The sequence below is a fragment of the Ciconia boyciana genome, chromosome 4 (genome assembly GCF_034638445.1).
Source record: "Ciconia boyciana chromosome 4, ASM3463844v1, whole genome shotgun sequence".
NCBI classification, from domain to species: domain Eukaryota; kingdom Metazoa; phylum Chordata; class Aves; order Ciconiiformes; family Ciconiidae; genus Ciconia; species Ciconia boyciana.
The window spans coordinates 12,467,924-12,610,578 of record NC_132937.1 but is presented as its reverse complement, the minus strand read 5'-3'; the positions used below and the strand labels follow the sequence as shown (position 1 = coordinate 12,610,578).

Here is a 142,655-nt window from a genome sequence, read left to right as displayed (position 1 = left end):
ATTTGATTGATGTGAGCATTCCAGCCTTTGATATGGCTGAAGAACCAGATGTCACGGTGGAATGTCTTTGAGATAAGGAAGAAAGCAGGAGGAGCACTTGGTAAACAAGATAAGCGGAACCAAGCCTGGGAAATGTCGACGGACCCCCTTCGCGTGAGCAGCGCGTGAACAGCAGCTTTGTACCAACCAAGTAACTGTTTTAGGTGCATGGACAAATGTAGTTATCCAATAGTATAGTTGTTATTAGCGCGTGCTTTGCTTGGTTGTATATATAAACCTGTCGAATAGTCTAATTAAAGGAGAACGACCATACTCATATTGAGACTCATCGTTACTCCGGGTCCGTCTCCCACTCCGGCATCTGGTAGCAGAGGATGGTTACTCGCCGGTGAGATCTCCGTGACTGCGGTAAGCAGCTAGAGGAGGGGAGTGGGAAACCACGGCTGAGAGAAGCGCTGCTTGGGGCAGAAGCGGGGCAGACGCTGGTGTGAGGTCGCTCCTCACCTCTCAGGTGCAGTGATGGAAATAGAAGCTGCAGCCACGCTGCTCGCTGGAATCCTCTCCAAGAGAGGGATAGAAGCACCAGTGAAGCAATTAATTCGATTAATTAAGCTGGGACAAAGTTGGGGTCACTTTTCTGACACCTGCATGTTGTTTTCCGTCTCGGAATGGCGGGATTTTGGAGGAACAATGTGGCAAAAAACAATAGAGGGAGATGAAAAGGATGAGAAGGAAATAAAAGCGGTTCGTGGGCTCTGGAACGCTGTGTTAGAGACTTTGAAAGCGATGAAGGCGGAGAGAGAAGTAGCTTGCGCCGCTGCCCAAATGTTAGGTCCGGGAGTGTCTAGTGATAAGCCCAGAAGTAAACCGGGACCTATTGCGCGATTTTTTGGGTTGCCTGCCGTGAAGGGCATGTCTGGAGCTGTCTGTAAAAATGTTTCTGAACTGCGGGAAAAAGAAGGTCTCATCTCATTAAATGAAATGGGTAGTGCTACGTCGGGGTCGATGCAAACGCCGGGAAAAACGGAAGTTCCTGCTAGCAGAGCTGATGCGAACTGTGGAGTAAATGCGGAAGTAACTCCGCCAAAGGCTCCTAGAGGGGCGGGGTTGACGAAACTTAATGACTTGGGCAGAGCATCCTGCCGACCTCCCCCTACAGCCCCTCCCAGTGAACCACCCTCCGCGCCTCCGGTACCACCCTCATCCTCGCTCTACCCGCCCCTGCCTCCCTCTACCGAATCCTCTGGAACCACCACGCCGACTAGCGGGGAGGAGCTGCCACAATCCTCAGATGTCACTGCAAAAATATTGCAAACAGTTGTAAAACGTCTTGACGATCTGGAATTACAAGCAAAAAGGAAAGGAGAAGCTGTGCCTCCATGTTTAATGAACCCTCCAGCACTCCCTAGAACTACACGCTGGAGTGCTGTCATCAAAGATGCAATTTTAGAAGGACAATGGAAGCCTGTTGGAGGGGCTGAGGGCCCTGCAACATTAGCGTTCCCGGTCATACAAGAGAACGGGCAAGGAAAATGGGCGCCGCATGATTGGAAAATATTACAACAAGCCCGAACCACTATTTCAACATATGGAGTAAAGTCCGAAGCAACACGACAAATTGTTAGTTGGATTTTTGCTGCCGACCTCATGTGTCCGCAGGATTGTCGAAACTTAATGAGACTGTTACTTACCCCAACACAGTATCTACTGTGGATGTCGTCTTGGCAGCAACAAGCCACTAGTGCTGCGGCTCAAAGACAAAGGGACGGGGATCCACTTCGTGGAATCACCGTCGACATGCTCGTAGGGCAAGGACCATACAGTGACCTTCAGGTACAAATTACATTTCCGGCAAACATGTTGCAGTTGTCTGCTCAGTTAGCACTAGAAGCATTCCTTGGCTTACCAGGATCAAGCGCCCCCTCATTTAGTAATCTACAACAAGGTGCAACAGAGAAATACAGTAATTTTGTGGATCGACTCTGGGAAGTGCTCACGAATCACCCTGATCTATCAGAAGACAGCAAACAACAAATGTTCAAAATATTGGCTTTTGACAATGCCAATAAAACGACAAAACAAACGCTGGCCAGTTTGCCCAAAGGAGCTGGAGTAGAGGAAATGCTTCTGCGGGTGGAAAGAGCCGAGGCACAACGACATGGAAACACCGTCGCTGCTGCGGTCCAGGGAGCAGTTCGAGAAATAATGCAACCCCTAGCCGCAGTGGTGCAGAAAATACAAGGCCCAGCTCCCAAGGGAAAGTCTCATCGACCACCTGGACAACCTTTTCGGGGAAGTTGTTTCCGCTGCGGGGAGTCAGGCCATGTTAAAACGAATTGTCGTGTCGCAGTTTGGTGTGAGCGCTGTCAGAAAAGCACTCATGCCACCAAGGCATGCTCGGGAAACTGGAAGCCGAGCACGGGGAGAGGTCGCGCGCAGACACAAATGAACCCCCAAAACGAAACACAGGGTTTTTACAATAGTACCAACCAGCCACCCGAGGAAGTCTGGGAGTCGACGTGGAAACCACAATAGATGTCACCCTTGTTGACTCTAACGTTCAAAGAATTCCCAGCAATGTTATAGGGCCTCTCGTTCATCAAGATAGCAACGTTGGAGGATTGTTACTAGGCCGGTCCTCCGCCGGTATAAGAGGTCTCATTGTGTTGCCCGGAGTGATCGACGCAGATTACACGGGTCGTATTTATATTATGGTCTATACCGTTTGTCCACCTTTGTTTATCCCTGGAGGTAGTAAAATCGCACAGATAGTCGCAGTTTGCAATCCACTAGGCCATTTGCCACAATCAAATGTTCACCGAGGCAATCGCGGTTTTGGGTCCACTGGACCTGCCATTTGTTTTACAGCAAAACTGAACCAACGGCCAACGATAAAAATAACCATTACTCAACAGGGCATATCACAAAAAATTGATGCAATGTTAGACACTGGGGCTGATGTTACAATCATCAGCCGTGACATATGGCCTTCAATGTGGCCAGTAGAGTTACCGACATCATGTATCGCAGGAGTAGGTGGACAATCAACACCCTATATTAGTAAACAGCCAATACATTTGCAATTTCCGGAAGGGCAGCATGCCACTCTTAAGGTGTATGTGTTACCTTTACCTGGGACATTAGAAGCACTAATCGGAAGGGATGTTTTGAGTCAAATTGGAGCAGTTTTAACAACGAAGTATTTTCAGTCATGGGCACTGGGGAGCAGTCGCCCAACCCGCCCAACCCGCCATTGACATGGCTTACAAACGAGCCTGTGTGGGTTGACCAGTGGCCCATGACTGAAGAGCGACTGCAAATCGCCAGACAACTGGTTGCTGAACAGCTTGCAGCTGGTCATATTAGACCTTCTGTTAGTCCATGGAACACTCCCATTTTTGTAATCCCAAAAAAGAGTGGAAAGTGGCGACTCTTGCATGATTTGCGTAAAGTCAATGAACAAATGCAATCTATGGGTGCATTGCAGCCTGGGATGCCATCTCCTAGTATGTTACCACATGGATGGCACGTCTTGATAGTTGATTTAAAAGACTGCTTTTTTACCATTCCACTGTACCCGCAAGACACTCAACGTTTCGCCTTTTCGGTGCCGACAGTGAACGAGGCCGCACCGGCAGACCGATACGAATGGGTTGTTTTGCCACAAGGGATGAAAAATTCACCCACGTTGTGTCAATTGTATGTAGCATGGGCGCTGCAACCACTTCGAGCCCAGTGGTCAAATACAATAATTTGTCATTATATGGACGATATTCTTTGTTGTCAAGAACAACCATTCTCAGACGGGTCGTTACAGCAGCTTACCTGCATCTTAGCAAAAAAAGGGCTTGTCATTGCACCAGAAAAGGTGCAGCGTACTGCCCCTTGGAAATATCTTGGGTGGTCCATCTCAGACTCAAAAATCCGACCACAAAAGACAGAACTTGCCACTCAACTGCATACATTACATGATGTCCAAACTTTGCTTGGAGACATTCAATGGGTTCGCAACTGTGTTGGTATTTCCAATACTGATATTGCACCCTGACTGCGCTGTTGCGCGGAACAAATCCTGCAGACAAAGTGACGTTAACAATGGAGCACCACACAGCGCTACAACAAATTATTCAAAAAATGCACGCGGCTTGGTCATCACGCCGCATCCTGCCACTACCAATATCATTGATCATATGCAATGGAAAAGACTCACCTTATGCAGTCATTTGTCAGTGGCAAAACAAGAAAGGGGAATTCATTTCTCCCCTTCAGTTAGATGCCACTGCCAAATGCAAAGGACAAGGAGATATGTTTAATATTTTGGAATGGGTATTCTTAGGTGTACAACCAAAAATGAGTATCCAAACACGGACTGAAGCAATAGGTGAACTAATACGGAAAGGACGGTCACGAACCATAGAAATCAGTGGCCAAGAGCCAGGAGATATTAGCATACACGTTAGCGCCGTAGATGTGGATTGGTGGCTTCGTAATGATGAGGCCATACAGAATGCCTTTTTAGGCTATGGTGGCAAGATACATTCTCAGCAGCCACAAGGGAAATTATGGCAATTGTTAAGGCGGAATCAATGGATACAGAGATACAAAGTAAGTAAGAACCCATTGCCAGGCGGTGTCACTGTCTACACTGATGCCGGCAAGCGTCTGCGGCGTGCAGCCTGTGTCTGGAAGGAAGGTGACAATTGGAAGCGACATATCATGGAGGGACAACTTCAAGATTCCCTCCAGACTTTGGAGCTGACTGCCGTAGTTTGGGCTTTGACTAACTGGATAAATATTCCCTTAAATGTGGTGACTGATTCAATGTATGTGGCTGGAGTAGTGCCGCGTCTAGAAGATGCCCTATTAAGGGAAACAACGAATCCTAGATTGGGGAATTTGTTTGTCAAACTACGATCTGTATTAGGTCAACGAACAGCAGCCTGTTGTATTATCCATATTCGTAGTCATCAATTGGACATTGGTCTTGGCCAAGGTAATCAGCTGGCTGATAGTCTAGTCAGTCCAGTGTGTCATGTACCTCCTATGGATAAATTCCAACAAGCTAGACAAAGTCATGAAAATTTCCATCAAAATGCTAAGGGGTTAAGAAGACAATTTAATGTAACAGAAAATGAGGCAAAAGGTATAATTCAGGCCTGTCCAAAATGTGGAAATCATGGTCCAGGTATAGGGTCTGGAGTGAATCCCAAAGGACTAAAGGCATTAGAATTATGGCAGATGGATGTCACACATGTTCCCGAGTTTGGTCGATTGAAGTATCTGCATGTAACTATAGACACCTTTTCAAAAATGATATGGGCAACTGTGTTGCCTGGAGAAAGGGCGCATCATGTATGTAAACATTTGCTTGCTTGTTTTGCAGTGTTAGGCGTGCCTGAACGTATTAAAACTGATAATGGACCTGCTTATGTTAGCCAAAAGGTCAGGGCATTTTTAGCAAGATGGGGAGTCGATCATGTTACAGGGATCCCACACTCGCCTACTGGACAAGGGCTAGTGGAACGCACGCACCAAGTCCTGAAGGACTATCTAGACAAACAAAGGGGTATAGAGGTAGATCCTCAACAGAGATTGCATCGTGTACTCTTTACACTAAATTTTCTCTGTCTTATGGGAGATCGAGAGGAACCACCAGTAGTGATTCATCATCAACATCTTAAGTTTAATAGTGTAACGACACTTCCCCAAGTTAAAGTAAAGTATAGGGATCCTGCCTCTGGAATGTGGTTAGGACCTGTCCCAGTTATATTTAACGGTCGAGGATATATGTGTGTCTCCACAGATCGCGGTCCAGTGTGGGTGCCGAGCAGAAACGTGAAGCCTGTTCTAGCTCATCGTAACTCATCCGACGAGCAAGATGAACCTGCTCCTGATAATCGGGGCATTACTCCCGGTGGTAATGAGTCTTCACAAGATTGAGCCCAGGGAAAATATGTGGGTTACCTGGGCGAACAAAACAGGTCAACAAGCATTTTGCCTTTCACTTGCGTCTGTTACAGAACCTTTTAGAACATGTTTAATAGGAGTACCACGTTTTAAGGCAGATGAATTTAGTAGCTTTGCTAGCCAAAATTGTAGCCAATCTAAAAGTAGTAGCGAATGTAGCGCCACACTCATTAATAAATAATAGAGGCTTTATTAGAGGATCAAAATAGCTTGCGCCATGCAATTTTGCAAAATAGAGCAGCAATTGATTTTTTGCTATTAGCTCAAGGTCATGGTTGTGAAGATTTTGAAGACATGTGTTGTATGAACCTGTCTGATCATGGTGAATCAATTCACAAACAGCTGCAGCGGCTAAAAGAGCATGCCAACAAAATTCAACAGGATCAGGGGTTTCTTGATGAATGGTTAACCAGTTCATTTGGGCCTTTGCCGCAATGGCTAAAAGGCTTGTTGGCTGAAGGGTTGTGACTTAATAATCTTAGTTATTGTAGGTTTGTGTTTTTGTATAGCATTTAGCTGTATTAAAAGGACCCTCTTAACCATAGTAAATCATGCCTGGATTGCTCAAAAACAAGAAGGGGGAATTGTGGGAGAGTGGTTGAGTGACAAAGGGCACGATTTGATTGATGTGAGCATTCCAGCCTTTGATATGGCTGAAGAACCAGATGTCACGGTGGAATGTCTTTGAGATAAGGAAGAAAGCAGGAGGAGCACTTGGTAAACAAGATAAGCGGAACCAAGCCTGGGAAATGTCGACGGACCCCCTTTGCATGAGCAGCGCATGAACAGCAGCTTTGTACCAACCAAGTAACTGTTTTAGGTGCATGGACAAATGTAGTTATCCAATAGTATAGTTGTTATTAGCGCGTGCTTTGCTTGGTTGTATATATAAACCTGTCGAATAGTCTAATTAAAGGAGAACGACCATACTCATATTGAGACTCATCGTTACTCCGGGTCCGTCTCCCACTCCGGCAGAAAGTAATATCATGACCAGACTCACTTATATAATTATCTAATTATAAATGTATATTTTGTTATGCTAATCTCATTCTCTCCTTCAGATATTTTTTATACATCAGTCAGTTTCATTGCATTGTGTGCAAAACATGGAAAGACTCACAAATATTTAAACAGTGGTTTTATACAAAATATACTGCACATTGGGAGAGGCATTTGTATTATTTTCTCAGAAAGCCACAGTTCTTTGAATTACGGTTATTATAAATTTGTGTCTCATTATAAAAGTGATTCTGATGGAATTTGGGGATTAAGAACTTGTAGTCGTCATTTCTTCAGAGGAGAACAACTGTGACGTAAAAAAAGGAAAGTTGCAATTAATAATCTAATTTTTAATATATATTCAAAGGTTTATTGTCCTGATTTCGGCTGGGATAGAGTTAATTTTCTTCCTAGTAGCTGGTATAGTGCTGTGTTTTGGATTTAGTATGAGAATAATATTGATAACACACTGATGTTTTGGCTGTTGCTAAGTAATGTTTACACTGGTCAGGGACTTTTCAGCTTCCCATGCTCTGCCAGGTGCACAAGAAGCTGGGAGGGGGCACAGCCAGAATAGTTGATCCAAACTGGCCAAAGGGCTATTCCATACCATATGATGTCATGCTCAGTATATAAACTGGGGGGAGTTGGCCGGGGGGCAGCGATCGCTGCTTGGGAACTGGCTGGGCATCAGTTGGCAGGTGGTGAGCGGTTGCATCACTTGGGGTTTTTTGGGGTTTGTTCCCCCCCCACCCCCGGGTTTCCTCTCTCGCTCTCTTGTTGTTTTCCTTTTCATTACATATTTTTTTCTTTTTCCCAATTATTAAACTGTAATTACTTTTTCTGTGAATTCATCACATTCATATTAATGAACCATTGCTATTGAGCTTTAACTGATCATGGAGTAGCTTCTACTTCTCATTACATAAGCAAGCACTTCCAGATAAATATGTTCAAGTTCAAGATGTAGTTTCTATAACTATTCATGTGTGTGACATACTTTCTTTTCTCATTTTTTTGCCAGTAGGTCTCATAGCATATACTAAATAATATACAAAAGAGAAATAGAATTTATTTTAAAATGCACATAAATGCACATTTGTTTTGGGTTTGGAGGGTGGATTTTATGGGGGAGGTTGTTTTGTTTTGAGGTTTGTTTATGGATTTTCTGCATTATCACCAAAGTCTATTTACAAAGCTGTATTGGGTTTACGTGGCAAGGTTTTGGTACTGGGGGGGGGCGCTGCAGGGGTGGCTTCTGTGAAAAGATGCCATAAGCTTCCCCTATGTCCAATAGAGACAGTTCCAGACAGCTCCAACATGGACTCGCCGCTGGCCAAAGCTGAGCTTTGGCTCAGTGATGCTGTATGTGATGATGCACTACCAGTGATGCTGGTAGTGCCTCTGTGATAACATATTTAAGAAGGGGAAAAAAAAAAACCTGCTGCAGAACAGCAGCTGGGAGAGAGGAGTGAGAATATGTGAGAGAAACAACTATGCAGACACCAAGGTCAGTGAAGAAGGAGGGGGAGGAGGTGCTCCAGGTGCCAGAGCAGAGATTCCCCTGCAGCCCATGGTGAAGACCATGGTGAGGCAGGCTGTCCCCCTGCAGCCCATGGAGGACCACAGTGGAGCAGATGGATGTGCCTGAAGGAGGCTGTGACCCTGTGGAAAGCCCGCACTAGAGCAAGCTCCTGGCAGGACCTGTGGAAAGGACCCATGCTGGAGCAGTTTGTGAAGAACTGCAGCCCATGGGAAGGACCCATGTTGAAGTTTGTGAAAGACTGTCTCCTGTGGGAGGGACCCCATGCTGGAGCAGGGGAAGAGCATGAGAAGGAAGGAGCAGAAGAGACAACGTGTGATGAACTGACCACAACCCCCATTCCCCGTCCCCCTGCGCTGCTTGGGGGGAGGAGGTAGAGAAGTCGGGAGTGAAGTTGAGCCTGGGAAGAAGGGAGGGGTGGAAGGAAGGTGTTTTAAGATTTGTTCTTATTTCTCATTATCCTACTCTGTTGTTAATTGGCAATAAATGGCATCCTGGCTTGTATCAAAAATAGCGTGGCCAGCAGGACTAGGGAAGTGATCATGCCCCTGTACTCGGCACTGGTAAGGCCGCACCTCGAATACTGTGTTCACTTTTGGGCCCCTCACTACAAGAAGGACATTGAGGTGCTGGAGCATGTCCAGAGAAGGGCAACAAAGCTGGTGAAGGGTCTAGAGCAGAAGTCTTATGAGGAGCAGCTGAGGGACCTGGGGTTGTTTAGCCTGGAGAAAAGGAGGCTGAGGGGAGACCTTATTGCTCTCTACAACTACCTGAAAGGAGGTTGTAGAGAGGTGGGGGTCAGTCTCTTCTCCCAGGTAACTAGTGATAGGACAAGAGGAAATGGCCTCAAGTTGCACCAGGGGAGGTTTAGATTGGATATTAGGAAAAATTTCTTTACTGAAAGGGTTGTCAAGCATTGGAACAGGCTGCCCAGGGACGTGGTTGTGTCACCATCCCTGGAGGTATTTAAAAGATGTTTGGATGAGGTGCTTGGGGACATGGTTTAGTGGTGGTCTTGGTAGTGTTAGGTTTACGGTTGGACTCGATAATCCTAAAGGTCTTTTCCAACCTATATGATTCTGTGATTCTGTGATTCTGTAAATCAAATTAATTTTCCCAAGTCAAGTCTGTTTTGCCCGTGACAGTAATTGCTGAGTGATCTCTCTGTCCTTGTCTCAACTCACGAGCCTTTCATCATATTTTCTCTCCCCCTGCCCAGTTGGTGGGCATCTGGTGGCTAGCCAAGGTCAACCAACCCGTCATGGTTTAAGCCCAGGTAGCAACTAAGCACTACACAGCCGCTCGCTCACTCCCCCCACAGAGGGATGGGGAAGAGAATTGGAAGGGTAAAAGTGAGAAAACTCGTGGGTTGAGATAAAGACAGTTTAATAGGTAAAGCAAAAGCCACGCACACAAGAAAAGCAAAGTAAGGAATTAATTCACTACTTCCTATTGGCAGGCAAGTGTTCCACCATCTCCAGGAAAGCAGGGCTCCATCATGCGTAACAGTTACTTGGGAAGACAAACGCAATAACTCCCAATGTCCCCGCCTTACTTCTTCCCATGTGAAATGTCTGTAAAATGTACATAAATGTCCACAAAATGTCCACTGAGGCACAAATCCAAAACATAGCACCATACTAGCTACCATAAGGAAAATTATCTCTATCCTAGCCAAAACCAGCACATTCTCCACCCTTTATTCTATACCATTTACATCATGCTCAGGTCTCACACTATCCAATACATTCTCATTAATCTGGGTGATTTTTACTGTAATACTGTTGATATGGCATTTAGTGACCATAGTAGTGATGACATACGGTATTATATAGCAATTAACATCATACAATTCAAATCATTGGCTATTCTCACCCAAAATCAAATCCCCTTGAGGTACACAGCGGACTTCCCCATCCTTTCGCATTACCCACCAAGTGCACCCAGGTCCTGGAGAAAAAGCAATGCCATGAATGGGTTTGCCTTTGCCTGAGGCAGGAGTAACCCAGACTGTCTTCCCCAGCATGTTTTTTATGTGCACTACAGGGACTTTATCCCCCTCCACAATACATAAAAGTTTTGATTGGGCAGGGCCAGCTCGATTGACAGATCCCTTAGTGTTGACTAACCAGGTGGCCTTTGCTAAATGTGTATCCCAATGTTTAAATGTCCCACCACCCATTGCTCGCAGTGTAGTCTTTAACAGTCCATTGTATCATTCCATTTTCCCAGGGGCTGGTGCATGATAGGGGATGTGATATACCCACTCAATGCCATGCTCTTTGGCCCAGGTGTCTATGAGGTTGTTTCAAAAATGAGTTCCATTGTCTGACTCAGTTCTTTCTGGGGTGCCATGTCGCCACAGGACTTGCTTTTCTAGGCCCAGGATAGTATTCAGGGCAGTGGCATGGGGCACAGGATATGTTTCCAGCCATCCGGTGGTTGCTTCCACCATTGTAAGCACATAGCGCTTGCCTTGGCGGGTTTGTGGGAGTGTGATATAATCGATCTGCCAGGCCTCCCCATATTTATATTTCAGCCATCGCCCTCCATACCACAGAGGCTTTAACCGCTTGGCTTGCTTGATTGCAGTGCATGTCTCATATTCATGGATAACCTGTGCAATAGTGTCCATGGTCAAGTCCACCCCTTGATCACAAGCCCATCTCTATGTTGCATCTCTTCCTTGATGGCCTGAGGGGTCATGGGCCCACCAAGCTATAAATAATTCACCCTTATGTTGCCAGTCCAGATCCACCTGAGCCCCCTCCATCTTAGCAGCCTGATCCACCTGCTGGTTGTTTTGATGTTCCTCAGTGGCCTGACTCTTGGGTACATGAGCATCTACATGATGTACTTGTACAACCAGGTTCTCTACCCGAGCAGCAATGAATTTGATCTAGCACATTCCAATCAAACACTTCGAGCCCAATCGTCAGGCGCCAAAAACAGTGTTGATAATACAGGGATGTTTTAGCTATTGTTGAACAGTGCTTACACAGAGTCAAGGCCTTTTCTGCTTCTCACACCACCCTGCCAACGAGTAGGCTGGGGGTGCACAAGAAGTTGGGAAGGGACACAGCTGGGACAGCTGACCCCAACTGACCAAAGGGATATTCCATACCATATGATGTCATGCTCAGCATATATAAACTAGGGGAAGAAGAAGGAAGGGGGGACGTTCAGAGTGATGGCATTTGTCTTTCCAAGTAACTGTTACGCATGATGGAGCCCTGCTTTCCTGGGGATGGCTGAACACTTGCCTGCCAATGGGAAGTAGTGAATGAATTCCTTGTTTTGCTTTGCTTGTGTGCATGGCTTTTGCTTTACCTATTAAACTGTCTTTATCTCAACACACGAGTTTTCTCACTTTTACCTTTCTGATTCTCTTCCCCATCCCTCTGTGGGGGGAGTGAGTGAGTGGCTGTGTGGTGCTTAGTTGCCAGCTGGGGTTAAACCACGACACCACCACAAAAGCACACAAGCAGACAAAAGGCTGGATCCTGAACTACCTGGTGCACAGTGTAGCTCAATGAAACTCCATGACATTATGGTAATTTACATCCACTGAAGAGTCACAGCCCAATGTTTTTCAGCTCATAATTCATGAATAAGATGTATGAAAGTGTTGTCAACCAGTGATGTGTGGAGAGGGGATGAAGGGAGGGAGTACTCTCTTGTGTGTGCCTTGTAAAAATTCTGCAATCAAATTAAAGTTATAGATGATTTCTTCTCTTTGTTGTTGTTTACCCCTTATAGTTAGTACTCATTCACTTCTGTCAGGGATTATTTATCATTGGAGCTAATAAAATACTCCAGAAGACTCACATTTTAAACTTTATTTAATAACTACAATTAACAGATTGTGAAGTATTTCCTCCTTTTGCTCCTTTCCTGTCCTTCTTTTTTGGGCTGAACAACCAAACAATCCCAAAAATATTCTAACTAACTGTAGTTACTACTTAAAAATACACGTCAAGCACTACATTGTGTGTTTACATATAGTTGCTATAGACTTCTGGTTCAAAATTTATATATTTCTTGTGAATTTAATGAGCATGCCTTACCTAAACTGATTGAAAATTTAAAATCAAAACTTTTTTCAAAAAAACCCCAAAACACTACAGTATTGTTGAATAGATGTTTTTCTCCTTAAAACCAAATAAATATGTGTTTATAACTTCATATAATCTGTTTTCAAGTATACTTGAAAAAAAATTAACCAATAACATTTATTTCTTTTCTAACTGACACTAAAGATAAAGACAAAAAAATACTTTCCTCATGAGGTCTGTGGAAGTAGAAATGCTAAGGCCTGAGCGTGCCTCTTGACTGAACTCTCACCCTGTTTCCCGAAACAATAATCACTGTGTAACCTTAATGATAAATTAGTCCCTGTGCTAAAGAAAGCAGACTCCAGACTGTCCTTGAGCAGGTCTGTGGCCTTGTGTATGTAACAGTTATGTATAACTCACATCCTGTTATCTGTCTTATGCATAGTATCTCTAAGTGTATATAAAATTTGTATTCACTTTACAGGGACAGAGTTCACATCAGCAGAGTCTTTTACCCCGCTGCTCTGTGTTCTCTCCTATAGCTATAGTAAATAAACTGCTTCTGTTCTGATCTGATCTAAATTGTATTCCGTTTTTTCCACGACAGGTGCAAGACACAAGTTACACAAGTATCTTCTCCCTCAATTTGAGAGCGATGGTTTTTTATTCACAAAATAAGGAATAGATTATCTATCTGAAAGGGTTTGTATAGATGGTATACAGAGCTTGTCATAAAATAGTTGCTCTTTATTAAAATATTGACAGATCTAAATCTATCTGTGCATTCAGTGGCAATTCCAGGTTAAAGAAAGGAATACTCACTATGATAAGTGGCAATAACCACTATCAGTAATAAGGGAATGGATTACTTTATAAACTCTACTCTTAATATTCTTGTGGCACTTAATTCAGCCATCAGTATTCAAATCCATCTGATATCTGTGGGAGCTCAGAGTGCTCAGCAACTTGCACAAGTACTCAGTAAATTGCTGGAATGATCCCTAATACTGGAGTCAATGTTATTGATAAGGGAAAAACTAATTATAGTGAGTTTTTTTTTCAGGTCTACTGCAAGAGTTCAAAGCAACATCTCATAATTGATCTAAAATGATAATTTAATCAAATTCAAGAAGGAACTAAAAGCTTCATTGTAGGTCTGATCTTATGAAAGCCTTTTATGAATTTTAAATCAAGAAGAGATAATGAACTCTTATAGGTCTCTGAGGGATTAAGAAAACATGATATTATTGCAAAATAAACCTTTACAATTCTGATCAATGAACTCTCTGTTGCACCATCTCTTGGCCAGTAGTTGAATGCAGTTAGCATTACACCAAATATGAGTGACTCTGTGTCTATGCCCAATAATACTCTGTGTAATGCAGATTCAACCCAGGAGCTTCATAGTGCTAAGCAGAAAGTTTTCCATGGAGTCTTATACAAAGGCTTCCACCAGACTGTCAGTAGTTGTACAAAGCTTGTCTCAGCTGGAAGTAATTTTATCACTGGATAAAATGGACATATAATCATGCTTTCAGTTATGTGTGTCAAAATGAAGCCTGTTCTTCAGGCTTTTAGCCAGTTCACTGAAAAGAAGCTTCAGTGGAATGTGAAATAACTTGTAATGGTGCAGTCTGTGTTTCAGAGAACATGAAAATCATCTAGTTTGTCTGACCTAATGGAAACTCACACTTATTTTAATGAATGAACTAGACATAAATAGAATGGACAAATAAAATGGTTAAATTATAAAAATAGACATAAATATAATGGCTAAAATACTATTTATTGCCTAGAAATAGCAGAAGTTATTTATGGATTTTTTTTTTTTAAATTTGAAAACATCAACAAATAAACTGGTCTCCTGATTCAGTTAGATCCTAAAGCATATGAATCAAAACTGAAATAAATGTATAGAGACAAGTATAAAGATAGTAGCTTTTCTTTGTACTTATTCACCTATACAGCAATAATTTTCAACATTTGAAAGAATAACACTCTTCTGGGAAAAAAATAGTTACAATTTTATTCTTCTATACTATTCCCAATTTTAATAACATAAATCAAAGTTGAACTACTTATCTCAAAGAGGAAATCTCCTTAAAGTCTAAAATACCTTTCCTTTTCAGTGCTTGAAGAATTAAGATGATTAATGTGGTGAGTTGACCTTGGCTGGCCGACAGGTGTCCACCAAGCTGCTAAGCTGGCTCAGTTTTGGCCAGTGGTGGGTCCCTTTTGGAGCCATCTGGAACTGGCTCTGTCCGACATGGGGGCAGCTTCTGGTATCTTCTCACAGAAGCCACCCTTGCAGACCCCCACTACCAAACCCTTGCCATGTGTCCTGGTTTCGGCTGGGATAGAGTTAATTTTCTCCCTAGGAGCTGGTATAGTGCTGTGTTTTGGATTTAGTATGAGAATAATATTGATGATAACACACTGATGTTTTGGTTGTTGCTAAGTAATGTTTACACTGGTCAGGGACTTTTCAGCTTCCCCTGCTCTGCCAGGTGCACAAGAAGCTGGGAGGGGGCACAGCCAGGATAGTTGATCCAAACTGGCCAAAGGGCTATTCCGTACCATATGACATCATGCTCAGTATATAAACTGGGGGGAGTTGTCCGGGGGGTAGCAATTGCTGCTCGGGGACTGGCTGGGCGTCGGTCAGCGGGTAGTGAGCGGTTGTATCACTGTATTTTTTTTCCCCTGGGTTTTGTTCCTCTCTCTCTCTCTTGTTGTTTTCCTTCTCATTACAATTTATTACTATTATTATTATTTTTGTTCCAATTATTAAACTGTTCTTATCTCAACCCACAAGTTTTCTTACTTTTGCTCTTCCGATTCTCTCCCCCATCCCACTGGGGGTTGGGAGGGTGAGTGAGCGGCTGTGTGGTACTTAATTGCCGACTGGGGATAAACCACAACACCATGTAAACCAAATAAAATTAGGAAGACAAATTTAGATATCTATAAAATGGATCTAAACATGAGAAATAAAAATTAAAAACAAACACAAAATAACCAGCCAACTTCTGCCACTATTTAGTGTGAACTCAGAAAATAAAACCTTCTCTCTTAGGTCACAGTATGAAAAACAGCATCTCTCTCCTAAACAAGCACTACAAGATTTAACAAATTAACCTAGTTACTGTCTTTTAAATTCCTCATTTTCTGTGGACCCAAACACATGTTCACACTGCACTATATGTATCCTAACTGAGCTAAAATATGTAGCATGGTGATATCAGCAATGAACCTCTGAAAGGCAAGATCAAGGTATCAATGTCCAGTTCTGTCTACTGATAGCCTATCCACATGTACGTATGAAAAAATACCTGAAAAAAATGAAAACCCAGGATATTCCCAGGTCACTGGACAGTTTATTTTTTTCAAAACATGTTTTGTCTACAGCATTAGCAAGGGTTTCAGCAATCAAAGTATGAATTAAATATGAAAATATGTATTCCCAACAGATTGCCACCATCTTTACCAACACATATTTTGCAATCTGTTTCCCAACAAATTCTTCCTCCTTCTAAGGAACACGAGAGTTATTACAATGAAACAGGCAGCAACATTTCAAAACAAATGTTTTTACAGACTTTAATCTGAGGAAAGGAGATTTGAGGTCTGTTGCCAGTGGTAGGAGATAATCCTGTAGGGTAGCAAGAAGAAAGTGCCTGAGCTGTAGACAAAAGAACTCCTGCTGTGGAACATTATACAAATGTTGAAGGTGCTGGAAAGATGCCAGAACTCCCTGATGATACAGACTGGAGACACAAGTTACACAGTTGCATTCCCACAGAGTGGTAAAGTAAAACAGTTGCAGAATTTGATCAAGCATAGCTACAGTAAGTGCCAGTAGGGACCTTTCATCTTCAGAGCTGTCAGACCAGCTGTCAGAATGGTCAAAACCATTCACAGATAGCATTTACCACAGTGAACCATCTTTTGTTTATTAAGAGTAATGACAACTTAGAAGGGGATGAAATACAGGCAAGAGAAATACCAGAACAATGACTTCCTAAAATCATCCACTTGAATACTGTGATGCTTAGCCCATGCAAAATAATCCTGCAGCAAAACCTGACAAACTGTATCACTGTTAACTTTGTTAAGAACTATTCTACCATAATTTATAGAAAAAATAAGAGGTGTAAAACATATCACAGTTACAGAGCTATGCTGAGTAAAGGAGCCATTTATTATTGTCTAATGTAGGTAAGAGAACAGAAAAAAAAACAGAGCATGTAAAATTTTCAGATAAGCAAATTCAACGGTAGTATAAATTGATCAGAAAATGGAAGCAAATGACAAATTGTACTAGTAACAGTTTATTTGTTAGGTGTTTAGAAGATGTTCTTCATAGCAGACTGCATGGTGTTGTGCTTTGCATTTGTGGCTAGAACAGTGTTGATACAACAATGTTTTGGCTATTGCTGAACAGTGCTCATATAGCATCAAGGTTGTCTCTTTTTCCCACATTTCCCCCACAGCAAGTAGGCTGGGGATGCTCAAGGAAAGGAGGAGGAAGGGGGGATGTTCATGGCTATGGTGTTTGTCTTCCCAAGTAACTGTTAAACATGCTGAGGCCCTGCTTTCCAGGAAGAGGCTAAACATCTGCCTGCCGATGTGAAGTAGTGAATAAATTCCTTCTTTGCTTTGCTTGTGCGTGCAGCTTTTGCTTCACCTGTTAAACCATCTTTATCTCAACCTATAGGTTTTCTTGCTTTTACCCTTCTGATTCTCTCCCCCATCCCACTGTGGGGGACTGAGCGAGTGGCTGTGTGGTGTTTAGCTGCTGGTTGGGGTCAACCCTCCACACCTGGAGAAGGCTTGGGGGATATCTAACTGCAGTCTTCCACTACCTAAAAAGGAGTTACAGAGAAGATGGAACCAGATCCTTCTCAAAGGTACACAGCAAAAGGACAAGAGACAATGGTGTGGCGGTGTGCTCCCCCCCCACTCCCTGCACAAGCAGTAACCATCAGTGGGAGTCATCCTGATAGCTGCATCCAGCTTATGTTGGACCTTGAGGACGAATGGCAACAAAGTAGCCAAGGGCTGCCTGAAGCAGTGATCTAAACATCTTGCTGATATGCAAATATGACCATAAGTCAATCATCTTACTCCTTAAATAGTGGACAGCCCAGGGCCCTTTGAGCTCTCCTGCACGGCAGCAGGCTGCACGCCAGGATCTCCCCTTGAGCAGGGACACCTCTCAAGGTTACTCCTCGAGGTTGAGAGATTCCTTGCCACAACAGATCCTTGGTAAGTGACTAATAGCAGGCTAAACTTTGAAATCTTAGCTAAGTGATATAAAGGATTGATTGCGCATATATAATCCTTTAGATGTAAACCGTTGACCAAGTCTGGGACTAGGACTGGATCTAGCCGCACCTAAACTCCTCTCTGAGAAGGAGTTTAGAAAGCAAGGGGATCCTTTTCCGAACCTCATGACTCAACGGGAGGGTCTCCCTGACAGTTTTGTCTGACCCTGTCCTCTATGCAGTAAATAATCAAGTGTACCTCGCCATCGAATCTTGTTAAAACACTGTCGCATTGAACTTCTTTGTTAACTCCCTATTCTGTATAAACTATATTTTTACTTCTCTCTTGCAAGTGAAGCGCACGCTCATTCCATCCGCGACAAATTGGCGTAGTCGGCAGGATGGCAAGTAGTATCACCGATTATTTACAGAGGCATGGAGTGAATTCGAGTCCCAAATTCTCAGCAGAATGGACTCGTGACAATTGGCATAATTGGGAAGCCATTGAAGAACACCTAAAAGTAACTAGAGGCCACACAAAAGACGGAAAGGGGAAAGGAATTATCTGCAAGATGCTAGGTGCCTGTTTAGAAGCTGCACATCAGGAAAGAGATGATAGAAATAAAAAGGAGCAGGACCTAGAGAAAGAAATAGAAGGTAGAAAGGCAACTGAGTTGTTACTGTCTTTAAAAATTGAACAACTGCAGAAGCAGTTGCAGGAGGAAAAGGAAAAAAGACAAAAGTTGGGAGAAAAGGTCGAGATGATGCTTATACAGGCTCCCCGCCCCCCCCCCCCGACATTGTACAGATTAGGAAACTAATAGGATCCCCTGAAGATTGGGATGGAGACATCTGGGGTGAGCCCGATGATAGTGAGCCAGAAGACGACGACCCTTTGTTCCCCACAAATCCTCCTGAGTATGAAGCCAGACCCACTGTTAAAACAGAAAGAACTGTGGGCCCTCGGGGTGGTCATCTGCAACATACTATGCGAACCATCCCCTGGGATCCGTTGCAATTGACAAATTTGCAAGAGAGATATAGCAGAAAACCAGGTGAAACTGAAACGGAATACTTGTGGCGAGTATGCCTCAGTGGCGGCGACCGAATAATGTTGAGTGAGGATGAAGCAAGCGGCTATTGGGGTCCGGGAGTTTTCTTAAATTTAGGACCTGACCCAACAAATACACCTCATTCTATCACCAGCCGAGTAGCTTATTGGGCTGGAGGAATAGACAGCATGGAGCGAGGTGAACCCTCCATAATCCCCATTAAATCTCTAAGCGAGCTCTCTACAGCCATCACAAAAGCCGCCTGTATACAAGCCATGCACAAACGAGGGTCCCATGATGTCCCACTGTCTGCTACAGTAGATTTCGCAATGTTAAAACCACTGATTAGAGGAGCCCCGGCAATTCTTAAATCCCATTTAGTTGCAAAACGAGATGAGATCAAGAAAGACACAGAACACAATGAGGGACTAGGTGATAACGCTCAAACTGCCCACAAGCAGCTCCCTACCTGGGCAGAATTGATGCACGGCATTGTTAACTACAGCCGTGAGATGGGCTGGGACGATGCACCAGCTGAAAAACAAAACCCGAAGCCCCGGGGAGGAGATCACAAAGTAAGACCCATAAAACGGGGAACAGAAACTAGATCGAAGGGAAACAAATTTAAAAACCCCCAAAGAGAATCTCGAGAACAGAGGAATGAATTGTGGAGGAATGCATTATCCCTAGGCATTCCCAGAGCCGCGATTCAAGGTCAGCCTACTGGCATTATTTTGAGTCTAATTGAAGCATTCCAGAAACGAGATAACGGTGAAAGGAAGGACCATATTTCAACTCCTCCTGCACCAGACCCCAGAAGGGGAGATTACCCCTTCCTCCCCCTTAGGGAGGAACTGCAGGGCATGAAGTAAAAAGACGAGTAGTGTCCAGAAGGCAACTGGGCCTGCCTGTCCGGAAAGTGGAGGCTTATCAGTGGATAAGTGATAATGGCCCATACATTTTAATTCCAGTTGGTCCTCAAAGACAATTGGTAAAGTTTTTAATAGATACGGGAGCACAAATTTCACTATTAACACAACAAGATGCCGAGAAGCTGGGCGTACGACCCAGACGGCAAAGAGTTAAGATTACCGGCGTGAACGGAGCGAGTGTGCAGTGCCAAACTGCCAAGGTCAATTTATGGCTCCCGGGCGAGAAGCGCATGTCGAGTACTCGCTTTGCAATTAAAGATCACCATGAAAATATTTTAAACGGATGAACCTGGCGCCTGCCGAACGGCAGCGTGTGGTCCTTCGGCTCAAACATTGATCCCAACCCCAGCAGAAATCGGGAGGCTCCAGTGCGGGCACTGCACGCAGCCCCTGCTCTCCCGAGTCAAAAATCACTAACGTACCGCAATATCCCATGTCTGCTGCGGCACGAAATGGAATTTCTGAAGTCATAGCTGATTTGGAGAAACGACAAATTATCTCCAGAACCCTCTCCCCATATAACTCACCTGTCTGGCCCGTCCGGAAACCAGACGGGAGGTGGCGTTTAACAGTCGATTATCGGCGCCTGAACACCAATACAACCCCGCTCACAGCTGCTGTGCCAAACATTGCCAACTTAACAGCTACTTTGCAAGCAGCTGCACACCCATGGATGGCAGTGCTAGATGTAAAAGATATGTTCTTTATGGTTCCCTTAAAGGAGGAGGATAAGGAGAAGTTTGCTTTCACTTGGGAGGGAATACAATACACCTTTAACAGACTCCCACAGGGGTATAGATATTCACCCACGATTGCTCATGCTGCGCTTGCTGAACTTTTACAGACAGTCTCACTCCCCCAAGAAGTGAAACTGTACCAATATATAGATGATATTCTGATTGGAGGAACTTCCCCTGAAAAGGTTGGGGAAGCAGCAGCAGCAGTATGGCAAGCACTAAATAAAGCAGAAATTGAGATTCCACCCGGAAAATGTCAGGGACCAAGCAAAGAAGTAACATTTTTAGGTACTTGGTGGATAGCAGGCAGTGCAGTGATTCCTCCAGATACCTTAAGAAAAATTGAAGAGCTGCAAATGCCCCAATCAAGGAAGGAGTTACAACAATTAATGGGATCTTTAGGATATTGGAGGAAACATGTGCCTGGATTTTCTATCATTTCCCGCCCCTTATACTCACTCTTATGGAAAGGCAAACCCTGGGAGTGGAAATTAGAACATAAAGAGGCAGTCAAAACTCTAACTGAAGAGTTAAAAACATATCAGTCACTGGGACCAGTACACCCCCGTGACCCTATTATAGCCGAATGGGGTTTCGCCGAACACGCTACTTACTGTAACCTGTTCCAAACTGGGCCCGATGGGCCAAAAAGACCTTTATTGTTTAGCTCAACCGCATTTAAAGAAACAGAACAACGACACGCTGAATGGGAAAAGGGACTTTTATCTTTAGCCCGAGCAGTTAAACAAGTTGAGAAAATACATCAGGGACAACCTGTGCAAACTAGAGGACCATTTAATTTACTAGAAGCAATCCTAAAGGGGACTGCTCCCCCAGAAGGAGTTGCACAAAAACCCACTGTCCAAAAATGGTATGCCTACCTAACAGGAGTTGCAGAAAATATGCAACTAACTGAAGGACACACTAAGCTTTCCAAATTGCAGATGCCCATAAACACAGACCCTTTAGCGTTACAACAACCATTTAAACCTTCACCCATTCTGGATGCACCGCCCCTCACTGAGGGTACACCAACAGAAAACATTTGGTTTACAGATGCTTCAGCAAAAAGGGTAAACGGTAAATGGCAATATAAGGCTGTTGCATTAGACATTACCACTGGCAAACAAGTAGTAGAAGAAGGTGAAGGCAGTGCACAAGTAGGAGAAATAAGAGCAGTTGTTTTGGCAGCACAGAACGGAGCAAAAATCATATATGTAGACTCCTATGCTGTGTGGGCCGGTGCCACACAGTGGCTCTGTCAATGGGAAACCTTGAATTGGGAAGTAAATAGATCCCCAGTTTGGAGAAACAAAGATTGGCAATTATTACTAGATATAGCCAGGAAAACACCTTTCAAGATGGGATGGGTAAAAGCTCATGCTAAAGATAATCAACCAGCCACAAAGTGGAATCAAAAGGTAGATGAGCTAACTACAATTAGGAAAATCACCTTAAATCCTGAGTGGTATCAGTTGGGAGAATGGTTACATCAAAGCCTAGGCCACACAGGTAAAGCAGCACTTTACTTTGCTGCACAGAGTAAAGGCTGGCCTATAAATAGAAAAACTTGTGAAACTATTCTTACAGAATGTCCCCAGTGTAGATTGAAATTACAAGCAGATCATCCTGCTAAAGCACCACCTTTACATATCAATGAAGGAAAAGCTTTATGGTCTACATGACAAATTGATTATATCGGACCATTCAAATCCTCTGCAGGATATCGATACATCCTTACAGGAGTGGAAGTAGTCTCCGGCTTGCTTATGGCGACTAAATGTCGGAAAGCCGATGGGCGAAATACAGTGAGAGGGCTATCATTTTGGTTCTCAAATCTACCTACTCCTGATGTTATCCAGAGTGATAATGGCTCACTCTTTTCGTGTTAGGAAGTGCAAGATTGGGCAAAACAAGAGGGAATTAGATGGGTATTCCACACCCCATACTACCCTCAATCAAATGGGATGGTAGAAAGAGCTAATGGCTTGTTGAAAAGGAATCTCAAACCACAGGAAGCTCAATGGGATACGAGACTTCCCAAAGTACTCCATCAATTAAATAATCGATACGGGCCTACTGGAAGCCCTGTAAGCCGAGCATTCTTTGTAAAAACTGAGCTTAGCGCTCCACCTACTAGGAAAAGAGAATATCCAATGACATTACAGCCAGGACAGCCTGTGATGGTCAATTTACCATTCATCGGCACTGTGCCTATGACTTTAACTAAACCTCGTGGCCCACTTGCCTGGGAAGCTACTGATAGCAGTGGTGCAAAACACAGAATTAGTTCACAATGGATTTTTCCTTCTTCTTAATGGGGTAACCTGTTCGGACTCTCCCCACCAAAACAAGTCTCTATTTTCTCTTACAGCACCCCACCAGATGGCAGACGGAAATGCTGTGTTCGTGTTACTATTCCAAATCCTAACAAACTGTTGATGTTAATGCATGCATTGTACGGGAACAACCAGGATTTATTTGTGAGAGTAACACCATCAAAGCTCAAGACATTTGTCTTGACACTGAACAAAATGTTTGTCGTTTTGAAATATATCCCGATGAAACCCCTGAAACTGTACTTGTATATATATTGAAAAAAGGATGTGTTTGTATGAGAACCCTTTGTGATGTTATATTTGTAGATAACATTACTGTAGATACAAGCAATCGCTCAAATATTTGTGTTTGTAACTTTACTAAAATTGTGGGATGTGACTTCAATTATTCAGCTCCTGTTACGTCTTATCAATTGTTACAATCTAACTATACATTGAGTCAAGATTTATTGCCTACCCCCATTGGAATGAATCTTACATTGGTGAAGAAACTACTACAACACGATGACCTGTGTCAACTGCTAGAACGCATACGAAACAATGGACACAAAACTCTGATCACCGTTCATCATGATGCAGAAGAGATACACCATGTCTTGGAAAGAGTGAAGAAGGATGGAGGACACCATTGGTGGGAAACTCTTCTTGGATGGTCACCGACAACAATAGGGGTTTTTAATTTCATGTTTCACCCAGATGTGATTTTTACTAACTCTAACATTAGTGTGTCTATTGCTTATAATTATATTGTATATAAAGGTTTGTTACCTGATAAAACAAATAACCCAACTTCAACCACTCAAAACATACAAATTAACACATAACAAATAGCAGTGCTTCACTGTCTACTTACTGTGGATCTATAAGTGCATAAAGTATCAATATACTATTTATGGCACAGAGGCAAGAGGTGACTGTACCATCACTCTGTGAGAATAAAATGAATTGACTATAGTCACGGGGTGGAGTGTGAGGGTGTGCTTCCCCCGCCCCCGACCTTTATCTCCTGCAACCCTGCTCAGGTGATAACCACCAGTGGTGATTGTAATGGATGCATCTGGTCACGATGGCTGCATCAGCTCAAAGTGCATTCAGGAGACAGATAACAACACAATAGCCTAGGGCTATTGTGCAATGCACCCACCGAAGAAACTAAAACCTGTGGTCGGCATGCAAATATGACTATGGGTCAATCATCCCCCATAAATAGTGAGCAGCCCAGGAGCCCTTTGAGCTTTCCTGCATGGCAGCTGGCTGCATGCCAGGATGTCCCCTTGAGCAGGGACGCCTCTCAAGGTTACTCCTCGAGGTTGAGAGATTCCTTGCCGCAACAGATCCTTGGTAAGTGACTAAGAGCATGCTAAACTTTGAAATCTTAGCTAAGTGATATAAAGGATTGATTGCGCACATATAATCCTTTAGACATAAACTGTTGACCAAGTCTGGGACTAGGACTGGCTCTAGCTGCACCTAGACTCCTCTCTGAGAAGGAGTTTAGAAAGCAAGGGGATCTTTTTCCGAACCTCATGACTCAACGGGAGGGTCTCCCTGACAGTTTTGTCTGACCCTGTCCTCTATGCAGTAAATGATCAAGTGTACCCTGCCATCGAATCTTGTTAAAACACTGTCGCATTGAACTTTGTTAACTCCCTATTCTGTATCAATAAACTATATTTTTACTTCTTTCTTATGAGTGAAGTGCACGCTCACTCCATCCGTGACATGCCCCCTCCCAGTTTCTTGTGCACCTGGCAGAGCATGGGAAGCTGAAAAAGTCCTTGACTAGTGTAAACACCACTTAGCAACAACCAAAACATCAGCGTGTTATCAATATTATTCTCATACTAAAATCCAAAACACAGCACTATATCAGCTGCTAGGAAGAAAATTAACTGTATCCCAGCCGAAACCAGGATTTTGCAAGCAGATGGTCACATCCACTGTAAGATGGCTTTTAGTATCAAAAGTGCTGAGTGAGAGAAGACAGAGTGTCTGTTCAGTTTCCAAAGACAGGTGGTAACTCACTTGCCAGGGTTATCTCTATCTGCTGCTCTATTGGTACTATGTAGGTCAAATTAGCCGTAATGCTGAGCGCCACTTAATAAGGTCTCAGTCTGAAACGATTTTTAAGGAAAGTGTTTCTAGTCTGGACTTAGACAACCTGTTTAATTTCAGTGGAGTTGTATTACAGCAGAATTTGGCCAACTGAAAAGAAAACATTCAGCAACTTTACTACCAACAACAGCATCATTAAACCCTATAATGAGGGTTTTGCAGACTGTTTGTTCTGTCTTACATTCCCTCAGTTTTGGAGGAGCCAGAAGTGACCACTTTGATTTCAAAGAACGTGGCAGCATCATGCCAGCACACGGCAGCTGCTCTGCCATTATACCCATTAGGCCACGCTTTCCATACAGACACCCAGAGCAATGCATGCTCCTCTCATAAAGGGCTATGATCCTATCGTCTGCTGGGCAGTCAGAGTCAGTACTCCATATGCTTCAGGAAATGGTCCTGGAAAGTAAGAAAATAGTATTCCTCCTTTTGCACTAGAGTCCTGGCAAAAGGTGAGAGGGCTGGACTGCTGCTGAAGAAGGTCTCTTGAGCATTTATATCAATCTTTTGCAGTGATTTGACTCTTTGTAAAGAGATAAGGCATTCACTTTGACATCCTTGTGTCCCTGAGTTGTTGCTGCAGTTGAGTCTGGACATTGCATTTTTCTTTGCTCATCTCAGACAGTGATATTGGTATCGCTGTCCTCTCTACAGCAAGTTGATTTCACTGTTGGAGACGGTGTCTACTTTATATTTTGGTCTGTTCTCCAAGTGCTTTGGAATCACAGAGGGTGAAAGGGTCAAGTGAATGATGGTGAGAGGTGCTGCTGTTATGGTTTTAATCATGCTTTTGTTTTTCAGGTACAGCTCGAAACACTCTCAGCCAACCAAACATGTGGCTAGCAATCTTCCTCAGCATCGCCCTCTGTGTGCTGCCTGTAGTTGGCTTTCGATTCCTGAAGGGTCATTTAAAGCCAACTCCCAGCGATAAAGTAAGGAGATACCTTAGTAAACCAGAAACCCTGCTTACTACCACCTAAGCTTACTGTGGAGCCATATTGCAGAGTGTATGTCCCTGTAGATGCAAGTGCTGCCATCCATTGAGAAGGAGGACTGAATTTGGGTTTTGGCACAGTTCAAATCATCTGCAACTGGGACCAAGGCTGAGATTATTTAGATGTGGATTAGATTGCACTGGAGCGAGGAAGCCACACTATTTTTAGGTGCAGGGTTTAAGTGCTGTGGCTCAGTGGCAAAGGAGTGGCGTGTTTCAGTCCTCCCGCCCTGCTGCCATACAGTTTTTAGCCTGGCAGACCGCAGCCCTTCACCCTCCACCCAGGCATATGTGTTTGCTGGGGATTTTTTTGACTTCAGAATTTACTTCATTTGTAGCCAATGGTTATATGCCCCCTCTGAAACCAGCTGCCCTCCCATCCCCAGGAATATGAAGATGAGGCCATTAGGGCAAGGAGAGGCTGGGAGAGATGGAGTGGGCAGAGAGCGCACAGCTCACTACAGCCAGTGCACCCCTCAACAAGATCGGCATAAACAAAGCTCCTGGCTGCCTTTCAAACAAGAGTATCTGCTAAATGCTGCTGCCACCTGGTGCTTCCTTCCTCTTCCTGCATTGAGCTGCGAGACACGAGTGTCTCTGAGCAAAGTCCCAAGGGCATGCACCTCAGTGCTCCCCAGTGACTGCCTTGATCATCCTTGGGATGTCTGTGAAGCTCCCCAGGTGCTCCAGGACTGTCGGAGAATGAGTGAAGGGGAATTCTCAGCCCTTGCAGAGGGGGTAGGTGGGTGCTAGAGAAGACTGCTAGGAAGGAAGGTCCTCAGCACACAGTTAGGGGGCAGTTCAGATGTGTAAAAATGGGCTGAGTTTACCCTTCAGCTGAGCAAAAGTCCAACACATCTGTGGCCCAGAATCCCAGCCTCAGTGCTTGGGTTGAGCATCTCTCTCTAGTGCAAAATCACTTTACTTTTCTACCTCCTCTGGGAAGTGAATTGTCACAGGAGAGGAGTGTTTGTGTTTCCTGCTGTACAGAGATTCCCAGCTAGCAGTATGAGAGGAACTTAAATACAGACCTGAAGTTTAGAGAGGACAAGTACCTACAGCTGCCATTGTCCCAAGCAGGAAGGACAGGGGTTCGGCAGCTGAGGATTCTGCCGAGCATGGCACTCAGTACTGGCCTCCTGCCTTTGACAGTCTGTCCTGGTTTCAGCTGAGATAGAGTTAATTTTCTTTATAGTGGCTGGTATGGGGCTATGTTTGGGATTTGTGCTGAAAACAGTGTTGATAACACAGGGATGTTTTAGTTGTTGCTGCACTGGTCAAGGACTTTTCAGCTTCCCATGCTCTGCCAGGTGCAGAAGAAGCTGGGAGGGGACACAGCCAGGATAGTTGATCCAAACTGACCAAAGGGCTATTCCATACCACATGATGTCATGCTCAGTATATAAAGCTGGGGAAGAAGAAGGAAGGGGGGGATGTTCGGAGTGATGGTGTTTTGTCTTCCCAAGTAACCATTATGCGTGACGGAGCCCTGCTTTCCTGGAGACAGCTGAACACCTGCCTGCCCATGGGAAGTAGTGAATGAATTCCTTGCTTTGCTTTGCTTGCGTGCGTGGCTTTTGCTTTACCTATTAAACTGTCTTTATCTCAACCCTTGAGTTTTCTTACTTTTGCTCTTCCGATTCTCTCCCCCATCCCACTGCGGGGGGAGTGAGCGAGCGGCTGTGTAGTGCTTAGTTGCTGGCTGGGGCTAAACCATGACAGTCCTTTTTGGCGCCCAACATGGGGCACAAAGGGTTTGAGATAATAACAGATTAACCAGAGCGTATTAAGGAATTCAGATCTGTTAGTAGTTGTGGGACGTGATATTGATCCATCTGTTCCTAGCATTGGTTTACCTGATCTGCACCATGCTCATTTTTTTGCTGTACATGTTAAAGATCGGTGTTGGTTTTTGCAGTTTGCTGTGCTCTGCTTTAATTGGTGATGTTTTGCCTGTGAGATTTGTTATTAAAACAGTGACCTTGGGTTTATTTTGGTATCTAAGTGCTGTACTGAAACTGTTCTTGTATGTCGGGTACCACCTTATGGAGACAATTAGCAATTATACTTCTTCCTCTGAGAGGTTTTTTATGGAGGAAATGCAGAATTGTACCTTCACTACTTTCTTCTACAATGCTTCCTCCTTCATTACAATAACTTTTCAGTATTTTGAACAACCTTGGGTAGTTAAGATACTTCTATTGGTATTGCTTGGGAATATTGTTTCGATCTTGTCCAAGGTTAGTAAGCAATTTAAGAATATCATCCAGAGATCTGCCCCAAGGCTGGATAGTTATGAGTGGCAGGGTGTGTGGGATAGCATGGGCAAATGACTAGGACAGTGGGCACCTCCAGTGTTTTGGAACTTCACCCCTGAACAAGTGCAGAATCCTGAAAAATTAGTAGACTACTTGGAAAAAGTATGCTGTCACCCTGGAAATTCTAGGGAGACACAAATCACTGCAATGTGCTGGGGTCTGGCCCATGCCTACCGAGCCCTGTTCAACACTATTCAAAACCCTCAAGGATCTGGTGACAAAATGACAGTCACTGCGGCTGCTCCAGCCCCCCCTGCGACAGGCACTGCGGCTGTTCCGATTACCCCTGCAACAGGCACTGTGGCTGCTCCAGCCCCGCCTGCAACAGGCACTGCAGCTGCTCCGGACAACTCCGTTACAAGCACTGCGGTTCAAACAGGGAACGAACCCGTGTCAGTATCAGTCGCCCCTATACATAAAAAGAAATCCTGGAAGCGAAAGTCAGCTTGTTTAGAAAGGGAAGATGAAAGAGCAGGGCCATCACAGGGAGAGGAAGAGGAAGAACTCGTAAATGAGACAGAAACCACCCGATCCCTATCCCTGAGTGAGCTGCGAGATATGCGAAAAGATTTCAGCCGTCGTCCAGGGGAGCACATTGTCACCTGGCTGCTCCGATGCTGGGATAGTGGGGCCAGTAGCCTGGAATTGGAGGGTAAGGAAGCCAAGCAGCTGGGATCTATTTCTAGGGAAGGGGGCATTGACAAAGAGATTGGAAAAGGGGAACCAGCCTGCAGCCTCTGGAGGCGACTCCTGTCAGCTATGAAGGAAAGATATCCCTTCAAGGAAGATGTTGTATATTGCCCCGGGAAATGGACCACCATAGAGAAAGGGATCCAGTACCTGAGGGAATTAGCTGTGCTGGAAGTGATTTATGGTGATCTGGACGATGTGCGGTCACCCACAGATCCAGACGAGGTCCAGTGCACAAGACCTATGTGGCGGAAGTTGGTATGAAACGCACCACCGTCGTGTGCCAATTCATTGGCAATACTGACCTGGAAAGATGGAGACGGTCCAACAGTGAATGAAGCTGCTAGTAACCTCCAGGAATATGAAGAAAGTATCTCTTCCTCCCTTGTCTCAGCTGTGGAGAAACTGTCCCGGGAGTTCCAACAGTTCAAAGAAGATATGTCCTAATCCCCACCTATACGGACCAGTGTCTCAGCTATTAGGAATCAGCGTTCTTCTGCTCAAGAGAGAGGATATAGAGGGTACACACCACGGGGCACCCTATGGTTTTACTTGCGTGACCACGGAGAGGACATGAGGAAGTGGGATGGAAAACCTACCTCAACCCTAGAGGCACAGGTACGTGAGTTGCAAGGAAAAACAATCACCAAAGGGAGTTCTTCCAGGAAAATTGCTGCTCCGGTTTCCAGTGTACAGTTCCCCAGACAGAGTAAAAGGGCTGATCTTACTTCTGATTTTAATGAAGAAACTCCTGACTCATATACACAAGAAATGGGTAAGGAATATTAAGACCAGGATTAGGGGGGCCCTTCTTCCAGCCAGGTGGAGGAAAGGGACAACTGGGTTTACTGGACTGTGTGGATTCGATGGCCTGGCACATCAGACCCACAGGAGTATAAGGCTCTAGTAGACACCGGTGCACAGTGTACCCTAATGCCATCAAGCTATATAGGGGCAGAACCCATCTGTATTTCTGGAGAGACAGGGGGATCCCAACAGCTGACTGTATTGGAGGCCGAAGTGAGCCTAACTGGGAATGAGTGGCAAAAGCAGCCCCCATTGTGACTGGCCCAGAGGCTCCATGCATCCTTGGCATAGACTACCTCAGGAGAGGGTATTTCAAGGACCCTAGAGGGTACCGGTGGGCTTTTGGTATAGCTGCCTTGGAGAAGGAGGAAATTAAGCAGCTGTCCACCTTGCCTGGTCTCTCAGAGGACCCTTCTGTTGTGGGGTTGCTGAGGGTTGAAGAACAACAGGTGCCAATTGCTGCCACAACAGTGCACCACAGGCAATATCATACCAACCGAGACTCCCTGATTCCCATCCATGAGCTGATTCGTCGACTGGAGAGCCAAGGAGTGATCAGTAAGACTCGTTCACCTTTCAACAGTCCTATATGGCCAGTGAGAAAGTCTAATGGAGAGTGGAGACTGACAGTAGACTATCGTGGCCTGAATGAAGTCACGCTGCCCCTGAGTGCTGCCGTGCCGGACATGCTGGAACTTCAACACGAACTGGAGTCAAAAGCAGCCAAATGGTATGCTACAATCGATATTGCTAATGCGTTTTTCTCAATCCCTTTGGCAGCAGAGTGCAGGCCACAGTTTGCTTCCACTTGGAGGGGCGTTCAGTACACCTGGAATCGACTGCCCCAGGGGTGGAAACACAGCCCTACCATTTGCCATGGACTGATTCAGATTGCACTGGAACAGGGTGAAGCTCCAAAACATCTGCAATACATTGATGACATCATCGTATGGGGCAATACAGCAGAGGAAGTTTTTGAGAAACGGAAGAAAATAGTCCAGATCCTCCTGAAAGCCGGTTTTGCCATAAAACAAAGTAAGGTCAAGGGACCTGCACAGGAGATCCAGTTTTTAGGAATAAAATGTCAAGATGGACATCGTCAGATCCCAATGGATGTGATTAACAAAATAACAGCCATGTCTCCACCAACTAGCAAAAAGGAAACACAAACTTTCTTAGGCGTTGTGGGGTTTTGGAGAATCCATATTCCAAATTACAGTCTGATCGTAAGCCCTCTCTACCAAGTGACCCGGAGGAAGAACGATTTCCAATGGGGCCCTGAGCAACAATAAGCCTTTGAACAACTTAAACGGGAGATAGTTCATGCAGTAGCCCTTGGGCCAGTCCGGGCAGGGCAAGATGTAAAGAATGTGCTCTACACCGCAGCCAGGGAGAATGGCCCTACCTGGAGCCTCTGGCAGAAAGCACCAGGGGAGACTCGAGGTCGACCCCTAGGGTTTTGGAGTTGGGGATACAGCTATACTCCAACTGAAAAAGAGATATTGGCAGCATATGAAGGGGTTCAAGCTGCTTCAGAAGTGGTTGGCACTGAAGCACAACTCCTCTTGGCACCTCGACTGCCGGTGCTGGGCTGGATGTTCAAAGGGAGGGTCCCCTCTACACATCATGCAACTGATGCTACGTGGAGTAAGTGGGTTGCACTGATTACACAACGGGCTCGGATAGGAAACCCCAATCGCCCAGGAATCTTGGAAGTAATTATGGACTGGCCAGAAGGCAAAGATTTTGGAATATCACCAGAGGAGGAGGTGACGCGTGCTGAGGAGGCCCCACTGTACAATCAACTACCAGAAAATGAGAAGCAATATGCCCTGTTCACTGATGGGTCCTGTCGTATTGTAGGAAAGCATCGGAGATGGAAAGCTGCTGTATGGAGTCCTATATGACAAGTGGTAGAAACTGCTGAAGGAGAAGGTGAATTGAGCCAATTTGCAGAAGTAAAAGCCATTCAGCTGGCTTTAGACATTGCTGAACAAGAAAAGTGGCCAGTGCTCTATCTCTATACTGACTCATGGATGGTGGCAAATGCCCTGTGGGGGTGGTTACAGCAATGGAAGCAGAACAATTGGCAGCGCAGAGGTAAACCCATCTGGGCTGCAGCATTGTGGCAAGATATTGCTGCCCGGGTAGAGAACCTGGTTGTACAAGTACATCACGTAGATGCTCATGTACCCAAGAGTCAGGCCACTGAGGAACATCAAAACAACCAGCAGGTGGATCAGGCTGCTAAGATTGAAGTGGCTCAGGTGGATTTGGACTGGCAACATAAGGGTGAATTATTCATAGCTTGTTGGGCCCATGACCCCTCAGGCCATCAAGGAAGAGATGCAACATATAGATGGGCTTGCGATCAAGGGGTGGACTTGACCATGGACACTATTGCACAGGTTATCCATGAATGTGAGACATGCACTGCAATCAAACCAAGCGGTTAAAGCCTCTGTGGTATGGAGGGCGATGGCTGAAATATAAATATGGGGAGGCCTGGCAGATCGATTATATCACACTCCCACAAACCCGCCAAGGCAAGCGCTATGTGCTTACAATGGTGGAAGCAACCACCGGATGGCTGGAAACATATCCTGTGCCCCATGCCACTGCCTTGAACACTGTCCTGGGCCTTGAAAAGCAAGTCCTGTGGCAACATGGCATCCCAGAAAGAATTGAGTCAGACAATGGAACACATTTTTGAAACAACCTCATAGACACCTGGGCCAAAGAGCATGGCATTGAGTGGGTATATCACATCCCCTATCATGCACCAGCCTCTGGGAAAATTGAATGATACAATGGACTGTTAAAGAGTACACTGAGAGCAATGGGTGGTGGGACATTCAAACATTGGGATACACATTTAGCAAAGGCCACCTGTTTAGTCAACACTAGAGGATCTATCAATCGAGCTGACCCTGCCCAATCAAAACTTTTACGCGCTGTCGAAGGGGATAAGGTCCCTGTAGTACACATAAAAAACATGCTGGGGAAGACAGTCTGGGTTATTCCTGCCTCAGGTGAAGGCAAGCCCATTTGTGGGACTGCTTTTGCTCAAGGACCTGGGTGCACTTGGTGGGTAATGCAAAAGGATGGGGAAGCCCTCTGTGTACCTCAAGGGGATTTGATTTTGGGTGAGAATAGCCAATGAACTAAATGGTATGATGTTAACTGCTATATAATACTGTATGTCATAACTTTTATGGTTACTATACACCATATCAATGGTATTTCAATAAGGATCACCCAGATTAGTGAAGAATGAACTTCGATGAAAGCAAGCAAAGTGCAGTGGTGATGGAACCAGAACTGGCTTCAGCATGCAACAATCCAACAGCACACACCATCTCTTCTGCCCTGAAGGACTATTATGACAAATGGAGCCCAAAGTCATGAACTAAATGAACTTAATAAACATTTTAGAAGGATGGCCCATAGACCAAGGGAATGATAACTGTGTACATATATATATATATATATATATCAAGAGTCAGGAAAAGTGGTGGTGATTAATTGTATTAGAAAGGGTAGAACCTGGGCATGACGTAAATGGTATAGAATAAGGGGTGGATACTGTCCTGGTTTCGGCTGGGAGAGAGTTAATTTTCTTCCTAGTAGCTGGTATAGTGCTGTGCTTTGGATTTTAGTATGAGAATAATATTGATAACACGCTGATGTTTTGGCTGTCGCTAAGCGGTATTTACATTGGTCAAGGACTTTTTTTTTCCTTCAGCTCCCCATGCTCTGCCAGGTGCCCAAGAAATGGGAGGGGGCACAGCCAGGATAGTTGATCCAAACTGACCAAAGGGCTATTCCCTACCATATGATGTCATGCCCAGTATATAAACTGGGGGAGTTGGCCGGGGGGTAGTGATCGCTGCTCAGGGACTGGCTGGGCGTCGGTCGGCGGGTGGTGAGCGGTTGTATATATTTTTTTTTTCCCTTTTTTCCCTCCCTTGGGTTTTGTTCCTCTTTCTCTCTCTCGTTGTTTTCCTTCTCATTATAATTCATTATTATTATTATTATTATTTTGTTCCAATTATTAAACTGTTCTTATCTCAACCCACGAGTTTTCTTACTTTTGCTCTTCCGATTCTCTCCCCCATCCCACCGGTGGGGAAGTGAGCGAGCGGCTGCGTGGTGCTTAGCTGCCGGCAGGGCTAAACCACGACACAGTCCCTTTCTGAAAAGATGCCTGTCCACAGGTGATCTTGGTGGCCACATGGGAGCAGAGAGCCCACTACCTGCAAATAAAATGCATTATTTCATTCCCTTCTGCCAAGGAATATGAGAATCTATTGATCACCATTCTCATCATAAAAAGCTTTTACATATCAGAGATCCCCTTTAGTAGTCTGTTTTCTAGATTAAGTAAGCCAATTTTTCAACATTTCCTTATAGATCTTGTTTTCTGGACTTTTGGCTATTGTTGAGATGGCTTTCACATTTTGGGTTATTTGACTGAAGTGCCTAAAAGAGCTGCAATAATACCCCAACTGAGTCATCACAGAGCTGTAAGGAACAATACACTGAAATAATCCCCTCCCATGTCTTACAGATGACACTCCCATTAATGCCTTTTAGAATAAGATTTGCTTTTCCTTTTACCCAGCTGCCACCCTGTGCTGCAAGTTCAGTTCCTGCTCTGCAGCCCCTCCCGCCAGCCTCCTGTTTTGTCACTCATTTTTGGATTTGGACCCCTGCTTCTGTTTCCCTTTCTTTGCTCCTCTTCTACTGTGCTTGTGAATAATGATGCATTTCCCACTTTTTCCATCTTATTTTCTGATTTCAGGTCCTGCTCAAGATCAAAGAAGCCAAAAAGCTGCCACCTCCACCCTCACCCAAGAGACGCCTGCGTCGCACCAGCACCCACCGCTCCAGCTATGCCTTCTCCCATCAGCATGGCTTTGGAGCACTCATTATGTCTGGGAGAAACATGCGGCCAAAATCACCTTTTGCCACAACAGGAACATTTTCACCAAATAGTGACAAACATAAACACAAAGAACTGTAAAAAAGCAAACCCAAAAAACAAACCAACAAAGCAAACCAAAGTAAAGGGCTTTCAGGAAAGGAGACTGTGCTCCCTGCAAAGCACTGAGCCAGTGGCTGTCCAAAGCTCTGCCCTCTGGGCTACCAAAGCAAGGACTTGGGCCTTTCCTTTCACCCATGTGCACCCTCTGACTTCAGCTTCTCTTCCAAAGACATGTGCTGCTCCTGGGGAAGTCGGGCAGGGTGAATTAGAGCTGTTATATGGTATCCCAGAGAGCCTCCCTGGAACAAGAGAGAACATGCTGTGGGAGGCATCTCCACTCCCTGAGATTGTTTATAACACTTTTTTTTTCTTCTCCATTTAACTACATACCTCAGAACAAAGAGAAGTCCAGGCTGAGGAAAAGGCTGAATTGGTGATGTCTTTCTCATTCGCGTGCCTTTGTTTCTGTCATGAATCCACTCTGGGCCGTATTACTGGGGTGACAGTATTGACCCCAGGTGTGCCTTAGGTCCAGCCATACAACCCCCAAATCCCCGATCTTTGTAATATGTGTAATTTTGTAGCCTTTTGACTGTATACAGGCACTTTGGAAGGCATGAGCTGGAAATAATCTCCTTCCAAACTAACAGTTAATCCAGTTTCTCAAAAGATGGCCAGTGCTCAAACACCACCCTCTTCCTGTATCTGCAGTCAGGAAGTGCTGCAAGCTCAGAGAAACCCCTAGTTGGTCAAGGGACAAGGGCTTGACATTCATCAGCCTGCCCTATTTTATCTGCATTGTAAATCTGCTCTTGTTGTAAAGATCATTGTCCTCAGAGCCATCTCGAATTTTGTAGCTGAGCACCAGCCATTTCATTTAGACTTAAAATAAAAGGGCAAAAGAAGCTCAGGCTCCCATACAGATCAAGCCATAAAATCTAGCCCTGAGAAGCCCGTGTCATGGTTAAGGCTCATCTGAGCCACCAGCACCAGGCAACTTTCCCACCATAACAGACTGAGGCAATATCTGTCTTCTGAGGCACACGCATATCTGAATTGATGGAAATGACACAAGAAGTATCAGAGGCAAAGATGCTATTTCACCGCTAGCGCAGGGTGTCCTGCCCTTTACTCCACCCGTGCTGTTGCTCAGTGTAATGGATGAAGCGTGACCTGATGACTCCCTCACCCTCCCTGATGAGCGGTGTGGTCAAGTTTCAGAGGAACTTAGTGAGGGCTCAGGGGCCTCTGCAGAGTTTCTCTGTGCTGGCTAATATTTTATTTGGGAACGGTTCATCTGTCAATCATGAGTTCCAGAGAGCTGAAAATACTATCAATCTGACTGCCAGCAGAGGCACCTAAGATGTATAGACACAGTCAAAGACATGGTGATCTTGAGGGACTGGGATTTGCTCACTGCTTTGTTACACCAGCTCCATAATCAGCAGGGTTACTGGGTGGAAGGCCAGCGTGGCAATGTGGCAGTCTGTCTTGCCAGCACTGCTGAGCTGTCTAAATGGAGCTTTTTTTGTGCAGAGGACTAAGCAGCATTGGCTGTTATATTTTTTTGGCTCCTTTATACAAATTTAGACTCTTTCCTTGTTTTGAATTGGATTTTTTGCACAGTAACCATCTGATATTTATTGGGAGCTCTCTGCCTTGAGTCTCTGAGCTATCAGTGGAGGCAGTGTATGATGGCAACAGGACAGCCATGACCCCATTTCATCCGGTCTGCGTATAACACCTTGCTGCCTGTGGTCCCAGTTTTAGCAGTTACTGTATAAGATTGTTTAAGCTCTAATAGAAGGTTTCATCTCCCTGGGTTTAACTCAGCACAGAGAAAAACAGTCTGTTGCACCTACTGCTTTGGGAGGCTTGTTACAAACTGTGGTATTAAATTTCAGCATAGCCAGTGCAAACTGGAGCTGGGACTGGATCCAGACTTCAGCAGCCAGGAGCTGCTTGCTAGGGAAGAAGCAAATTCTAATCCAGTGATCTCCCCTGCAAGGAGATACCTAAGTAAAGTGAGAGCCTGCACCCTGACTGAGGAAACTGCTGTGATAGTGCTTGTCACCTCCCTCTGATTTACCATTCACTTTGCAGAGACAATCATGGCTTTCTGATTAGGATTATGTCTTTCACAGTCAGCCTTCCTGGGGCTAGAGGAAAAAGGAGAATTTATGCAGGTAAGCAGACATCCCCATGATACCCAGACTGGTCTGTGGACTGAGACTCCTATCAAAGCTGTTCCTAGCATGTAATGCAGCAGAATATAATGCTGAGCAGCAGAGGCAGACCTTTTGCTGACAGAGCAAGGAAACACTGGGACCGTATCACTCTTCTCATATGGTTTACATGCAAAGCACTCACCTTCTGGCTGAAGGGGACTTGCAAATGCTGCATAGGACATGCAGGGGGTAATAGATCTGTTGGTGAACTTGCTCCAGATACAAATATTTCAGTGGTTTGACAAGATCAGCATTTGAAACATATCAGCTGGCAGTGATGTCTGTCCTATATCACTCCTGATTTTGTAAAATATTTATTTAAAATAAAAAGATAATATTGGGATGACTGATTTGTTGCCACTCTGCTAATTGATCAAAGGAGTTTATAACCAGATGTGTATGTTGTTCCTGGATCTCCTAAAGTGGGAGGATGGTCTGTGGGAGAATGGATCTGAGATGATAGTGCTTTTAATGCGGTATCCTGATTTGGGAAACAATCAGGAAAGTAAGGAAGCTGCAGTGGACAACTCTGAACAGCAAGCCCCTAGGAAAAGCCCAGCAGATGGTTGTTATGTGATGGAGCTCGAATTCCCAAACTTCCTTTGGATCCTGTAAGGGATGTTTTAGAGGAAACCTAGAGGAAACGTTAAACATCCTGTAAGGGAGTTCTTGGTGTTCTCATCAGCCGTTTAATCCTGTACATTTGTCCGAGTTTCTGGTGTCAACGGCCAAGTGTAGCAGTACATGCCAGACTTAATTGTGCTTTGTAGTAATATTTTCTCCAAGCTGCTATACAGCCTTGTAAGTAACGGCTCGTGGGACCGGGCTTCTGACCCATCCTCTGCCATCCGCAGCTCTCTCCCTCGGGTGCCCCGAGGCCCCAGCACCGCCCCGCTCGGCGGGGACGGAGGACGCCGACTCCCGGGCGGCCCCGGCGGGAGGGGGGGGCACGGGCAGCGCCGAGGTCCCACCCCGCCGCCCGGCTGTAAACAGCGGCGCCGGCAGCCGGTAAGGGGTGGCGGTGGCCACTGCTGCCGCCTGCGGGGGGGCTTGTCCATGGCCGGAGCGGGTAGCCCTGCGGGGCGGTTGGTGGTTCTGGCAGCTGCCTGAGGGTGTCGGCATTTCTGGTGTGTGTGTGCACGGTGCTCTGCTCGGTCCCGCGGGGTCAGATCTCGTGACATCTGTTGCGCAATGTTTGAGGATGATAATTTAGTCTTTTATGAAGCTCTTGTATTTGATAGATATTTTAGATTGCTTTGATAGATAGATAGATTAATCCCTGGGATTTTTTTTTCTTTTTCTCATTATTCCATAAGGCAGAGGTTCATGGTTTGAACAGTGTGTTCTGCTGTAGCACCTAAATACTCACTGGCCCATTGGGCAGCAGTTTCAGGATCAGGAATGATAATACTTTGATGATAACCAGTGATGATATGGTTACTTCTCTTATACTGCAGCAGAGGAGGGCTTAGAGCATATCCTCTCTCCCCTGAATCCAACAGGGTGACATGTAGCAACCTCTGCCACTAATAGTGAGGGGCACCTTGAAGGTGTTTTACATGGCTAACTGCAACACCTGCATTCCTGCTAGGCTGCCCGGTGGCTCTCACTTTATCGGTGTGCATCCACACAACTCTCTTCCACTGACCTGTAGCCTGGAAGTCATTAGTCATGAGCAGCTCTTATGGAATGGGAGGGCAAAGGAGCACCACATGCTTGCCCTAGGTTCTCCAACTGGAGTGATCCTCAGCAAGGTCTGTTGTAAGAAAGGAGCTGTCTGAATAATGACCCATGCTAATTACAAGCTGGGAACAAAAACAGGAGTATAAGGGACCTCTTGGATCTGGGACCTTTGGGCAGAGGCGCTGTGTCCTATAACCCTGTCAGACCACTGATAAAACTTCATCCTAAAATCAGACATGCCAGCTGAAAAGCTTCCTGTTCTGATGGTTGATATTTTTTTCCCCTCTAATTTTCAACCTAAATGTGTTCACAGTACATTTATTCTCTTGTTGTCTTGCCAGCATTATCCTTTTGCTTCAGCAGTTTTGTCTCCTGTGATATATTTAGAGAGCAATCCTATCTGCTCTCTGCCTACATTTGGCTAGGCTAAAAAAGCCAAGCTCTTAAATTTCTTCTTGTTTGATAGGTTTTCTGTTTCCCCCAGGCCCTTTCTGCACCTGTTCATTTGAGTTTATTTTTAAATGCGGGTGACCAGAACTTTTTGTCATCAGTGCCTGTACAATAGTACTGGTATTTCACTGCCTTTGTCTAGACTGCATTTGCTTTTCTTATGGCCTCATCACCTCTACAATCCCTAATGCAGCTTTAGTGGTTATTTTTCTTAACTTTACTGTAAATATGTACAATCATTAGCTAAATTGTGTTAGCTAAATAAATACTTCTCATCTCTCACTGTCTTATGCCTGATAACATGCAGAGGAGCTGAAGTCATCATAGCATAAGTCTGTGCATGCTGATGCTTTAAACTGGTGCCTTGTCCACAGGGGCAAGCTTTTCCCATGAGGGCTGGCAAGGACTTTTTACTACATCTACTTATGTTTTGGCTGATGTAAATGTGCTGGAGTGAGGGAGCTGTCATTCCTCCTAGCAAAGGCAAGTTCCCAGCCTCAGCTGCCTGTCTGGGAGCCTCCTCTAGCTCTGTTCCAGTGATAGGGGATTGGGTTGCTGAAGGGGTGGACGTGGTGCAGGGCTCAGGAGAAGGACACAGAGCCCTACAGCCTGGGCTTGACCTGCAAGTGCTTCTGGCCATAGCTGCAGCTGTGAAGGAACAACCTCTCCCCCGTCACTCCCAGCTTGAAGGGAAGTGGTTTTCATACCCCCCGTCTCTTTCCCCAGCCTGCCTCTTGTGCTGTGTGGAGTTGGCTGTACTGAGCTGTCAGCTCCCTGCCTTTCTGCTGAGCCCTCTGCCAGACTCTTCATCTATACATGGATCTGGCCTTTTCCAACCTCCCCTCCCAACACCAAGAGATGTTGCAGGAAATCGGAGCTGGGCCAGGCTTGCTCTGAATTAGGAAAACATACAATCCTACCGCTGGCTTTTCGTAGGTTCTCTGGAAGCATCGTGCCTGGCTTTGGGGGTAGCTGTCTGTGCTCTGGTGAGGGCTGTGCTGTTGAATTGTTTGCACTGTGAGAGCAGTTATTCCCAGACCTATAGGTGCTATCTCCAGTGGCTAGCCCCATGCATGGCTCCACAAACAAAGCTGTCTGATCTGAGAGTTGTGTTTCAAGGGAAGGCCAATGTTTTTGTTACTGACTGCATCCTGCTTTCGCATCTGTATTAGGCACTTAATAAAAGAAGCCTGGCTTTTATACATAATGAACAACCCTGTTTGCCTCTCTTAACTTTGGGATTTATGTCAGAGATCCTGGGATCTTTTCAGCCTTATTGCATTCCCCCTCCCCTTGAGAGGCAGGGAGGATCAGTATCTTCTTGTTCAGCAGAGAGCTGGGACCTGAAGTATGCAGACCAAGGTGACTCAGGGAGTCAGTAGCTGCCCTGAATTTTAAACTGAAGTCTTTTGTGTCATCTGGAGTAGAGTGCTACCCTCCATCAGCCCTGCAGGCATCCAGGCCATTCATTCCATGTAGAGTACAGGTCTGTATTTAGAAAACTAATTTGTACTCTCATGTTGAAAAATTGTAGTCTGAAAGTATCCTAGTTCATGTGCTTCATAGAAGCTTCTGGTCCAGGTCCCAGTCTGGTGGCCTTTTGCTGGCAGCAGTGGGCTTGCATCCTTTGGGCTTAGACAGCAACACCTAGAACAGCTGCTTCAGAGGCTTCCTTACCTGCTGGCAATCGTCCCTCAAAAACCTTCAGGCTGAGGATAAGGGAACATATAATATTCAAAAGGTGCAAGCCTGGTTTATGGTTGCCTGATATTCTGCCTGCAGTTCTACTTCTGGTTCAGTTTTTGCTGTGGCAGCACATGCTGTCTGACACTTTTTCCTGTGCAGGATGCCTGGCATCCTGAGTTTTCTCTACTCAGTGGCTTGGTTGTGTTGCATATTGGATGGCTTGGTGGAGCTGGTGACTGGGCAGTGTGCGATGGTCAATGTGCAGGAATACATCTGCTCTCTTTTTATGTGAGCTGGAGAATGTAATATCCCAGACTGGGATATTACATAGGGGTTATGGTTCCCTGAAACCTCCTTTCTGTCTTTCTGCTGGGATTGCAGGCAATACTTTTCATGAAACAGATGAGGGATAGATGAAGTGCCACCTTCACCCTTCCCCACACCACCAAGCTGCTGTGTGGCAAGGGTACCTTTGAGCTCTTGGGAATAAATGAAATTAAGATATCGTGTGTAGCTATAGCTGCCTGATGCTCTTTCCTGTGGTTAGCTCTGTTGAAGCTGGGCCAGGCATCAGATCCTGCTGGTTTGCCAGCTCAACTTGGAGTGCTTCAGGTTAAACTTGGCTGGGAGGAGTTTTTCTGCTTGCTGTATCACAGAATCACAGAATCGTATAGGTTGGAAAAGACCTTTAAGATCATCAAGTCCAACCTTAAACCTAACACTACCAAGTCCACCACTACAGCATGTCCCTAAGCACCTCATCCAAACGTCTTTTAAATACCTCCAGGGATGGTGACTCAACCACTTCCCTGGGCAGCCTGTTCCAATGCTGGACAACCCTTTCAGTGAAGTAAAATTTCCTATCCCTCCCAGATGTTCAGGGAGGCTGGTTACCCCAATTCTGCTTGGCCTCACGCAACCTGCCTTCTGCTGAACACTTAATTCCCAGTTCTTCACCAAAGCCCTAGACACATAGGAGGGTGTTTTCTGAGGTTTGTTGGGTATAGGTCTCTGTTCCTCTGATTCTGGAACATGAAGCCTGGTTGGGGTTTTGCTTGTGATAGCTACTGCTCATCTGAAGCCCATGGTTTCTCCCCCTCTTCCCGTTCTCGTATGTGCTTGCCTGGACTGGGAATGTTGGTTTCCACAACTCACATCTGTTGTGCCTGGGGTGGATATTTGCTGAGCATCTTTGTAGCCCTTAAGCCTTGCCCTGGACTCTGCACTTCTGATTGAGTCCTCAGTGGAGCTGGAGATGGGAGTGTGTCCCCTCCTCAGGACCGTTCCTATCTGAACAGTCTCCCCTGTGGGCAGCTCTTGGTCTATTGTTACAAATGTTCTGCTGACACCAGTATCTGTCTGGCACAAGCTATAAAGGCTTTTGTTGGAGGACACTGCCTTAGGATGCTTTCAACCTCTCTGCTAGTTCAGTTGCTTTGAGACTTCAGAGTTTTCTGCTTAAGAAACTGTATATGCAGTACAGTGGTGGTGTCTCTCGGGCGACTCGTTAGTGTCCTTCACAAGAAGAACTTCTTGTTGGCTGGTTTCACGATGGCTGGTTCAAACTGCACCAGGATCCTCCACGAGTGCCAGGGCAAGACACTGGTTCAGATGGCAGTGTGTAAGCACAAATTTGATGTGCTGCTAATCTCATCCCAGCACTGGGATGTGGAGTGTGGCCATCCTACTGCTGTAATCATTGTGCTACGTATACACAGCATTGAGACTGTGCCTGGCAAAGCCTATGGGCAGGTGTCTGTGATGGGGTGAAGGGTTGGGAGGTTTCTTTTGAGACTGTAATTGGATGTTGAAGGGAAAGCAGGAAGAAGAGGAAGTGCCTGTGCACCTTAATCCATTGTCAACAGAATAACCCCAGCTGTATTAAAAGTTTTGAGGACAGTCTGGCCTCCTGGTACAGGTGTCTACTTGTGCATGGCCCTGTGTCAGCACAAGTTCAGATGCAGTGCACAGGCATTAGAGCTCCACAGCTCCTTGCATCAGGCTGCAGTGGGATATCCCACTGAGACAGAGCATCCCTGGTTACTGTGCTTAGAATACTCCTTGTGAAATACCAGGCTTTGCAATGCATCAAAGCTCTGGTACCTGCAGTGCCTGGGTCCCTCAGGGTTCTGTGTGGAACACATGCTCTGCAACACATCTAGCTACGGTTTGGAAGAGGAAGTGAAGAATATAATTTTCTGATTATTCTAAGTTAATCAGGGTAGTTGGTTTGAAAACTTCCTGAAGAATTACAGGAATTCCCACAGCATTCTCCTGGAGAAACTGGCTGCTCATGGCTTGGATGGGTGTACTCTTCGCTGGGTAAAGAACTGGCTGGATGGCTGGGCCCAAAGAGTGGTGGTGAATGGAGTTAAATCCAGTTGGCAGCTGGTCACAAGTGGTATTCCCCAGGGCTCAGTATTGGGGCCAGTTCTGTTTAATATCTTTATCAATGATCTGGATGAGGGGATTGAGTGCACCCTCAGTAAGTTTGCAGATGACACCAAGTTGGGCGGGAGTGTTGATCTGCTTGAGGGTAGGAAGGCTCTGCAGAGGGACCTGGACAGGCTGGATTGATGGGCCGAGGCCAATTGTATGAGGTTCAACAAGGCCAAGTCCTGCACTTGGGTCACAACAACCCCATGCAACGCTACAGGCTTGGGGAAGAGTGGCTGGAAAGCTGCCTGGCAGAAAAGGACCTGGGGGTGCTGGTCGACAGCTGGCTGAATATGAGCCAGCGGTGTGCCCAGGTGGCCAAGAAAGCCAACAGCATCCTGGCTTGTATCAGAAATAGTGTGGCCAGCAGGACTAGGGAAGTGATCGTCCCCCTGTACTCAGCACTGGTGAGACCGCACCTCGAATACTGTGTTCAGTTTTGGGCCCCTCAGTACAAGAGAGACATTGAGGTGCTGGAGCGTGTCCAAAGAAGGGCAATGAAGCTGGTGAAGGGTCTAGAGCAGAAGTCTTATGAGGAGCAGCTGAGGGAACTGGGGTTGTTTAGCCTGGGGAAAAGGAGGCTGAGGGGAGACCTTATTGCTCTCTACAACTACCTGAAAGGAGGTTGTAGCGAGGTGGGGGTCGGTCTCTTCTCCCAAGTAACAAGTGATAGGATGAGAGGAAATGGCCTCAAGTTGTGCCAGGGGAGGTTTAGATTGGATATTAGGAAAAATTTCTTCACTGAAAGGGTTGTCAGGCATTGGAACAGGCTGCCCAGGGAAGTGATTGAGTCACCATTCCTGGAGGTATTTAAAAGACATGTAGATGTGGTGCTTAGGGACATGCTGTAGTGGTGGACTTGGCAGTGTTAGGTTAATGGTTGGACTTGATGATCTTAAGGGTCTTTTCCAACCTAAATGATTCTATGATTCTATGAATATCTTGCAAAACTATTAGCATGATAAAACAGCAAATGGGATTCCATGCTGATAAATGCTACAACTTTATGCATGTAATGGTGATTTGTGAACAGTTTCTCACTGCCCACAAGAAGCCTTTGGAGTCACTGTGGATAGTTATCTGAGAACGTCAGATCAATGTTCATCTGTAGCCAAAAAGGCAGACCTCATACTGGAAATAAAGAATAAAAAAAATGCTGGTATATATTCTTGTATACTAAGTTATACAGTCATGTTGTGCCTGCATCTTGAGTACCACATACAGTCTAGTCACACTCTCTCAAAAAGAGTGGCATAGACCTGGACATGATACAGAAAAGGGCAATGAGGATGATTAAGGGACTGAAATAGCTTCTGTAGGAAGAGATTAAACAAGGACTTCCCCTGGGAAAAGTAGATGATAGTAGGAAAGAGTAAAGGCCTATAAAATAGTGTACAGTGGGGAGAAGTTGAGTAAGGAATGAGCATTTGCTATTTCTCACAGCACAGAAGCAGCACATCCAGCAAAATTATTTATTATGGAGGAGGTTAAGGAAGTCCTTTTCAACACAGTTGATTTGCAGAACATGCTGCTATGAGATGATATGAAGGCTGAAAATATACACAGATTCCAAAAGGAACCGGACACCTCAATGGCAGAGATGTGTTTCAGTGGCTATTATACATGATGGTCAGTATGCAACCTCCAGCTCTAGAAGTTCCCTGACTGCTGATTGTTGCAAGCTGGAAGAGTATGGCCTTAGGAGAGATCATTCTGTACTCTGATATGTATATGCCAATGCCAAAATGTCAAGGATAGGGCACTAGACCAGAAGAATTCTTGGCGTGACCCAGTATGGTGGTTCTTATTACCAGAACATGCTGAAACAGTGGGGTGAAAATGAACTGAATTGGTTTTGAGCACTTCTGGTCTAATGGCTCTCCTGTGGGAGTTATGCACAGGTCACCACAGGTTTTCTTATAGCTTTTATTAGCAAATCTGAAAGCACTTGCAGGAGAAAAAGACTGGTACAGGCATAGCCCACCAGCTCAGTGTGCCACTGTTGTGGTTGTTGCAGGGAGTATGCCAGCTCAATCACTACTGCCCAGCCAGACAGGTGAGATGCCTGGCATTAGCTTTCTGGTCCTATCTTTGCTCCCCCTTGGCTTCTGATTAGGATCTGGTTTATGTCCTGATGGAACAAAATCTGGATTCTTAGAGCCTCTTCTTCACATAACTGTGGGTGTTCTTGTTATCCATCCAAACGTCTTGTCCTACAGAGAGGGGAAAGAGTAGGCTATTGTGAATTCTGTTGTGAATTCCTCGATCTTTTCCTATGTTGCAATTTCCTTCACAGTCTAAGTAGTAAAATGTCTCCAGTCTCCCTCCACTGAGAACTGGAAAAGGCTGGAACTGCACTGCCTTGAAAAGTCTATTTGCTGATGGTGGAGTGCCTTAGATGCTCATTTTAGGAGCAATAGCAGGAGCCACTGTTATTTTCTGCTTGCCCCACTGAAAACTTACCAAACTAATGGTTTTTTTCGTGGAAGCTGGCTGAGGCTGTAGCAAAAGCAACCAGACAGTAATGGGCATGTGATTTTTGTCTGCCATTCAGCTTGCTGCAGGGGGATTCTGAACTGCTTAAGCCTGAGCCTGGTATCACAGCAGGACTGAGATTTTGGGAACACTGATCTTGGAATCCAGTCATAATTTTTCCTCTGCCTCGTTCCTGTAATGAGCTGAACCCAAATCTATACACTCACGAGCTCTAATGTTTGTGCCTCCTTCAATGGGCCGGATAAAGAGTTTTAAAGCCCCTGTAGTGCTGCCCAGTTCCCTGCTCCCTGCAGAGAAAAAAAACAGTCTCCTGGCAGCTTCAAGCTGTTTTTAAATGAGACAAATGCCTGGGGTGCCTGTCTGCTAGAAGCTCCAGCCTGTACACCGAGTCCCTTTTTAGCATGCTTCTCTGTGCGGCTATATCTGGCTCCAGTTCCTTGCTCTGGGAATGTGACCTCATCATTGTTTTGGTATTTCCAGTGATTCAGCCTGGTCTGGGGCAGGGAGGAGTCATTCCTGGTACAGGCTGATGGAGTGTTTGTGCGTTGCTGGAATTCCAGAGCGGTGCAGCCCCAGCCCTTCTGGTGCCTTGACAGCTCGCGCTGAGGCTCACCTGGTGCATTGCATTCCTGCCTGGCAGATGGCCTGGATGCAGCTGGTAGAGGGACCAAAGCTCCTGCTTTTGGGGATAATGGGGATCCCTGTCTTTGCAGCATACCTGCCTTGGTGAGGATGAAGAAAGCTGAGTGCAGTAGTTTGTATGCCTGGGAAAGCTACAAGGAGTCTCTGCTTTATGGGTGGAAAATCAGTCTTGCAGAATTCTCATTACTGTTTACAGACTGCCAGCATCCCATAATGAAGTTAACTTTACAACATTTGCAGCAACTTGGTAAGTGTTAATAAGATCCTTATTTCACAGGCGGGGAAACTGAGGCACTGAACAGGGAGGTGATCTGCTTGAGGTTTTATGCAGCTAGAGCTGGAAAAGTAAACTCCCATGAAGTGGTGCTGACTGTGCCTGTCATCTCCTGTAATGGCTGGATTCCTCCAGTGAATGATGAACGTGGGCAGTGGGTCAGACTGAGGTGGAGCAGTGCTAGTAGGGAAGAGTAGCTTCCAATGTGAGACAAGGCCAGGCTGTACAGATTGCTAAACCACATTTTCTGTGGGTATCACTTTCCTCCATCTTTCCAGGTGTGGTCAGAAAGCACAGGAGAGAGCTTGTAGACAGGGTTCCCCAGCCAAGGTCATGGCAGGCTGTGGATGCTGCAGGGCTGTCACTTGTGAACTGCTGAATTGCTGTTGCTGAATTGCTGTTGAATTGCTGAATTGCTGAATTGTGGCAGAATTGCTGTTGCTGCACATGCGGTGAGCCTTATTGCAGCCTTGATCTAAACACACTCACTCTCAACTGCCTTGTTTGAGCCTGGGTTGTTGTGAATGGTTTTTAAACCCTTTGGGATCATCTGGTGGTTAGCCATTCCCTGGCTGAGACCAGTTTGGCTGCAGAAGCAGCTTGGTTGAAGACATGGCTTCAGTGTTGTTGTGTGAGCTGGCACAGGCAGGACGCAGGAACAACCACAAAACCACAGATGAAATGCAAAGAGTAAATTTATTTTCGTTACCTCGCCAACCGGGGGATCCCTGAAGCAACACCTGGGCAGAGGCACACAAGCAAGAATGCAGGCACCACGGAGCTCGGTCCATGCTAGAGGATCAACAAACCTGCTGTTTTCACCCGTTTATCAAGGATTCATGCAGGTGTAGTTTACCACTGTGCTTTGATCTTTCCCACAGCAGGGCAGGAATCTCAAGCATGTTCGATAGGGTGCCTCTAAGTCTATCATCACAGGCCTATGTTATCTAAACATAGATGTTCTACTTGTCCAACACACAAGGCCAAACAACAATTAGTATGATATATGTGTTTTTCGACACCCCAGCTGCAAGTCACTTGAGCATGTTTACAATCTTCCTTGCCAATCTTCCGTTATTTTCCCACAGTTGTCTTGCTTACTAGTGAACCAGCCTGTCAGTGTAGAGTTGCTTCACCCCAGGAGAGACCTGTCCCGGTTTGTCACTATGCAGGAATAAGTCATGAAGGCTCATCATGTTTGGAGAAGCAGCCCCCTGTGCGAAGCCCTCTTGCCCATATTGATGAATACTTGGAGATGAAGTCGTGGCCATATTTTGTCTCAGACACATCTGGGGAGCTGTGCCTGGCATGAGATTTACTGTTGTTACATTGGGAAGCTTTCCCTTTTTCTTGTGCAATGGTAGCCCAATGTCAGGAGAGTTATCTCATCCCAAGGTCAGCTGGGCTGGGCTGCGGTGGAGAATCTCTGCACCATGGAGGGGGAAAGCATAAAGTACCTTCCTCATTGCAGGCACCAGAAGCCCAGGGAAAGGATATCAGCATGTGCAGGAACAGGGAGTTTTAACTCTAATAACCTGTCCTTTCCCATCTGTGTGGAGGGGTAGTGGCTGTACCAGCAGTTTGCTGGAGAGAGGAGACAATAGATAATACAACCTGGCTGCTCTCATTAACAGGGACAATTTCAGGATGGCTTAATGCTTGGCTGGCTTCACCCCTCTGGTAGGTACCACCAGGACATAGACCTGTTACTTTGGGTCCCTGTGCTCTCCTTGAAGCTAGGTTTTTAACAGAATTCACTGATGGGATCGGCCTATGTCAACTGTTTTCAACCTTTTCCTTTTGAGGCTAGGCAATATTTTTTCAAAGGAGGTCCCCCCAACCTCTACAGAACAGACATCAGTTGCTACAGAACTACATGAACTCCCTGTTCTTTGTCACCAGTTGTACCCAGAGGTCACTGGTGTAAACTCTATGCCTGTCTGGCACCGGGCTTACTGAAAATAGGCTATGCCCGCTGTGGTATACATCCTGAAACAGCTCCTCAGCCTCTTGCTGAGGTCTTTCAGTGCTAGTTTAATGGGCAGTAGCTGAAACTTGCAAAACCCCTCTACTGCTGGATCCAGCTGTGGGGACAATGAAGGCAAAGCTCCCAAATCCTTTGACACATTGCTGCTTTGCTGAGCTAGTCCCTATCCCCCATCTTCCTTATTTGGTGTAAATCCAGTTGCAATACAGTTTGTAAGTTATCCTGAAATGGGAGGGAAAGAAGAATCCTAGCAGGAGGTGCCCAAGGCAAGTGAACTAGAGAGAGAGAGGGTAAGTCCCAGTGACTGTGGAGCCCCTGTGCATGGAGAGAGGGCCTGGACTACGGGGGTGGGCTGCTGCACTATGAGCTGGTCACACACATGGATGGAGCAATGCTCTGATCAGCCTTTCTTCCAGGTGTGATGGGCTACTGTAGCACTGTGCACCAGAGAAGGTGTGGAGCTGGGGCTGTCTCAAGTGGGGCATGGGATGGAAAATTGCATAGGTCTGCATTACTGCCAGCAGATGCTGTGTATGGAGCTGTAGGAGCTGCTAGAGAGTGTGGAGTTGGAGGGGGTCTCCCCTCGCTAGCGGTCACTTCACCCCACGGCTTCCCCTCGCAGGCAGCTGCCCTCCCAACCCCCCTGCCTGAGCAGGCAGGCCGTGGAGTCAGCCCGCACAGCCCCATCATGCTTGCTTCTTTCTGAGCTTGCTGTAAATGGCTCTCTGTAACATGAACTGCATTTCTGCCACAGTCCTCTCCAGAATGCATCTGTATTTACACTGGGGCTTTCATTAGCAATCTGGCCCTTGCATTGCTAGCAGCCTGCAGCCCTTGCTTTTCTCTCCTGCCCACATGCTCTGTGAGTGAGACAAGCACCCTGGCACCACTGTGCCTGAGGAGAGGCAGGTGACTGGCAGCAGGAGGAATCCCTGAGCCAGCTCCCATCTGGAAGGAGTGCCTTGTCATGTTGCCTCTCACCCACCATTCTGCAGCAACAGGGGAGCTGCCTGCAGAGACTCCCTGTAGCATGGCTCACTGATCCCTAAGCCAACACAGGGACAAGCTGGTTTTGCTTTGGATTATCACTGGCTCTACATGCTATATTCTTCCTGCTGCTCTCATGCTGTTGCTGCTGCACCCGGCTTCCAGCTGCAGCAAGCTGAGCCCACAATCTGGGAAGATTGTATCTGGCAAGGTAAGAGGTGATCCCTTCCATTTGTTCTGCTAAAAGTAATGTGGCCAGTCCTGTCCCCACCTGGAGATATGCTTCAATTAGTAGTGTATATGTGGTTTTATTCTGCATTGTTCTGTAGCTCCGATGAACAGTCAGTGTGTTGCTCAGGCTGTAGCCTCTATTACATGGAAGGAAAATGCATATATCCATTTTCTTTTTACTTACACACTGGAAAATCAAACTCTGGCTCCCTTTCTACTCCAGTATGGTGTGCTGGTGCTCCAGAGCCTGTCTGTCTTCTCTGTTCTCGTGCAGCATCCTGTGCATGTTCTACAGGTTATGTCACCTGCTTCTCCAGGTGACATGAAAGTAGAGAGCAGTCTGAATGTGTCTTGGGAGAAAGAAAGGCGGAAGGAGAAGAAACCCACAGAAGACAAAAATCGAGGAAGTTCAATAGGCACGGAAATGACTTGAGAGAAATTATTTTTACCCCAGAAAATTAGACAGGGAAAGAGCCTCCTTTCCCTGGATAGTCTCAAAAGGGTATCTTTTTTTCCCCTTCAGTCCCTTAGGGCAAGCTGTTTTGATATGGAAAGGCCTGAGGCTGCTTTTGTCCCTAGGGGTGGAGGGGAGTCAGTCTTGTTAGTCTGGTGCCTTCTTTCCAGCGAACCTCACTGGCATTTAATGCTTCACCTTCCCCCACCACTGCACACCTTTACTGGGGCTGTATAGAATCATAGAATGGTTTGGGTTGGAAGGGACCTTTAAAGGTCATCTAGTCCAACCCCCCTGCAATGAGCAGGGACATCTTCAACTAGGTCAGGTTGCTCAGAGCCCCATCCAACCTGACCTTGAATGTTTCCAGGGATGGGGCATCTACCACCTCTCTGGGCAACCTGTTCCAGTGTTTCACCACCCTCATTGTAAAAAATCTCTTCCTTATGTCCAATCTAAATCTACCCTCTTTCAATTTAAAAGCATTACCCCTTGTCCTATCGCAACAGGCCCTACTAAAAAGTCTGTCCCCATCTTTCTTATAAGCCCCCTTTAAATATTGAAAGGCTGCAATAAGGTCTCCCTGGAGCCTTCTCTTCTCCAGGCTGAACAACCCCAACTCTCTCAGCCTTTCCTCATAGGAGAGGTGTTCCAGCCCTCTGATCATTTTTGTAGCCCTCCTCTGGACCTGCTCCAACAGGTCCATGTCTTTCCTGTGCTGAGGACTCCAGAGCTGGATGCAGTACTCCACGTGGGGTCTCACCAGAGCAGAGGGGCAGAATCACCTCTCTCGACCTGCTGGCCATGCTTCTTCTGATGCAGCCCAGGATACAATTGGCTTTCTGGGCTGCTAGCGCACATTGCCAGCTCATGTCCAGTTTTTCATCCACCAATATCCCCAAGTCCTTCTCTGCAGGGCTGTTCTCAATCTCTTCATCCCCCAGCCTGTATTGATAATGGGGATTGCCCTGACCCAGGTGCAGGACCCTGCACTTGGCCTTGTTGAACCTCATGAAGTTCACATGGGCCCACTTCTCAAGCTTGTCCAGGTCCCTCTGGATGGCATCCTGTCCCTCAGGCATGTCAACCACACCACTCAGCTTGGTGTCAGCTTGGTATAGGGAAAAGAGGTGATGACCAAGAAGCCCTACCCCTGCTGGATTTCCCTGTAGTAGTCAAGGATAGATAAAATAGGAGGGCAGAAGCATTTTCTTCTGACCTAGCTAGTGTTTAGACACAACTGTTCCCTTTTTAGTCCACAGCAGCTGGGGTGTTCCTGCCCCTCCATATACACAGCCATCCATCTTCCCCAAGCTTGTTGTACCTGGGCTTCCCTCCTATGTGGAGGAGTCTCCTAAACAAGACAGACAAGGATATCTAGCCTTCTGCAGGCGATGGTTTCCTTCTGAGGACTAGTCCAAATAACAAACCATGTTTTAGGGCCCCCCCTATATTCCTAGTTCCTAAGCTTTGAGAAGGGAAGAGGGTCCTCTAGCTTTCCCTCCTTAGCATACCCTGCTCTGCTGCTAGTGGGTGTATAAATAGTGCCCACAGTATACTATTTTGGTGACAAGCTCTTCCCAGGATTCATCCGAAGAGTTATGTGAGCAAGTGTTAAAAATAACACCAAGCCCTGCCCCAATGCTGGTGGTGTTTCAGCCAAAGTGTTGGGAATCTTCCATAGAGAGCAGCCTTGGCCCCTTGGGTGGGGGCAGCAGGATGGGGTCCAGCAGGGCTCTCTGTGTTTTTCTGTTCTTGCTGCCCTGCTGACTGCAGAGGACACTGACCCTCAGGTTCAGCAGATCTGCTGGTCACCAAGAGGATGTGAGACTTTTACTTCTAATTAGGTTATTTGCTACTGAGCTTTCCCTGTGTGTTCTGAATATTATCTCTAGGTCTAATGAGAGGTACAGGAAATGCCAGGAGGGGTTAACCTGAGCTTTAATCTAGCCTGCTGCCAGGTCCCTGCCGGTGGCCAGATCTAGCTGCTTCTTTTAAAAGTCTTGGGCTGTAGTAATGACATATGTAGGGATTCTGGCCCTATGTTAGGTTTATCCAAAAGACTGGTAGCTGGAGATTGGTTTAACTGTGGAAGGCATATTAAATCTATATGTTGAATTAACAACTATAGCTCTGGACATTCTTGCTATTCATATAAACACAAAAGTAATTCCAAAATTCTGCCCCTTTCATTGTGTGGTCGGTGCCTATAACTGAAAACCGGACCACACTGCAGAGACTGCTGGGATACTGGGGAGCCGTGCTCCTTGGGCTATGTAGTCAGTGCAGGATGCGCCTTCCCACTGAGGAGCTGGAAGCTGCAGTTTGTTTCCCTCAGGCTGGGTTTTGCCTGTTGGTGGTCAAGTCCCATGCTAGGTATGTAATTCAGCTGCTCTCATGCTGCTGGACCATTGGCCTCTCTCCTGTTTTCCAGCTGTGTGAGCCAGAGCAGCAGACCCCACTGAGTCCTTGTGTTCAGTGTTTGGAGCCCAGAGCTCAAAGAAATACTTCTTGGAGGGCTCATGCTCAAAGCAGCCCCATCTGAAGACAGAGATGCTCCCTCTTGCAGATAGATGATGTGGCTCCACTCTTGCCTGGTCTAATATGGGATGTAGGAGAAGTTACCCCCTGTGGGAGTGCAGCCCCATTGCTGTTACATGGAGCCTTGCATATAGAAGAAGATGAAAAGAGCTGTGATGTCTCCTGGCTGCAAGCCTGGGGACAGTGCTTGGGCTTACCTATTTGCTCTGAGTTGAAGACAGCAGTGTCATGGACAGGGGAGACCACACTTCTCTTTCAGATGCTGGGGTTCAGAACTACAGCATTAAACCCCCTCTATAGCTCCTTTGCCTCCACATTTGCATCCCCAGATACATCTGTGCCAGTTTCTGGCTTTGTAGAAGGAGGGCCAGATGCTTCTGCAATCTCTGAGTACTTTACTTTCTGAAGGGATGGATTTATTTTAAGCTGATACGGAAAGTTACTGTGAAAGCAGCAGGCATGCAAAAATTGCTAAAAAGGTCACAAGTGCTGTTTGGCGCTCCATGCTTCACCTCCTCTGATATGGGATTACTAATTCTGGCAGATGTTTCCAGGGATGGAGAGCAGGTCCTGTTAGAACATTGTGACCAAGAGTTTTCTCCAGCCGTTGCACTGAGAATGAGTGAGAGCAGAGCAGACGCTCGTGTTCTGGCTTTGACTGTCGTATCTAGCGTGCTCAACCTTTGCTAGCCCTCCTCCCCGTCTCATCATTTAGCTGGGCTTCTCTTTTCTGTGCTGTGTGTTGAAAGGCACATGCTGGGTTTGTGCACAGGCTGGAGTGCTTTCTTAAGTGTGTATTGAAAGCACAGACTTCAGAATTGTCCAGAGATGGAAATATGTCACGGAGATGAAAACCATGCTTTTGTTTTTCCAGAAACATGCTCTGGGCAATCAGTCCTTCATCAGGGGCTTCCTGCTCCTCTATTCCTCTGCTCCTTCTGCTCCTCTTCCATGTCCAGACAACAAAGGAGGTCTCTGAGTCATTGTTGCTGTTTATTATTAGGCCTGATCCAGGGCTCTGTGTATCATCATACATTACAGAGCTCCTGAGGGCTCTTTCAGGGCTCTTTCCACCCTGGTATGCTCTTGTTCCCCTGACTGGAATGTGTCTTGGGTGCATGGGGACACCTGGCCTTGTTTGTCATCTTTAAGCACCTCTTTGCTGGACGTTTCTCAATAGTCTTCTGTGAAGTGCCAGAGCCCTACACCACGGTTTCCAGCAGTTCTTGAAGTGCTGAGATGTCTCCACAAGGAACCCTGTAGAACAATGTGCTCCAGCTCTTTCATCTGCTTCACATGAGATTGAGCCCCGTTTCAGTCTGTACAAAACAATCTAAGCTTGACAAGTTTTTCAGGAATCTCCTGTGACCTGCTTTGCCTTCATGGCCTGCCTTGTTGCTGGTGCCAGGTCATGGGTTTTGCCTCTACCAGCTTTTGTTTTCTATTTTAAAGAACATGGCAGGATTTAATCCCATGCACGGATTCCCTTTATCCCTATAGCATTTCCTTCGCTGTGGGTCTTTCTCCAACCTGAGCAAAATTGTTGCACACAGTGGACAGGTACGAACTTCCCATTTCTGGCTCTGTGTGCCTGTCTACATATGGTATTGCTGCCTGTTGGTTGAACATGTCTGTAGAGGAGGTAGACCTTGCACAACTGGCCGCATAGCAGCTAGATGCTGCAGACTCTTTGTGCCGATTAAGTGTACATCTATTAAGTGCACATACAGCCAAACAGTTGTTTAATCATGGGCTGACCTGACATAGAGACCTCGAGTACAGCTGACTCATGATCCAGTGCAGCCTGCTGTATTAGATGGGAAGAAGTTATAATAAACAAAGATAAAGTTAGGAGGGTTCTCAGCTGTGGTCAAGGATCATCTTCAGCAAGACTGAATTAATGAGAAAAAGTCTCTTCACTGTGGTGGATGAAAGGAAGATGAATCCCCTGGCTGAAAGCTGGTACTAAGCATATTCCACTTCTTAGAAAAAAAACCAACTTGAGTCTGTTTTTAACAGCCAGGTGGATTACCTACTGGATCAACTGGCATGGGATGCTTTTCCACCCTCAGTCTTCACCTGTAGGTTTGCTGTGTCTTTCCAGGAGCGTGTTTCTGTTTCTCCAGGTATACTGCCTCACAGAATAAACGGCTTTAGGTTTTTAATCCTGCATTAGAGGCTTCCTGCTCCTCTGAGTCAAACAGAAATCATACGAGAATAAGACCTTCAGAAGCCATATAATTACATCTCCTTGACCTAGGCATAGTGGACTCGGGTTATGCCATTCCTTGTGTTTCTTCATTTCATCTCTCTCTAGAAGCTTCCAGTGACTGGGACATTATCTGCTGCATCCCACATCTTAGCAGTACAGTCCCTTCCCTCTGTAAGTATCTCCTGATGCCATGGCACACTGGGTTGGCCAAGACCCTAAGATGGGCATTTTTCGGTGGCAAAACCAAAAAAAGAAATTATTTCCAATTTCTGACACTAAGGGCCTGTGAAAACTAACAGGAATGCATGTCTGTCCTGGTTTCGGCTGGGATAGAGTTAATTTTCTTCCTAGTAGCTGGTATAGTGCTGTGTTTTGGATTTAGTATGAGAATAATGTTGACTGATAACACACATGTTTTGGCTGTTGCTAAGTGGTGTTTACACTGGTCAGGGACTTTTCAGCTTCCCCTGCTCTGCCAGGTGCACAAGAAACTGGGAAGGGGCACAGCCAGGATAGTTGATCCAAACTGACCAAAGGGCTATTCCATACCATATGACATCATGCTCAGTATATAAACTGGGGGGGTGTTGGCTGGGGGGGGCAGTGATCACTGCTTGGGGACTGGCTGGGCGTCAGTCAGTGGGTGGTGAGCGGTTGTATCACTTGGGGTTTTTTCTGGGTTTTATTCCTCTCTCTCACTCTCTTGTTGTCTTCCTTCTCATTACAATTTATTATTATTATTATTATTATTTTGTTCCAATTATTAAACTGTTCTTATTTCAACCCATGTTTTTTCTTACTTTTGCTCTTCAGATTCTCTCCCCCATCCCACTGGGGGTTGGGAGGGTGAGCGAGCAGCTGTGTGGTACTTAATTGCCAACTGGGGCTAAACCACAACAGTCCTTTTTGGCACCCAACGTGGGGCTCAAAGGGTTTGAGATAATAACAGATTAACCAGAGCATATTAAGGAATTTAGATCTGTTAGTAGTTGCGGGTCACGATATTGATTCATATGTTCTCGATATTGGTTTATCTGATCTGCACCACACTAATTTTTTTGCTGTACATGTTAAAGATCGGTGTTGGTTTTTGCATTTTGCTGTGTTCTGCAGTGATTAGTGATGTTTTTCCTGGGAGATTTGTTATTAAAACAGTGACCTTGGGTTTATTTTGGTATCTAAGTGCAGTACTGAAGCCATTACTGTACTTCAGGTACCACCTCATGGAGACAATTAGCAATTATACTTCTTCCTCTGAGAGGTTTTTTATGGAGGAAATACAGAATGGCACCTTCTTCTACAATGTTTCCTCCTTCATTACAATAACTTATCAGTATCTTGAACATCCTTGGGTAGTTAAGATACATCTAGTGATATTGCTTGGGAATATTGTTTCAATTTTGTCCAAGATTAGTAAGCAATTTAAGAATATCATCCAGAGATCTGCCCCAAGGCCGGATAGTTATGAGTGGCAGGGTGTGTGGAATAGTATGGGCAAGTACCTAGGACAGTGGGCACCTCCAGTGTTTTGGAACTTCACCCCTGAACAAGTGCAGAATCCTGAAAAATTAGTAAAATATTTGGAAAAAGTATGCTGTCACCCTGGCAATTCCATAGAGACACAAATCACTGCAATGTGCTGGAGCCTGGCCCATGCCTACTGAGGCCTGTTCAACACTATTCAGAACCCTCAAGGGGAAGAGAAGGTCTCTGGATCTGGTGACAAAGCGACAGGCACCGCGGCAACTCCAGCCCCCCCCTGCAACAGGCACCACGGCTACTCCAACCCCCCACTGTGACAGGCACTATGGCTACTCCAACCCCCTCGGCGACAGGCACTATGGCTACTCCAACCTCGGCGACAGATACTATGGTTACTCCAGCCCTCGCCACAGGCACTGCAGCTGAACCAGGGAACCAACCCGTGTCAGTATCAGTCGCCCCTATACACAAGAAGAAATCCTGGAAGCAAAAGTCAGCTCATTTAGAAAGGGAAGGTAAAGAGTAGGGCCATCACAAGGAGAGGAGGAGGAAGAGGAAGAACTCATAAACGAGATGGAAACTACCTGATCCCTATCCCTGAGTGAGCTGCGAGATATGCGAAAAGATTTCAGCTGTCGTCCAGGTGAGTACGTTGTCTCCTGGCTGCTCCGATGCTGGGATAGTGGGGCCAGTAGTCTGGAATTAGAGGGTAAGGAAGCCAAGCAGCTGGGATCCCTTTCTAGGGAAGGGGGCATTGACAAAGCAACTGGAAAAGGGGCACCAGCCCTCAGCCTCTGGAGGCGACTCCTGTCAGCTATGAAGGAATGATATCCCTTCAAGGAAGATGTTGTATATCGCCCTGGGATATGGACCGCCATGGAGAAAGGTATCCAGTACCTGAGGGAATTAGCCATGTCGGAGGTGGTTTATGGCGACCTGAATGACGAGCAGTTATCCAAAGATCCAGATGAAGTCAGGTGCACACGACCCATTTGGCACAAGTTAGTACGGAGCGCACCAGCATCGTATGCCAACTCATTGGCAATACTGACCTGAAAAGAAGGAGAGGGTCCAACAGTGGATGAAGTGGCTAGCAAACTGCGGGAATATGAAGCAAGTATCTCTTCCTCCCTTGTCTTGGCTGTGGAGGAACTGGTCCAGAAACTCAAAGAGGATAGATCCTACTCCCCACGTGTATGGACCAACATCTCAGATATTAGGAGTCAGTGTTCTGCTCAAGAAAGAAGATATAGAGGGTATACACCACGGGGCACCCTGTGGTTTTATCTGCGTGACCACAGAGAGGACATGAGGAAGTGGCATGGAAAACCTACCTCGACCCTAGAGGCACGGGTACGTGAGTTGCAAGGAAAAACAATCACCAAAGGGGGTTCTTCCAGGAAAATTGCTGCTCCGGTTTCCAGTGGACAGTTCCCCAGACAGAGTAAAAGGGCTGCTCTTACTCCTGATTTAAATGAAGAAACTCCTGACTCATATTTACAAGAAGCGGGTAACGAATGCTATGAACAGGACTAGAGGGGCCCTGCCTCCAGCCAGGTGGAGGAAAGGGACAACCGGGTTTACTGGACTGTGTGGATTCAATGGCCTGGCACATCAGACCCCCAGGAGTATAAGGCTCTAGTAGACACTGGTGCACAGTGTACCCTAATGCCATCAAGCTATATAGGGGCAGAACCCATCTGTATTTCTGGAGTGACAGGGGGATCCCAACAGCTGACTGCATTGGAGGCCGAAGTGAGCCTAACTGGGAATGAGTGGCAAAAGCAGCCCCCATTGTGACTGGCCCAGAGGCTCCATGCATCCTTGGCATAGACTACCTCAGGAGAGGGTATTTCAAGGACCCTAGAGGGTACCGGTGGGCTTTTGGTATAGCTGCCTTGGAGAAGGAGGAAATTAAACAGCTATCCGCCCTGCCCGGTCTTTTGGAGGACCCTTCTGTTGTGGGGTTGCTGAGGGTTGAAGAACAACAGGTGCCAATTGCTACCACAACGGTGCACCGGAGGCAATATCGTACCAACCGAGACTCCCTGATTCCCATCCATAAACTGATTCGTCGACTGGAGAGCCAAGGAGTGATCAGTAAGACTCGTTCACCTTTTAACAGTCCTATATGGCCAGTGCAAAAGTCTAATGGAGAGTGGAGACTAACAGTAGACTATCGTGGCCTGAATGAAGTCACGCCACCGCTGAGTGCTGCCGTGCCGGACATGCTGGAACTTTAATACGAACTGGAGTCAAAAGCAGCCAAATGGTATGCTACAAATGATATGGCTAATGTATTCTTCTCAATCCCTTTGGCAGCAGATTGCAGGCCACAGTTTGCTTCCACTTGGAGGGGCGTTCAGTACACTTGGAATCGATTGCCCCAGGGGTGGAAACACAGCCCTACCATTTGCCATGGCCTGACCCAGACGGCACTGGAACAGGGTGAAGCTCCAGAACATCTGCAATACATTGATGACATCATCGTGTGGGGCAATACAGCAGAGGAAGTTTTTGAGAAAGGGAAGAAAATAGTCCAGATCCTCCTGAAAGCCGGTTTTGCCATAAAACAAAGTAAGGTCAAGGGACCTGCACAGGAGATCCAGTTTTTAGGAATAAAATGGCAAGATGGATGTCGTCAGATCCCAATGGATGTGATCAACAAAATAACAGCCACGTCTCCACCAACTAGCAAAAGGGAAACACAAGCTTTCTTGGGCGTTGTGGGGTTTTGGAGAATGCATATTCCAAATTGCAGTCTGATCGTAAGCCCCCTCTACCAAGTGACCCGGAAGAAGAACGGTTTCAAATGGGGCCCTGAGCAACGACAAGCCTTTGAACAAATTAAACGGGAGATAGTTCATGCAGTAGCCCTTGGGCCAGTCCGGGCAGGGCAAGATGTAAAGAATGTGCTCTACACCGCAGCCAGGGAGAATGGCCCTACCTGGAGCCTCTGGCAGAAAGCACCAGGGGAGACTCGAGGTCGACCCCTAGGGTTTTGGAGTCGGGGATACAGAGGATCTGAGAAAAGCAAGTCCTATGGCGACATGGCACCCCAGAAAGAATTGAGTCAGACAAGGGGACTCATTTTCGAAACAACCTCATAGACACCTGGGCCAAAGAGCATGGCATTGAGTGGGTATATCACATCCCCTAACACGCACCAGCCTCCGGGAAAATCGAACAATACAATGGGCTGTTAAAGACTACACTGAGAGCAATGTGTGGTGGGACATTCAAACATTGGGATGCACATTTAGCAAATGCCACCTGGTTAGTCAACACTAGGGTGTCGTGGATGGAGTGAGCGTGCACTTCACTCGCAAGAGAGAAGTAAAAATATAGTTTATTGATACAGAATAGGGAGTTAACAAAGTTCAATGCGACAGTGTTTTAACAAGATTCGATGGCGAGGTACACTTGATTATTTACTGCATAGAGGACAGGGTCAGACAAAACTGTCAGGGAGACCCTCCCATTGAGTCATGAAGTTCGGAAAAGGATCCCCTTGCTTTCTAAACTCCTTCTCAGAGAGGAGTCTAGGTGCGGCTAGATCCAGTCGTAGTCCCAGACTTGGTCAATGGTTTATGTCTAAAGGATTATATGTGTGCAATCAATCCTTTATATCACTTAGCTAAGATTTCAAAGTTTAGCATGCTCTTAGTCACTTACTGAGGATCTGTTGCGGCAAGGAATCTCTCAACCTCGAGGAGGAACCTTGAGAGGCATCCCTGCTCAAGGGGACATCCTGGCGTGCAGCCCACTGCCGTGCAGGAGAGCTCAAAGGGCTCTTGAGCTGCTCACTATTTATGGGGGATAAGATGATTGACCCATAGTCATATTTGCATGCTGACCACCAATTTTAGTTTCTTTGGTGGGTGCATTGCACAATAGCCCTAGGCTATTGTGTTGTTATCTGTCTCCTGAATGCACTTTGAGCTGATGCAGCCATCCTGACCAGATGCATCCATTACAATCACCACTGGTGGTTATCACCTGAGCAGGGTTGCAGGAGATAAAGGTCAGGGGCTGGGGAAGCACACCGTCACATAGGGGATCTGCCAATCGAGCTGGCCCTGCCCAATCAAAACTTTTACATACTGCAGAAGGAGATAAAGTCCCTGTGGGGCACATAAAAAACATGCTGGGGAAGACAGTCTGGGTTACTCCTGCCTCAGGCAAAGGAAAACCCATTCATGGGATTGCTTTTGCTCCAGGGCTTGGGGAACTTGGTGGGTAATGCAAAAGGATGGGGAAGCCCTCTGTGTACCTCAAGGGGATTTGATTTTGGATGAGAATAGCCAATGAACTGAATGGTATGATGTTAATTGCTATATAATACTGTATGTCGTCACTTCTATGGTTGCTATATGCCATATCAACAGTATTACAGTAAGAATCACCCAGATTAATGAAGAATGAGCTTTGATGAAACCAAGCAAAGTGCAGCAGTGATGGAACCAGAACTGGCTTCAGCATGCAACAATCCAACACCACACACCCTCTCTCCTGCCCTGAAAGGCTGTTATGACAGATGGAGCCCAAAGTCATGGACTAAATGAACTCAATGGACATTTTAGAGGGATGGCCCATAGACCAAGGGAATGATATCTGTGTGTATATATATCAAAAGACAGGGAAAGTGGTGGTGATCAATTGGAATATAGTGGAAAGGGTAGAACCTGGGCATGATGTAGATGGTATAGAATAAGGGGTGGATACTGTCCTGGTTTTGGCTGGGATAGAGTTAATTTTCTTCCTGGTAGCTGGTATAGTGCTGTGTTTTGGATTTAGTATGAGAATAATGTTGATAACACGCTGATGTTTTAGTTGTTGCTAAGTAATGTTTACACTGGTCAAGGACTTTTCAGCTTCCCATGCTCTGTCAGGTGCACAAGAAGCTGGGAGGGGGCACAGCCAGGATAGTTGATCCAAACTGGCCAAAGGGCTATTCCTTACCATATGACGTAATGCTCAGTATATAAACTGGGGGGAGTTGGCCGGGGAGCAGCGATCGCTGCCTAGGAACTGGCTGGGCATTGGTCGGCAGGTGGTGAGTGGTTGTATCACTTTTTTTTTCCCCTGGGTTTTGTTCCTCTCTCGCTTTTTGTTTTCCTTTTCATTACAATTTTTTGTTGTTGTTGTTACAATTATTAAACTGTTCTTATTTCAACCCACAATTTTTCTTACTTGTGCTCTTCCGATTCTCTCCCCCATCCCAGCGAGTTGGGAGGGTGAGTGAGCGGCTGTGTGATGCTTAATTGCCGACTGAAGCTAAAGCACGACAATGCCTCTAAATAAGGGAAAGAGCTGTACTTATTTATCATGCAAAATATTAAGAAAACCAGTCTTATCTCCTGACTGCTGTGCTTTTTTGGTGGAATAATGAATGGCTAGTTTTATCTGTTATAGCTGATGTCTAATCTAAACTTCCCTGGCTGCCCCTCAGGCAGCCTATTCCTGTTGTCAGGGATGTGGAGAGCAACAACTTATTCACTTGCTCTTGGCTGCAGCCTTTTATACATTTCAGAACTGCTTTCATGTATCCCCTAGTTTTCTACAGACAACTAACCGGCTTGCTTTGCAATTTACTCCTTTCTGGTTTTCTTTGCTGTCTTTTAACTCCCACCAATTTGTCCATATAGGAGGCTGTGGCATGTACCAGTGTTGGGTAGAGAGGAAGGATTACTCCACGTCTTGCATACGACATGCCTATTCATACAGCCCTACATACTGTTTGTGTGCTTCAGAGCAAAATGCCACTATTACTCAAGTTCAGCCTGTGATCTGTGGTAACCACAGATCCCTTCTGAATGAGCAGGTCATGCATGATGATTATGGGTGGGGATGTGCAATCTGTGCTGTGTGAGGTGTCATGGTAATGATTATAATTTATGTCAATTTGCTGTTTATGTATAGACCTTATCCCTTCAGCTAACAGTATCAGTACTACAGATGGTACAGATGACAAGTAAAAGACAACCACTCCATCTGAGAGCCAGCAGGTTAAATGCACAAGAGGTGGATGGCGTCTCCAGGATTTAGTTACAAGCCTGCATTATGGAGGCTTTTTAGCAGAAATTTTCAATGGTTCTCCCTTAACTGTCCTGTTTCCTCTCCCCTTTGCAGCTTTTCCAAGTGCCTACTGGGATCTGGGTGCTCAGGAGCACAGGCAGTCTCTTGGGTGGCACTGGAGCCCTATGCCTGCCAATCTTGTGGTGTAGGATTGCTGCTAGTGGGTGGTTTTTGAGTGTACCTTCAATAGTCTCTTTAAATCAGAGAGTGCTTTGCAGAAGCACAAGCTATCTAGGGATTGCTTTATTTGCCACTAAAACATAGCCAGCTGGGGCAGATAACACTGCAGAGCAGCACTACACGTCCAGTTTGGGTGGTAAATAGAGAAACTTACGAAAAAAAGCAATATAAACAACCATAATTAATATCACGTGTCTCTAATAAATCAGCTGGTGGTTATGTGCTCCCTGGGTTTTGTTGCAAAGGTGGGAGTGTTTGAGAAATGGGAGGTCTGCTGGGAACACTTTATGGTGAGTTGACAGATCTCACTGCTTGTCTTTTGCTGTTGCTCTGAGCAGTGATGGCACAGAAGTGCTTTGGCATGCGCAGAGGGAGGTGAGTGTGGGTTTTCTGTGTGAAATCCAGAGCAGCTTTCATACTTGCTGTTGTCTTGGAAAACTGGAATATTTATGACTCAGTACTGAATCAGGAGGTCAGGAGGCTTTTTTCCATTCTTGGATGTGACCTCTCTTGTGTCCAACAGTGATATTTTTCTTCTTCTCTGCTTGCCCCTTTCCTGCTGCATCCCTTCCATTGCAGTCTCTGTGAGCTGAGGCTTGTTTGCAATGCAGTCATCCTCACTTTGAGTCAGCCAGGCAATGCCCCTGGAGTGGGAAGGGAATGTCACTTTGGTATACATCATGGGAATCATAAGCAGTCACCTTCATTAAGCAGTGCTTGCTGTGTACACAGCAATCTGTGGTTGTTCTTAGTGTGTAGACAGTGAACCATTTCAGGGCTGCAGATTCAGCTCAGCCCTGCAGCTTTTCAGCTTCTTAGTTGGAAATATGTAATTTCTATTTGAGGTCAGAATACAAACCAGTGAATACAGGAGAACTGCAGCTGCCAAATTCACCAGCTTCAATATAGTATGTAATGTGGCAACTTAAGGCTTTCCTCATGGCAGAGGGGAACTATTAAGTTATGGTGAAAATGTACTAATGGTTTAGGTAAATTGTGCTGTAGAGTAAGCATTGATCCCATTTTGAAAACTAATTTTAATGTGAGTGAAGCCAGTAACACCTTAATATCCATTGTTGCCATGGGCTGCTCAGAGCAATTGATTGCCAGATTAGAAGGCATATTGTTTTTGTAATACCCTTTCTGCTCCTTTTGCCAAGGCTTTGATTGGTAAAAGAGTTTATATTCCCACTCAGTGTATCACCAATGTTTGAGTGAGTGCTTGAAGAAACAGGATTGCTATTACAGCTGAGCTCCTGCTTCAGACACTCTGAAATCTCAGGCTGCATCAGTTACATCCAGGCTTTGCTTTAATTCAAGGTTTTCTGTACAGCTTTATGAGCTTTGTTTATCAGATTGAAGCTGAGACTTAGGTATGATTCAGGAGCTGCTCTGTTGTTTCTGTCCTGATTTCCCTCTGCCTAAATGTCTTCAGCTATTTCTTTGTGCTCCTGCTTGGGGAGTACTAAGTATTAAGGCTAAAAGATGGGCACTGGGGTTCTAGGATAGGTTCTTCCTTTCCCACAGACTTCCAAGTGGTTCACATCTCCTTGTTGTCCCAGTCTCCTGCATGTAAAATGTTGATAGCAGCACTTTCCTAGAAAAACAGTATGAACATACTGGAATCCTGGGCTGGAAGGGACTGGAGACAGACAGCTGGTTGTGGGCTGGGTTTGGTTTTCCCATAGACGTCTCAGTATTGTAGAGGTATGTGAAACTCAGCCCAGCCCTGTAGGGAGCCTTGCCAGAACTAGACCTATCTGGTAGCTGTGACTTTTTATGGAGCTTGTAAAACCTCTGTTCCTGGGCAGTGAGGCATCAGCCGCTAGCAATAGGAAGGATTCGACCTTAATACAGGAAGATGGAAATCAAGATAGTGATTGGGGTGAAGGATCCACCTTGCCCAGTATTATTTTTCCAAAAGTGGTTGCAGATGATCAGCTAGGGAAGAGTGGGAGCAGGGCAAGCAGATATCATATCTTAATAAATTCTTTTTCCAGGGGATTCGCTAAGTCTATTATATTTTAACTGTTTAGTAACCTGAAATGGATCTCTCAAGTGCTTGTCCTGCCTCCCCTTGAACCCATGTGGACTTCTTCCATCCATGATACCCTTTGAGAAGTAAGGACAGCAAACAGACTAGAGGAAGATAACAGGAATGTTGAAAGAGGAACTACTGGTCTGAAGGGAAGTTGTTAGTAGAGAGTAGCCTCAAAATGGAAGCTATTCAATACATCAAATAATGCTCTGAGCATTAAAAAGTAAGATTTTGCTAATGATGTTATTCAGCAGAAAGAGCGGGGATGTCCTTAAGGAATCATGCAAATGGGAATTGGATAGTTCAAAGTTGCATGGTTGTGTGCATGAGAAATAAGCAAAAAGTTCAGCTCCAGCTGGGAGCTCATTGGGGAAAGTGAGAGAGCTGGGGGAAAACCCAGGGTCTATCAGTGACATGCAGGATAACTGTGAGCAGCTAGTATGATGAAGCCATGAAAAAGATAAATGTCATCCAATGTGACATGTTGGACAAAATATTTGTAGCAGAGATGGGGAAATTTTAGTATATTAAGGCATGGTAAGATCTTGCTTGGAAGATTGTGTACATTTCCAATCGCTCTCTGAAGGCTGTATGCAAACTGGGTCAGGTCCAGAGAAAGGATACTGGTATGATCAAAGAGATGGAGAGCCTACCTAATGTGAAGTGATTAAAGAACTCAGATGATATAACTTTATACACAGACTGGATAAACGTTGACGTTAAAGCTCATTTTTGGAACATGAGTGAATAGAGGTGATCTGTGCATGGAAAAAGATAAGCTGGAAATTTAGAGAATGTTCTTAAACATCAGAGGAATGAATTTGGGGGATTAATTCTGTTAGAAAAAGGTTAGCAAACAACAAGAAATGTCCAATTTTTTGAAAAAAACAAAACAAAACAAAAAAACAACAAAAACCAGCAACAACTTTCTCTTTTCAAGTCATTTTCTTATTCTGGAGGTATGACTCCTGCCTTGGGTTGCTAGCCCTGAAGAAATCAGTACTGCTGTTCTGGGCAGTGGGCAGGACTTGCTGGGGAAGGATCATCATGGGGGGGGGCTGGTGAATCCTGCTGTTGTGAACGTGTCTGTGACCAGCATAACCCCACAGACTCCTGTGCCTCTGTCCTCAGATCCTCTTGGAAGGCAGGCTCAGCGGGGATTGGTTAGTGACACCCTGGGGAAATGTGAGGACTGAGGGCAGGCATTGCCACTACACTAACATGTGCTTTTCTCAATCTGCTTGGATTTTTGACACCTCATTCAAAAACTCCCATATTTGTTCCCACCTTACACTGAATAGAAAAGTTGTCAAGTGCATATTGGTAATGATCAGCCTGTATTGATCTCTGTGTGTTTTAGAGAGAGATGTTGTTTGACCTTGAGGGGCAGGGCTTGCAGGGATGGGGAATGATTTTTTTTTCCCCTCTTTTCCTTTCTGAGGATTTTTATAAAGTTTTCAGCACCTCCTGCTTTCCTGATGGCCTCTGTGTTCTGGTCCCCCTTGCTCCAGTTGAGCAGGACCATGCTATTAGTTCAGCTCTGACCAACATCCCTCTCTGGCATTCCTGAAATGGGCCTCAATGGTGATGGATGGGGTTGATATGTCTTGGGGATTCAGATTTCTGCCACAAGCAATCAGTGAGTGAGGTGGAAAGGCACTGAGCTGCTCCTGCCTTGCTCCTGAGTGGTCCAGCATGTGGGAAAGAGTGATGTCTCTCCCTCCTGTGGCCATGCTACAAACAGGGTCATGATGAACCAGAAGCTATAGCCTAGGCATGTTCTTGCTGTTTCACCCACAGATAGCAAGGCACAGATTGTCCACTGTGGCGATGAGCTTGCTGTTGTTTGTACCACTTTCTGTTTTCTTGAGAGGCATGGACACACTGAAGGTAATGAGGACTAGATCAAAATATCCATCCTTTAGGAGGAGGCGGCAGGCAGCTCCCTGTGCTGGGTTATAGCTATGAGCTGTGGTGGAGAGGCAGCAGCCCTGAGGCTGTCAGGCTGTTGCGAGAGTGGGCAAATTGTGCACCACACCTGACAGTGAGGTGTGATTAAAGACCTGTTCCTGCCCAGTGTTTGGTGTCAGAGCTACAGCCCAGGCAGCCAGCTGGGATTTGGGGCTGAGCTGTTTCCAGTTCACAGATCACCAGAGCAGATTTGCAGCAAATAGGTGGGAGGCTTGGGCTGCTGGTGGGTGATTTTGCTGTACAATTGCAGTAAAAGTGGAAAGGTTTCTTCCTTCTTGTACATGGGGGTGTGCTGACCTTAGTGGCTAATTCCTGCACGGTACATGTAGGCAGGTGAAGGGAGGTGACCAAGGCCAAGGCAGAAGTGTGTTGGGATTTTTTCCACCTAGATGATCTGTTCATGTCCTGGTTGTTGTCAGCAAGCACTCCAGGTATGCACACAGCTCATGTCCAGTGTGAGTGCAGCACATGGGGCTCCCCCGAAGTGGTGAGCTCTGCTGCAACCCAGCACTGGGAATGGAATGCGCCTCCTTACTGGAATTCACAGGTGGGAGAATGTGTTGTGCATTCAATTCCCACACCCTTGGAGCAAGGAGGCGAGATGGCAAAAACTCTGCCCTACACCTGGGATGCCTGTGAGTAATGAGACTAATGTTGCTTGATAAGCAGTTTTCTCCTGCCAAGCTGCACCCCGCAATGCTGGGGTGTGGTGGGAAGCACCTATCCCTACTTCTCCAGGCCAAGCAGGAGGGGGACTCCTGTTACTGTAGGGGCAGGCATGTTCTGGCACCTGCATCTCCCTCACCTTGCTTCTCTAAGGAGCACAGTCACCAGCCTGCAGTATCCCTGCTCCCCTCCTTGCATGAGACTGTGGAGTCAGCCATGCTCCCCTTCTCACACTGACTCATCTCTGTGATCAAAGAGAAGTAATCTCCTAGAAGACAGTCCCCAAGAAAGAGCTTTCTTCTTCCTCATTAGCGCCTGTAATCTCTTACTACCTACGAAGCTTTGGGACAGCCCATCAGTTTTTACCACTGTTGCTGAGAGGGGCAGATCCTGGGAGGGAGATGCAGCAAAGGGGTGCTTGCTGCAGAGGTGCAAGGCCACATGAGCTTGGGGTGGGGGGAAGGTGCTGAATAACTGTTTTGGGGAGGAAGATACAAATGTTTATGTTGGGAACAGATATGTAAATAGGAGTGTTTCTGAGGGAGCCCCTTGTCTGCTGCATTGTTCTGTTTTTTAACAAAACAGCCCCCTGACTCCATCTGCTCTGGTGTGCATGTCTGCTACACAAGGGAGGCATTGCTGTCAGTGAATTGGTTAATGCCAGTGTCCTGTGGCAGGGACAGGGATGCAGGCAAGCACTCAGCCTGCCAGCATTTATACCTCCTGGCGTCAGCATTGGCAATGCTTGTGGAGGACTGGGGAGGGCACTGAAATAGTTTCCATTCTCCTCTCTGCTGTGGTAATGAGTCTCCTGGGTAACAAACACTCCTTGTTCTGCACAGAGTTCCGCAGCTGAGACTGTCTCCTTCCTCGCTGCTGCTCCTCGACTGTCCCAGCTGAACGGGCCAGAGGCATCTGCTTGAGCCTGCCTTAATTAACGCTGACAATACAATGGGACTGGCCGTATGGGGGTCTGGGGGCTGCACTCTAATGGGAGTATGTTGTCGCGACTGCTAATAGTCTCATTTACTGCAGCTCGGGTGGAACACAGCCTGCCAGGACTAGCTTTCTGCTTGCTGTAAATGGCCAGGCATGGAGGTACATCCCTCGCTCCTGCATCGTCCCTGGGGCTTGTCCCTGCTGCTTGAATGGGACAAGGTTGTGGTGTGGGTCCCAAGCATCCAAGGAAAGGCAAGCAGTGGGCTGAGGAGCGTGAAGTACCACAGATGGGGCATGTGCATTGGCCTCTCGGGAAGGACCTGCAGAGCTTGAGCTTTGGGACAGGCTGATGGACCGTTTCCAGTGTTTCAGAGGTGAGTAGCAGAGATGCATCTGCAATGCTGGCTCCAGTACGTGAATGGGCTTCACAGCCCACAGCCAGCCCAAGGCCCTTTCTCTTTTCTCTCTGTAAGGGTCTCTCTGTGCTGGGGGGAGTCCTGGACTCCTGCCTCTGGAGCCCTTGGTAGCTCTTGGTGGGAGCTACCCACCAGTCACTGGGTTTTCAGTCAGAAATCTGATTTGAACGTTACCCGAAGAGATATTTTAAAGGTTTCTAGTGGTCTGGGATCTGAGACAATTGGAAGCCACTTCCAGTAATGAGTCTAACATTTTTCTGTCACAGCTTTTTATGTTGGCCTCTCCAGAGGCAGAAGCTTCTGCAAAGTGTTGTATTGTCCAGGCTGTTGTATTTGTTTTATTTGGTTGCTGCTTTGAGTGCATCATGGCATAGAGCAAAAAGTACTCAGGCATGTGACGGTTCTTCATTTCTTTGAACTGTGTGTCTGTGTGACATTTCTACACGTTCTCTGACTTGCCCGCTCCCCACAGAACCTCGGTTTAGGAGATGGGCTTTGGTTCAGGCTTGTAGGGATTGCCAGCGTAGACCTTTTTCCAATGTGGACACTCCATTTTCCAAGCTCTGCTTAGCTCAGAGCAGGGCAGTGGCTGTAGGAGCAGTGATGGCACCTCAGCCCTCCGAGCGGGGTTAGATGGCAAAGTGCAATAATGTGAATGGTCCCTCCAGGATGGTCGTCTCAAGGGAGCTGCTCTAGCGCTAGGAACATCTCCCCTGGCACAGCCTGGAGCACAGTTGAGTTTCTGAGGTGTGTGGTCATGCCCAGATTGTGACAGAAAAACAAAAGTAGCCACACATGTCCCTTGGCGAAGCTACCTGTGCCCTGTCAGGAACTGCACTGACTTTCCTATTGAGCAGGTTTCAGCTGCCTCTGGTGAAAAGGGGGTGATGGAAAAATCCTTTCACGTGGCCCCAGGACAGCAAGAGAGCCTGGGCTTTTGCAGGTGGTGATCCCTTGTTTCAGGAAGAAAGATCTGCCATGGATTGCTTTGCAGAGATGCGCAGGTTACAGGCAGCACTTTAATCACAAGCTGTAGTTAATAGTTGCTGGGATCTTGATTTGAGATTCCCTGTGACAGCGTGGACTTCAGACATCCTATCCCTGGTAGGTGTGTTCAGCACTGGGGGAAGTGCTGGTGGTTGCATCTCACTCCGGGGGTGGCTGCGTTTCAGGGATGCTGTGTAGGTTCTGTTGGTGAAACTCTTTAGGACAAGGCACTACAGAAATGTAAAAGAAGCTTCAAGAAGCTTCTTGTAGTCTTCCTGATCTCTTAGTAATAAGTCCTCCCATCCTCCTCCTCCTGTGCGTTGCTTTGCAGGCTAGCATTTTATCTCCAAGGGCTCTGGCTGCCATTATCAACTGTAGGAACATAGCACTCCAGTTACTTTTGCTTTCCTTTGCAAAGCTAGGAGAAGAGATCAGACAGCTTGCAACCATGCAGCATCTGAAACCAAAGCTCATCACAGAATAAGATGCTGCAGCTCTATTTTATGGCATAGGCTTTAGTCTTTATATTTCTCCTCATGCTACCTTCCTGATTTCCCAGTTCCTGTAAGAATCAATACTCCATCTTCCAGCTCGACTTGTTCTCTCCCCTCCTCTCCTTCTCTGCTCCCTCCTATCCCCTGCCTTGTCTGAGGTCCCACAGGGACTGATTGCAAGCTGGAGCGGCGATGCTGTGGGCATGCTTGCTCCTTCACACACAGCAACGTCACAACAGCAGCAGCAGCAGGAGCATTGGAGATGTGATTGCACAGACCCTCTGCATTGCCAGGGATGCAGCCATGAAAAAAAAAATTGATTCTGTGTTTCCCATAGCATCCTGGTGAGAGAGCATGGAGCCTGCTGGAATCTGAGTGCTCAGCAGTGCCGGAGCAGAGCGTGTTCAGTGAGAGGAGACAGGGAACAGAGGATCTGTGGAAAGGTGAGATGGAGAAATGATCGGGATGGGTGTTAGTCATACTGATGGTTTTCAGGCCATTCATTGTCCTGCAAAGTGGCTGGTTTGGTTTTGTAGAGATTGCTAGTTACCCAGTGAAGCTTAAAGATTTTAGGATTGCTTTGTCTCTTCAGAGGTTGCGTTGCTTTGGAGCTGCTGTGATTATAATTGATGGAAGAGAGTGAGGAGGCTGGTATTGCTGCACAGAATGCGTGTTTGTCCATTGTAGCTATGAAATAGCGGTTGTCATGTCTGGGGCTGGTTATGCAGAGGCGAGCTGTGCTTCGCCCCAACAATGCAGTCACACAGCTCTCCATTGTGTCTTCCATGACAGCCGAGCCCACACAGATTGTTTTGGTCCCACAAGCTACCATGCTCTCTGTGCATCCCTGGCAGTGATGCTGCTGTGCAGTTCAAAAGCTGTTTTGACAGACAGCGCTTCCATGAAAAGCCAGAAACAAAGGACAGAGGAAAGGCTTCTGTCAGTGTGGCTTGTAGCTTTTTTTTCCTTTTTTTTTTTTTTTTTTAAATACTGGTAAATCAATTGCTCAAAAGGTGTTAGGATAAAATAGTGTGGCAGGTAAAACCCTGCTCTTCTGCTAAGAGATACACTGGGCTCTGTGCAGGCTGGAGTCCTTTGTGTTGCCCAAGGGCGTGTCTGTGCTGGCTGTGTAAATGAATGCTTTCTCCCTGCCTCTTTTTCACAGATCAGATGAGAAAGGTTATCTAGGAATGGAGGAATTACTGCTTTTAATTACTGAGATGAGTGGTCCAGGCTGGGTATCAGTTACTAGAGCTTAATTACATGGTCTTTTTATAGCCAAATCCCTCTTTTCCCTCCCCACCTTCCTTCTTCCCTCCCCCACCCTCTGCACAAATCCTTCCATCAAATTGCATCTGCAAACACAAAGGGAGAAGGGCTTGAACAAGGAGAAGGATATATGTGGGATAGGGATATAGATGCCGGAGAGGCAATGTTCAGGATGGCAGTCAGTGAGAAAAATAAGGCAAAGGTATAAAAGAATGAGATTTTGGTATGTGTGATACAGTGATGTGGCTGTAGGGGAATGTACACATGGGAATGTAGTAACAAAAGGAGATAATCAAATAGCAGATGCAATCTTTTGGGGTTATGGAAAATGCTGAGCATGTGAGGTTGGAATCGCAGGTGTTTGGGGGGGAATGTGGTGTTAATGGGAGTTATATTAGCATTGGCTGTTGAGGAACAGATCATACAGGGACTGGATTGATGGGTGTTGTAAAGGTGTATGGAGTATGAGGGAAATAGAGATCTGTTTTTTTTACCTCCAGATATCTAGAACCTTGTATACTGGTGTTGCTAATGAGCAAGCTTGGCAGGTCTAACCTATTCACAAAAGCTTTCTGCAGTTTGCCAATGACCCAAGAATAATTCAGATAAAGCATCTTTAGGCCCGTCAGGAGCAACAGGATGGTAGGAACAATGTAGATAAAATGGTAAATGTTTGGCAGAGCTGTAGAGGAACCTTGGAGCAGAAGAGGCAGGTGTGAGGGGCATTGAAGAGGAACAGGGGGTTGTGGGTCAGAGACCAGCAGTAGAGGGCACAGGGGAGGAAAATCAGGGTTGTCATTGTCAAGGAATGTAAACGTATCATTTGTACTGTCATTCTCCAGCCTCTCACTGTGTTCCCTGGGATGGTCAGTGCTGTGTGCAGCCCCAAGAGGTTTGTGGAGGTGGGAGTGATCCTCAGTACAGCCTTTTCTGCAGCAGTTTTCTGAAGGAACCATTTTGCTGCTGCAGATTCTCAGACGGTTGCTCCTTCTCCGTCCCTATGCAGTGGCAAGGCTCTCTGGCCTTTACACCTGGTGAAGAAGATAAACCCAGAGTTTCAGTGCAGGGTGCCGAGTGGGAAGGACAGGGCTTCGAGCAAAACCACGGAGCAGAGTGCATTCTGCTCGCAGCTCTGTGACAATGTCCTGGAAGCACCATAGGGCTTCCTGAACTGCAGCTCCTTCTCATCCCTATCTCACCCTGGGATCTGGGAACCCTCTCTGTGTCTCCAGGTCTCTGTCCCATTCAGCCCAATGGGAGCAGGATATGCTCCTGTAGGTGTGAGAAGAGTGGACTGTACAGTGAGAGACATGCTACCAGACTGCATTTTGTGGTGCTGCTGCAGAACAGGCTCCTGCAGGAGGTTGGTGGGGGATAACAACAACATGTGTGTGTTTGTAGGTGCATCATGGGCTGGAGGACAGGACATGCAACAGTACATATCTATGCAGTGTACACATACTTGTATCGGGGTGTGGAAGAAAAATTGCATGTAGTTTGTGTGTACAATGCTTGCCTAAAGGAATAAAAAGAAGGTGATGCAGCCTGCTTCACTGCATGGGATGGGAACACTCCCCAGGACATACAGGCTGTGCCTAGCTAGTAGGTGCCACTCTTACAAGAGCATCTGTTAAGCAGTGAGAGTGCACAGATAATCTCTGCCCTGAGATGCTTAAAAGATGGCAACTGGAGCTGACCGAAATGATTTACAGGAAGGAGATAAAATTGCTGCCATGTGTCTTCTTCACTGCATCGATGCAGAATGCTGGGGATAAAGTGAAGCTGGATCTCTGGTCCAAGGGACCCTGGACCTGCATTGCAGAAAGTGCAGGTGGCCCAGGAGAATATGCCATTGACTCGGAAATGGCCTGCCCATGGCTCCATTACCACCTCTCAGGTGTCTGAGGCTGTAATAGCAAACAAAAAATGAGTTCTCTGTCCCAGAGATCTTAATTTTCTTCCAGTCTGATGCTCCTGGTGAGTCAAGATCTCACTCTAGTATTATTCCTGATAGCCAGACAGTAACCCACCTTTAGCAACCCCATGTTCTGTTTTGCCCTATTTTTCATTTATTTCCCAGTCACCTTATTCTTTTCCAGTGTTTTGTATTGTATGTAGTATTAAGGGCAGGTCAATAGATCTAACGTGGGTCACTTCCCTTCCTCTTTCAGAACAGGTACAGGTTTACCTTTATTATCTGGCAGCCACACGGCTTCTCCTCCTTCCTCTCTTTTTCCTCATGGATATTTTTATCAGAAGCCCTGTTGCCAGCTGCGATCATGCGACTATTCTTTCATTGTTCTGGGATCAAGAATATCTTGTCCCTCTGACTTGAGTGCATTCATCTTCTTGAATTTGTTTCCACTTCAAATTCTCATTTCCTTTTCTGCACCCTCTTTCCCCTGTATTGTCTAACCTGTCATTGCCGCAGCTTCCATATTATTCTTCTTGCCAAAACAGCATCAAAGATGCTGTTTCTACTTACCTCTAATATCCTTCTTGGTGTGGTTATTCATTCAGGTTGTTCAGGAGCCCTGCTCTTCTAATTTCCTCACCTTGCCTGGTGATTCCAGATTTTTTTCTTACTTATGATGTACATTCAAAGTCTTTTCTGCAGTACTCCTCCAAGCTCTTTGTTCTTGTTGGCTTTATAACTGTTTTCCCTGATATGCCAGAGACCTGCTCTTTAAAAATTATAAAAAGGTTTCATTACAGAGCTGTTTGCTTTTTGCCCTTCTGTTTTATATAAACTGGGTCAGCTTGAGATATTCAGTCCAAAGCCACTTCTATATCGTAGATGCTGGGTGATAATTCATCTCAGTAGGCATGGTTCTGATGGACCTGAGTGCTGGTTAAACCCAAGAAAAGCAAACAAAAGTGAGAGATGTGGAGATCTGTGTGGCTGGGTGAGACATAGAGGTTTGGAGATGGAGGTGCCTCCCTGTCAGCTGTGGAATTGCAGGACAGTACTGAATGAGAAGATTTTGTCCCAGTGTTTATGGAAGCCATTAAAATCCAACCAGTAGTGGGAAAGCTCACTTGTCTGCTACCTTTGCTACTTCGCGGGAAGAGTCCTGATGTGGATAAAGTGCTTCTAGCAGTCCAGTCTGTAAGTCCAAAAGAGCCAGAAGCTTACCCCATTCCAGAGTTATGTAAAAGGCTGCAGGATAAGGCTTGAAGGAGCTGAGGGAGCTTGGCTGGCAGGGGGTCAAAATCCATAGCAATGATCAATGACAGCTGTGTTGGTAACTAGCCTTAGCAGGGATTTGTCATGTTATCTGCTGAGCAGGTTCCCTGCATGCCCTAGCATTCATCTGAAAGTTGGTTACTCTCCAAAGAGAAAGTAATGGGCTGCCAAAATGGCTCTAGTCCCTGATTCTGCTCCAATTTTCTCTCTTGATGAAAATTATTTTAACGTTCATTTTCTGAAAGAAGTGGGTCAAAGCAGGGACATACCTGTTAAGATGAGCGCAAGAGCAGGCCTGTGCAGTGTCTTCCTCTCCATCCAAACTCTTCCTCCACAGTTGTGTTGCAGCCTCAGGGATGTGTAGACAATGTGGTTTTTTTTTTTCTATCCATCAGACACATGCAAATATTTCTTACTGGGCAAGGCTGCTGGTGGTTCTATCAGCAGATAGGGAAAAAAAAGGACTGCAGTTGTTAACTCTTGTAAATGGGAGGCAGGAGACAGAGCCACCCAGGTAAAGCTGTAATGTAGGTGAGTGGCCGTAATGTAAGTGACAGCAGCTTCTGGCTCAGGCTCACCCTCTGAGTTTGAACTGTTGGGAGAGAGACCATGCATTGGTGTTTGTGCAGTGCTGAGGGTGTGGGGCTGGCAGTACCACTGAGTGATAAATAATAAATATTTGAGTGATGGCAGCAATGCTTTGTACTGACACTTGGCAAGTGATGGGAAACTGGCACTACCACCAAACCAACCCCCTCTCTGCTCCATCACAAGATGTTATCTGGAAGCAGAGACCGAGTGTCACTGCCCTATTGATGTGCTTTTTGGGCCAGTGGCACAGGTATCTCAGAGTGATGAGAGCTAGCTAGCTATATCTGGTCCCAAGATATCGTTGGCCCACACAGTGTATCTTCCCTGGCTTTGCCTAATTCATTCTAATGATCGATACCTAGAGTGACACATCTGCCCTGGGGTTTGGCTTACCGTGGTGGCCTTCTCCTTCACCACTTGTTAGTATGTGAGTAGTTGTAGTCGCTTCTAAGGGATTTCTTGCCTGAATGTGGCTTATTGTGAGCTTGACCCTTCAGAAGAACAGCAAGTAGATTTCAGCATGCATCTGCGCTTAGCCATTTTCTATTGGCAACAAACTGTTCTCTCTTGTCCACAGTCAGTGGCATCTAATTTAACCTACTGCTGAGATTTATCCTCCAGCTGTAGGTCATAGTGCTTGAAATGGCTGTTGAGGAGAGCATCTTCCTTACCCAGATGTCTCTTCCTGCCTTCAGCTCCATGTCATATGCCTCATTTTCATTTCTGCAGACACTTGCTATTTATAATTATTGCATTTATAAAGCATTCTGAAGGTAGTGACTACTTCTTATTACAGTAAGCCTGACAGCCTTTTCGTTTCCATGTGCTTCCCTTCCGTTTCCTCTTAGACTGGCTGTTTTTGGGGAGGACTGGGAGAGAGAAAAGGTGCATGGAGCACAGAGGGACCTTGGACATCCCTGGAGGTCTCTAGACCCTAGTACAGTAGGGCTAGCCAGTTCATAGCACAATAACAGAGGAGGAGAGGAGGAACTGCCAGAAACAGGTATGTCCCAGCACTGACAAGCAGTGGGCATGAGGGTGGTTAATACACAAAGGTGGCAACGCTCTAGTCACATGTCATTGTTTATGTTTGACCATATCTTGTTGAGACACTGATAGTAGTCATTGATCCATTGGGTTTTATATTCTCTGTGCTTCTGTTGGTGACTTTGTACAAGCTTTAGAGATCCCAAGGAATGTCTCCATCTCCGTACCTCTGACCTCTCCCAGGCTTTGTGCTGCTGACATGATTTAGTATTGCAGGGTGGAGAAACACCCCAAACTGAAGCAATGCATTTGTATTTGTCTTGGAGGCACTGAGGGGTGATTCCTCTCTGTACTAGAGTATGTTCCACAGCCAGTATTTTGGTCTACTACATTGTTGTTTGCTTTCCCCTTGGCATGAGTTGAGGTTGAAAAGAAAAATCACAACAACCTCTTGGCCTGCCCATCAAAATGAAAGGGGAATCTTCTTTCATGGAGGCAAGCCACCAGACCTCACAGATTTAATGAGGCAAATTCACCAGGGAAAATATCCTTCCACCCAGACCTTAGTCAGACATTGAGGACCCTCTTATCTCTTGGGGGACCACAAAGAGAATTTGCATGGGGACAGGGAAAACTTCTCCCCATACCCCTACCACAAGAATTTGTGCAACTTGAGGGAGCAAAACCCACACTCTACAGACAGTGAAAAGACACTCCTCTCCTCAGTGAACAGATATGTAAGAAAAATCCCCTGGTTTCTTCTAGGCTAGTCTTGTTGCAAACCTTGCGGTTTTGAGCTTGATGCTATGTTAAGTAAATGTGTGTAACAGTGTAACAGGATAGTCACAAAAGTACATTTTGTCAGGTTCCAAATTATTAAGCTGATTAAATTATTAAATTGATTCCAACTCATTAAACTGATGTTATTAAACTGCAAAAAGTACCTGGATGTCACCCTGGTCATAAGGAACTTTACTTGGTGAACATCTACATATGAATGTTAGGGTACATAAGAAATGGAATGGAAAATTATGGTACAGAGTCTTCTAATGTTGATACAGAAAGCAGGGGACATCCCACTGTTGATTGGGAAACTGTGTGCAATTAGTCACCCCAGCTCAGAAGTATGACTGCAGAGTTGGAGGGAATTAAGAAACTGCCCAGGAAACTGCACAAAGTCCTGGAAAACTCTCACAAGAGGAGAGACTGAAGAAATGGGAATTATTTGTGTTAAATGGGAAACTGTAGGGTTCATGATATGAAATAATGAACAGTCTAGAGAAAGACGATAATGATTTATGTGCCACCCTGCTTGTAACATGGAAGTATTCCAGGAAGTTAAGGAAGATTATTTGAAACTGATAATAGGAATAATTTTCACATACCATGATTAATTAGTCCACGAATCTTGCTGTTAAACTTCAAAGCCCAGCAATATTCCCAAATGGCTTGGCATTTGTGTGAATAAGACTACCCAGTGTATTTATAGTACATGTTCAGAGCAGAAGTTGCAGAGTTTTGAAACCTCCTGGTTGAGTTGAGGCCCATCTCAGTGCAAGGGCTTAGGAGAGGCAAATTCTTCCTTACCACTTGTTGCAGGTACTTGTTCTTTTCTCTGAGACATCTGGTACAGAAAGAACACAACAGCTTCAAGAAAGAAGGTGTCCAAATGCGAGTGTGTCCTAGCTGGGAAGACTTGGGAGCCTACAGTCTTAAGGTATCTCCTCAGCCCTCTCTGAACACCCTTGAAGTGATTAAAAGTGGAGCAGTTATCCCTCCGGTAGTCTTGGTGTGTCCCCTGGGACTCTGGCCTGCTTTTCCAGTACAGAGCCAAGGATCATCCCCATTTGACCTCCTTTTTTCTCCTGGTGAACAGGTGTATGCATCCTCCTCAGCCCAGCAAGACTTTCCTCGGCAGAAGACCTTGGTTAATCCAGGGTTATCAGATTTAGTTAGTTAGACCCTTAATGCTCTGTTGAGCCCAGTCATTCCAAGCCTAATTAGCACATGAGCTGTCTTGTGGAGCGATACCCTAAAATAAATATCTCATTCAGGGCAGCTGATCACTGTCCTGGCTAGAGCTTTGCAAGCTGAGTTTTGTTTGGGTTGCTACCCCCTGCGAGGGATAAGTTTCTCCTCTCAGAAGAAAAGTATGTGTAATAATTAGGAGTGCCTGGTCTGCTTCATAAGTATTTTATTAAGGTTCTGGCTTGCCTTTTGTTAGTTCTGTTGCATGGAAAATATTCTGTTATGTAAATTGATGCTACAGTTTAATCCAGATCCTCTGAGTTCTGCCTTGCTGCTGGCCACGCGAACATACGAGCCCACCCACACATCAGGAGGACAGTTGGAAAGAGATTGGTGACAGGACCAAAGATCAGGGAATACTCTTGTATGTGAGCAGAATAAAAAGCTTGGGACTGCTCAGAGGGGTGGCAAATGTAATAGAAAAGATTATACTCTCCCTGCCCTAGCCCAAGGACAAGTAATGAAGTTAAATGCCAGTATGTTCAAAAGGACTGGCAGACAACTACTACTGTGGCTTGTAATTAGCTGTGGAACTCACTGGTTCAGGAAGTTACAAGCCCCAAAAGTTGCAAGAATTCAGAAAAAAAATTGGACACTATAAGGGATGTCAAGAATATATAGCATTATGGTTGTATAGGCACCTATCTTACTATGGGAGGGTTGTGAAACCTGCTTCTAGATGTAAACTGTTCCCATGTGGAGGAGGCTGCCTGTGACCGGGGGAGGGGGGGGGGGTTGTGAGAATGGAGCAGCTGGTCACTCATTTGCCCGCTTTGGGGTTATTACACCTCATGCAGAGCATCTGAACTCTGCTAGCAAAGGTGAAGGATGTGGCTTCACCTGTCTGATTCAGTCCACAGACATCTGTGTTCCTGTGCTGAAATCAAAACTTCCCTGTAGCAGTTGATCCATGAAGACTAAATATATTAATCTGTCCGTTACTTCTTTCTCCTCCCTCTATTTCTGAGCTAGTGTCAACACTTGCCCTAGATTTTTTCTTGAAAAAAGCATTCTTGATAGACTTGTTTTGGCCAGGAAGGTCATATCAAGACCTGCTGTATAGTGCAAAAAGTGGTTTCTAATCTTGCATGGTCTCGCTATGGTCCAAAGATTTGTTCCCAGTTCAGAAGCTTCTTGTCCCATCATCTTGGGAATCATTCTGCCTTTCTTTTGCCAAGCCTGAATTCTGCTGAAATGAGATTCAGACGGCATTTGGACTTGATTACAGAGGGCCTGTTTGTTCAGGAATTTGGCCATAAAAGGGTCAAGAAATGCACATTCTTAACAGTAATCAGGCAAATTCCCTTTTCAAACCTGTGTGCTACAGGGTCTTTTCCTCCAGCTACCTTCTAGGGATTGCAAAATCCAGCCTGTAGACTAAAAGCAGTTGGGTATCAGCAGCAAAAGTATATGTGGTCCTGATGTCCTTCAGAGGGCAGGATAAATTTGATGCATTACTCTCATCAGATGCTGCCTTTATTGGGCTGTTACTCAGCCTTTTTTTACTCATCCCCAAATCAGGGTGCTGTCAGCCTCCAGACCGTTGAATTGCTTATTGCATATTCCTGCTCTGGAGAGACAGAAAATTTCTTTCTGTGTATCCAGTTATTGCTTCTGCTCTTGTTAGAACTACCTAGAGCTGGGAAGGGTTAAAGTTTCCTGCAGTTTTAGCAGGAATCGGCTGTTGGACATAGCTGCTGTTTGAAAAACCATTTAGACATGCAGTGTGAAGAAGAACAGCTGGGATGTTTTCTGTTTGTGCTTGATTTTGGAGCTCCTGATCTGGTTGCACACAGTATGTATTAAATTCCATATAGGATTGCATCATTTAAAAATAATAAAGCTCTGCAGATGCAGGCATTCTGGCTATCTGACAGAACTGATGCCCATCACTGCTAGGTAATGCCATACCTGCATTGCTTCTCCTATTCACTTGGACGTGGCTACCTAGTCCTGGTAGCAAACCATTGCACCACTGCTGTGTCCAAGTCTGAAAATAATCCTGCTAGGGCTTTTTGACATCTCTAGCTGCTTTATTTATGGTGACTTGTGGGGTGATACCTTAGTTATTTCAAGAACTTGACCCTGCTGTGGTTTTACTTCACTCTCCCTTAGCCACCTTTGCTGCCTGTTCTGCTTTTGCTATGTTGCTACAAGAGGTTGTATATCTGTAATCTTCCATCCCAGAAATGTTTGGTTTTCCACTTGATAGTGAGTGATTCCTACATACGTGGAGCTCTGGGTTGAACAGACAGTAAACATAATTTTACAGCCTCTTTGAGTTATCTTAAGACTGAGTTCCTTATTTCTTGGGCTTTCTTCAGTGGTCACTGATGCTTTTGCCTTGCAGGGAGGGTTCAGGATTGTTTTGCAGCTGTGATTCCGGCAATGCATGATCTGGACAGAAATGCAATGCCAGTTTTAATCTGGATAGAGAGGAAGCAACAGTGAAGATATGCAGCCATGGAGTGGCTGGAGTCTGTATGGATGTGCTGACCTGTACTGCAGTAAGATCTTATTCACTGTGAAGACCTTCTTTGTCCCTTTTAGGGCTTAGTTCATCTTTTCCCCAAGTCATGAAGGTGATAGGGGATCTAGAACTACTTGAGATGCAGGTGTCCTCATGTACTTTTTCTTTGTGTAGATGAAACTTGCTTCTGAAATTATCCTCCCATAATCCTTGGATAAGCAGGGCCTCTCCTTTGCCATGGTCTGGGCAAGGCCAAGTTATCTGAAGCCAGATTCCAGTAAATGTTAGGGAAGAAAGTCCTGAGGGCACAGTGGAAGTGATTCATGATCTCTCATTGAGAGGTCTTTCCAAAATATAGTAATTCTAGGGATGATTCAGATCCCCAGCAACCCCTGAAATCTCCAGTGCTGTTGAGAATATCTCCATCTGTACGAAGCATCTGTGCCCCCTCCACCTCTTGCTATGATTTCGGGAGCCTTCGCCCCTGCGGCGCACACCTGAGCAAGAATGGCTGCTCATTCACCGTTGCGTGTAGCCATATAACAGACTTCGGGAGCAGCTTTGCCATCTTGTATGCCTGCAGGCACAGGTCAGAGACCTGGCTTTGATCCACAAAGCTGCGCTGAGTTTGATCCCTGACTCCCTCAGCAGGACACTTTATTCCCTGCCCTGCTGTGGCTGTTGTGGTGGAGAGTTTTGAGCTCACAGGTCCCAGGTGTAGTTGTTGGTGGGAAAACCTTCAGTCCACGCTTCTGCTGGCTTTGACTCTGGTTGACCCACAACTGCTGACTGTATTTTTGTCACTACTCAACTGCAGCCTCTGGTTCCTAGGGTCCTGAGTCAGGCAGGTCTGTAAAAGGAGCATGTTCATGAGGTGGCCAGCTGATAGTCACAGCCCTGCTTCGCGGCTAAGCCCTGGCCAAAACTGTGCAGCTAAGGAGGAGTTAAGCTTGGCATCTTAGCTACTGATTCTGCCCAGCTATTTTGTTTGCTTATAAGAATTTTTCCTCATCTGTGTGGGTTCTTGAGTACTCTGGGAATCATGCAGCAGCCAGGCTCCAGCACTCAGACAGATCCATGTTTCAGAAAGGAATTGTGTAATTTCTGCTCTTGTAAGATCTTCAATATGCTTTCAGAGTGCTCAGGCAGAAAGATGCTATAGAAGTGCATAGTCCTCCTCCTCCTGCTGCTGCTACTAGAGTGTCTGTGATAAGAAAGGATTTACTGTGTCTGCAGTTTAATTCAGCAGCAATTTTGGTGTGATATTAACAGCTAGAAACATCAGGTTTTTTCTCCTCTGGATTTGCATATGGTAATTAAGAGCATATAGGGTGGGGCCTGGGGCAGAGGATGGGCTGTGGAAAGAAGGAGGAGCAGGTTCCAACCCAGATCACCTCCCATGAGTCACGGCCTATAAGTGGCTCCTGTCACATGCCAGATGATGAGTCATAGAGCAAGAGAGCACAGAAATGGGAAAAACTGGTTCAGTCACTGTCTGGCTCCTGTGTTAGCCGGTATAGATCTGCTGCTTGAGCTATTTCTGATGTCTTCTGTAACTCAAAATGCCCAAAGCAGCTGGGGCTTCTTTTCCTCTGACTGGGAGGCAGTACCTGCCTCATGCTACTTGTGTCATCGGCAGGAATACATGTACTGCTACTTATTTTCATCTCACTCAGCCTATCATCTCTGCTGGCAAGCCCCTCATCCCTGACCTGAGCAGCTCCTTGCTGTCATGTGTGCAAGGGCTGTGATTGATCATCACATGCTGCAGTTTCCATTTTGAACACATCATAATCCTATATAGTTCTGGGATGTAATGATACATTAATAATGGGTTTAGTCAGGCTGTCCTGGAAACCGCTGGAAAAAGCTCTGGCCCAGGCAGCACCTCGCTGTGGAAAGAAAAGGGAAGTGGTCTTTTCAGGAATCACTGCTCAGGACCACAACAGGAACTAGCCTGAGCTGAGGCAGAAATTTAGGAAGTATTTAGTCTTTCTGTCTTGTGGCAGCCCCCTTTAAACACTGGGTGCTGGAATATTCACCCTGGGACCAGACAGACCACCCTCACTATGCTCCCTGTTCCCTGAGGCAGGGAAGGAGAACTGAAGGTTTAGGATGAGTCAAAAAACTAGTATTTCTTTTTACACCTTTTCTTTCATTAAACGTGCTGGATGATTTACTAAAGCATTTACTGAAGGCATGAATTTGGCAGAGATGTATTAGCTGGTGAGAAATGAATGAATGTCCAAACAAATACCACTAGCTAGTCCCACCCTACAACAACTTACAGGCTTCCTGAGTCCTCACATTCATCCTCTTCTTACTCACCCAGATGGTTCAGTCATCCCCAGGCCACTCATCCTGTGTCCCTCTTCGCTCACACTGCTCCCTGAATGCCCTCCAGCTTGCTGGAATTTTCCTGTTGAGTTTTTTTAAAACCATTCAGTACTTTCTGGCAGCTTTTGGAGTGGCAAAGCTGGGGCAGGGATGAACTGCATTACTGGGATCCTGGAAACTGGTGCTGGAACCAGTGAGCCCTGAGATCCCTCACACTGCCTGTCCTGTTGAATGTCTGAAGAGTGGCTTTCAGTTTGGATACTTCTACCAGCCCTTTTGCCTGGAGGTAGACTTACAGGGAGTAAACTGAATGTATCTCTCCCCGTGGAGCAAAGAGATGTCTGTATTGTGCCCATGTCTGCAAGCTCACACAAACCGTTGCTTTTTGCAGCATTTCTGCTCATGCTTGTTTTGTAGAGCTGTGTTGGTTTCTTTAAGCATGTTAATGCAAATGCTCCGTAGGAGTCAGGGATTTACATGGAACAACCCTCAAAGAACAAGCAGCTCCAATAAAAAAGGATTTTTGCTGGTTCATCTATGAAACTGAATGCCCAGCTTTTAACTCTGTTTTTCCATCTTTCACCCTTGAGTGACTTGATGGATCTTGGTCCATCTGAGGAAGATGATGATGACAGTGAAACCATAGCCATTCAGAAAGAAGCAGCAAGAATCCTCACAGTTAAAGGTTTACATTGGGCATTCAATTTCATAGATGAAGTGGCTGAGATTTGTAGAAACAGTAATTTGTTCAGAAAAGCCACCCTCCAAAAAGCCAGCATTGCCTCCAGCTGGCAGTTCTGATGATCTTGCTCCTGCCTCTTCATTCTCTGTGCTATATGTGCAATCTTTTTGTATGTAAATCACATTTATTTCTTAAATCTCTGCATGCCTCCCCCACTATTGCATTACATTTTACGAGGAAACTTGTGTCACTGTGTGTTGAACCCAGTCGCCCCACGTGTGCAGCTGAGAGCGCTGAGCAGAGCAGGGTATTAAGCAATCAGCGATGGACCTCCAAAAGCATGGCCAGAGCAGTAACGGATAGCGGGGTATGCCTGGCTGTATGTGACCGCCACACCTAATGCATCAGCACTTGGAGGCAAGGCTGGTGTTTGCACCAGCCCCCTCTTAATTGAAGCAGAGCCTTGCAGACCAGTTTGGAGCTGACTCTGATAGCTTCTGCATCTTCTCAGCAGTGTTGCAGAGGCAGGAGGCTGTACTCCAGAAGCCATGGAGCTGCACCGATCACCCTTAAATCAGCACATCCTCAGTCTTTGAGGGTAGGACAGAGGAGGGATTTGGGGGCCTCTATGTAGTGCTCAGCAAGGACTTACAAGGCATGAGGTGCAGATCTTGAAAGGCTCAGCTATGCAAGGTGCTGTATGCCCCTGTTATCTGCGGCATGCTGCCTCCTTTCTAAAGCGCAGACATGGCTTGGCAGGCAGCTCTCAGATCAGTGCTGAACCATCCTTTGTTGTTCAGCACTTCTCTCCCACTACTTACCTAGAGCTTTGCTGCAGCTAAGGAGTTTTTGCCATGTATATATATATATACACACACACGGGAATATAAGCATTGATAAGCAATTCCACACCACATCATAGGTGTCTCACAAAACACCATCCTTCTCTGTTCTGTATTATCTTGACTGGAGTGAAGCATCCACAGGTAATGAAATGTCTGGCCCTTACCTTCTCCAGGTAACCCTTAGCACTTCAAGAGCGAGCTGACTGAATAAACAATCCATATCTCCCATGTAGCAGCAGATGGTGTCAGTATGGAGAAGGTAAAGAATTTTGACATTTGCAATCAAAATGGCTGTTGTACTGATGTGTCTAGAGTCATTGTGCTCCCTGCGTGCCTCCCTGCCTTGCGCTGCCACAACACACTTTTCTGGGCAGGGATCATTGCTGGATGCTATGTTTGCTGATGTGTGTGTAGGACTGAGCAGGATTCAACACACTGTGGGCTTGCGCTATTGCAAATGATAAATAAGAAGAATGAACTGATTTGGCAAAAAGTGTTCAGGTACAGACTGCCTATCCCCACATCTGGAAACTTCCCCTTGCAGAGGAGTGTGAGAGCTTTACAAGGAGCTGATCAAAGCCAGCAGAATCTGAAACTACTCTGCTTGCTGGATTTTATGCCCCAGTGTCAACCCCAGCCTACCAGACCCTAAATAGAAGAGGGAGGATCCTTCTACAGTCTTCCAGAATCGGGGAGGGAGAGCCAAGGGACAGTATGGCCAGGGAGGGTGCTCTGGTGTTGGGAACTGAATAATCCCTGCACTGGCAGTGCCACTGCCTAACCTCCCTGCATCCCTGAGACAGGAGGAAGCCAGAAGAGGTGTCCCAAGGGAGAAAGAGGTATCTAAGGCAGAAAAAGTGTCATGCATATCCCTAGGGAAGCTGTCAGAATGGCTCCTGGCAGGAGCTGGCTGCGTGCCTCCTGTGATATTGGACCTCAGAGCCTTGTGCTGGGAGCAGGCTGTGGGTGCAGGCAGAGTAGGCATCTGTCTGCTGCAGCATCTGTAATAGCCAGTGAATCACAGTCCACCTGGGGAGCCTGTGCTGCCACTGAAACCAAATAGCTGGGCAGAGTTGCATGTTGCAGCCAGAGCTCTGGAGAGACAGCTGGGAAATGGCTGTGTGTCAGCTCTCTTGACATTTTGCTGTCAAATGTCAAAGTGTGCCTGTGTAAAGCTTGTCCTCTCACAGCAGCATCTGCACCAACATGAAGTGCGTGTTGCTCAGCAGGGCTTGTCAGCAGATCAGTGCTGGTGCTGGAAGCCAGCTCCAAGCAGCCATTTCCCAGAGGCAGCAGAGACCCAGTGCTTCAGCAGTGAAGTGTGCTGTCATCACGCAAAATGTATCCTCAAAATGATGCTTTTCAAGCGGTTGTATTGTGGCGAAACTCAAAATATAGCAAAGCCTTATGGAGATACATGATCTAAGTGTTACAATCAGCTACAAAGGCAGTAACAAGGGCATGGGAAGTCTGAATGAGTAGATAGGCACTGGGGGACCAGGGCCAGGTTTTTTTCCCGTAGTTCTGGGAGGGTAACAGGATAAATAGGAGCTCCTACTGCTATGTGTACCATCAGCGGTGCGCAAGGTTCAAAATGGTACATGAACACTGCCCCAGCTGTTGAACACCACTTTCAGCATGTGTGTGTGCTAGGCACAGAGCCAGGAGCTGCTGTTACCCACAATGGTTCTTGAACAATGTGATCTTGGGAATCCCTGATGTAAAAGATCTCCCAGGAACTGGGCTGAGGACAGACTCATTCCTTTCAGCCTCTGCAGCAGAGGCTGTGGGAAAGGAGCCAGAGGCTTGTAAGACAGAGGAGTCACTGAAAGGGGAGTGAAGGGTGATATAGGTATTAGGGAGACTATAGGTTGGGGGGGAGTTTAGGGTCGCATGATAGTCCAGCTGGATGTGGTCCAAGTGGACCAGGTGACCTCTCTACTTCAGAGCCTAATCCTGGGTGAAACATCCCAGCAGAAGCAGGCATGAGGGTGTGTGTGCCCCCCATATAGGTCCCATGATGATCTCTGGTAGAGTCTACCACAAGGCTTGTCTGCTCACTAACGCTGGTGTTAGCATTAACTTTTACATCATTGGGTGTTTACTGTAAACACCGGGTCCATTTCCATCTTTCTATTTTTTTTCCTGCCACCATTATCCTGTGTCTGTGAGAAGAACTATTATGTGTGGGAGGAAAGTACTTCTTTTGATCTTTTTTTTTTTTTAACATCTTTTAATTGCTATTCTTATGCCATGAAGCTGGAAGAACTGAAGTTCCTGATCTTTCTGTGGAGCTGTCTCATTGCTTACACTGTTGTTCTGACTTCACTTATCCCACATTTCTTAATTTCCCTTCTGGGATCCCATGTGCCATTGCAGCTCTGCTCCAAATCCATTCTCATCCCACAGTCACAAATGCAGGAATAAGGTAGGCAAAGACTCAAATATTGTGAATGCTACTTTCTGGAGTCTGAAGGTCAGTGGTGGCAGCAGACCAGGGGTCCTGGAGTCCAGAGCAGGATCACAGTATGCAGTGTCAGGGTGCTGTGAGCACTGAGGATGCCTGGATGAGATAAGGGATGTGGATTGCTGACCAAGGGTGTTTGGGTCAGGGTTTTCAGAACAAGGATTGATCTATGAGAGCCCTAGTTAATTTTTGAATCCCTCAGGATCATAATGGATCAGCATTGTCTTTTGTGGTTTCTCCCTCTCCTTGCTGCCTTAGCTGCCTTCCAATGCACTTCTCTGCATTGGCTTCTCTGACATATAGAAGGGAGGGCAAGAGGGAAAACCCCCTCCAGACTGTCCTGGAGGCGCTTGCAGGTTGGACCTCTGGGTTAGATGGGGAAGGAGGAATGAACATGTTCTCTGCTCTCCCATATCAAATGCTGGTGAACATCTTCCTCTAGCTTTATGACAACCTGCTATTTACTAAACACTGAGGGAGTTGGGCTCTTAGTGCCCTGCCTGTACGGCTCCTGGGACTGTGGGCTGTGGCAGTGGTACTGTTGTGAAGTGCAGCAGGTAATAAGATAAGCAGATAAGTACTATAGATAATGTGGCAAAGTGTCAGGGAACTGTGAACCAGGCACCCAGAACCACAAGAGGAACCAGCCTGAGCTGAGGCTTAATCATCAGCAAAAGGTTAGCAGAAGGCAATGTGCTGTATGGGACCTATTTAACCATCAGTAGTAGCTCCCCATGGCCTCACTGAAGTCATCCACTCCTTTTCACGAGAGGCCCTTGTGTGCATAAGTAGTTGCATACTTTGGTTTGCTCCCCTGGCACCATTAAAAGAGCTCAGGACCTCATGGGGACTCCTGGATTTTGGAGAAGAATGGTTGTTGCTGCTTTCCTGTTCCAGTCTGTTCCTGCTTTCCAGTCTCTGCCTGGACTTGTGTCTCTCTGATGTTGCAAGGTTTGGCAATGCAGTTAAGTGTTTTGTCTTAAAGGAAAGTTCAAGGTACCTAAAGGCAGGCAAAGGTATTGAATCCAGTGCGAGAAGATGGACTGCTCTCATCAGAGTGCAGCACTTCATTTCAGACCCTGTGCTGTCTGCATGTTTTCCTGTGAGCGTACAGTGCCATCAGCAGTGAGGTCTTCATTTGGCCCAAAGCCTGTGCAGCCCTTTGGCCACTTGAGTGAAATCAGTTACTCACTTCAGATAAGTTTGAGAGGGGTCAGTTGGAAGCACAAGTGTTGTCTCAGGAGTCTGCAGGGAGGGGGGACGTGTTTGTCTTACACTGTGGTGCTTTCCCTGAAGAAGGAGAATTCGGGACCTTGTGCTCAGGTACTTGTGCTGACAAGGACCAGTCTGTTTAGGTCATGAAGTCTTCAGTCAAACCAAGGATGCTTTAGTTACTGCCTTTCCTGAGAGGTGACTTCCTTTGTGTTTTTGTCTCTCTCTAGGTATCTGAATTCCCCCATGAGAAGTGTCCTCCCAGCCTCTCATGTGCACCCCTACCTGTCCATGGGTAGCACCAGCTTAACTGATGTCCTGAAGAGCATTCCTCACCATGGATAGTTCACCCAAACTGACTGGCGAGACACTGATTGTCCATCACATTCCCCTGGTGCATTGCCAGGTCCCTGATAGACAGTGCTGCTCTGTGAGCAAAAGGACCAACCCCTTCTGCCAGCCAGAGCTAGGCATTACACAGACCTCTGCACTTCCGGACAGAGACCTTTCACAAGCTGACTCCTTGGTGTACAGCAGCTTTCTCCAGGCCTCCAAAACCTCAGCAGAGGCCTCGGACAACAAAGAAGGCAAAGCGAGGGACTTGATTGTCCATAGCGTCAGTAAGCAACACAACCCTTTCCTGCTGAATGAGGGTGAAGACTTCAGCATCTTTGGGGATGACTTGGGTCAAAAATCTTTCCACCTTCACAACTCCCTTGTGGCTGGCAAACCTCCCTTTCATCTGCACGAGCTGGCCTTGCCCCCTTTCCACCTCCATGACTCCAACCACATTGTGAAATCCTGGAACATGGCCAGCCGGTCCAGTGTGGTAGACGGGCAAGAGGACAAAATCAGCAGTGATGACGTCCAGAAGAGGAACAATGCGAACCAGTGCCATCAGGCCTCAGAACGCATGGAGCTGGATGAATGTAGCTGCCATTGCGGCAGCTCCTCCAGCTTCTCTTTTGATGGTGGCAACCAGGAGTGGAACCAGAACACGGGTGAATCACTGAGGAATCAGGATGCCCTGCACAGACGGACATGCAGCTGTTCCAGCTCAGAGCTCCAGCACTGTCGCTGCTACAGTTCATCAAGTCAGTCTGAAGTGATTGACCAACAGATGGGCTACATAAGCGACTCTTCCTGCAACAGCTCTGATGGGGTGCTGGTGAACTTCAGTGCTCTCTACAACAAAATGAATGGCCATTCTCGATCTAACTTGAATTCAGCCAACCTGTCCTGTGACTCTTCCTTCTGCAGCCACTCAGACACAGGAGCGTTTTACCTGGATTTGCATTCATCACCCACAGAATCCAAGATGTCTTGTGAGTCACATCACCCAGAGAGTTTGGGGAAGGTGTGTGCGTGTCAACGCTCCTCCTCACCTGTCCTTGACACTAACTGTAACTCCTACCATCTCCACTGCGAGCCTTGCACTTCAGAGAGCTCAGATCTCACTACCTGCTTCCAGAGCCAAGCACGACTTGTTGTGGCTACTCAGAATTATTATAAGTTAGTCACGTGTGACTTGTCTTCCCAGTCATCCCCCAGCCCAGCAGGATCTTCCATAACTAGCTGCTCGGAAGACCATACCAAAGGTAGCCCAGCCCAGCCCACTGAATACTATCTGTTTAGAAGGCCTGACCTGAGACAAGAAAGCAACGTGGAGTGCAGGGAAGAGGAGGCAAAGGGAGAAGCCACCCAGAACATGATTGAGGGTCAGGTCTATGTGAGTATGTCACCACCTAACCTCAACACAAGCCGGCAGCGCTCCAGGAGCTATGATCAGAACCTGGACAGGAGTCCTAGCAGCAGGCTGGGCTCTTTGGAGCGCATGGTGAGCTGTCCAGTCAAGCTGAGTGAAAGTCCAGCAATACCCATCCAGAGTTCCCCCCTGAAGCGAGTGACATCTTTTGCTGAACTGGCTAAAGGCAGGAAAAAGAACAGCACCTCCCCACCACTCCGGTCCAGTGGCGATTCCTCCTTGGAGTTCTCCCCTATCCCTGAGACACAGTGGGATAGCCCAACCTTCCTTGAAGAAAGAGCTCGCCGCAGCCAGAGTCTTCCACCCATGCCCTTTGTCCACAGCCTGAACCGGAGCTGCGAGGGCTTCTGTTTGAATCATGCTTTTGGGGACAGCCAGGCTTTGTGTTCCACCAAAGGCTCAGGCTCCAGTGAGACCGTCCCCAGTGGGCACGGGGCAGGTGAGCAAGCCTCTCTCTCCCTGCTGATGGAGGCAGATGCCAGCTTCCCAGGTAGCTCTGCCAGTGGCCATGGACAAAGAGATGTTAGAGCCCGAGCAGACGGTAAGGAGCCAAACTAGGCAGAATGGAGAAGTAAAAAGAAAGGCTGCGTTTTGGGACATGAGGGGAGCAGCAGAGGAACCTGCATGGTGATGGGAGACTCTGCAGTTTGTTTCCTGGTCTACCACTCCTTGGGACAAAGACCTGCTGTGTTTATTTCAGACCCAGATCAGTGCAAGTGTCTTGTCCTTGTATTTCTAAAGCCTTTTGAGGTTTTGTGCAAACCTCTCATATCGTGTAAGGGAGGACATGGCATTAGCGCTTAGGGTCTGTGCAGCTTGGAGGATTGTCTCCCTTCCAGGGCGTTGTACTCCCCTCTCCCCTAGTCCATGAGAACCACCTGCCTTTAGCCCCCAAGACAGAGATTTGAAGATGCTCAGCAGAGCCATGTTCCCAGCAGACAAAGGGAAGGGAACCATTGAGGAGTTTTTAGCCTTTCTTCTTTGGAGCCACATGGGGCAGAGGTGGGGAGGGAAGAGGCATAGCCAGCAGTCTCCTCTCAATGCAGGATCAGGGAGCTCACACAGTCTCTGCCAGGACTTACAACATGAGTCCTGCAGAGATTAGAGAAGCTGTGTGTCTGCTGGAATATCCTGGCCATATCCTCCACAGTGCATTGGGTTGCAGCAAAGGTTCCTCTGGAGGGTAATTGTCCCAGCTCCCTCTGCAGGAAAGCCTGTAATACATGAATTGCTTTCCACCTTGATATTGCCGTTACATGTCCTGGTGAGGAAGCTGTGTGACAGCCCCATCAGAGATACAGCCATTTCTCCAGCATGGCAGGAGACCTCCATCTCTGCCCTAGACAGTTCTTGTACCTGTTTCACAAGTAAGAGCCTGTCTAAAATGGGGATCTGACCAGACTGCTGTGGTAGATAGCCCCTAACATGCCAAGGACCTGACTGTCTCCATTTAATGCCCTGAAAATTTCTGGCAGGAGATAGGAAGAACATGTCATTCATTACCATGGCAGGTATGGGAGAGATTTTGGCCTTTGGAGCAAGAGTTTTTTGTGTATTGTCCTGTTTGTTTATTGAGCCTTGAACGTGCACTTGGTGTGGGATGGCAGGGAAGGCAGGTCTTCTGGGAGAAGGCAGCCATGGGAGCAGCCCTCCTGGTTTGCAGAGGGAGTGCTTGGAAGGAGCAAGAGCTGCTCAGGGAGTGGGAGGAGGGGGCAGACAGGAGCTCTCAGGGCAATATATCCCAGCAGTTCCTGCACCCCCTTCTGCGGTCCCTTCCTCTGCACTGTGACAGCAAGGCAGGCATTAGCGCTGTGTGGAAAGCTCCTGCCTGCAGCTGGAGATAGAGGCAGAGCTGCCTCGTGCCAGCTGAGAGCAGCATACAAGCCTAGAGGGTCTGAGAAGGGACTAGAGGGAAAGCAAGCCCTGCTAAAGGCTAGCTATAGGGAGAGAGGCCTGGCACACCCCACAGGCAGCAAGTAACACCAGGGCTCTGCTTGGGATGGGTCCTTTGTCCCAGGATTTGCTGTGGGCTGGAGGAGTGGTGGGGAAGGCAAGCCAGAAGCTGCCATGCCACACTGGGATGCAGTGTGGTGATCAGGGATCCCAGTCAGCCCCGTGTGTGCATCCAGCGCTCTGTGTGTTGTGCACTGTGTGCACAGCATGTCATGCTTCAGCTGCATCCCTCAGGATATTGTGGCCCCACCAGGAGCTGCAGGCATGCACGCATAGGAGATAAACCCAGCACATACCCTTAGGAAATCCCTGTCAGTCATTTGCTGAAGCAGACCTGCCTTTTCCAGGCTTGGAAGCTCTTCTTATTCTGCTGTGGGCCTGATTCGGTTGGGAATGTCCTGCTTGGGTCTGGTACAGGCAGGGGGAGGAAGGGAGCTATGTGCTCAGAGGGGGAACAGTTACAGGAGAAAGGAGGGAGGGAGAAGGGGAAGCAAGCGGCCTTTCCAACAGCACTGAGTGCGATGTGGGATGCAGAGCTGCGGTGCTATTGCATGTAATGCTTGTGCTCAGTTGAATGAGTCAGGATAAGAAATCTTGCTGTACCGCAGTGCATTGGGCCATGTCTTTGTGGTACTGCCTGGATGGAGGCAGGCTGAGGGCAGGCACTTGGGGCCATGGCTTGTGCTGTCCTGAGAGCTAGGGATGGGGAAAGGATGGGAATCTGGTGACCCTACCAGGAGAGAGAAGCCCCCAGTGCAGCGCCCTACTCTTCCAGGCAGCTGTCAACAGCTGGAAACTCTGCATTTGAGGCCACATGTCTTTATCCTGCCAGCTCATGATGTGTGTAACCGGTTCAGACTTGAACCACTCTGCTTGTGTCACTGGCCTCTAGCTCATCCTCTTCCCACAGCTGAGAGCAGGGTCCCTTTTGCCTGTGATCTGCCAGGCTGACAATGACTGTCCCTCTGCCTATCCTCACACTCTGTCCCCCTTTCTCTCCCCAAAGGTAGTGGCACAGACAGCAAACCTGTGGTACGCTACAGCAAGGACCAGCGTCCCACAACTCTGCCCATCCAGCCCTTTGTTTTCCAGCACCTTTTCAGCAAGCCACCCAAGGTCCGTGCTCTGCACAGCCATTTTGCCTCCAGCCTTTCCCAACTCTACAGCTTGTCCAGCAACTGGCCTGCCAGCCAGCAGATCTCCTCCAATTCCCAGTCCTCAGCCTCAGCCACCTCACCAGAGCAGTCAGCAGCAGCAGGGAGCCAAGCCCACAGCACACTCCTGACCCAACGCTCAGTGGATGGAGCTGCCTCCCGCAATGATGGCTGCATTAAGAAGCCTGCCCCCGAGACAACCCGTCCGTCCCCCCTGGGGAGTTACTCTCCTGTGCGATGCAACATGCCTTTCTTTCAAAGCATGGACTCCTCTTCCTCACCCACCGCAGAGAGGGCTGAAGAGAGCCAGCCTCCCAGGAGCAGATCCTGCCCCATCTCTGCCAGACTGCTTCCTATGAGGTCTTCCCCTGCTGTCAGTGCCATGCAGCCCTCCCAAACCACCAAAGCTGATGCCCTGAGACAAAAGGAGAACCCCAAGCCTGTTCCCAAGAAGGAGGCATCACTGGAGCCAAGCCCACTGCTCTCCGAGTACCGACTCCACAGTGGGTCCTTCCTGCCCCTCTCAGTGGACAGTATGCCCATGAGCAGAGTGGGAGGCCATGCAGATCCCCACTGGAGGAGTGGCAGTGAGACCAGCAGCTCTGGTCCCCCGAGCAGCATGGGAATACGGCCCCTCAATGGTAGGTTCCCATCCGCCAGGACGTGCTAGTCTGGAACATCTCCAGCTCTCTGGCTACTGCTCCCTATAGTACCACCCTCCCTTATAGCTGCAGCCCAGGGCAAAATTGCATCTGGGTGCTGCAGCACCCAACAGCCCCCATCATCACTCTGCCTGCAAAAGAAAGTCGTATGCTAAGAGCATGTCTGTCCAGTCCCGACTTCTACACTGTGTCTCTGGAGAGGGTAGCATGGGGCTGCTGATCTTACAGCACCCCACACCAGGTGCTTGCACCCCAAACCTGCTCCCTCTTTGCCCACAGCCATGAGGCCACCCAGGCTCCTGCCCTGCTCTGCCAGGCTGTGGCCTCTGCCTCCCTTCATGTATGTATGCTAATGTCCTGAAACGCTGCTGGACTTTTAACTAACTTGCTGTCTCTCTTTCTCTGTCCTTCCTCTTTCTCATCCTCTCTCTCCCCATTTCCCCTCCATGTCCTCTCATCTGCTCACATCTTCCCATCTGGCGCTCACTGCCCACGCTGTTTTAGCAAACCACCTCTCCCCCCAAGCGCTGAAGTGGCGGGAGTACAGGCGGAGGAACCCTCTGGGTCTGGACCACGTTTCGGGGCTGCCCAGCTTAGCAGGCAGCCTAGACAGGAGGCAGCAAGAGCCCCGGCTGAACCGGGGGAACCCCATCTTTGAGCTCCCTGGAACTCTCAACACCAGCCGTTTCCACTGCAAGCTGAACGGTGCGCACCACCTTTCGGTTGGGGGGTCTTGAAAGGTGACCTTGGGGCTCAGGTTCAGTATCCCAGCTATGCCTGGCCTCATCACTGCTCTGCCTGCTCTGAGCGAGAGGAATGATGCATCTGCTCACAGTGGGGCTGAGGGGTACAACACGAAGGTGAAAATTGCCTCACTGATGGGTACACTCTGTGTGGAGCCTCCCTTCTTCTCCACAAGGTGAGAGCAGTCAGGTCTGGCTCTGGGCTGGATTGAAGGGGAAAGTGAATGGCCCAAGAGCTGGCTCAGACCTCAGCAAGTGCTCCTGGACTGTGTCCAGCTTGTAGTTCATGTCTCATATAGGAGTTGTGACCCTTGGAGATCTCATGTCTGTGCCCCATGGTGTCTGCCCATCTGCCCCAACCCTGGCAGCATGCTAGGTGCTGGGCTGTAGCATTCATGGGGCAGCTGGCAACACTGTAGGGCTCCACGGAGCTCTGTCTTCTCCATGCTCTGCCCTTAAGGTCTTCTCTGTCCTCCAAAACCTATGTAGGAAGGGCTGAGAGTGGCAGGCTGCTTTTGGCTGAACCTTTGGGAGTCCTCCGGGAGGAGCAGAGAGGTCTGTTTGTGGGAGGGAGAGCGTTCTTGAGGCCAGCCCCAAGTCATGGAGTGAATTCCCCAAAGCTCTACACCTCACTTCCAACCCAAACAGTTTCTTCATCCCTCCTTCATGGGAAGATGCCTAGCCCAGAGCTGGGGAATCAACCAGATGGAAATCGAGCACATGAAAGAGCTCCTGCAAAAGTCACCCCTTGAAAATAGAGACCATCTCAGGGGACAGGCAGAAGGCATGCAGTTTGTTGCCTGTGGATGCCTGTGTGTGACAAGTAGGGATTTTCTCTGTGCTCTACTTTTGACCCCACTTGCTGGGGCTATCCACACAGCAGCCCTGAGATTCTGGTGCAGTGAGGTTTTCCTTAGCACCAGCTCATGAGGGTGAACCTCCCACAGCATCTTCCAGTGCCCATGGGCCCCCAGTCAAGCTGGAGCTAGATGTTGGGTGGGCTGTGGGGTTGAACTCTACAGGCTCATGTTGCAAACCATTGCTGGAAGAGTAACAAGCCTGTAGCCTTGCTGTCTTAGACAGGCTGGTGTGAAGACTCCTGCTGGTGCAGGTTGCTTCTGGGAAAAGCAATATGGGAGAGGCTTTGGTATAAGGGCTTGGGGCTGATACTTCTCCTCCCTGTCTTGGCCCTGCAGGGCAGTCTATGAGGCAACTCCAGCTTACCTACACTGACTTCTTCCCTGACTACTTCTCACTAGCGGAGAAACCCCCTGCTGAGTTCTGCCTCTCCCCAGATGGCAATACAGAGTCCATCTCCATCGACCTGCTGCAGAAGAAGGGTGAGTCCATGTGTCTTGTGACAGTGGAGGAGGGTGTGGCGTAGCGCAGCATAAGGCAAATAGTGCTTCTCTCTATCTTATCTCTGTAGACATAATGGTTTCTTTCCCTGCCCTTCTCTACTGTAGCATCATAACTACATCTCCCCCTGGACTGATGGCTGTTTCCATGGCAGGTTCTTGTGTTCTCTGCACCATGCCATGTGCCACAGAGTATGTTTGAGCTGCTTGTCCTAGGAAGTATGATTAGAAAGGATCTTAAGTCCACAAGAAAGGGCGGAGAGAGCAGGCAAGCACAGGAGTGTGACCCTAAGGCAGGGCATGCTGCCACCCCTGTCTCAGTATACAAGGGTAGACCTGTGAATCTGTGTGATGTTGCAGATGTGCTAGCCTGAGATTTTGTAATTTAGGTAAAAGGTCTGTTGGGTCCTACATGGTAAAGCATTTATGTAAAAGGGTGGGAGAAAGGATTCCAAAGCAGGACAAGATATGGCTGTGATGAGACCCATGGTAGAGGCAAGCTTGGGGACTGGGTTGTTGACAGCTGCCTTGGTAATCATGTCAGAGGCAAGGGATGTGCAGAAAGGTTCCCATGCCTTTGCCAGCTATGTGTTGGTGATTACCAGATGGCAGCCTTCCCCTCTATTCCACTTCTGTTCTTGCATCATACTGATGCAGATGTCAGATTACCCACCACTGGCTTGTTACTGAAAGTCATTACATAGCTTGCCAAATGCATGGCTTCTGCCCTGCCACCCTGTAAGATAAAAGCAGCAAAAGACTCATTGTCTCAGACCCCATCTCTGCTCCCTCAAGGGATGGTGCGTGGAGGTGATGGTCTGTGTCCCTTGGGAACATTGACAGGGTGTCTTATGCTTCAGCCACTTCTAAAGGTTGTCATACTGTTGGGCTGATACGTGAGTGTTGGAGGCAGCAGGGATAGATTTGGTGAGGAATTAGGAGGGGTTCTGCATGTTTTTGGCAGAGAGCCGACATGAGCTGATCATGTCACCAGAGAGGGCATGTGTGCTGACATGGGCTTGAAATGCCGCTGCCTGATTTATTCATGAAGTGTTTGGTCAGGGTCTGACCTAGAAGCACCTCAGGCAGCTCTCTGACTCTGTCTTTCCCTCTAGGTCTGGTGAAGGCAATCAACACTGCTGTTGACCTGATTGTGGCTCACTTTGGAACCAGCAGGGATCCAGGGGTGAAGGTAAGTCTTGCTTTCAGTATGGCTTCTCAACATCATGAGTGACATGGAGAGGATGGAGAAAGATTTCCTCTCCATTCTCTTCCAGTTAAAAAACTACAGGGTATCCAATGAAGCTAGTAGTACCAAGAACAAAACAAACAAAGGTGATGGTACATCATGCAGCAGATAGTAAATCTGTGACAATTCTTGCTGTATGATGCTGAGGGTGCTAAAAGGTTATGTGGATTTAAGGGAAGATTGGAAAAACACAGGGAAGGGAAATTCATTGTGTCTACTAAACACATAGGAATCATGTCCAGCTTAGGTAGTCTCTGAGTTGAAAGCAGTTGTAGGCTGGGAGAGTATTAAGGGGAAGTATTATATGTTTGCTCTGGTTTGATTCTTTCTTATGTACTTACTCATGGCTCTTTATAAGAGAGAATATCAGGCCAACTGGACTTCTGGTCTGATGCAGTACACCAGCTCTTTTTTCTCATATAGTGGAGAGATGTGTTTCCCTCCTCCACCCATCCAGTGATTCTGTTCTGGCACTGATGCCAGGGCACAGTGCAGTGTCTCCAATCCCTTGATGTCTCACAGGGCTCTGTAATGATAAAAAAGTGCATCAGTCATTGCCCATCTGGGGCAGTTGGGCCTCCCCTATAGCCCTTGCCATGAACCCACTAGCTTCAGAGTTCATCTAGGTTGCCCATGGGGCTGACTGTCTTCAGCCTATGCTCCCCTCATCTCTCATTTCTGGAATAACACAGGCAGAGCAAGCTTACTTCTGTTTGTACCAGCCAGTGTTTGTAGTCCTGTGACACTCAGCATCTTTGTGGTGCCTCCTCTCAAAGCTGAATGCTCTGCTTCAGTCGCAGGGACTCTGGGGCAGCAACGTGACAGTTTGGACATGACAACTGCCCTGGAGTGCCATCCCCAAGGAGAAACCTGACTGGGACAGATTCCAAGCCCATTCAATCTTATCTCAGAGCCCAGGGTAATTTGCCCCTAATTATAATTGTTGCTGATGCAGAGATTGCTGTGCAGCATAACTGGAGCTGTTTGGATTTCCGCAGCTTTTGAAAGCTTCACTGTGAATTTCCTATTCTTGCAGTGTTTGTTTGGGGAATAATTGCAACATTCCCCCATTACTTTACTTGCCAGACAACACTGTGGTTTTGATCTGGGGTTTCATTATGTGTCAGTGTGCCAAGGGCTGAGCATCCACCTGTCAAAAGGCAGCACCCATCCCTGATACTCCCACACTCAATGGATCTGGCAGGATTATTCCTGACCCAGAAGTTCAGTCTCAGTTCAGGACCTTTGTGGACCCGTGCCAACTGGCCAGTGTAATTCCAGCTCAGCTGGTAAAATCTGTGCCCTGAACACAACTGCCTGGGACCACCGACATGATGTGCAAGGATGGGGGCTGACCCCTTTGGATAGACCCCTCAGCAGTTCAAGGACTGTATGCAGCAGAATATGTCCCTGCTCTGCTGATGCTGGGCTCTTACATGCTTCTTCACCTCAACCTGGGCTCTGTCCATCCATTTTGCCCTTGCCCTGTTTATTTATAGTAATCCCTAGGAATTATAGCTCTGCATGTCACTGAGTTAAGTGTTCCTTAACCCCTCGGTACTGGAAGTTCCTATGTCGCTTGCTGCTTCCTACTTCAAAAATAGCAACAAGAAAATCTACAGCAGCAGAAAAAGCCCCTACTCTCTTCTTCCTCCAGCAGGACAGCCTTGTTATACCCGTAGGGAGAACTGGGCATCCCTTCTAACTGGGATATCCTCTTCTCAAGCTGGGATATTCTCTTCCCAAGCTGTTGCAAGGTCATCCCAGCCTGGGGCAGACCTTGCAGGGAGCAACCCAGAATTGGTGTATGAGGCAGCAGGGGTGAAGGGGAAGAGCCTGCCTGTTCAAGGAGCTGCTGAGCATCATTGTAGCCTGGATATTGCCTGCTGGGTGTCTGTAATAGGCAAGTGGAACTGGACTGTTTGCATGCATCTGTACCTTGTAGAGCAGTTACCAACCCTCTCCCTGTTGCCTATTCTCCCTTAGGCCAAACTTGGGAATAGCTCCGTGAGCCCCAACGTGGGGCATCTCATCCTGAAATACCTGTGCCCTGCTGTCCAGGACATCCTGAGTGACGGGCTCAAGGCTTATGTCCTGGACATGATCATTGGCCAGAGGAGGAACATCCCCTGGAGCATGGTGGAGGCATCCACCCAGCTAGGTATGGAGGGTGTGCAGCGATGCCCATCGCTCTGCAGTACTCCTGTGTTGTGGCTGGGAGGTGCTGGGGAAGGTTGACTATAAGGATGGGGATGCAGAATAATACCTGGCTCCCTGCACAGAACAAGGTGCACCTTGAACTTCTCTTGCAAGGTGGGAGAGCCACTGCTCTATTCTGTCCAAATATTTATTGTCATTTTCCCTGAAATTTCTAAATTCTCCTATAACAGCCCCTAGCAATGAAAAAAAAAAAAAGAAAAAACCCTATAAGAATGCCCTTTTCCCTCCTCTAAGTTTCCAGGGTGTTTCTAGACCTTCATCTTTAGCCCTGCACAGCTACTGTATAAGGCAGAGCTGTGCTCTAGCCTGGTCTGTAAGAAAATTTGCACACCCAGCTCACTTGGCTCAAGCATGCCCACATCACCTGCACCCTCTGCTAGCACCAGTCTGCACCCTGGATTGTGGCAGTGGCTACCATCCAGGAGAACTCCTTTCTGAGGTTACAGATGGCAGGGCCACACTGATTTCTGCATCATAAAGAGCTTACATCCAGGGCTGGGAAGCCTCCTAGCCTGTTTGTGGCAAATCTCCAGCTCTGGGGTTATCTCTGTGATTGCAGACACCCCAAATTATAACCACCCACCATAATATTCTGTTTACCTGCTGATTCTGAGCTGAGGGCTGTGATTTTCCCTGGGGTACTTTCCATCCATTGAAACTCTCCCAAAGTTTTGGAATGGCAGTCTGGGACAGACCACAACTTCACCCCTTGTGAAGTCTAACTGTTGGGATGGAGCGAGCTCATCTTGATGATTGGTGGAGGGGCAATGCACATATAGGCATGGGCACCCAGCCAACTTCTGTCTTTGTCTTGATGCTCCTTCCTGTGATGCTGTTTTGGCTTTGCTGACCACAACTAATCTCAACATTTTACTTCTCTCCATAGGCCCCTCTACCAAGTTGCTGCACAGCCTCTATAGCAAGATCAGCCAGTACACAGAGCTCACCAACCACACCATGAGGTTCAACGCATTCATCTTTGGCCTCCTCAAGTAAGCAGGCTCCCTGGGCTGACTGCATGTCACTGTCCAGGGCTGGCAGCAGGTGCTGGTCCTTGACTGCAAGCAGGCACAGTTGCCAATTAAAAGGCTTAAGAAACCTGGGAAGCCACTCCCCAGCTGTAGGTGAGGGAAGGAAGAAGCTGTGATCCTCAGGGAACTCCAGAAGGAGAAAACCTACCCCTACCAGGCCAGAACTGAGAAGGGCTGGCTGTAGCCCAGTGAAGAACATTGACAGCTTGTTTTAGCCCCAAAACATTAGGTGGGAAGAGTCTGTCTGTCAGGGTTCATATAGGGATAGACATAACACGCATAAATTACTCCTGAAAATCCCTGCTTAAATCACTGCTTCCTGGAGCTGCAGGCTTTGAAGGAGAAATTGCCCTGGTTCAGGACTCAAGGCTGACCCTTCCAGATTGGATAAGGAGTGTGCACACTACACTCTGTGTTAAACAGAAGGTGGCCGCAGTAAAGGGATGAGTGCTGTTAGGATGGTATTTCCCTGCTCCTCTCCAGTGGTCAGCAAGAGCTCTGACAGTGGCAACAGAGTTCCCAAGATCTCCAAACGTTGGGGGACCCCTACAAGCAGGAGCAAGCTCTGCCCTGCTCTCCCCACCCAGGATGGCCCAGCTCTCCCCTGCTGGCACAGGATGCCAGCATATTTTGGGCCAAGCCTGCAGCAATGGTCTCATGTTTGTAGATGATTTACCTCTCTCACATGAGCCCTTCTCAGCAAAGCTAAGCTCTGCCAAGGACATAGGAGCTAAATGGTGAAGAAACTTGCTGGAAACATGGTTGTTAGGGGTTACAGTTGCACAATGCCTCATGTAAAGCAAACTGGCTCTGTGACAGGCTGGGTGGCTGTGGTCAGTGCATGCTGATGGGAGTGAGCCACTGTCCTTTCACTAGGTCTTGAGGTTCACAGGGCTATGCTGTGTAAATGCCCTTTTCCAGCCACACTTCTTGTAGAACAGCTAGGATGAAGGGGGTGAATTGATTTTCACTTTTTCTTTCTTTCCCTGCTTGTTTTTCCTTCCTGCAGTATCCAGTCCTTGGAGTTCTGGTTCAACCACCTCTACAACCATGAAGGTAAGAGCCTGAGGGCTGTGGTCTGCAGTGGAGGCCAAATTCTGCACAATGTAGAGCACAGATCTAAGCTCTGGGGCACACGTATCTCTTGTTGGTCTCTCAGCCTAGGCTGCTCCCCTCTGCTCTGAGCTGAAGGACTAGACTATACACAGACCCAGTGTACATGTTGCTGGAGGGCTGCTCAGCTAAAGGGAGCGAGGTGGAAGTCAAAGCTCCATGCAGCTCCCTCCACCTGAGCTGTGGAGAGCCTGGCCAGCCATGTCCTTCCCAGCTGCAGCTTGTACCCAAGGTTATCACCTCCAATGCAGATCCCTCAATCTACCTGCAGGAGACCAGATCTAACCCTCCCCAAATTTCTGCATTCCCTGCCCAGTGCCCGAGAGCTTCATATGGCTGGAGGTGTGAACACTTAGCTGAAATCCTTCAAGCATGGGAAATGGAAAGGAAAACCTCCTGACAAATGAAAATCAGATTTTACTGGATGCATCTGTTTTTTCAACCAGAAATGTTTCTGGAGCGTACAGATAACCCAGCAGCAACGACCAAGCTGCCAGATGCTTAGAAGCAGCATGACTAAGTGCTAAGTGCATAGTGAGACAGACACCCTCGACCTGCTGGGTCCCCTGAGAGTGCTGCTGGCTCAGCCTGTGCTCAGCCCAGGGCCCCGTGCACTGCAAGAAGTCCAGCCCAGTATCTTCTGGAAGGTTTGGGGGCTGACAGCAGACATTTCTCTGGTCTGTGTGTGCAGTCAGCACTTCTCTCTGGAGCAGACAGGAAAATAGACTTGCCTTTGTGCTGAGCAGTGTGGCAAGAGAAAGCACCCTGTTTTACTGGAGCAGAAGACGACCATCTGTTTCAAGCCATCATTAAGAGCTGGAAGCTGTGAGCAATAGCTAGGGCTGTCAGAACACAGAAGGCTAGGCAAACGGGTTGGAGATAAGGTGCAAGTTCTGTCTATGGTGTAAGTTTGTTATCTCACTGGGGCCAAATGGCCACAAATCCTGTTCCTAACTCTCTCCCTGGGAGTGAGACCTGACAACAAAGTGGGGGGGGGGGGGGGCACTGCGGATGTGATCAAATGAAGTGAAGGATGAATGCTGCAGGTAGTTCATTTTGTTAAGATTCACAGTTGAGCCCAGCCAGATCCCTGGAAAGACTGTATTCAGCTGTCCCTGACACCTCTCTCTCTGCAGGGGACTGGTACTGGCCAGATCTGCAGCTCCTTGTTCATCTCCAGGAGGTGGGGAAGAGAATCTTAATGTGTGCCAACCCTCTTTGATGCTCTTTATTTGCACCCTACTCCCATGGCATTTGTGGCAGAGGTCATCCTGGTGGATAGTCTGACAGGCAGGTCCTGGCTGCAGGCACGACTGGAAGCAGGACCTGGGCCAGTTTGCCCAGAGCTCACAGAGCATCTGGTGCTCCCTGACCCAGTGCTGAGCCTCACACTGCAGCCATAGCTGTGACCAAAAACTAGTGTCCAACTCCTTTCCCCATAGCTTCAGCAGCTTCTTGGTGGCTTGACAAAGGTGGCAAGGGCCTCTCATCTAATTAAATGTCTCTTGCCCTACAGATATCATTCTGGCACACTACCAGCCGGTAGGCTTCTTGTGCCTGTCTCATAGTGTGTGCCAGCCTCTTTTCGAGGAGCTCCTGCTCCTGCTCCAGCCTCTCTCCCTGCTACCCTTCAACCTAGACCTCCTTTTTGAGCACCACCTGATGCAGATGGGCAAAGAGCAGCAGCAGCAAAAGGAGCTGCTGCGTGTGAAGCAGGACCTGCTGCTTTCCACACACTCCACCCTGCAGCTGATGCGGACACGGGGCAGCAGTGAGGATCCTTATGGCTGCAGCAGTACCCCTGAAGCATGCAAAGTGGGTGCCAGAGATGATGACATCTCACCAGGCCGCAGCCCCCAGCAAGCTGTGAGTGAGAGAGTCAAGGGGGTGGGGGCCTCCTGCGGAGATGGCAACAGGGAGGAAGAGCGGAGGAAGGTGCGAGAGAGCACATGGGAGGGGAAGAAGGACAAGCAGACGGGCTGGTGGTACCAGCTCATGCAGAGCTCTCAGATTTACATTGAGGGCTCGACCGAAGGCTCGAAGTTAATCCGCTATGAGAAGAAGGCAGCTTTGAATACTGTGCCCAGGTCAGCGGAGACCTGCAAGGCACCACCCCCCCGCGAAGGGGTGGTGGAGGGTGCAGAGGCTGAGGGTACCTTGGAGGAGAGGCCCAAGGCTGCCAGCAAGCCAAGTCCTGAAGCTGTGGAAGAGCCCTTGGAAAAGCCCCAGCAAGTACCGGTCAGCGAAGAGGTGAAGGAATGGAGCTGGCCCTTCTGGATGGGCAGCCCCCCAGACTCGGTGCTTACAGAGCTGAAGCACAGCAAGGAAAAGGAGACTGGGACTCAGCAAAGAGTGGGAGTAGCAGCAGCAGCCCTCCAAGAGGAGAGCAGCATCAGTGCATCAAAGGGCAGCCAGCCCATCAAGTGGGGACACTTGTTTGGGTCCAGGAAGGTGCAAAAAGAGCCCAAGAAGCCTAACAGGTAGGGATGGGGCTGGGGAGGGCTGGTTAACCTGGGATTGCAGCAGTGCAGGTGGAAGTCAGGTCAATAGCCAACCACTGGGCTACACCATGGTGGTACATTAGAGGCAGCGTGTGAACGGAGAGGTCTGTCACCGCTGCCCAGCCCTGCCTGCCTGCCCGCACCACCATTTCCCTCCTTGGCTCCTACCCTTGCTCAGTCTTCTTCCTGAGCTCTACCACTGCCTCTGCTCCTAAGCTCCCTCTCCGCAGGAAGGGCTCCTGCTGCACCACCCCCATCATCACCTCATCCCTCCCAAAAACCCGTACTAAGTGAGAGCAAAACATGGAGTCATCCCTGTTGCTCACAACGGGTGAGGAGGAGGCGTGAAGTTGCCCCATGTAGCTGGGCCCTCCCCGCATTGCCTCTCCATCTGCACCCTTCTTGCTTCTATGGCCACTGGAAATGTCCTTCCCAGTCTAGGCCATGGTGTGTCTGGAGGATGCTGAGCCCTCCCAACCAGGAGACAGCCTGGGGACCACAGTGCACTTTGTGCATGGAGCCAGACCTCTAAGGCATGACCTTGCCATGAGAGCAGCTGCTCCTTGCCTCCGGGTATGCTTCCCTGCCACTACCTGCTTCTATCTCCTTCTTGCAGGTTGCCCTCTGGCTGGCTGAGCTTGGACAAGTCCATGTTCCAGCTGGTGGCCCAGACAGTCGGGGCAAGCATGTGGCGAGAAGCAGCCCCTGAGCCGGAGACCCCCTGGCCAGAGCCACCTGAAGTGCCCCCTGAGGCATGGCCAGCCTGGGGGCTGTCTGCCCACCCTCCCTGGTGAGCGGCGCCACATGGCTGTCCTGCAGGTGCTGGGACATGGTGGGTTGGGGTTGGCACGGCTCTGCCTGTTGCGGTTCACCTGGCCCCCTTTGTACTCATGGACCAGGGGACAGTTCAGGGCAGTGACACAGCTTGTGCATCCATCCACCCCAACTCTGCAATCTGCAGGTGATGGGGAGCTGGGGGGGCAGCTGAGAGCCTGGCTGGGTGGAGAGGCAGGGGGTGTTTTCCTCGCTCCTCTGTGCCCGCGGTGGTCCCTGGGCTTCAGTGGGGTGAGTGTGCTGTGGCAAGTTAACCCTTCCTCCTCTCCCTCTGCCTGCAGTGAGGTGAAAGCTCTTTGCCATCACATTGCCACCGAGGCAGGACAACTGAGCTTCAACAAGGGGGACATCCTGCAGGTCATCTCCAAGGTGGATGGTGACTGGCTGCAGTGCAGCCTTGGCTCCGAGAAGGGACTGGTGCCCATCACGTACATCACCCACCCGGAGGATGAGGACTATTGACGTGGCTGGGAGGCCAAGCACAGTACCATGGGCTGCTGAGGCTCGTCTGGGGAAGCCCACCCTGCTATAGGAACAGACACAGCTTCTTGCTAGTTTCTTACCATTACAGAATACAGTAACTGTAGGTGGTTCCTTCTTACTCCTCCTCGTGCAGCTGCCAAAGGCTGACTCGGCCCCTGGGGCCTTCTGCGAGCTGCACCTCATATTGCCAGGCATTGCCATGCATGCAGCCACACCAGGGACTGTCTGAGCCCCCTCCACCCCACACCATCTCCAGCACCCGTAGGCCATGGACTTGTACATAGCAGGAACCCAAGCAGTCCCTGCCAGGGCAGTGCTGCCCCGCTGCATGGCTCAGTTTCATGCTGGAGGGTGCAGGATGCTGGCCATCCCCTCCCCAGGGGTGGCAGTGCAGTCTGCAGCCTTCAGCATCCCTGGCATCATCAGCTGCAGGGGTGGGAGCACCGTGTGTTGGCAAGGTCTCTGCAAGGCTGTGCTGATGGGTTGCGTTGCGTCTTGAAGGGAGGCTGCAAGGTAGGCTCCCCCACACTGGAGCAACCCTGTCTTAATGTGTAATAGCAGTGCCTGGTGGGTTGTACCAGGCCAAGTGGCCTGGCACTGCCACGCTGCAGGGCCTGGGGTTGTGCCTGGCCACAATCAGGGTAAGGGGACAGGGTGCGTGTGTGCGTGTGGAGCAAAGCGGTGCATGGAATCATGAGGAAGGAGTGTGGATGTTCAGTGTTACATAGGTCCAGGATGGGTAAAGCCACTCTGTGCGGAGATGGGTGCTTTGGGGGGTGGCCCCGTGCCCTCCACACTGAGCAGGGAGCCAGTGCCTAGGACTCCCTGGGATGCTCAGTGGAGAAGGGGTAGGAGGGGAGGGGGTGAGGGCAGGGTCCCTGACTGGGCTAGGGATGCTCTTTGGACTTGGGGGCAGTGCTCCCGGCAGGTAGAGCAGGAGGGTGCTCCCAGAGGGAGCCAGGGAGATGGGGAGGGAGGGATGGTGCTCCCCTTGGCATAGGGTTTCTGGTCTTGCTGAGCAGTGCCGTGGGGTGGGGAGGGGGCGAGTGTTGTGTATTAGCACAAGGGGCTACTGGGGGTCCTGGGGTCGTCGGTAGAGGCAATGCGAGTCAACCCCTTCCTTGCCATGTTCATGCTGCCCACTGCACGTCAGATGAGGAACAGTGTTAATGAAAGGCCATGCCAGTATTTGGTGCCTTGGCTGGGCTGACACTGCTCACAGCATCGTGCCTCATCTGGCTTCCCCATGGCAAGGGGCCCTGGTCTTGCAAGGTTACCTCCTGCTTCTACATCGCTTAGCAGACATTGTACCATATTTAATTTGTATTTCCCTGTTAGAACAAGGTGTCTCGCCTTTATTTATTTATTTATGATGCATATTAATAAAAAAGGTGCTGATTGAGCTCCCTGCTACACAGCCTTGTGATTTCAGCCTGTCCCTGGGAAGGGCCTGAGGGGTATCTGTGCTGGGACACTGCACTGCAGGCTTTGTCCTGCCTCCGGCCACAGCCAACACCAGACCTTCAGAAGGAGATAGGTTGTCCCTAACTATCCTTGGCTCATGGCAGACCATGGGAGAAGGGAGGAGATAGACCCCACCTGGCCAAGAGTAGTTGATTCAGTCCCCGTATCGTCCAGTCGAAGTGCAGGACCAGAGGTCCTTTCCTCACCCCTCTGATGTATTCCCAGACCCAGGCTGGATGTGGCTGCCCCTGCCTAGGTATTTCTTTTCTCTGCTGTCCTGCATGAGCCCATGTTGTTTTGACCCTTTCCAGCTCTGGCAGTACTTGGCCAGTGGTGCCACACAGGCTCAGAGGCTCTACTGAGACTTGGGGCAGGGAAGAAGGAGCGGGCCATTAGGGGCACCACTCCTGAGCATCTCATAAACCTGTTCCATCTTTTGTTCTTGCTGAAAATGGGTTACTTTGACCTGTCAGTTCAGACTGGGGGGGGGCTACATCAGATCATCAAGTGATGGTATGTCTCAGGGAGGCAGCATTGTTCAGGGTTCCTTGTCTTTATTCCTTGTGCATGTTCGCGGGGGCCGGAGCAGGTTTCAGACAGGAGTTCACACCATTTCAGTCTGGCATCTGCTTCTCCAGGGTGCTCAGGGTGTTGTGAATAAGGTGTCTGTAGGTGTGGTGTGGTGGGTTGACCTTGGCTGGATGCCAGGTGCCCACTAAGCCACTTTATCACTCCCCCTCCTCAACTGGATGCGTGGGGAGAAAATAAGATTAAAAAAACTCGTGGGTCGAGATAAAGGCAGTTTAATAAAGAAAAGCAAAGGCCACATACGGAAGCAAAGGGAGAAAAAAGATTTATTCTCTACTTCCCATCAGCAGGCAATGTCCAGCCACTTCCTGGGAAGTAGGGCCTCAGAGAGTGTAGCAGTTGCTCCAGAAGACAAACACCTTAATAACGATTGCCCCCCCCCCCCCCTCCTTTCTCTTAGCTTTTATTGCTGAGCACAATGTCGTATGGTATGGAATATCCCTTTGGTCAGTTTGGGTCAGCTGTTCTGGCTGTGTCCCCTCCCAACCTCTTGCCCACCTCCAGCCTACTGGCCTTTGGGGGTGAGGGGGGTTTGGAGAGACAGCCTCGATGCTGCGGGAGCACTGCTCAGCAATAGTCAAAACACTGGTGTGTTAACACCTTTCTAGCTACCAATACAAAGCACAGCACTATGAGGGATGCTATGAGGAAAGTTAACTCCATCCCAGCCAGACCCAGTACATGTGGCCAAACTGGAACTTGTAACCTGCAGGCAGTGGGAGGAAGTCCTGAGTAGCACGGGAAGGAGACGGTGAAGGATGGGTTGTGGGTCTGGGACCCAGAGCCTGGGACAACCTCGCCATGAGGCTCAGTGGCTGCAGATCACTCACAAGGAAGAGCTCCGGGGCATTTAAACTTAGACTAGCATGAGCATTGGACCTCTAAGTCCAGCAGGAATGAGCCCCAAGAGCCCATCCATTCCCTTTACACCTCAGTAGCCCCCAGGAGAAGGGAAAAGCTCTGCTTGAGGCTCCAGCCTTTGCTGCAAGGACACCACGCTGGAGCTTGTTGCATCCATGTGGACAAATGGTCTGCAGTGATGGAGTGAGTCAAAACAGTTGAAAAAAATCCAGAAATGAAGCAGCGTAAGCCCCTGTCCTGGCTTAGAGAGGCATGGAGCAGCCAGGGCTTGCACATGGACTGCTTTAATAAACCTCTCAGAGGGGACGGTGGTCAGGGCTGTTTACAAATTGCACAGGGCCAGGCTGCTCTCCTCACGTGCATAGGCTGGCCCAAATGAGGAAGGGGACTACTGTGTGCTGACAAACTGTCCCACTGGGTTCTGAGTCAGCCCTGGGGCAGGAGAGGGGATTTCCAGCTGCCTGTGCTGCTGGCACTGACACTGAGTGGCTCTCAGCTGAGTTTAGCCACAGGGATGGGTGCTCGCTGCCAGGGCAGCCTTGGATGCAGGAGGGGCCGTAGCGGGGAGATTAAGGTATGAGAGGCTAGATTTGGGGTCACTGCTATGGGGTTTGCAGCTGCTGAAGTCTTCTTCAGAGTCATCTGGCTAAACTCAAGCAGGGTCCAGTTGGTGGTTATCAAATATCCTGTCCCGATCAGGAACTGGGCATGGGGCACAAAGCCCGTGAAGCCTGCATGGCTGGAAGGCATGCGGCAATGTGTATGGGGCAGTGGCTGCCAGGGCTGCTGCTGTGGCTTGGGTGGCCCTGATGGTGGCCTGGCCCCGGAGGGTCAGCTGCAGAATCCTGATGGGGACATGGGGCTGTGAGTACCGCCAGGGGCAGGCTGAGCAGGGAGAGGAGCTGCCAGGTGCTGCCATGCCCTGGAGCTGACCCTGGTCTGGGGAGGGCAGCTCAGCCAGCCCCCAGCACAGGGAGCTCAGCATCCCTCAGCACCCCTTTGACTGGGACATGGCAGCAGAAAGGTGGGTGCTGTGGGGTGTGGATGGCGATGGAGAGAGGGATGGGTGCTGGCCCACAGCCTTGTGAGCACCTCCAGAGCAGATAGGAGCAGGTAAGACAGTCATGATGTGTGCATGACCCCTCCTCGGAGCTTCCCTGAACCCAAACCCAGCAACCCTTCACTCTAGCAAACAGTGCAGGTCCTTGGCCTCGTTACTGCACTAGCTGAAGTCCCTTCCCAACCTCCCAGTGGCAGGCTGCCTGCCAGGACCAGCCCCACGTCCCCCTGCCCTCCGTGGGCACAGAGCAGAGCAATTGCCAGCCCCAGCACCAGTGCCCACCCCAGCACCAGTGCCCACCTCACATGCCCTGAGGCACAGAGCGAGGCTGGGGGCAGCTCTGGACCAGCAGTGAGATGCACACTTGGTCCTGCCCATCTCCCAGTCACTCTCCTGTGCAGGGTCCTGGAGCAGTGGCCATGTCCTCCACTCCTACTCCTTGCAGGCAGCTCTCAGATGCTGCTTGGCGAAGTTGCTCCTGGCCTCCTTGCAGATCTTGGAGTAAGTCTTAGCAAAGAAGTGCTGGGCTCTGGAGATGAACCCTGGGAGAAGATCATCTGGCATGCGGGAAGCAAAGAGAAGCACAGCTTCATGGTATGGGGGGGGTCCTGCTCTGGGGTGATGGGAGGGTCTGTGGGGCCCAGCAGTGGGGGAGATAAAGGCATGGGGTGACAGTGTGGCTGGGGGGCGGGATTAAGGGTGCAGTGGGAGTCCAAATGCACAGACAACCTGAGGGACATGCACTAGCTGAGAGGCAGAGACCTGCTGGTGCCAAGTACTAGGGGGTCCTGGCAGGTCCCCTTGGATCTTCTCTGCCCAGGTCATCGGGACCTGGCTCATCATCAGGGCAAAAGCTGTGGCCATGGCCCCTGGATGCCTGCCAGGGCTGAAGCAACACTGGCAGTTCTCAGAGGCTGCTGTAGGAGACTGGAAAGGGAGGAGGCACCTGAGCACCACCAAACTGCCAAGCTGCCTGAGCACCAGCAAACCACCAAGCTGCCTTGGGGACAGGCTGGGAGAGCTGAGGTGAGAATGCACATTTGGGCAGGACAGGCAGGGAGAGGTGGGACAGGGATGCACACAGGGCAGGACAGGCAGCCCCAGGGGTGAGCACAAGGCCCTGGGGGTCTGCAGCCACAGCAAGCTGATAGAGAGCTGTCATTGAAGGAGGGAACCCTACAGCTGAGCCAGAATGTCATGAACAGTTTCTAAGGACAGACCTGCAAGCACAACTCACAGGAAAGCAGAGGGTATCTCATCAAACAGACTCAGCAGCAGCCAGTATCAGGCCTGGCAAAGGAGTGTGACTGTCACGTCACTGCAACTGGGTGGCATCTGATGGAGAACAAAGAAGGTACCCCATTAGCATGGCAGCTTTTCAAGGCACTAAAGGCACTAAAACCTGAGCAAGGGGGGAAGTGTCAGTGTGGTGGGAAACACAGGCTCATGCTCTGCTGGGATTTACCCTTTTCTTGCAAGGGCTGCAGACAGCACCAAGCTCGAGGGCAGCAGAGGGGTGGACGTCTGCTCAAGGGAGCATGGGGCACAGGCAGGCACATGTGTGTCTGCAGGAAAGGCCCACATGTTTGGGGGGGATGCCTTTCCCTCCTGTGCCCCTCCTGGCAGGCAGACCCGGTGCTCATCCTGCCAGCATCCAGCAGGCGGGGACACATCCCCAAATTCCACGAGGCTCCATGCAGCAGCCACGCCATACAGGGCAGGGGCTGCCAGGCTGGGGATGGGCATGCAGGTGACTGACACTTCTTCGACCACTGCTTTGGGGACATCAAGCCGTGTATGAGCTCATATTAACCCCTGAGAGCTTTGTGCATGCTGAATACAGCTGAACATTCAACTTTCAGGCTAGCCCAGATGGAGCATAGCCCGGGGACATGCCAGCTTCCTGCACAGTGGCTGTCCCAGCCCTGGGGTCACAGGAGCTGCTTCCCAGGTCCCTGGTCGGTGTGACCCCCGCTTGTGGCAGTAGCCCAGGAGTGCTGAGGCAGGACCAGATGCTGGGGCACAGCTCAGTTCCCTTTCAGCTGGAGGAAGGACAGTGCTGCAGTTGCGGCACCGTCCTGGAACTCAGCACTGAAATCAGTGTCTGCCGTGCAGGCTTCCTTCCTTGGCCCCTTCGCTGACTCTCTCTCTGCCTCAGTGCCCCCACCTGTACAATGAAACCCAGGAGGTTTCCTCTGAACAAACTTTAGTGGCAGCATTGCCCATGAGCAGCTCTCACAGCCCAGAGCCTGTTTCCCCTTGCTATGGTGCTCATGGGGACATGCTCGCTGCAGAGCAAGAACCAGTCTCTGAGCAGCAGCAGCTGTGTGTGGTCCATGGATGACAGCACAGGGGAGTTTTAGGTGAGGACTGGTAAGCCAGGTGCTACTCCTGGAGAGCATTGTGCAGGGGAGTAGCACGTGTGGTTGCAAGCACCGACTTCCAGCCGCAGGCAGGAGGGCAGGAGCCCTTTCTCCAAGGTGTGGCCCCAGCAATGGGGTCCCCGCTTTAGAAGACAGATGCAGACCCCTTTGCACCACAGATACACCTTTGGGAACAGAGATCCCAACCAAAAGGAAGAGGCAGGGTGTAGTACTACTGCTGTTGGTCTTCAAGCACCCCAATGGCTGGTTTGCAATACCAGGCAGAGGCAAGCAAGGCATTAGTGTGTGGCTCCTCCATGTGCACCACGAGTCCAGGGAGGAAGATGGGAAACTGAGCTCTGTGCAGGACTGGGCTGAGAACATTCTCAGCAAAGGGCTGCCTGCTGGTAACAGCCACAACATGCTTTGTTTCCATGACCCTGCGTAATCACCAAAGATTGAGAAGTCCAGTGGCATCTTGTCCAGCTTCAGAAAGGGGAAATGCATAAAATGAGGAAACTTGGATAAAATGAAGCTAAAAGAAGCAGCATGGTCACAGTGTCCAGCAAGCCTGCAAAGATTTAAGGCAGCCTTTCAGGGCTCCTGGTATCAAAAGGCAGAGGGGAACCAGCAGGGCTAACCGCCAGGGCCAGAGGTTATTCAAAACAGAGGCCCCCTTCAAAGAGCTGAAGTCATGTCTAGATGACAAAAAATAGTATCAGGCAGGTAAGATGTAAAAGCTCAATAAGACAAACAAAAAAGAGAGCGAAGAACAGCCTGTAGAAGCAGCCAGCAGTCCTTTTTGCAAACACTTCAAGAGCTTCAAATCCACCACAAAGTCTGTAGGGTCGATAGGAGTGCACGTCCTCACAGCAGAGGAGTGACATCCTCCAGGGTGGCAAGATTGCTGCAAAACATGGCTCAAATGGCAGCGCACTGTGAGGTTTGTGGCAAAATGGGACACATGGCATTTGAGGTTTCAGATGGGGTAATGAAGGGCTTTTGGAGATGCCATATACAGTTAACACAGGAGCTGACAACCATTGTGCTGGGAGTGGTGCACAGAGGGAACAAGGATGTGGGGGTTTTTTTAGTCTTTTTTAATTTATGGAATTTCCCTACTCATTTTCCAAAGATCCTCCAAATGGGGAACCTATTCCTACTGATATGGTTTGCTTTTGCAGCCCTTTAAGTATTTCTTGAAAGACCCAGAAGCACCACCTGGCAGGGAGAGGTGATGTCTGAGTTGCTGCTGTTGCTGGAGGCAGAGCAGCAGTTGCTTCCCCCCCCCCAAACCTCCCACCCAAGGCAGCGGAGCGCAGCTATTTCCCAGCTACCTCCCAGCTACTTCCCAGGCTGTGCCCTGCTGCGATGTGGGGTCCTGACTATGCACTTGTACCCACAGGGCACTTCTGCCAGGGCAAGCATGTTTGGGTATGGCAAACTCTCTACGCGTGAGCTCCGTATCTGAGTGAAGGAAATGGAAAAGCAAGTTCCTGGACCTGCCAGCTCTGTTGCAGGAAGAAATGAAATACAGACGAGGAAGAAGAGGCTGAGACTGCCTTTCTGAGGGCAGGAGGGCAGGCAGACTCCAGCTCTGTTCCTGAGAGGTGAAAGACTGCTGGAGTATCTGCCCACAAGCACCATCATTGCAGAAAAAACAAAAAACAAAAACAAAACCAAAACTTCTACCACATTTTGCTCAGGGGCAGATTTTTGGGGTTGCTGGGAAAAGTGTATTTGGAGGGGGCCAACCCATGCTGGCCTTCTCGATGCTGCTGAATAAAGGGTGTTGCAGGGCATGCAAATCAAGTGAAGGATGTGCATCAGCAGAAAGCAGAGCCTGACCCCAGGCTTGGGAGTACTGGGCCTTCCTGAAGAGCACAGTAAAGAGGAAGGCTATCACAAGTGGCTACAGCCCTGCGAAGCCTCAGAAAAGATTTCAGGGCTTGTTTTTCTCCCAGCTGTGTGTTTCAGCTGGGACATGGGCCAAGCACATCCAGCAAGGGCTGCTGGGTGGCTGGGGAAGCTGGAGTACAAATTCATCCACTCCTGCCCTGGGCCGCCTCTGACAGTCAGGTCTGCTGCTGTGGCCAGTGCCACCAGCCTCCAGCTGCAGAGACAGGCTCACCAGCAGCCCCTTCCCTGCCCACTGCCGTGTTGTGCCTGTGCCGCCTTCCCACCCCTTCATGGTCATTCCTGCTTCCAGCATGTGTCGGCAGCACAACTGACCACAGTGCTTGGGCTCCAGGTCCCCAGGGCTCTCACCAGCTTGTTCCCAAGCAGCTGCTCTCAGCCCAGTCTTGAGCACCCAGCCACTTCTGCCAAAACCTTATCTTTCCTGCCCATGGCACGCACTGCCAGGTAATTAAGATCATCAGTGCACTTCAGAAGTCCTTTTTATCACAGTCCTTCCTAAGTTATCAGGCAGTAACAAGGTGAGGGTTGTCCTGATGTAGTCTCTGCTTGACTACCGCGTGAGTATGGAAGCTACATCTTCCTGCAAAACCCCAGTCCCGGAGGACCATGAACCAGCACTGCTCACAAGTCCTTCTGGGACCACTGATATCTGTGCCGGGAGAGGAGGCAACCCAGGTCTTGTGGCTAGTAGCTGCTCCTGCCAGAAAGCCTGAAAACTGTGGTTCTCAGATGAGAGCTCAGACAGCAGCAAGATTGCAAAAAGGGTGTGAAGCTGCCCCAGTGCACAGAAGAGAAGAACAAAAGCAGTGCTGACACTGGCGGAGGTTCCCTCTCCAATGAGGAAGCCTCTTGCACCATATGCGATTTCTCTGTATGGCTGTTTCCTTTCTGTGCTTGCACCTCTTGTAATCAGACGGGTGTGCTGTGAGGCAGCGAGCGGGGCTGAGACCTCAGTCTTGCCCTGGGAGCATAAGCAAACATGGCCCTGCAATGGTCATTTCTCCTGGTCCTCACACCTCTGCTGGCAGCACAGGGGCAGGAAGAGCCAGACCCCAACATCCACAGAGAACCCCAGGAAACAGGTAAGAAGTGCTCGCTCCTCTCCCTGTGTGGTCACTCCTCTCCCTGCAAGAGAAGGTTTGGTTTCGCTGCTCTCCTGCTGCAAGTTTGCTGTGCATCTATACTGCATGCAGGATGCAGTAGCTGTATCAGAGAGGACTGGAGTTGATGTCCATACCAGGGCCCAAGACACTCAGGCATCAGTCAGGTTGTGGTGGGGTGAAGCACTGTTGTGGTGGGGTGAAGCAGTGCAGGCAGCCTGCCTGTGTCCTCAGCACATGGGCTCATCCCATCCCGGGACCTGTGCCAAGGTCCCCACCTGACGGATCCGGGGCCTTGTCTCGCTGAGGGACAGGACAAGGGGGATGACCAGGATGGGGCAGGAGGGTCCTTCCCATCCCCATTAGGGTGGAATGGGCCTCCATGGGGCAGACAGTGGCAGTGGGGCAGGGTAAAGCTGTTGGGCAGAGATGGGGGACATGGGGACCAGACACAACCCAAGGGTCCCCCTTCCCAGGGCTCCCTGAGCAGATGTAAGGTACAATTGGGAAGGGGGAAACAGCCCAGTGGGGACAGTGGACAAGCTGCTCCCGCTGCATATTGCTGTCCCCTTCCAAGCACTCACAAAGTCCCCCCACGCTGGGGGGACCAGGGTGCCGGGCAGTATGGGGCTGTCCTCATTCAGCAGGGGGCCTGCATGCTGAATCCGCTGGGCCAGCTTCCCCCCGTCGCCCTGTCCCCCAGCTCTGAGCACTGGCAGCACCAGTTCCTGAAAAGCCACAGGCATGGCAATAATTTTGGGGAAGCGCCATAGGCCATGGGGCCTGGCACTCACCAAGGAAATGAAGCCAGATGACAGAGCTGTGTCCCAGCGCTGGGTAGGAGGTAAGTGCACACGGCAGTGCCACTGGGAGCGCGGGGAAGAGGAGAGCAGCTGCAGACAGAGGATGTGGTCGGTGTGTGTGGTACAAGTGTGAGCCAGTGCAGCACTGCTGCTCTGCTCGCCCTGTCACAGGGGCACCATGCACTGAGCAAGGTGCATTGTCTCATTGTCCTATTGTCCCCTTATTGTCTTACCGTGCTCTTCTCATAGGGTTTTTCTCTCCCCTGAGATGCCCCACATGTACGAAAGCCTCATCCCTTTACAGCCCCAGTGTGTCTAGGAGGCAGGTGGAGAAGCTTCTAGGGGATGTTTTCCCTGCAGAGGCAGGGTCTGTGATCCAGGCTGGCCCTGGCCCCTTTCTCATCAGCCTTGTTTGACATTACGCAGTAATTTAGTAGCAGCTGACAAGGAGCTTTAACTAGGACCGTAGCGGGTGCTAGGTAAAATAAGGCCACCCTCAAACCAAAAGGTTTTATGTTAGTGGGACTTGAATTTCAAACAGTAAATCCTGTGGGGAACACAAATGCTAAGAGATGCTGTGGAGGAGCATCTTGGGGCTGGACATCCTTTGGGCTGTGAACTGTGTGTTCCACCATGCTTCCATTTCCCATTACCATAGTACAGATTCAGGAAACAAGTATTTCACCTCCTATTCTTAAAACTCTGTCAGATGCCCTTTTGCATGGCAGAGCAATACAAGTTAAAGCACTGCCATTGCCCTGCTCTTCCCGCGATGCCTTGTTCAGTGACCTGCTTCACCGCCTCCTTTCCCTGGCATCGCTCACAAGCAGAGCATCCCCGAGGTCTCTCTGCCCCCTCCCCATGCTCACACTGCCCATCGCTCTTAAAGACTTAAAGACTCACTCGGCAGCTTTGGTTGCTAGCGACGAGTACAGAGATGCTTTAAGACCCGTGCATGTCTTCTTGGTGGCTTCCAATACCACTCTCCACTAGTGAAAATGGTGGTTGCTTTTCTTAGCTCCTCTCAGCAAGCACATGGCATCAAACGCAGCAAGACTTCAGAGCGCTTTGCTGTCACCTCTGTTAGCTGCTGAGCTGCCATGGGAAAAGGGTTGAACTTTACTTGCTGCTCCTTAGATTTCACCTTGTCTTTTATTCTTCATGTATGGGATAATACAATGTAAGAAAGTACATCTTTTGCTGGTAAGCAAAGGGCTGAACCCAAGAGTCTGACCTGAATTACCAGCACAGCTATTTCTCCTTTCTCCTGATCCTTCCTGACATCTGCTTCCGGGACACACTGGGGCTTTATTTTGCCTGCCAGACTCATAACTCCTTTACAATAGGGATGGGCAGTCCAGATATTTCTGTAAAATGTTTACTATATTCATGGGTATTAAACAATATTAACAAGGAGGGTATTCATTTAATAGCAGCAAATGAAGAAAAGCATAACAGTTAATCTCTGACTATATGAGGCAAATAGACTATACTTTTGTTACCACTCCTGTCTAGGCATTCAGCATTCTCCATTTTGCAGTGAGCACACATTACACATTACAAGAGCCTGTTTGGTCACATCTATACCATATTTTCCATGCTGAAAGTTTACTTGTCTCAGCCTCTTTCCTATAGTTGGGGGTGGAGGACCTGTGGGCGGCTGTCTGCATACCACGGTGCAGGGTTAAAAAACACAGTGTCTGATGACTGTTTCTTTACTCTCCCAGATGCTGTTAGTCCCTACAAGGCTAGAAGCTGTGCGTTTCTTTCCCCTTTCTCTCTGAGCACCCTCCCTTCTCCAGCAGTGCCCCGTCTCCCCATGCACAGGCGTGTGCATCTGTCTCCTTTGCACAAGTGGTAAGCTCCAGCCTGGTGAAACTGGGGCAGATCTGATACCCTCTGACTCACATGTGCCATGCAGCTTCCCATGGCCACCACCAAAGCACACAAACAGCCACCCTGGGTTAGAGCAAAGGCTCCTTTGCTCCAAGGAGCTCTTTTCCCATGGCAGATGTTATGGAGTTGTTGGGGAGGGAGTGTAAGAAAGAGGGTGAGGACAGAGGTGTCCCCCCCAACCTGTGCATCTCGACTGCACCCAGCAGTCATGGATTAGCTTCTCCCAGTGAGTCTCAAGTGGTAAGCACATGCCTGCCAGGCTTGGGCTTATCGTAGAACTGAGGTTGAATTGGATTGTATTCAGCTATGTTCTTGAGACAAAACCAGACATGGACTGAAAGTGTCTTCTCTTCCCCCTTCTGTGGGGAAGCAGAGACTTCCAGGCTCAACCCTCAAGCATTCATCAGAAATGACACCAGGAAGGGCTCTGAGCACCTGCAGATGCCTGAATGTAGATGGTATTGGTGCTGTGATGCCCTGCATGTCTTCAGCTCCTCTGCAGCACCAGGGGTGCAGGTAGGAGGCAAGCCCTGGAGGGGTTGTGCTGGCATAGGTGCTGCTAGCAGGATGCTCTGTGTACAGGAGGTAAATAGGCTTTGGCAGCCTCCCAGGCTGTCTTGCTGGTGTATGCTACCTCTTTGCAAGGCAAGCAAGCTCATTTTGTCATACTCGTCCCTCTGTCAGTGTTAATTCCCAGGCTAATTTCTGAGGCTGGTGCACTCCCCCACAGCAGCGCTCTCCAGGGTCTGGCTCCTCTGAGGATGGGGATGAGCTGTGGACTCTGCCTGTCTTTTCTGATCTCTCTCCACCTAGCCCTCGGGCTCTGCCCAGTGTGGTCCATGCCCAGCCTGGGTCTGGATGCTGCGTCAGCCCCTGTCTGCCCCATGCATGAGCATGACAGGGCTGCATCTGGCAGGCCAAAGTGCACAGGGGATCCTGCAGGGAAGAAAAAAAGGGGCCAAATGCTCACCACCACACCTCAGAGGGCTTGGAAAGGAAAGGACGAGTTGCAGAGGACGGGCATCCCACAGGTGCTTGCAAGGGGCCCTGCGGGCACAGCTGGGTCCAAGGAGGAGCAAGAGGGTTTGCCTGCAGGACTGCTCACTGGTGTAGTCCTTGTGCCCGAAGGGCAGACATGGCCACTGACACACCACTGGCACACGTGCAGTCTTTGCAGAAGCATGTTTCAGCCGTCTGCTCTTGCCTGATGCTGCACTGGAAATCATGCCAGTTTGCAGCAGCATCCTGCCACCCCCACCTAGCAGACACTGACAGGAGGACTGAGGAAGCCCTGGAGCAAAACTGTACCTCTGCCAGGCCCTTTTCACATGAAAAAACGAAAAGGGAAAAGATGCTGACATCTCTGGCAAAGGATTAGGGCTGATAAATGCCCAGGTTTAAGAGAAGTGATTCACTGGTCTCCTGATGAAAGTGGCCAGCCAAGTCAGAAATGTGTGGCTGTTGTGCCAGCTCAGTCCAAGGGATCCCTTCACACACGCTTCCAGCCAGGGAGCCTTACACAGCACCTATTTACTTGTACTTCAGTGAACCGTCCATAACTAAGGGAAAGGCTGAATCAATCCTAAGTGTCTGTCAACAATAATTAGCATAATACTGAATATGCCTAATTTCAGCATGCAGAAGCTTCACCTTTTAATAAAAAAAAAATCATAAACTTTAAACAAAGACTAATTCTCCTTTGTGCTACAGTAAGTCTGCACTGCATTACACCTCTAAAACAGCAACCATGAGATGTGGCCTTTTTAAACATAGTGTTTCCCCATGCTTCTGTAAGGAAGCACCATACAAGGCCAAAAAGCTCTAGAGAGGTTCATTCATGGTTGTATCAGCAGCAAATGCTTTGCTACACGAAGGGCACTAAAAGCTTTGGTGTGAGGCTCAGGGAGGGCTGGGAGCAAAGCAGAGCTCTGGCGTACCATTGCAACCACCCCCACTGGCAGAGAGTCGGTGTTTGTAGGAAGACACTGTCCCAGATATCTCTCAAAATTTGCACCTGTGTCAGCAGGTTGCACGTGAAGAATTTCTCTTTCCCTCCTTGTTTCCTGCCCAGCAGGTTACCATGTCCTGTGCTGCCGGTGGGTTTTGCATCACTGCGGGGACTATAACAGCTACCAGGAGGTATGGAAGCACTTACAAAAGGAAAAGCAATGAGCCTCCTTTGAACTGAGGGTCAAGACTGGGGCAGTCTGGGAGACGCCAGCCGTGCCATGAGCACTTGCAGCCCCCTTGGCTTCTGGAGCTGAACCAGGGTTGTCTCCAATGGAGGGGTTTCATTTCCTCAAACTGCTTCTTGCTTGAGGTCAGGCCCCACAAACCTCTTTTCAAGCAATGATTGTTCACATTTCTGCTGTGACTCTAAGCTGGAAGGATCCCTATCGATGAATAAACTTTGTACAGGCACAATCTTGGGCCCTGAAATGCAAAATGAAACATTGGAAATGCCTTCACAATTAGCTCTCACCTGCCTGAAAGAATTGCTGCTCGGTTTGCCAATCTGGTGGGATTTTATTCCATTTATTTGGCAGGGGCTTTATACTGGTCGAGATGATACAGCTGTTGTGGTCTGTTGACCTGCTGCACAAGGAGTGCAGAGCAATCATGGTTTAATGGTGAGTCCTAATGCCATTTGGGTGTGTTGGGAAGCAGTGCAAACTCACTGTGCCCGCCTGGCAGCACCCCGGTAACTTTGGACATTTGGGTACTTACAGCTGAATTTGTTGGATGAAGAGAGCTCACAGAGAGGTACATTTCTTATTACATGAAAATTGGTATCTGGTCAGAGGGTAGAGACCCAAATTAGTGCCAAGCAGAAAGACAGCAGCACTCCTGTCTAGAAACTAATGGAAAATGAATATGAAGATTTACTTCCATCAGTTGCCCAATCTACATGTTGCAAAATGCAACTAAACATGCAGCTGGTTAAATACGTACCTGCAGCCCCTGTCAAGTCCTTTCTGCCAACCCAGATGTGGGAGTGTTGCCCCTCCTGGGTGAGGATGGGAGGGATATGGGACAGGAGGTACCCAGTCCTAGGAGCCAGCGGGTATTTTGGGCAAGAGTTGGAAAGGAGTAAATAACAAGTGTAACCTGCAGAGCAAAAGCAAATTGGCATCTTGAGTGGGCTTTTGCTGCAAATAAGTGTGCACGTGGGTGGGAGCAGGTAGTGCAGGAGCTGCCCAGCAGGATGACGTGAATGCAGGTGAGTGGTGCTGGCAGAGACTCACTGGGGTTGGTGCCCTCCCACAGCCCCTGTCTTTGGGGGAGAGAGCGCAGGTCCCAACGGGCTGCTGGATCCCCCTGGCTGGGATCCCTCTGCAGTGAGTGGGTGGGCAGGAGGGCCTGCAGGAAACCCTCTGGCACTGCACCAGACCCCAGGTGCAAGGAGGGTTAATGCACCTGGGGTCTGGGGCCTCATCCTGGGAGGTACTCATCTCTGCCACCCCTCTGATGTGAGGGGGACCAGCACCCCTCTGGACAGGGCCTCCTCACCCCGAGGACACTGCCAGAGCTCAGCGATCCTCAGGACTCTGCCTCATGTCCTTTGCACACAGGAAGATGTAAAGCTCCCTCCAACTGGGACCCCAAGCTGCGATTTACTCCAAACCAGAGCAACTATGCCTTGAACCATTTGGTGCAGCTGAGCTGTGCTGGGGAGTATCTGCCATCTGTCCCCCAGATCAGATGCATTTCCAGCAGGACCCAGACCTTGTGGAATGGGACTGCCATCTGCAAGGGTAAGCACAGCCCTGCATCACCCTGATGCTGGGGTCCTGAGCTGGTGCTCAGGATAACAGGCCAGGAATGGGGGACCTGGACACTTTGGCTTTTCCTCCTGTCCTGGCAGTGCCAGGGCACCTTTTGTCTCAGCATCTTGCTGTGGGCAGCTGCCAGGGGTCTGTGCTCCTGGGGAGGGGTTCAAAGGCAGGAACAAGGGTCCTGTCACAGGGGGGCTACTGTAAGCCCTGTGCCTTCAAACAGTGCCTGGGTATATGGCCAAGGTGGTAGGAGTGGAAGGACCTCTGTGTGAAGGCTGGGGAGGAGCCCAGTCCCTGGTCAGCCTTACCTAAATTGAGCTTGAGTGAGGAAGCCTATGAGTCTGTAGGGATGGATGGGACTGCTCTTGGAGTGGCCTGCTGCCACCCTTAACTCTGCTCTAGGCTGCAAGAGAGGGATTTAGAGATGAATGTGGTAACCAAAGGAGCTGGACAGTGTCAAAATCAGGGCAATAGACCCCACAGCAGGCCCCTTCCCATCCTCCTTACACCCACTCCTTCTCCTCTGTGCAGAGAGATGCCAGCAGCCCCAGTGGGACTCAAGGCTCAACTTTGTCCCAAAGCAGAGGTTTTACAGGCTCAATGAAGAACTGACACTGAGCTGCCTTACAGGGGACACTCCTCCCCTTCCTGTGATCAGATGTGCACCCTTGCATTTCCTTGTGGTGTTGAATGCTGACACCACAGTCAGTCATGGCAAAGCCTGAGTCCCCCCTCCTGCCTGAGCATCCTCTGTCCCTGAGAAGGACTCTCACACGTTCTCCCTGACAGGAAATTGCCCAAAACCGCAGTGGGATCAAAGACTTCGGTCTGCACCAAACAAAAATAATTACAGGCTGAATGAAGAACTGACACTGACTTGCTCTGGAGATCTCAAGCCATCCTTCCCCAAGGCCAAATGTGCAAGGGAATTTCTACAAGTGAGTTCTGGAGAACCAGTCTATGGAGATGCCTGGTGGGGCAGGAACAGCACAGGTGCCTGGATGCGCATTGAGAGGGCCATAGGGTGTATTGGTAAGTGAGGCAGCAGCAGCTCTCCCATGTCCCCTCTCTACCCTCACCCTCGATAGCCAGTTGTGACGTTGCCCGGCTGAGCAGCAGGCAGGCGACAGTCCCTCCTTGGTGCTGTGTTGCCCATGCAAACTGTTGAAGAGGACAGCCCAGCCAGGACACAAGAGACAAGGTAGTGCCAACTGGGCAAGACAGCAGCTTCTGCAGTGGTTCCTGAGCAGTACACAAGGAGAGCCCCCGCCCAAAAAGTCTTGATGAGGGGTCACATCTTGGCAGATGGACATGTCACCTTCCCTCTCCCTTCAGTGGCTGGAGGGATTGCTGGGGATTTCTCTCCCACTACCTACCCCTGCCCTACCTCATCACCTCCCACCCCAACTAACACCCACTTTCTCCTCTGCCAGAAATGTGCCAAAGGCCACGGTGGGACTCAAGACTCCAGCTGGCACCAAACCAGGAGAATTACAAGAAGAACGAAGAAGTGATGCTGAGCTGTCCTGAGGGTTTCCAGCCATCCTTCACCTACGTCAAATGTGCGAGTGAAGTCCAGCCCATCAGTCATGGTGTTGTAAGAATTATACAGCCTAGACCATGGTAGGAATTATGCAGCCACCACCTAGATCATGATAGGAATTATGCGGACACCACCTCAACAGGGCTCGTCCCTAGGTTCCACTTTTTAACAGATCAGATCAACTCTTTTGTATATATTTATTCATAATGCATGCGATCTACAGCTCGAGCTGGGTGCCTCTCAAGAGGGACCCCTCCTGTCGATTGTTACCAGATTTTATAGTCTCTATAGGTCGCTTGATTTCCTGATGGCACTTCTGCTCATCCAATCCTGTTCGTGGAGTCGGGGGGGGGGGTCTTCTCTTCTTCTGATTTGCTCTCACAGCCTCCAGGCACCCTTTTTGCCTGTGTCTTGAGACATTTCCTTATCTTTTGTTACAGAATATCCTGTACTTAAAGTTTTACTTATACTTCCTTACCTACCAGTTACATTTCCATAGATAAAAAAAAGGTTAAAGTACAATTCATGAGGCCTAAGGCTTCATTTACTTTAGTCACTAGTGCTAAGCTCTGGCACAAATTAGTATCTCACTACATATGGGAAACCTGTATACACAGACCCATGTCTGAGAAGGGACAGCGGAGGTGGTTGGATCCGCATTCAGTCCAGCGTGGAGTGCATCAGTAGGGGAAGCATCAGGAGCTCTCCTGGCTGCCCTGTTCTGCCCTTCCTGAGGAGGGGAAGGCAGACTGTGCATGCTGAAAGCAGTGGGTGCGCTCTGTGACAGTGAGGACAGGGAGGCTGGGCCCTCTGCCCAGGGTGCAAGGGGGCAGTGCCAGGTGTCTTAGGAGCAGCGTAGCTCTGCTCCCACCCCTTGCTGGGGGAGCAAGTCCCCTGGTGGCCCCAGTGCCTGGGCTCTCACTCCTGTGGGCAGTGTACAGCGTGACTGTTGTGGTTTAACCCCAGTTGGCAATTAAGTACCACACAGCCGCTCACTCACCCTCCCCGGTGGGATGGGGGAGAGAATCGGAAGAGCAAAAGTAAGAAAACTCATGGGTTGAGATAAGAACAGTTTAATAATTGGAACAAAAATAATAATAATAGTAATAAATTGTAATGAGAAGGAAAACAAGAGAGAGAGAGAGGAACAAAACCCAGAGAAAAACCAGTGATACAACCGCTCACCACCCGCCGACTGACGCCCAGCCAGTCCCCGAGCAGCGATCGCTAGCCCCCGGACAACTCCCCCCAGCTTTATATACTGAACATGACGTCATATGGTATGGAATAGCCCTTTGGCCAGTTTGGATCAACTGTCTTGGCTGTGCCCCCTCCCAGCTTGTTGTGCACCTGGCAGAGCAGGGGAAGCTGAAAAGTCCTTGACTAGTGTCAACATTACTTAGCAACAACTAAAACATCAGTGTGTTATCAATATTATTTTCATACTAAATCCAAAACACAGCACTATACCAGCTACTAGGAAGAAAATTAACTCTATCCCAGCTGAAACCAGGACAGTTACCTGCAGGCTAGTCCTGTGCAGGGGTGGGATGCTGGGAATGTCTGCAGGTGACAGTCAGCATGGGAAGGTCATGGTTCTCCCATGGGACCACTGCCATGAGGTTTGGTGGCTGTAAAAGCAGCTCCTGCAAGGCCAGGATGAAATGTGTCCTGTTGTGCTCTCCCATGGCACCAAAGGATGACTCCAGCCACACAACTCAGAGGTCATGAGGCCAGAAGGACCCCTTTGTTAGTCCCTGTGAGCTGTGATGTAGCCCAGCTGGGGACACACTGTCCTTCGCTTCCCTCTGTCCCCCCTTCCATGACCTGATGTTTGACTGAATGGGGGCAGTTACCTCAAGCAGTGGGAATTCTCCCAAATTTTCATGTCCAGATTCTGAGCGCACTGTGACCCCAAACTCCTCTTGCTCCCCTACCCAGAGACCTGGAGTGACCAGTTTCAGCCTCTTGCTTCCCCTCCCTCCTGGCTGGGTGGGGAGCAGGGCTGTCTAACTGCAGCACCCTTGCAAGGCTAGGAGGGGAAGGGAAGGAAGTGACCCTCTTGCAATGTTTCCTTCACAGAGGTCCTCCAGGTTGTCCCTGGGACCTTGGAGATTTCCACAAACAGCGTCAAACTGAACTGGACCTGCAGGATCCCTGATGCCTGCCAGCGCATGCGGGCCATGTGCCGTCTGGAAGTGCCTTCCGGCAGTGCCTTCCTCCCCTCCCTGTGAGGCTGAGGAGGTGAAGGGAGAGGAGATGCTACATGGTCAGGAGGGAACATTTGCCTGTCCCCCTCTGCAGCCCTTCACTGTCTACAGTGTTGCCATCTCCCTGCCCCCCCAGCACGATCCTGTTCACACAGCTGCTCAGGACAAAGGAAATGGGTATGTGCCCACCTACATGAAATATAAAGGTGCCCTTCGCCTGGCAGCTCAGCCTGAGCATCTGCCCCCGCAATTATGGTCCTGCGATTTGGGCTGCTCAGAGCTTGTGGAGCTCTGGGGAAGGGGCTGTGCAGGGCCCTGGAGCACAGCACGTCCCCACCTCACTTTCCCCCTTCTCACCACACCATTGCTGCTCCTGCTGCTGCGGCACACGCACCTTTTGTGGGGGACAAACCCTGCTTGGGGGGGTCCCTTTGCAGCCCGTCCCCTGGACCAGGAGCTGCCTGCTCTGGGCTCAAGCCCCTCCTCATTAGCGCTGTGCGTGACCCCATCCTCCTGTGCTTCCAGTGCTGGACAAACTGGAGAAGCTGTGGCTGGATGCCAGCATGGGGTCCCTCAGGTGGAAGGTGCTGCCCTCCTGCAAAGGGAAGATCATTGGATACCAGGTACCAGGGGACCGCAGACTACCCATGGTCCCTCTCACCTTGCCAGGTGCCTCTCTGCCTGGAGCTGTGTGCAGGCAGCCTGGTTAGAGTGGGAAAGAGAAGGCTGTGATGAGTTGCAGGAGGAAAGAGAAGTTCAGGGCTCCTCTTGTGGGGGATGTCACCACAGCGCCTGCTGTGCAGCTCAGGCTGCTGTGGTGTCCGTGACACCTCCCCATCCCAAGGGATGGCCATACTTCCCCTCTGCCCCATCGCCCAGCCCCCCACAAGGCAGCGAGGTGAGTGCAGCCCCTGGCAGTTCTGCTCTCCACAGCCCCAAGATGGGTTTCCCCACCAGCAGCGCTTGCCCGCAGCTGCCTCCATCCCGCTCTCCCTGTCCCCATCTCCCCCAGCCCTCTCACCACCCTGCCTTGCAGGGAGCACCAGCTCATTGTGGCCGCAATGCACAATGGCACGGCGGTGGAAGGCACCTGCTTGGGGGAGCCACAGCCCTTCAACACCAGCCGGCAGCCTGGCGCCTATGTGGCCGCCGTGCTCAACCTCACTGCCCCCACAGACTTTGTGCTGGGCGATGGGATCCGCAAGCAGGGTTACCACAACGCTGCCCTCTGGCCGGTCTGGGACTACATGGCCCTTTCTCCACCTCATCTGCCGCTCACAGCAGGTACCCATCACGGGGGGGCTCCTGCTCCCCGGGGACGCTGCCAGCTGGGGCCGGGTCCCTTGGCTGGGTCTGGGCCAGCCGCCAAAGGCAAAAGGCAGTGCCGCACGGGCTCTGCTCCCGGCCCCTGTGCTGAGAGCCCGGGCGCCTTGGCAGGACAGTGTCCCTGGGGTCCTTGTCCACAGCTGGGGTATTTGGTGGCTGTGGGTGGGAGGCCTTTGCCCCCAGGGTGGGCAGTGGGGCAGGAGTGGCCTGAGCTCTCCCTCCCATCTCCTCCAACAGGCAGAGAAGTTCACCTGTGTGTGCTACAGCTTCTCTGTTGGTAAGTGGGCTCCTTACTCCCTGTGCCCGAGGCTCTCTCCCGCATCCCCCCCTTTTCCCAGCCTGGCTGCTTCCCATGGAGAGGAGCTGGCTGAGCACAGGAGTGGCAGGGTCTCATTGTGGGGGTGTAGAGGAAACCTTTCTTTTCCCATACATGGGGGTGCTGCTATAATTGACTCCTACTTCCATCTTCTTGGAAGTTCTCTGAATCTTGAGGCTATCTATGGTAGATGAGCTTTGGGCAACCTCGGGCCACTTGGGCAGGTGTGGCACAGCTGACAGCTGGACACTGTGCAGCATCCCTGCCATCATCGCATATTGCAGCTTAGTCCTAGTGCTCCCCTGGTGCATGTGCAACCCCAGAAATGCAAACACCTCACCAGGCTCTGGCCGTGCCTGGAGACAGTCAGCGAGACAGGGCCCATGCTGAAGGGTATCATACCAAGCAAGCACCTACTCTTTCTGCACCAGCTTAGCTATTCTCCAATGCAAAGCCTGCAGTGGGAGATGAGGGAAGTTGCTTTTCATCCCACGCCCCTATGGGATCTCCTGCCTCCTGGTTCAGGCTGTGTGAGAGTCTGGGCTGTGCTGGTTGCAGGGCAGGGGCCAGTGCCTCTTCTGGGCAGGATGGCCATGGTTATGGCTCTAACGCTGGTCATGGCTCTCCTGGCACTGGGGATTTTCCTGTTCTTCCTGCTCTTCAGGTCAGTATGTGCCTCACCTCTCATGCTCTCTGTGCTGCCATGGGGCATTCAGCTCCTTGCGCTGCCAGGGAGTGTCCAAGTGGACCCTGAGATAAAGCAAGGTGGGAGGCAACACCCTCTCCTCTGTCTCTCTCTTCTGCTGGTCTATGGGCCTGACTTGCTGTTTTGCAGGCAAAAGTACAACAGTTCAAAAACCTCGGAGAGCAACAGCATTACTGCTTGACCAACCTGATCTCCTTCTACGACAAGGTGACCCACCTAATGGATGAGGGGAAGGCTGTGGATGTTGTCTATCTAATCTAGACTTCAGTAAAGCCTTTGACACGGTTTCCCACAGCATTCTCCTGGAGAAACTGGCTGCTCATGGCTTGGATGGGTGTACTCTTCGCTGGGTAAAGAACTGGCTGGATGGCCAGGCCCAAAGAGTGGTGGTGAATGGAGTTTACTCCAGTTGGCGGCCAGTCACAAGCGGTGTTCCCCAGGGCTCAGTTTTGGGGCCAGTTCTGTTTGATATCTTTATCAATGATCTGGATGAGGGGATCGAGTGCACCCTCAGTAAGTTTGCAGATGACACCAAGTTGGGCGGGAGTGTTGATCTGCTTGAGGGTAGGAAGGCTCTGCAGAGGGACCTGGACAGGCTGGATCAATGGGCTGAGGTCAATTGTATGAGGTTCAACAAGGCTAAGTGCCGGGTCCTGCACTTGGGCCACAGCAACCCCATGCAAAGCTACAGGCTTGGGGAAGAGTGGCTGGAAAGCTGCCCAGCAGAGAAGGACCTGGGAGTGTTGGTCGACAGCCATCTGAATATGAGCCAGCAGTGTGCCCAGGTGGCCAAGAAGGCCAACAGCTTCCTGGCTTGTATCAGGAATAGTGTGGCCAGCAGGACTAGGGAAGTGACTGTCCCCCTGTACTCAGCACTGGTGAGGCCGCACCTCGAATACTGTGTTCACTTTTGGGCCCCTCAGTACAAGAAGGACATTGAGTTGCTGGAGCGTGTCCAAAGAAGGGCAACGAAGCTGGTGAAGGGTCTAGAGCAGAAGTCTTATGAGGAGCAGCTGAGGGAACTGGGGTTGTTTAGCCTGGAGAAAAGGAGGCTGAGGGGAGACCTTATTGCTCTCTACAACTACCTGAAAGGAGGTTGTAGAGAGGTGGGTGTTGGTCTCTTCTCCCAGGTAACAAGTGATAGGACGAGAGGAAATGGCCTCAAGTTGTGCCAGGGGAGGTTTAGACTGGATATTAGGAAATTTTACTTCACTGAAAGGGTTGTCAAGCATTGGAACAGGCTGTCCAGGGAAGTGGTTGAGTCACCATCCCTGGAGGTATTTAAAAGACGTTTGGATGAGGTGCTTAGGGACATGGTATAGTGGTGGTCTTGGTAGTGTTAGGTTTACGGTTGGACTCGATAATCTTAAAGGTCTTTTCCAACCTATATGATTCTGTGATTCTGTGATTATCCCCCTGCGAAGATGTCGAGGAGATGCAGTATGAGAAAAGTCTTGCATGCCTTGTCTAGACAAGCTGTCTGTTAAAAGCACAGGCAGGTTGCTTACAGGTTCTGTAAGGTCCTTACAGGAACAGGGGGATCAGAGCTGGCTGGCCTGGGGATAGGGACACCTCCCAGGAGAGAGGGACCTGCATGGGGAGGGGCAATCTAGGCTTTGGTGAGGTCCTGCCCACCAAAATGCCAGCTCAGTCCCAGCTGCAGTGCTCCAGGGCCAGCCGTCAAGTGCATGCTAAACTCCTGGCCCTGTGATCCCTGTAGGTGTGTGCAAGCTGAACACACAGATCCTGGTGAAGGAACTGCTGGAGGCTCTGAAGCGGTTTAAGAGGGCAGAAATAGAGGCAGAACAGACAGAGGATGAATCAATCAACAGGCATGGTGCTGGGCATCTGAGAGAGTATCAGGTCTGGTTGAGCTTTGTTTTCCCATCTAGCTGCACTGTCCACCCAGCCCTGACCCCTTCCTCGGGTGTGCGATGCAGTTGGCCTCGGCCAGCCTCAGAACATGTGCTAATGCAGGGTGCGCTTGTCTTCTTCTTCTGCAGAAACTGGCCTCCATTTTGTTGCATCCCTGCGATGCCAGGAAGGAGCTGTGTAATCAGAGCAAGAACTGCTACAAGAGCATCATCCCATGTAAGCAGAGGTCTCCAGGGGTTGGCACAGGCACTTGGAGGTGGTTGGGCAGTGCAGGGTGCTGGGCTGGTGTAGGTGCCCCTCTAGCTATTCAGCAATGCTGAGCTCCTCATCTCATCCCCTGTGGCCACTGAAACCCAGAGGGATTTTCCAAAATGATCATGTTGGCCCCACTGTTTTATATCCAGCTGGAGAATCCTGTTCTGCTCCTCAAATCTCCCTGCAAGCTTAATCATTCATCATTGTATACCTGTTCCTGCTGTTAGTTATTGAACACTGCCGTGTCCCATCCAGAGGTGGCTATCTGTGGGAAAGTGGAGGGAGTGACCCAATTTCTATCAAAGCTTAAAGCTCCTCTGGGCCCCACATGGTGTGGATATTTGGCCATTGCATTAACAGTCTTCCCCAAAAACATGTTGCATTTCCTGCTGTGCCATGTCAACTTTCATCTTGTTAGCTGTTCTTTACCTCTGAACATGTCCTGAGGCCTGTGGTGCTGCTGAGGAGGGAGCAGACAGTCTCAGGCTTTCCTAAATTACATCCCTGTCCTTAAACAGTCACTTTGTTGCTGCCCCAAAGAAACAGTCCACCGACTCTCATCTCCCTTCTCTTTCAGACGATCACTGCCACGTGGTGCTTCAGCCCTCTGACACGGGGAATGGCTACATCAGTGCCAGCTATGTGGATGTAGGTAGTGAGGAATTGCTGCCCTGGGCAGGGTAGGAGAGGTACCTGGGCAGGGTAGGAGAGGCGCTTGGCTGCACTGGGTGAGGACAATCCTGCTCACATGGGTGGCCCCAAGGTGTGGCACTTGCTGCCCTCAAGTGCTGGCAGATCTTGGGATGTCGCTTTCCTTGTGTCCTCTCTGAGCTGCCTGGAGTACTCTGGGTTTGTGTGCAATTGTCATCCATAACAAAAAGGGACCTGCTCGTGATGTGAGGGGACAGGAGTCAAGATGCAGCCTCTGGGTACCCGCTCTCTGTGCTGACTGGGAGTGGTGCTATGGGATACGCTGTGCTGAGGGCTCTGGGCTTTGGTGCCTGTGGGGATGGGTCCTTTATTTCATTCCTTGTTAAACATTTAACCCATGTGATCAAAGCTGTTTGAACCTCTCCCCCACAGAGCTACCTGAGTCCGCGCTTCTTCTTTGCAGCTCAAGGTGGGTGCTCCCATCCCTCATACTCAGGAGATGCCAGTCCCTGCTGCAAGCCATTTGGGGGGTGGGGAACTGGAACAGCAGCCTAGGAGCTGTTAATGGCTCAGACCAGGGCCCTGTATCTCCTGGGCCTCTGTCTTGGACAGTGGTTATGGCTGCTGCAGGGCATGGAAGGCCTCAGTGGCAGTTTGGCAGTGACCAGCTGGAGCTGGTCCCTGCACTGCCCAAGCTGAGGACATGGTCCTTCCACCCACAAGCCTGGCTTGTTCCCTTTGGCAGCTGGTGTGACAGGGACAAGCCTGCAAATGCCTGACACATCTGCACTCAGTGAACTCGGAGACAGGCTCCTTCCAACTGTGCAAAGCCAGGATGGATTAGTCTGCTCTGTGCAGCATGTGGTGAGGAGGTCTCAGGCTCCTTGCAAAGCTGCAGAAATGCTCTTCAGGAAATAGGACCCTAAATGTGGGAGCAGCTCACGGTCATCTTGAGGATCTGGATGGGGAAGCCCCTGAAGCAGCAGTGAATCCCTGATGTACCCTGGGTTCACCTGCCCTCCCTCTTCCTTGTCCCAGTTTCTAACACGGGTGATGAAGCCAAGGTGCCCAGCATCCCCTGCTAGGTTGCTGCTGTGCCCAGGCTGTGCAGTGTTAGTCCCCAGGCAGAGGGAAGCCCAGGGCTGCTCATAGCCTAGGAATGTCTGTGCCGTGCTTGGGAGCAGCTACACTCCCATGGCTTGGACACTGGCACAAGGCTCTTCTCTTCCTCCCCGAGGCCCCTTGCCTGGGACAGTGGTGGATTTCTGGCAGATGGTCTGGCAGAAGACCTCGGTCATTGTGATGCTGATGAGCTTAGTGGAGCAGAACAAGGTAGAGAAATTGTGCTCAGCTCAGGCCTCCCCGGGGCCCAGGCTTCCTTGCCTGCTTTGCTTTGCTCCCAGTGCAGCCATCAATAAGGGCAGAGAGCAGCTCCTGCTGGCTCAAGCACTGCTGGCTTGCAATGCTCCCCTAATGAGTTTGCTAGTGCTTAGCGGTCTCGCCGCTGTTGACAGACCAAGTGCGAGCAGTATTGGCCAGAGCAGGAGCAGGTCTATGGGGACTTCACCATGACACTCAACAACACCAGGACCACCACGGGCCTTGTCACATGCATCTTCTGCCTGCAGAAGGTAAGCCTGGCGTGTAGCTGTGATGGGGATGCAGGATGCTTCTGGGTTTCAGCAGCTGGTGGGAGGTCTCAGCTGAGAGACCCTGTGGTGAGCCCTGCGTGGTCTCCAGCACTGGCAGGTCAGCATTGATATTGCTGGATGCCATGCCAGGGCATCGGCCCCAGGTTTCTGTGTAAGGCAAAGGCAAGCAGTCAGCTCCAGTGGTCACCCCAGATGAGTATGGACTGATGCACATGGGCAGATCCTGCATACTTGAGGGCTTGGATGAGGTGATCACAAAGGGTATAAAAGCAGTTAATGGGTATAAAATGGCATCTCTGTACATCCAGGATTTCAGGATGATGGGACAGGTGCATGCCTATTACCTGGGCCAATTTTCAGAGAGTCCACATTGAAGCTCCATGGTCACTTGCAGCTCCTAAACCTGAACAGAGAGTTTATAGAATCATAGAATCATTTAGGTTGGAAAAGACCCTTGAGATCATTGAGTCCAACTGTTAACCTAACACTGCCAAGTCCACCACTAAACCATGTCCCTAAGCACCCCATCTACACATCTTTTAAATACCTCCAGGGATGGTGACTCAACCACTTCCCTGGGCAGCCTGTTCCAATGCCTGACAACCCTTTCAGTGAAGAAATTTTTACTAATATCCAATCTAAACCTCCCCTGGCGCAACTTGAGGCCATTTCCTCTCATCCTATCACTTGGTACTTGGGAGAAGAGACCGACACCCACCTCTCTACAACCTCCTTTCAGGTAGTTGTAGAGAGCAATAAGGTCTCCCCTCAGCCTCCTTTTCTCCAGGCTAAACAACCCCAGTTCCCTCAGCTGCTCCTCATAAGACTTCTGCTCTAGACCCTTCACCAGCTTTGTTGCCCTTCTTTGGACATGCTCCAGCACCTCAATGTCTCTCTTGTACTGAGGGGCCCAAAACTGAACACAGTATTCGAGGTGCGGCCTCACCAGTGCCGAGTACAGGGGCACGATCACTTCCCTAGTCCTGCTGGCCACACTATTCCTGATACAAGCCAGGAGGCTGTTGGCCTTCTTGGCCACCTGGGCACACCGCTGGCTCATATTCAGCCAGCTGTCGACCAACACTCCCAGGTCCTTCTCTGCTGGGCAGCTTTCCAGCCACTCTTCCCCAAGCCTATAGCACTGCATGGGGTTGTTGTGACCCAAGTGCAGGACCTTGCACTTAGCCTTGTTGAACCCCATACAATTGACCTCAGCCCATCGATCCAGCCTGTCCAGGTCCCTCTGCAGAGCCTTCCTACCCTCAAGCAGATCAACACTCTGTTGAGGAAATTATGCCACCTGCCAGGAATTATGCCACCGTCAACACCCTTGGCCTGTGTTTAGGGAATTACGCCACCTGCAGGAATTATGCCACCATCAACAGGGCTCGGCCCTAGGTTCCTGTTCAAAGAAGACGAGTCGCCTATCCGCTGAGTAAATAAGTGGTTTATTTATCCGACATGCAGAGCAGCTTGAGCTGGGTGCCTCCAAAGAGGGACCCCGAACAAAGAAATCCCTGGGCAATTATACCCTTACAATCTAAATTCCCCACCCCTCATGCAACAGTTCTGACCAGTAGTAATATTAGGGTCTGGGGTCTTCCCGTTCTTCATTGGGTCCCTTCATTGTCTCTAGGTGGGCCATTTCTTCTCTTATCTCTAAGGCTGCTGCGTCGGCTGACGATTGTAGCTGCCTTCCTTGCTTCCTTATCTTCCAGCTCGAACCGGCTCTGGGGCCTTCTTTTACTTAACTAGGTAAAAGTTCATCATATCTGGGTGAAAGTTCACAGCTTGTGGCCTAAGGCTTCAGCAAATTTAGCTACTAATGCTAAGCAAGTTATGCTAAGCAAGTTCTATATAAGTAGTATACCAAATCGCACCAATCTCTCCCACCCAACTTGGTGTCATCTGCAAACTTACTGAGGGTGCACTCGATCCCCTCATCCAGATCATTGATAAAGATATTAAAACTGGCCCCAATACTGAGCCCTGGGGGACACCACTTGTGACCAGCCGCCAACTAGATTTAACTCCATTCACCACCACTCTTTGGGCCTGGCCATCCAGCCAGTTCTTTACCCAGCGAAGAGTACACCTGTCCAAGCCATGAGCAGCCAGTTTCTCCAGGAGAATGCTGTGGGAAACAGTGTCAAAGGCTTTATTAATGGTTTAAGATAACTTACATAATGACATTTCTCATTGAAATTATGGAGAAAATCATACTGGGTGCTATTGAAAGACATTTAAAGAATAATGCAATCATCAGGCACAGTCAACATGGGTTCACAAAGGGAAAGTCCTGTCTAACTAATTTGATATCCTTCTATGATAAGGTCACCTACCTAGTGGATGAAGGGAAGGCAGTGGATGTAGTTTTTCTGGATTTTAGTAAGGCTTTTGATACTGTCCCTCACAGCATCCTTCTGGACAAGTTGTCCAACTGTGGGATAGATAAGCAGGTACACAGTGCACTGGGTGAAGAACTGGCTGAATGGCAGAGCTCAAAGGGTTACAATGAATGGGGCTACATCTGGCTGGTGACCGGTCACCAGCAGTGTTCCTCAGGGCTCAATTCTAGGGCCAGTTCTGTTCTATATATTTATCAATGATCTGGATGCAGGAGTTGAATGCACCATTAGCAAGTTTGCTGATGATACCAAACTGGGAGGTGCTGTTGACTCTCTTGAGGGACAAGAGGCCTTGCAGAGGGATCTAGATAGATTGGAGCATTGGGCAATGATTAATGGCATGAAATTTAACAAGTCCAAATGCCGGATTCTGCACCTGGGATGGAGTAACGCTGGGCACAAGTATAAATTGGGAGAGGAGTGGCTGGAGAGCAGCCCTGCAGAAAAGGATCTGGGGGTGCTGGTTGACAGCAGGCTCAATATGAGTCAGCAGTGTGCCCTGGCAGCCAAGAGGGAAAACTGCATCCTGGGGTGCATCAAACACAGCATAATCAGCCAGTCAAGAGAGGTGATTATCCCGCTGTATTCAGCATTGGTGCGGCCTCACCTTGAGTATTGTGTGCAGTTCTGGGCCCCACAATTTAAGAAGGATGTGAAGGTCCTTGAATGCATCCAGAGGAGGGCAACAAAGCTGGTGAAAGGGCTGGAAAGCAAGTCCTATGAGGAGCGGCTAAGGACTCTGGGCTTGCCTGGTTTGGAGAAAAGGAGGCTGAGGGGTGACCTCATTGCTCTCTACAGCTTCCTGAGGAGGGGAAGTGGAGAGGGAGGTGCTGACCTCTCCTCATAGGACGCATGGGAATGGTTCAAAGCTGCACCAGGGGAGGTATAGACTTGACATTAGGAAGCATTTCTTTACCGAGAGGGTGGTCAAACACTGGAAGAGGCTTCCTAGAGAGGTGGTCGATGCCCTATGCCTGTCAATGTTTAAGAGGCATTTGGACAATGCCCTTAATATGCTTTAACTTTTGGTCAGCCCTGTAGTGGTCAGGCAGTTGGACTAGATGATCGTTGTAGGTCCCTTCCAACTGAAATATCCTATTCTATTCTCAAGACAGGTACTTCTGCTGAAGTTATACCTCAGATAATAAGCAAAAACTGAAGGAGCTGCAAGGAGGGGAAAACAGGTACAAAATAAAGAAGTTGCAGTTATATATATTCTTGTATTTTTCTTGTCATGCCCAGAGCAATGTCTAGCTGAAAGGTAAAGCTTCAAGAGCACCTGATGGTGAGAAATAGCAGTTCATTAGTTCAGGCCAAGTGAATGTGATTGTTAGGGAAAAATACATGATGGGCTGGTACAAAAGTGACTACATTCATATCAGTGCAGTACCAGCCTTAGGAAATGCCTTATTTGGGGAAGCCAGGGCTTTTGATGACTATGAAAAGACTCTACACTGAGATTATTTTTTTTCCTCTGGGGCACAAGCTGCTTTTACTGCTCTGAGTTCACTGTTCACAGTATGGGGAAGCAGAGAACAAACTGAATTGTGTGGCTGTGTGCTGGGTGAATTTGCCCTTTGCTGTCTGATGAGCTATAGTGGAACAGTCTTTGTGGTGGGGGTGCTGGGGGGAACACTGTGTGCTGGTGCATCCCTGCCGTGGTTTTCTCCACTGCTCCCTACTTGTTGGCATGCAATTACTTTGTGCAATTTTCCAGATTGGTTCCTGCTCCCTCCTCCCAGCCATGTCTTCCTCTCTGCAGGCAGGCTGTGCTCTCCCAAGAGTGGTGGAGCAGTTTCACTACCTACTGTGGCCAGACCATGGGGTCCCTAGAAACCCTGCCCAACTCCTGTGCTTAGTGGAGATGGTAAACAAGGTCCTGCACTTGGGTCAGGGCAATCTCAAACATGGATACAGACTGGGCGATGAGTGGGATTGAGAGCAGCCCTGCAGAGAAGGACTTGGGGGTACTGATGGATGAAAAAGTGAATATGAGCCAGCAATGTGTGCTAGCAGCCCAGAAAGCCAATCCCATCCTGGGCTGCATCAAAAGAAGTGTGGCTAGCAGGTCGAGGGAGGTGATTCCCCCCCTCTACTCCACTTTCATGAGACCCCACCTGGAGTACTGCATCCAGCTCTGGGGCCTCCAGCATAAGAAAGACATGGACCTGCTTGAGCGGGTCCAGAGGAGGGCCACAAAGATGGTCAGGGGACTGGAACACCTCCCGTATGAGGACAGGCTGAGAGAGTTGGGGTTGTTCAGCCTGGAGAAGAGAAGGCTCCGGGGACACCTTATAGCAGCCTTCCAGTACTTAAAGAGGGCCTATGGGAAAGATGGGGAGGGACTCTTTCTCAGGGAGTATAGTGATAGGACAAGGGGTAATGGTTTTAAACTGAAAGAGGGTAGATTTAGATTAGATATTAGGAAGAAATTATTTACTGTGAGGGTGGTGAGACACTGGAACAGGTTGCCCAGAGAAGTTGTGGATGCCCCCTCCCTGAAAGTGTTCAAGGCCAGGTTGGATGAGGCTTTGAGCAACCTGATCTAGTGGAAGGTATCCCTGCCCAAGGCAGGGGAGTTGGAACTAGATGATCTTTAAGGTCCCTTCCAACCCAAACCATTGTATGATTCTATGATTCTATGATTCTATGAACAAGATGGGGTTGGAAGCACCTGCCAGACCCATGCTGGTACACTGCAGGTACTGGGCTGGGAGTGCTTGGGTGCCCGGGCAAGGCTGGACAGGGCAGTGCTGAACCTCACTTTTCTGTATCCTCAGCACAGAGATCAGGCGGACGGGTACCTTCGCCCTGGACTTCCTCCTGAAGATGGGGAAGGCCGAGGGGAAGGTTGATGTGTTTCACTGCGTGCAGAGGCTGCAGGATCAGCGAGCCAGCATGGTGTGGACCAAGGTGGGGAGAGTTACCTGCTCCCTACACTGTCAGGCTGCAGATCTGCTTCCCACCCTTCCCAGGGATGTGGCGTGCAAAGCCACACTGGCCATGCCATTCATGGTCTAGCCACAGGGACTGGAGCTGCCAGGTGATAGAGACTGCAGGATCTTGTTTTCAATGCTGTGTCCAAACCTAGTCAGGATCCATGTTCCCCTGAGACCCTCTGAGATGCCAGCAGCATTCATATGCACCAGTCGTCCTGGTATAGAAGGGCTGTCTTGTAGACAAGGAGCATGCACAAGAGTCCACATGTCCTTCAGGCTTTCAGGATGTCTGCCCTCGTGGCATCTTCTGGGCAGCAGTGTCCTGGCTTAGGGACTACATCCCCATGTCTGCTCAGTGCTGGAACCCTTTGGAGGAAGCCATAGGTTGGGCAGGACCATCCATCTGCTTGTAGGAGGACAAACTAGTATCGTGGTTTAAACCCAGTTGGCAACTAAGTACCATACAGCTGCTCACTCACCCTCACCCCCCCCGCCCTGGTGGGATGGGGGAGAGAATTGGAAAAAAAAGTAACACCTGTGGATTGAGATAAAGACAGTTTAATAGGACAGCAAAGGAAGAGAAAAGAAGAAGAAGAAGAAGAAGAAGAAGAAGAAGAAGAAGAAGAAGAATATACAAATACAAAACAAGTGATGCACAATGCAATTGCTCACCACCCGCTGACCGACGCCCAGCCAGTCCCCGAGCAGCGATCGCTACCCCCTGGCCAACTCCCCCCAGTTTATATACTGAGCATGACATCATATGCTATGGAATAGCCCTTTGGCCAGTTTGGATCAACTATCTTGGCTGTGCCCCCTCCCAGCTTCTTGTGCACCTGGCAGAGCATGGGAAGCTGAAAAGTCCTTGACTAGTGTAAACACCGCTTAGCAACAGCCAAAACATCAGCATGTTATCAATATTATTCTCACACTAAATCCAAAATACAGCACTATACCAGCTACTAGGAAGAAAATTAACTCTATCCCAGCCAAAATCAGGACAACTAGTTTACTAGTTTTCTGGTTTTCCTTTCCCAGAGCAGGGGTCTGGTCTGAGAGGGAGCATTAAACCACAGGAAGATGATCTTGTCTGGGTTGTTGCAGTTGCTGGCTGTTTCTCAGAGCAAGGCTGTCTGCACTGAGAGGTGTCTGGCCTCAGGGCCCCATGGCAGGGAGGTGAAGGATGGACCTAGCTCATTCCTGGCACAGGTCGATGTCAGTGAGCTGGTGGTCTGGAGTCCCAGGGCTCCTCGTAGAGCTGCTCCAGACTGTGCAGCTGACCCGTGTCCTCATGCAGGAGCAATACACCTTCTTGTACAAGGTGCTGCTCGAAGGCTTGCTCTGTGGCAGCACCAGGGTCCCAGTGGAGAGCATTGCCAGCCATGTCCACTGCCTTTGAGACGCTGAGACCTCAAGGCACAACAATGTTCTTGAGAAGGAGTTCAAGGTACCACCAGGATCTGGTGCATTGGGTCTGGTGCTGCAGGGGCTGGTCTGTGGTGCCTCCCCCCTAATGCTCCCCGCCCAGCTGTGGGATGGAGATGAGGGAGCATTTCTCTGGGGTGGCTGAAGAAGGAGAGGAGCTGACAGGCAGGACTTGCTTGGCTGAATCTTCCCTACAGGCCCTGCAGAAGTTTTCCAAGTTGTTCCAGCTCCTGCCATGCAAAGAAGCAGAGAAACCCAGCAACCAGCCCAAGAACAGCAAGCCAGGGATCCTGCCAGGTACCGCTGGCAGGGCTGGGCTGCCCCTTGCTCTGCGACCCAGTGCCTGAGAGCAGTGTGGGGGGACGATGCTGCCCTGCTGCTTCCTTCCCCAGCACCATAACACTGGCGGATTCTGCCCAGAGCATCATTTTCTGGTTGGCAGTAAATATAGATTAGGCTGGTCCCTCCATGGGAGCGAGACCCATCCCTGGTTCCTTCTGGGCTTGCTGGAGGCATGTGTTCATGGGGTATCCCTGGGATAAACATGTCCCTGGGTCTATTCTGTCCCAGAGGAGGAGCCCAGATGAGGCATTAGGGAGCAATCAGGAGGGTGGCCCTGCTGTGCCTCTGTGCCTCTGCCCATGGGGTTTTGGACATCCTGTGTCAGGCAGCCCTGAGCTTTCATGGCAATGGGGCTGGTCGTGACTGTTCATCTGAGCCTCTCTAGCCCACGCCGCAAGGAGCCACACTGACCCCACCGCTTGCAGGGAAAACCCCATACCTCTGTGTGGGGAGCTGAACCAGCTCCGGGAGCTGGACAAGGTCAGCAGCCCATGCGCAGCCCTCCCCTCTCCTGGCTCCCCATGGGGCCAGGCAGTGTGCTTTCTGCCTTTGCCACTGCATGGCTCTTCTCACAAGAGCTCTGCTTGCCACAGGAGCCCACTGCAAGCTTGTGGGCTCCACCTGGGAGAGCCGTGAGGGCAGTCCCAGCACCATGACACTACAGCGGTGGGGTATCCCCACTCTCACAGCAAGGGGGAACAGGGGCATCCCTCGGGTTTTGCTTACCCGTGCCCAGGTGTCCTCTCTACGGGAGTGTTATTTTTCTGGCTGTAGCACCATGGGTTGGTCCCAAGCGCACAGCTGGCAGAGCACCCACATGCACACTGTGGTTTATGGGCGAGGGGCTGGTGTGAGTGCACCCATGCAAGGCGCTGAGCTCTGCCACATGTGTAGGTCGGGGCTGTGTGTGATCACATGCGTGTCTCCCCCCAGACATATGTGGAGTTCTGGATCACCCAGGATGAAGCTGCCTACGGCTGTTTCCACATCCACTTGATCTCGGAGGAGCCCAGAGTTGGCTTCACAGCCTGAACACTTGCCCTCACCAACAGGCAGCAGGTGGGCTCTTTGCACAGAGATGGCAAAGTCCTTTGAAAACAGCCTTTGCAAGAGCTGGGAGCACCAGACGGACTCCAGCGTCAGTAGGCTTTGATTTGGGGTCAAAGTCACAGCTGAGGATGGCAGAGGCTGCAGTGGTCAGAGGGATCTGATGGGGTCCTGGAAGGGCACTGGCCAGAGCAGGGCCTTTCACCTTGGGAGAGAGATTAGTCCCAAAAGGGTGAGGCTGCAGGCAGAGGTACAAGGAAAAGGCAGAGGTACAAGCAGAGGTACCTCTGCTGCAGGCAGAGGTACATTTGTGTACCTTTATAACTTGGAGGACAGCAGCCGTGGATAGAATCTTTGCATCTTGGTGGTGGTTTGTGGATGGGGACAGCTATTACAGGTAGCTGGGTGCTGGACTGGCATCAGTCTGAGCTACACCTGGTGGTCAGCTCTTATCTTGTGCTCTGTCCATCTGCCAGTCTCAGAGCACTTGACAGAGAAGGGCAGAGTTGCTGTCTGGGACTGGGCCATCCCACTGTGGAGCTGCTCCCTTGATCCAGTGTGCAAGGCTGAGCCAGGACTGGCACACGCTGTCCCTCCATGAAGCTGATGGGTTTCTTCTCTGCCCAACCCACTGACTGTCTTCCCCACTAGCTCAAGAAGTCTGCACTGGAAGCCCGGTTCTGGCAACTGAAAGACTGGCCCATGAAGCAGCATCTTCCCCCATACCCTGCCACCATCATCAGTCTGCTAGGGAAGGTGGAGACACACCAGTGGCAGAGCCAACATGGACATATCCTCATCGCCTGCTGGTGAGCGATGTCTCTTAGAGGAGCAGCCGTGGCACAGAGCTGGCTCAGCCCAGGCTGTATCAGTGAACTCGAGTCACAGCTCCATCTCAGCTCAGGTGAAGGGTGGACATAGGGACATGAATTCATCTGTGTTCAGGGAGGAAGGCTTCCCCATGGAGGCTGGCTTGGTGCAGGATCTGTGGACAAGACCATCCCGAGAGCCTGCATGGCTAGTGGGACACCTCTGAGGCTCAGCACTGCCAGGTGATCCCAGGGCAAGTTACTCTCCCCTTGCTCTCCTCCACAGGGATGGTGCCAGCCAGAGCAGGATCTTCTGTGCTGCCAGTTTCCTGTGTGAGTAGATCCAAAGCGAGGGGCTGGTGGATGTATCCCAGGCTGTGAGGATGCTGAAGAAGCAGCAGAGACAGCTGATTAAAGATGTGGTAGGTGCTGACTTCAAACCCAGCTGGGATGGCAACACTGGAGCAAGAGCCATAGCCTGGACTGTCCCAGCAGTTGCCCTAGCACCTATGTGCTCAGATCGTCCTGGGGGCAGCAGGGGCAGATAAGACCTCTGAAAACCCTGTTTTCTGCCGCTGGGACATACCTACTCACTCAGAGGCAGGTTCTGCAGAACCAGATGGGCGCTGAGGCATCCTGCGGGCTGAGTTGCCCCTTTCTGGTCCACCTGGCCTGCTCAGCAGGGGGTTGCACTAGTGGGTGCTCAGGTGCCTGCCCTGCACCCACCTCACCACCCAGTCTGGTTGCTAGAGGCCATCATAGGGTGAGCATCCCGGATGGAAGTGAGCAGCAGACACTTTGTGCCATGGATGCTGGCTCTCCTCTGGAGACCAGCTGGCTCCAGCACTGGGGGTAGCCCAGTCCTCAGCTACTGGAGCACACGCCTGTGATTCCTCAGCAGGGGAAGGTGGGCTGCAAGTGGGAGGAGGAGAGTGAGCTGTGCCTGCACCTGGCTTGCTCAGGGAGCTGTTGGCAACCAAAGCTGGCCTTCTACTGCAGGTGTTCATGTACGAGGTACTCACATGCATCCTTCTGTCCACAGGAGCAGTATGGGCTCTGCTACGAACTAGTCCTCAGTTACTTGAATCCATTTGAAACCTATGGGAATTTCAAGTAGAGGAATGGCCACAGCCCATCTCTGTCCAGGACTTCGGCTCTCTTGACAGCCCTCCATCAGTAACAGTGGAAACCAGAGGAGATGAGAGGGGTGTGCACAGCCCCAAGATGCTTTACTCCCCTGAAAAGCCACCCCAAGGGTCCTCTGCAGCTAGAGAGCACAGGCTGGACTGTCTCCAAATTGTGGTCAGGCTTTGAAGTGGGAACCTGACCCTTTGCCCAGAGTTTGCACAGGAACTTACCTGGCACCACAGCCTGAGTATGCAGACCAGAGCAGAGGTACCAGGACTTGACCTGTCTGTGCCAGGGATGAAGAGAACTAGTTGTCCCATCCAGGCTCCTCTGTCCCTTCAGGCAGCCCCAGGGAAAGTGGGGTAGCTCCACCAACACTCAAACTCTGTTTGGCCAGGGGAGCATCAAACCACTTTAAGATCCACAGGGCTCAGGAGCACAGACTCTCTGTCCTACTTTGGGAGAAGCATGAAGCCCAAGGCCAACAAGAGCCAAGGGAGGGACAAGTCACAGTCCCGTAGGGCTAGCCTGGCGTCGCAGATGGAGTGAGAGTGCACTTCACTTGTAAGAGAGAAGCAAAAATATACTTTATTGGTATAAAACAGGGAGTTAACAGAGTTCAATGTGACAGTGGTTTAACAAGATTTGATGGCAAGGTACACTTGATTATTTACTGAATAGAGGACAG

At 48.9% G+C, this 142,655-nt stretch overlaps 2 protein-coding genes and 1 pseudogene across 4 annotated transcripts; all 3 read left to right on the top strand.

The window, feature by feature from the left end:
* The first annotated feature begins 4,066 nt into the window (after positions 1-4,066).
* KRBA2 (KRAB-A domain containing 2) lies at positions 4,067-6,901 on the top strand. Its single transcript, XM_072859542.1, has one exon. The coding sequence runs from the start codon at positions 4,096-4,098 to the stop codon at positions 5,938-5,940; it is 1,845 nt and encodes a 614-aa protein (XP_072715643.1). The 5' UTR covers positions 4,067-4,095; the 3' UTR covers positions 5,941-6,901.
* A 61,880-nt stretch (positions 6,902-68,781) lies between these two features.
* On the top strand, positions 68,782-105,795 carry RUSC2 (RUN and SH3 domain containing 2). 3 transcript variants are annotated; one of them, XM_072859030.1, is made up of 13 exons: positions 68,782-68,840; positions 70,701-70,806; positions 88,669-90,744; positions 93,163-93,951; positions 94,477-94,677; positions 95,912-96,055; positions 97,189-97,265; positions 99,309-99,483; positions 100,429-100,534; positions 101,583-101,629; positions 103,203-104,166; positions 104,804-104,977; positions 105,303-105,795. In XM_072859030.1, exons 3-13 carry the CDS (start codon positions 88,776-88,778, stop codon positions 105,481-105,483), a joined length of 4,827 nt encoding a protein of 1,608 aa, XP_072715131.1. In that variant the 5' UTR covers positions 68,782-68,840; positions 70,701-70,806; positions 88,669-88,775; the 3' UTR covers positions 105,484-105,795. The 3 variants fall into 3 exon arrangements, with proteins under 3 accessions (XP_072715131.1, XP_072715128.1, XP_072715129.1); XM_072859027.1 differs by lacking the exons at positions 93,163-93,951; positions 94,477-94,677 and having other exon boundaries at positions 88,669-90,642; XM_072859028.1 differs by lacking the exons at positions 93,163-93,951; positions 94,477-94,677; positions 104,804-104,977 and having other exon boundaries at positions 88,669-90,642.
* An 8,944-nt stretch (positions 105,796-114,739) lies between these two features.
* Positions 114,740-141,956, top strand: LOC140650827 (receptor-type tyrosine-protein phosphatase F-like; annotated as a pseudogene).
* Positions 141,957-142,655: the final 699 nt, after the last annotated feature.

What these genes read in the sequence shown, in the direction of transcription:
- KRBA2 (XM_072859542.1), top strand. Translation starts at nt 4,096, where the DNA reads ATGGAGCACCACACAGCGCTACAACAAATTATTCAAAAAATGCACGCG.
- RUSC2 (XM_072859030.1), top strand. Translation starts at nt 88,776, where the DNA reads ATGGATAGTTCACCCAAACTGACTGGCGAGACACTGATTGTCCATCAC. An exon ending in TTTCCACTGCAAGCTGAACG is followed by an intron (nt 94,678 to 95,911) that starts GTGCGCACCACC and finishes TTGGCCCTGCAG; the next exon opens with GGCAGTCTATGAGGCAACTC. An exon ending in GAGCCCAAGAAGCCTAACAG is followed by an intron (nt 104,167 to 104,803) that starts GTAGGGATGGGG and finishes TCCTTCTTGCAG; the next exon opens with GTTGCCCTCTGGCTGGCTGA.